The sequence below is a fragment of the Pseudopipra pipra genome, chromosome 3 (assembly GCF_036250125.1).
Source record: "Pseudopipra pipra isolate bDixPip1 chromosome 3, bDixPip1.hap1, whole genome shotgun sequence".
Lineage (NCBI taxonomy): Eukaryota > Metazoa > Chordata > Aves > Passeriformes > Pipridae > Pseudopipra > Pseudopipra pipra.
Window position 1 is genome coordinate 1,864,393 of NC_087551.1, and position 101,882 is coordinate 1,966,274.

General features: G+C 47.5%; 1 protein-coding gene and 3 long non-coding RNA genes across 8 annotated transcripts; 1 reads left to right on the top strand and 3 right to left on the bottom strand.

Moving 5' to 3' along the window:
• Positions 1-22,279: 22,279 nt before the first annotated feature.
• Positions 22,280-26,861, bottom strand: LOC135412334 (uncharacterized). The gene is made up of 3 exons (XR_010429589.1): positions 26,730-26,861; positions 25,707-25,805; positions 22,280-25,289 (listed from the first exon to the last, which is right to left on the bottom strand). It is a non-coding gene; the product is annotated as an uncharacterized LOC135412334 (long non-coding RNA).
• A 53-nt stretch (positions 26,862-26,914) lies between these two features.
• Positions 26,915-82,211, top strand: CCDC85A (coiled-coil domain containing 85A). 5 transcript variants are annotated; one of them, XM_064651019.1, is made up of 5 exons: positions 26,919-27,243; positions 29,813-30,728; positions 66,796-66,872; positions 74,921-75,037; positions 80,255-82,211. In XM_064651019.1, the coding sequence occupies exons 1-5, from the start codon at positions 27,025-27,027 to the stop codon at positions 80,342-80,344; spliced, it is 1,419 nt and encodes a 472-aa protein (XP_064507089.1). In that variant the 5' UTR covers positions 26,919-27,024; the 3' UTR covers positions 80,345-82,211. The 5 variants fall into 5 exon arrangements, with proteins under 5 accessions (XP_064507085.1, XP_064507086.1, XP_064507088.1 ...); XM_064651015.1 differs by lacking the exon at positions 74,921-75,037 and having other exon boundaries at positions 26,915-27,243; XM_064651016.1 differs by lacking the exons at positions 66,796-66,872; positions 74,921-75,037 and having other exon boundaries at positions 26,915-27,243.
• Positions 41,065-43,954, bottom strand: LOC135412341 (uncharacterized). Its single transcript, XR_010429599.1, has 3 exons — positions 43,863-43,954; positions 42,335-42,629; positions 41,065-41,263 (listed from the first exon to the last, which is right to left on the bottom strand). It is a non-coding gene; the product is annotated as an uncharacterized LOC135412341 (long non-coding RNA).
• On the bottom strand, positions 67,267-74,481 carry LOC135412347 (uncharacterized). Its single transcript, XR_010429606.1, has 2 exons — positions 68,199-74,481; positions 67,267-67,605 (listed from the first exon to the last, which is right to left on the bottom strand). It is a non-coding gene; the product is annotated as an uncharacterized LOC135412347 (long non-coding RNA).
• Positions 82,212-101,882: the final 19,671 nt, after the last annotated feature.

The window sequence follows — 101,882 nt, forward strand, 5'->3', positions numbered from 1 at the left end:
GGCTGTGGGGCTGGAGGAAACAGTTTTCAGCTGAGCATCTTAATTTTTGTGGTGATTTTTTAATGGAAAAACGGGATTTGGGAGGTTGGTGTGCCTGGAACATCTGAAGCAGTTGGCACAAGGTGGATGTGTCCTCATTAGACAGAATTTGTACTTCCCTGCTAAGCCAAAGTTGTTGCTATTCACTATCATTATCCTAAGCTGGGTCCTTGGGTGAGCTCCTAATTCCAGAAGTACAATAGCCAAATAAGCCTTGATTAAAGCAGTCCCTGTGGTCCAGCCAAGCATATGTTACCACTGGAGGCTGAACCGGCGTGGAGCTGCGCCGCTCCCGGAGAACTCGGCGTGGCTCGAGCCACTGCTGGAGAAAAATGCAGTTCCTTGGGGCAGGGTGGAACATTTTGCATTAGAAACAGGCCCTGGAGCTCAAGTGTTGTCCCCAGATCACCAGATTTACCTGGTTGTTGAGCTGATCACCAGAACAGACGTGATGGGTCTGAGCGGGACGCCAGGGGACACCTCTCAGGTGGCTGAGGGTGCTGAGGAACCACGTGGCAAACTCTGCACGGTAATTTTTGCTGGATCACTGGTCTGGCTGTAAGGAGCTTTTCCTGCAGTCCACCTGTGAGAGCAGGAACATCTTGGTCTTCACAGGGTGTTTGTTTTTGTTGGTTTCATCAGCTTTCCCCGTTACTCTTTTTCTGAAACCATCATTGCACTGGAGGGAACAGTATTCTGTTTGTGCTATTCAAGGTCAGCTGGATGAAATGCTCACAACTCCCAGGTCATCTGCTCTTGGGTGTGTGGCCACAGCAATTTCACACACAGGGGGAAATGATGCCTTTTAATATTCTGACATTTTCATGGTCTGTTTTGTGTGGCAAAACTCCCTTTATCTCAATAGAGCTCCAGAGCAACGTGTTGACCCTCCCCAGCACGTGCCTCCGGACCTTCCCTCACAGACCAGTTGTCTTCCTCATTCCATTTGCTCCTGGAAGGTGCTAAAACTCTTTTTACAGTGGGAAATATGCATTCCTTTTCTTCCTAGAAGCTGAGCTGCTTCATTCCAATTTGGTGTTTGTCCGAAGGTGCTTTGTTTGGGTTTCTTTTTAAATTTTACTCAGATAATGTGGAAGGGTGAACTGGAAACTCTTGTTAAAAGTCAGTTGTTACCGTTGCTGTTCCTTCTCCAAAAGTCCTGAAAAGATCCCTCAGACCTGGTTTGCCCCACTCCTTTGCAGGAACCAGTAGTGACTTGGATGTTTAAATGAAGAGGCCTCTCGTGGAGACCTGTAGGTGAATGTCCTGGCTCTGCTCGTTAATGATATACTGGGTTTATTTTCTTGGTTGCCTTGTGTCACTAATCAAGCAGTAATTGAATTAGCTGGAGAGAAGGATAAGATAAATTACAGAGAAGAATTAACTGTGTGCACCTGAGGTCAGCAGGCTCCTGGAAAACTCAAGGTGAGAATGGGCTGGACTATAAATGAGATTTGGCAGGAGAATTCCACGATGCAGAAATGCATATTAGAAATAGCTGTGAAAATCCAGAGGTACCTGGAAGTCCTGGGGCAATCCCTTTCCAGTTTAAGATGGGAAGCAAAGGATTGCTCTTACATTCTTTCCAACTGCTGTATTTGATGAAGGGAATTTCCCTGAATTTTAACTTTTCCTTCTACTGCGAAGAGACTTTGCCAGAAAGACATTTTTCCTTCTATTAATATTAATATTAAAGTAGTAAATTGTCTGTCCCTGTGTTCACTCACTGGCCTTCCTATTTTTTTTTTTGTTCCTTTGGTTGGTCTGTAGTTTGAGTTCATCTTTCATGAAAACCATATGTTGGATTAAAGACTGGGTATTATTTTCATGCACTGTAATATACTCTATTACCTTCTCCATCATAGCCAGTGTAAAAGTGATTATTATTCCATGTGTCACTGTGAATACATTGAAGATTCTTTAGGTCTTCTCTAGCAAGAGTTGATTCCTGATTCACTGGTCTCATGCTCTTTTTGTGTCAGAACCAGCCAAGTATAAACATCTTAATTTTATAAAAGGCTTTTAAAAATATGAAAAATGCATGTTAAACATAGTTAGAAATTGAACCGATTCAGGAAAATATTAAGCTAATGACAGTAAGTTATTTTATACATTGAACCCCCCTAAATTAATGTAATTAAATAGCAAGATAAAGAAATTCCAGTCTCAAACACTAAAGCAGACAAAGGCAGCACTTTGCACCCCTGTATTTGCTCTTTTGAACAAAGTGTGGCTTTTCTGAGTTTATGAACTCCTCTTCTTGCAGCAAGTCAGACCCGACTGCACTGACTCCACAGCAAGAGGCCTCAGTCGATAAGTTTACTTGATTGTTAATATTCTCCTCCTACCAAACCTCAGCTGTAGCTGCATTAAATAAAAATACAGGAGGTGGTGTGGTAACCTCACCATCTGCTGTACAGCTTCGCTTTTTGTTCTGGAGTTGGAGTCGAAATATCGGGGGTTAAGTCGCTGAAATTAGATGGGACCCCTGCAGTCTAATCCATAGGAACAGGCCAATTCTTTTGAGTTTTCCATGTTTGATTAGTTGTACTGTAATTAAAGAAATTACCGCTGGTCTCCTGTCTGGAAGTGATTAACCCCCAAGTGCTCATACCTATATTCTCTAAGCATCTCCCAATAATATAAGGCTTCATTTATGGTCCTTAATAAGGAGACAAATGAAAATCGTCTCCAGCCCTAATTCTGGGGCTTGTGTGGAACAAGCTGTTGTGCCTCGGCTCTTCCATCGGTTCTGATTATGCTGCACTTTAATTAAGGAACCCAAATGCTGTCTGTGTGAATGGAACATGCTTCAGAGGGGAAGGAATGGGATGGGGAGGAGCCCAGGGAACCCCCACTCGTGGAGGTGTGGGTATGGCTGCTTGGGCTGGGGACAGGTCCCTCCTGTGCTCTCAGGATTAGGGTTTGCAGTCACTGAGGTACAAAAAGGAACAAAACTTAAAAATCCTGCTTCCTACGCCCTGCTCGGCTCCCTGAGCCCTCTGCACTGCCCGACCTACCGGTGCCAGGGTTCAGCCTGGCCTTTATTCACCTTCCCACTGCCCTGGTTCTCTGAACTGCTCTCCAAGGGCAGAGGGAAGGAGCCCAGGGAGTTCTCCCGGTGGGATAATGCTGCAGCAGCTGCAGCTTTCCCAGCCCTGCTCCCCGCTGGGATAACTGGGATAAGGCAGCACAACCTCGGCACACACTCGGGGCACAATCATCCAGTTTGCTCCAGGCCAGGCCAGGGAAGGGCTCAGGGAAAGGGGCAGAGGAGGGGCCAACCAGGCACTTTTGTCTCATCTGTCAGATGTGTTCTGGGAATATTCCAGAGTGTGTCTTCATGGCAAATGGATTCTGGATTGAGCTGTGCCCTGCACAGAGTGAGGGAGACACAGACACCTCCTGCAGTCCCTCCTTTAGCTCTTCCTGCCCATAAAAAATGTGGATAGAAGCAAGGTAACTTTTTATAACATACAGATTAATCCAACTTATAACATAAGTAGCGGGTATCAGGTATTGATGCACGACTGACAGGTGGCATCCAAAACTTCATGAGTTTCTGTGAGACCACAAAGTAACATTCACTGTACAAAATTCCTGAATTCAAAATGCTCCGATTGGAATTTTTCCCTTTGATTCCCTCTGAGTTGTGTTGTTCTCACAGAAGCTTTCCGGTGGTTCCTTAGAAGTGATTATGCTCATGGAATCTTTATTTGGCTCAAAAAGCACTCAAATATTCAGCCACCTTTTTAAAAAGGAAAAAAAGCCCCCCAAACTAAGTGTATATAGCTGGGCTCCAAATCCTGGTTCACCTGTGCTGGGAAGCCAGGCACAAATCCCAAACCTATTTTAAGCCACTGATGCATCCCCATAATTTTTGTGGACTTCAGATGGAGCTCAGAGGTCCCGAGGAAGTGGCTTTTGGAAAAGCTTTGGCTTCAGGCAAAGGGCAGTAAAAGTGGAAAGTGTTGGGAAACAGAAGTGGGTTCTTTGGATCTTGCTGTTGGCGTGGCTTTTCCACAGATAACTGGGAGCAAAGCAGTGGGGGTAAGTGAAAGCTTACTGGGAATTCTGGGAAGCTTTTTGGAAACAGCTCAGTGGCTTAGGAGTAGGTTTGGGTTACAGCTGGGAAAATAGGGATTAGAACAGTTGCTGAGGTGTTTGTGGGCTCTGAAGGCACGGGGGTGGCAAAACTGGGAATGGGATGGGTTTGCACCCATGGAGTCTCTTCTGGGACCACCTCTTGGCACCCAGTGCTCCCAGTCCTGGAGAGCGGGAAAGGAAGGCAGGAGCCAGGGATGGAGGGAAGTTGCCTCTTGGGTCTGAGGTGGCCCTGGAAAAGGAATTTTCCAGAACATCTCGGTTCATGGTGAGGTGGTTGAGGCAGAAGACACTTGAGGTGGAACAAGGAGCAGAGTCTAAAGCCTGGAAGGGTTGTGGGCTTGTCCTGTACCCCACAAAACCTCAGCAAAGGTGGGGAAGATCCCCTGCCTGCAAAACAAACTCCTCACCCTTTGTTCCCTCCCCTTTGTCTCCTGTGCCTGTAAATTCTCAGGAGGCAGAAGCTCTCCCCAGAAGTCCCACCGTGCTTAGAACAGCCTGTCTTCCCCAAGGCTGGTATTTCTAGGAATTCTAGCCTTTCCAAGCGAATACGCATCACGGGGAAAGAATAACACTCATCCTCACTGGATGTCCTTTCCAGCAGCGCCGGGGCTAAGTGGAAATAGAGAATAAAGCTACTTTTCTGGGGCTAAAAATAATTCTTCTGGGTCATATGGAAAATCGTCGTGGAGGTTATTTGTGGGAGTTCAAATGTTCAGTTGTTCTGCTTTACTTTTTCTAGGAATTGCTGCATGGCTCAGAAAGCGCATGAAAAGAGCTGCTGTGTTTCCTTTGGAAAAACTGGATGGCAGCAGAAGGAGAGAGGAAAAAAAAGTGTTAGAATGTGTTATGGCTTTAGTGGGATTTGCAAACGGAGAGTTTAGGATGTACCTATTGGTGTCACAACTCAAACTGGACAAGGAATTCATTTGGGGATATTCTTTATTATTCTTAATGTGTTGTGACCCACCGGTAGGACAGAAACTGCTCAGCAGTGGAGACATGGCAGTGGAAAATCAGGAGGTTTTCCCTGAGAAACAGTGCAATTCCTCCAAGTGGTGTGCAATAAAGGAGGTGGGATGGCTGCTTGGAGCATCCTCAAGGTTCAGGAAGGACTATTTGATGTGCTCAGCCAGGAGGGAGTGTTTGTGTGGGCCCTGGTGACAGCAGGAACCTGTAAAGTGTGACCAAAAAAGAGGTGGATTTCCTGAAAGCCTCTGGCACAGGCTGGATGCTGAAACAGCAGGACTGCTGACCAGCAATTCCTGCACTCTTAACCGTTTGCCAAAATGGAATAGGTGTGTTTTTTTTTTTTAATAGTCAAAGGCTGAAAATAGGAAAAAAAAAATAAAAGAACCCCAGTGCTGGTCCAGTGCAGAGCAAGTGGTTTCCTGATCCTAAACCAGTTGTCAAACCACAGGTCATCAGCTCTGCAGTTGGCAACTCTTTCTCTGGAAGGAAAGGAAGTCAGAGCTGAATAAACAGCAGAGAGGTTCCTTCTGGGTACAGCAGGTTTTTAAAGGCTGCCTTGCTCTTTTTAGCTTGCATGCCAGTGTGCACATTTAACAAGCAAATGGGATGAACCAAGACAGGAGCTCTCATCCCTTGGCCCTCTGTAAGATGGGCCGTTCACTTAGGAGTTGGACTCAGTGATCCTCGTGGGTCCCCTCTAACTCAGAATATTCAGTGAAATTTCTGTGAGATATTTTTATTTTTCAGCAAAAGGTGTCTTGTAGAGTCAGGGGAAGTGGCTTTATCATAGATGGGAATTTCTATGTCCAGGTGACCAGAAAAGGAGATGTGGGGAGGGCAGATGTGGGAAACTGGGAAGCTATAAAGGCACTTTTTATTTCTCCAGCTCCAGCCTGTCTGTTGTGAGGGACACATGTTAAAAGAATTAAAAAACCAGTTTGGTTGTGTAGCCTGTACATGGCATTATTTGTACACTGTTTGTACAGAAGGGAAAGCTCAGGTTTTAACCCAGTTAACTCCCTTGGCTGTAAATTCTAGGCTGCCCTAATCCATGTTTGGCAGTGAGGTTCCCAGAGCTGGAGAAGGTTTGCACCATGAGGTTGAAGTGCCTAACATGTTATCTAACCCTGACCATAAATGTACCAGCCTGGGAGGCAGAGGAAGGATGGCTTAGTTCTGAGTGGAACTAAGTGCTGAGGGGGTTTTGGCAAAGTGAAACGGCCACAGGCAGGAGAAAATCAGGATTTTACCAAAGAAATAAGGGGGGGGGGAAGTTTTACTGCTGACTTTTAATCTTCTTGGCTTGTGAAATACATAGAGGGGCTGGAGAATGATTAGTGGGTGATTTGTAGTGAGAGTTGGCTGTGCTGTGTGAGATCCGTGTGCCGCGTTTCTTCCAGCTCTCCAGCCAAAGCTTCCCGTTGTGCTGAGGATGCTGAGTCCCAGGGACGGATGTTCCCCATTCCAGCACAGCCACTTGCAATTCCTGTGCTCTGATTTAGCCCCAGTCCTGCTCGAGGAACTCTGGAAGTTTGGGAGACCTCGTCTAGGAGCTCCTCAGGCCTTGGGCGGGCTGCTGGAAACTCTGCTTTCCATGAGCAGTTCGAATCCTGTGGAAAACTCCCCCTGACTTTGCAGGGATTATCCATTTGTGGAAAGTTATTTTGAGGGAGGTGCATTCCTTTGTAAAACAGCTGGCAGCAACTCTGGGCAACGCTTGGGCCTCAGTCCTGGCCTTGTATTTTTGTTGGGCCGAGCTTGCCCTGTGCCACGCACAATGGGAATGTTCTCCAGGGCTGGAGCTGGCACTTCCCCTTCTAGTCTGATCAAAAATAATAATAAAAGGTGAAAGGAGGGCTTGAGTGCAGAAGTGCTTGCAGATATTGCACCCCTTGGGCTATATCCTGGTTGTGTCTTTGAATAACCCTCTGTAGGGACTGGGGTGCAATCCTGCTTGGAAAGCACAGACCCAGCGTGACCCGGCTTTTGTCAGGGCCTTTGGGCTCCCAGGTGAGGAAAAGTGCATTAGAAATGGAAAATAAAATTAGGGACAGTGTTTTCATTCATTTTCTGAGTCTCGTTATTATATATATAAATTTTCTATTTTAGTACCTTACATTTCTATTGATAGTTGTTTTGTGATCCCTGTGTTCTCAGTAATATTCCAATATTTAATTCCAAGGTAAAGGAGAAAAGTCCCTGTGTTTTTGTTGTTTAAAGAACATCTTATCTTCTGTCTGCTCAACGTATTTCCTGTGATGCTTCAACACAGAGAACCCTGTGCTGCTTTTCAATTTCAGAGTTTGCTGTAAAAATACACCTCTTCCTGAGCGCCTTTCAAATCAGGCCCTGCATTTCTGCCATCCCTCTGTCGTCTCAGACACGGAATATTGCTGTGCCAGAGGATGTTATCAGTGAGTGCAGAGCAGGTCAGGGGGGTTCTAATTCAGATTAATGACCCCATTCCAGTCGCCTCCTTAGCAGGAAATTAGAAAGTGCTGGGAAGGAGAGGAGAGCGATTCATAACGCGGGGCTCTCTGTATTGGCAGCTGCACTCATTAAAGCCAAGATATTGTTTTGATATCAAATAATGGAGCCTGACTTATTTATGGGGTGTGGCTCCCAGAGCTTCCTTGGCAAGACTGGCCCCATGTCGAGGGAGAAGAGGTGACTGATGGCCTTCAGCAGTACCCAGGGGGTCAGGGTAAGGGACCCCCATCTTCTCCTGCTGCAGAGGTGACCACAGCTGCTCTTCCCAAAGAGCCTGAAGGGAAAAATACCTGCAGGAAGGCTTTGAGCAGCCGAGGAGAAAGCCCTGAGAACCCCCCAGGAAGCAGCTGGTGTTTGTTGTGTTGTTTGATGTCTGCAGTTGGGTTTCAGGGCAGGGGCGTAGCTGCAGGACTGGAGAGCATGTCAGCCCTCAGCAAGGCTCCTGCATGTGCTGGGCTGGAGTTGGGCTCGGAGGGTGGGCAGAAAGGAGGGTTTGTGTCCTATGCCCCTCTGTCCGAGCCCAGGATACACTGACACACTCAGCTTCACTCACCAGCACACTCTTCCCTTCCCAAGGGGCAGCCAGCCTTCCTCCAGGTTCCTGCTCGTGGGAGAAGAGTTTCTGTGCAAAAGAAAGTAAAATTCTGGCCTGCAGATGGTCCCCACTCAAGAGCATTTAATTCCAATCCACAGCATGGAAGTGCAGGATGCATCTTCAGAGGGTGATACTCACACGTGTCACACGGGTGTGGCGCAGGAAGGAGCCGTGGATTTGCAGCTCCTGCCTTCTCCCTCCTTCCCCAAGCTGTGTGGAGGGCAGAGGATGATGCTTTGTGGAACTGTAAGATCTCTGCTCCTGCAGGGAAGGCTTTCCTGCTGGGCTGGGAACACAGCAGAGCTTTTCTGTTGGGCACCGGAGGCTCGCACTGGGCACGGGAAGTGCTTCAGTGTTCTGAGGAGGAAGGGCTGAACCTTCTGTTCTCCAGGGAGCTGCTGTAGCTCCCTGATGTCAGGGGTTTGCTCCTGCATTTCAGCTCTTTTGCCTACCCAGGAGAGCACTGGTTTCTGGCAGATAGTGATTTGAAAGTTGGCAAGAAGGAGAAATGCGAGAGAGGGCTTTGGGGTTGAAGGGTGTGATGTGTCAGGGTATGATGTGTCACGTAGGGGAGGCTTGGCCGAGGTTCGGGTGTGTGGGACTTGGATTTTCACGTTTTCACACTGCCATTGACATTCCACAGCCTGCTGAAATCCTGTGTCAGGTGTGTGAGGTGCCTGTCTTTATTCTGGGTTTGGCCTGGAATCTCTGCAGTCACTGGATGCTCCGAGGTGTCACACACGTGGCAGTGTTGCCTTGATTGAAACCCTGAGGTCAGAGGGCAGCAGGAGCCGGGGGTCCCTGCAAACCAGCGCCGGGCTGGGCCCGCTGGGCTCTCCTGCCTCTGTGTCATGAAGACAAATGGCATTTTTTAAAATTCTCCCAATGAACCAGCATTCATTTTCCAGCCTCTCTTCCTTCTTTATTGCTTCCTAATGAGCTCCGTTCCCATCACCTCCAGCCTCCTGCTTCCCAACCTGCATTTACACCCATGCATGGAAGAGGAGCAAATTGAACAAATTCATTCAGTTGGCCTGTCTGATGAAATGGCTCTGGTGACTCCTGGGTTTCTGCCTCTTGCTTTTTACAGAAATCTCCTGTAAATCTTTACTGGCCACGAGTGCTGGGCTTTTTCTGTCTGTCCAGTTGGCAAGAACATCAGATTTTCTTTGTGTGGTGTCTCAGGTTTAACTGAGAACATTTCATTCTCAGTCTATATTTATATTTTTATATATATATTACATACATGTGTGTATTTTTACTCTTTATTTGTATATTTATGGTGGTCCTTTTGCCTCCTTGTTTATTTTTTTTAGCAATGGAATTTTCATAAAAGTGCTTTTCAGGAGCTGTTTGGAATAACAGCTGTTTCTTAGGGGAGGGGATCTGTGCTATTACAGTCCACAAAACTTCCTCTCAACCCTGGACTGCTCGGGGTGTGTTTTCTCTCCTGCTCTTCCCAAGCTGCTTTGTTTGCTCTTGGACAGGTCAGCGGGTTCAAAATCAAGTGGCCTCACCTCAAGGTGGGATTTTGGAGTTTCGTTTGTGCTTCTGGCTTCAGGTTCTTTGGCTCCATCTTTCTTATCTGAAAGACCCTCTTCCTGCCTGGAATTTCCTGCAGTCAAGGCAGGAACAACTCAGGTTATTTTAGGAGGCCAAAGTCTGTTGTTGCAGCCCTGTCACAGGCTCTAATTGTGCAGTTTACTTGCAGAACCAGAAGATAAAATACAATTAAAATGCCCCTGTTGGTTAGTGGGTGTTTTTTTCCCTTTCATGCCCTACCACCATGTTTTCAGGTGAACTCAAAAACTGAAGCTAGGACTTAATAGTGGAAGCTCCTGGCAGTGCTTCCTGAGATCCAGGGTACCTTGTAGCAGGAATGGGGGGAAATAACTTGTTTGAAGCTGCTGTGCAGGAGTCGTGGGCCTGAGAATTACCCTGGGCCAGTGTCTTAACTGCTGAATGACTCAGCCCCATGATGCCAGTTCTTCCCAGTGCCCCCCAGTCCAGAAACAAGAGTACCAGACCTCACAAAGGCATGAAGTCAGCAAAACCTTCTGGATTTTGTTGCCACATACCTGTCATGCCTCAGGAGGAGCAGTTGTGCCTCGGAATGCTTTGCAAAAGGGCTCTCTAGGTAATGCTCTCATTTTGTGGGGAACAATCCAATTCTTCTAGTCTGAAAAATCTCTTTAGATATTTAGGAAGAAGCCAAATAAGGAGGGAAACAAGCTGTGCAAGGGACCACAAATAGCACGGGTTTGTTGTCAGTTTTCCTGAGGAAAAGCAGCCCTGACAGCTCTGTGCTCGTGTCTGATGTTAACTCACTTTATGGGGGCTGGCACCACGGAGAATGTGTATTTATAGGGGTGTATGCACACGGGCCCTGCTCCACACAGACTGCTGATTTAGGAGGCTAATTTGGGAGCACAGGCGCTCTCTGTAGTCAGCACAGCCTCAATGAACTCTCTGACTTAGCCCTGAGAGGAGGCACCTTTTAGAGTTCCTAATTTCGGCAGGTCAGTCTCGTGCTGGTGCGTGAGCCTCGAGTGAACAGCACTCGGTGATGGGGCTGGCACTGCTCTGCCCTCAGCCAGGGAACTCTGCAGAGCTGAGTGTGCCTGAGGACAGGATGATCCTCCTTCCCTGGCTTGGTGCAGCCAGATCCGAGGGCAAAGACGCACTTGGATACGACTGTGCCCGAAATACCTGTAAGTCAGTGAGGGAAAAGGGAACTCCCTACCCCGGACCCAGCCGTGTGTGATTGATTTAAGCTGAGCTTTAGGTGGCGGGGCAGGTACCAGCAGGGACCCCTGCAAGCTGGTACGTGCAGAACTGGCTACCAGGGATGTTATCTGAGGATAAAACAGAAGAAAACCCCACCCTGAAGACACCCACATGTGTCTGCAGAAGTGGAGGTTAATGAAGTGAGGAGCAGAGGGGCCTGTGAGCCCCCAGCTTCTCCATCTGCCTCGGGCTCATCCCGTGACCCCACACAAATTATCTCCTGCTCACTCTCCACCTCTTTGCAGTGAAAATGATTTTATTCACAGGAGGTGATGTCACGAGATTGTTGTGAGGGGATGTGACTCAATGTTTGTATAATGCTTTGAAGATGGAGAGTGCTAAGTATTGTTGTTTGAGATGGCAACAAAATAAAACAAAATATGGTCGGTGCAGCTGTTCGAGCCAAATCCATTCTCAGTTAATCTTCCAAGCAGGAATTCAAAATCAAAGTAAAAAGCCTTGCCAACTGGAACTTTACAGCTCGATGGGAAAGTTAGAAAGAGAATTAATTGGGTTTTAAATAGTTGTAACTGTATTTTGATGGAGCGTGGTCTGGAGCGCTCATCTACTCCGGGTTGCCAATCGGTTTGGAACTGGGAATTAAGCCTTGCTCAGGGGACTCTTTTTTTTTCAGAAAGAGGAAATGATTGGGCCATCTTACATGGCACACTGTGTAAAGTGTCAGGAACCCTGAACACATGTGCTTTTCCCACTGTGTGCTGCCTTGGTGCAGTAATGCAAACCAGCAGAAGATGTGCAGAGCGGTGAAGTTGCCACACGTCACCACAGAGCTCCTCCAGGGAGTCGCTGTCACCTCCCGGGAAGTTCAGCCCCTGGTCCTGCCCCAGAGAGTTGCTTCAGAAGGGCAAATGTTCTCCTGGCCTGGGATAGCTCCAGGATTGTTTGCTGCTCCCCTCAGCATCCACTTCTGGCTCGCTCCTACGTGTCCACTGCAAGGGGATCTTCCCTTTGGATTGGGGAGTTTACTCACAGTGTAGTGGAGAAGAATTTGCTCCCTAGCCCTTGTGCTCTCTGTGATGGCCTTTGGCCTCTCTCCCCTCACTTTTGGGAACACAAAATTACTGTGCTGACTCAGACTGACAGCTCAGTGTTCCACTGAACATGACCTAAAACCCCGTTAAGGATGGATGTGCTTCAAAATTGTTTCTACCTCGTGGCTGGTGTTTTAAAATATGAGAGTAAAAATTTGATTTGCTTCCTGGAAAACACTTTCAAGTCCCGGTCTGAAATTAGAAAACTCAACTATTTTTACCTCCCAAAGACCTGCCTCTTCTAAGGAAATGTACATTTGATTTAGGGCTTTTAGCTGATGTTCAAAGGAACCTGGATGTGTCTCTCAGCCTCTTGTGTTTGGTGGGATTGGTGCATGTGAGGCACCTCTACAAGAGGGTCATTCATGGCTTCTGGCTTTCAGTGAGCACACTGTTTTCTGGCTAAACCATAGTGTTTAATTTTGCTGTCCTGTGCAGAGGAATGCCTTCAGATCCTAGTTTTTTGTTTTCTTAATACTTTTGAAGTTACTCGTTCCTAAAATATGACTCTCAGTAAACATCTCAGCACTTTAATTTGGCTTAAATTTACGCTTGAATATTAAAGTTCCAAAATAGTTTTATGGGCAAATAAAAAAAACGATGGCTCTGGGAGCCTTTCTTTTCCCTATCTTTTAGTGATGTTAAACTCTATACACAAGTAACTGCCTTATAAACAGCTTTATATTGCACTCGATTGCAAATCACTGGAACAACATGCTCTAATGGGCTGCAAATGGCACAACATTATAGCCTCGGTTTCTGCACCCACAATGAACAAGACCATTGGAAAAGCTGGTGATAAAAGTGGGCATAAAAAATAACCTTAAATCTAAACCCTCTATATCACAAGTAAAAGAACAAAAGAAAAAATAAAATTGTATTTTTCTTAGAAGCGACACGAGCCAGCCCAATTCTTCTTGCTGAAAGGCTTTTTCTTATCATATTCCAAGTAAAATTCGTATTTCCTTTAGAACTGTGCTTGATGTGACAGAAATGATTGCAGAAATCATTTTTCCTCACCTTTGGAAAGCTGATTTTCTCTGAGAATCGATTAGTTAGCTGTCAGGAGAAAGCATGGATGATACATTCTGGAACACTGAGTGGACAGAGCAGTGTTGAAACACCCGTGGCAAGCGTTCATTACTTGAGATCTGGCAATATTAACAGTGTAGCACGGGACTGACATATTTTCCCCCTTTCTGAAGAGAAATCTGTGTAATTAGATACTTATATTTTGTTCTGGGGTGTAAATGTAGCAGTTTAAAACTGTGTCCTGAGGGCAGAGCACGTGTGATGCTGCAGAGAATTTGAAGCCCCTGGGTTCTGTAACATGGGAATGGTTGTTCCCTATGTATCCTGGTATAGATGGAGAGGCCCTATAGGCAGGGGAGAATCTGAGTGGAAAACTCTGTTGTGGCATCATCTGGGATTTTCTGGTTTTCCTCAAACTCCAGAAGATCTTTTACGCTTGTATGAATGTAGAAATCAGCTACAAAGATGGGAAATAGCGGAAAAGATGGTCAGTGCTTGTGTGGTATTTCACAAAATCCTGATCACAAAAAATATCACCAAGTCACTGAAAGATACACATCTTCCACATTTCAAGATAATCAGAATTATTATCTTGTTAACCTTGACGTTTCAAGTGCTTTCTGAAACACATCCAGCAGCTCACGAGACCTGGTTCCGCATGGTTCGGCTTCTTATGCCCGGTGAACAGGGACACTGCACGCTCCCCCCCGCCAAAAATTCCCAACAAAATGTCTTCCCTGAGAAGTTTTGGCAGAAAATAAAGCATTATGAAGTGAGGGCCGTGTGTGCTCCCTTTGTGCAGGCAGCGTTTTGGGTGTCAGCTGTTTGGTGCTCATACATTTTAATTAAGGCAGGGCACACTGATGTGCGCATTTTATTTGAGCTTGTTCTTCCTTGTAAGCCTAATGGACTTACTGAGCCCCACAAGCGTGAACAAGCCTGGCAGGTCCCCCTGCCAGCGGACTTTGGCAGAGCTCCCTGTGCAGATAATGTGAGAGGGAATTGTCCAATCCGACAGAAACCCAGCTACTGTACTTAGGAAAATGAAATACTTTAAGGGGCATGTTTTCCTCCTGCCTTCCTGTGAGGAAGGTGATGCGTCAGAGGAGAAGGATGTTTCCTGAATGCTTTTCTAGGCACAAATTTTGGCTTTCTTGGTGCTCATTTTATCCGCTGTGCTCAGGCTTATGAGCTGTGGCGGGATGGACTGTGGCCCTTTAGGGAAATGTCCCTAAGTTTTATTTTCATCACAGCTTGAGAGTGGTAACCATGAGTTCTTGCCCAGTCACCTTCACAGGGAAGTAAAAGTGAACCGCTCAGTTTTTGGATTTGATTTGGTTTGATTTGAACAGACTTTCCTCACTTGTGTGCAAGAGAAGAGAGTGAGAGAGAAATATCAGGTGGCAGCTTTTACTGGGATGGCCCTAATGGTTGGAGCAGCAATCGTGGATCGGGACTTGTGTCCTTTCCGTGCCTCAGCCTTGGCTCACTGTCGCCGAGGCAGTTCACCTCTCCCGGCCACACTCACGGGGACTCCTGTCTGAAAAAGCAGTGTAATAAATACCATCGGCTCGCGGTGATGCTGAGGGAACCATGCGGTGCCAGCGCCGGGAGAGGAGGCTGGAGGCGGCTGAGGACCGCGGTCTGAGGTGAAGCCCCTTTGTTGTGTGCAGATCAAGCAGGAGAGGGGTGTCAGGCGGCCGGAGGGGTCTGAAGTACGTGTGTATGTGTCCATATGTCTGTATTTTGTACGTCTGTGTGCCCATCGGCACCGTGAGGGCCCCGCACCGCCTGTGTGCGGGCTCCACCTGCCGGCCGCGCCGCCCTTCCCGCCGCCTTTCCCACTGTTTTCCCCGCCGCCCTTCCCGCCGTTTTCCCCGCGGCTTTCCCGTCGGGGTTCCAGGGATTCAGGAGTGTTTGGGGCGAGGCGAGAGCCCGCGTGGGGCTGTCCCGGCCCCGCCGAGAGGAGCGGCCCGGGCTTTCCCCCTGAGGCGACTCGCGGCCGTGGCTCTGAGGGGCCCAGAGCGGGAACCGTGAGGGGATTGATTTGCCGAGGGGGGAACAGCGGGCGCTGTTCAGCCGCCGGCACTGCTGCAGGCATTGGGAAATGTGAGTGATGTCCCGTGTCGCATGTCACCAACAGTTGTCCCGCCTTGTGTTTTGGGCTGTTCCAAGGGAGAGCCAAGCTCTGGGCCCCAGAGGAAATGTTTTTTTGCGCTCTGCGGAGACTCCCTGTTGGGGAGGCGCCCGGTCACCTTCCACCGTCACGGACTGAGATAACGCCGGCAGGGAGTTTAAATAAAAGCCAGAGAGGAATGCAGCCTCTTGGTTCCTCAGTTTTTTATTTTTTTCCACATATTTTATTTGCTGCTTTATTTCTTATTTCTGCAATTCTGGTCCTAGCTCATATTGGTAATTTTTGAAAACTCCAATGAATAACTCCAGGGGTTTGTTAGTTCGGCTGTTTGTTTGCCGAATAGATGTTCACTATATAACAAATCCACAAAATTCACTAAGCTGACTGAAGTCACTCCACTGCTGACCTGTATTCCCATGCAGTACTTCTCCTGGACAGATGGGGCTGCTGTGGAATCGGTTATTTCATCTGAGGGCACTGATATTTTGGGGACTGTCCCCTCTTTGCTAAATACTTTCTGAGGACTCACTCAGATCAGTGACTGCTCAAATAGTTACTCCTACCTGTCTCCTTCTAGCCTAGCTCACTATAAAACAGATAAACAGAGGGCTGGTTACACTCAGCAACTGCTCAGTGGCTTTAAGTCATGCTGCAGGTGACCACCAGTTTCAGACTGACACCTCTACCAGTGCTTCCCTGTTCCGTGCTTGTTCTGTGCACACCAAACACTGGGTTCCACTCAGAGAGCACTGAACTGCCTCAGGAACTGCCTTTCCCCTCTGCCAGAACACTCCTGCCTGAGCTGCTCCAGCTGGTTTTTACCATAATATTAAGCTTGTAGGTATTAGAGTAAAGCACTGTCAGCTGAAATCCCTGGCACCACAACTAACTCTCAAATTTGTGGTCTGGCCTTAACCTTAGAACAAGCAAATGCTCATTTAGGTTGTTTTGCAAGTATATGATTTAGTGACATCACCAAATTTCTGGCTCATCAAGACTTTTCCAGAAGCAAACAATAAGTAGCAGCAAACCATGTCCTTGAAGCAGATTTTGGGTGCAAAAACCTGAGCGTTAGCACATCTGTCTTTTCAGTAATGAGATAAATAATGCAGAATCAGCTTTTAGGATTGAAAATACATCTCCTTGTTCTACACATGACACGTGGTATGTAACAAACAGCACACCTGACACTCCCACAATGAAAATCACTGTTCTCAGGCAAAGCTGTTTGGTACCCTTATAAATGCAAAAGGAAATCAGGTTGTTCAGTGCAATGTATTGTCCCGAGAAAGAGCATCTAGTTACAGCAGCCCAATTTGTTATTTTTCTCTAAGGGAACATACTGAATGAGCCGTATTATTTTGTAGATAATGGACAAAACCATTCTTTATTATGAAAACTTTATGCTCTTTCATAAGCGTTAATAACGCTGGGGGTGTGTGGGTGGGAGAGCAGGTGGGTAGGAGTGGAAAGGGAAAACAAAAGGCATCGCTTGGAGGCTATAATTTCTTCTGAAATATTTCTCCCTGTGAGACCTCTTTCCTTCAGAACATTTGTATAGAAGGGAAATACTTTGTGTTTCCTGCAGTCTTCAAGTTTTTACTGCTTTTTGTGAGCGTGGTGCTTCTGAAAGGCACCGGGGAGGGGCTGCTTTAGGAAAGCCTTTATTTATCCCGGTGACGTACAGGACTAACAGCAGTGGAAATTTCCTGGTGCTCTGGGCCAGTGCCTGGATCTCGTCTGAAACCATCTCTGAGGCTCAGAGCATTATCCCTGTGCAGCTCTCCCAAGCCTACCGAGATGGGACCAATTGCTGCTCTTCTGAGAATGTTTTCCTGTGCTTTAGGTGGTTTCCCCCGTTATCCTCCTCAGAGGTCACAGAGCAGCAGTGGCAGCAGCAGTTGCTGCACACGTGGGTGGATTCAGGTGGATTCCTGGGATGGGCTCCACGTCAGAGTACCGAGAATCCGCCCATCTTCTGTCTGCCTGGAAAATTGTGGCATTAAATCTGATTCCTACATTGTAGCAACCAAATGTTTCAGCCTCACAACTCTGTCTGTGTGGCAGGAACGGCCCTGGAGGTTTTTTTCCTGTTCCAACCTGCTTGCCTCACTATTGCTGTTGTAAAATCTTCCCCACAGACACTAGTAAGGGTTTAAGACCATCCTGCTCATGAGAATCCCAATGAGAATTTCCATTTGGGGTCCAGAAAAAACTTTATTAACACAGTTCTTTCATCCCCAGTGTGTCCAGAAGTGCTTTTCTGAAGTGATCAGAAACTTGCCTTCATAGTTGCACAGATTCTTTTCATGGCTGAGAGTAAAATGCAATGAGCTTGAAATATTGCTGCATAGAGCTCAGCAGCCAGCTTCTCTCTAAATTAAAGAGTCCATTTTAAAGAATAATAATAAAAAATAATTAACACAAGAATGCATGTTTGCAGCCCTATTAGTCAGAAGCAAGTGAGGTAATGAGGAAGATTAAAATCAGTGCTGGCCTTTCCTCTGAGAAGTTTATGGGCATTTAATGAATTTAAATGGGAAAAGGAAGCTGGTAATTGAATTGTTAGTTAGAACTTTATTCTGCAGGGAGTGAGTGATCTCTGTTGGCTTTCACTGCTGTGCTCCCCTTTGTCACCTCAGCCTGTGTGCTGGGAGCACTGGATCTGTATTTATGTAACTGGGAAAACATGAGAAGTGTGTTATTGATTCCATTGATTGGAAACATGTAATTAGCACTGAAAAAAAGATGAGCTGGATGGGAATCGTGTAATGCTCAACAATTATAAGGGAATGTGTGAGGGAAAAAAGGGATTCTTACTGGAATCTCTGACTGGGTGATTTACATCAGTCCATACAGACAGAGAACAGCAGAGCAAAGTGAGCCCCAGCCCACACAGCTGGCAGGGAAAATGCTGCAACCTGAATTAATTTTCATTAAAAAGGTGTGTGAACCAGCAGGAGGAACAACTGCAGCTCCCTGCAGATGGAAAGGGCAGTGGTAGGAAGGCACCAGCAGGGAAAATGCTGCAAATTGGTGCTGTGGAGAAAAGGCAAATGAATTTACCCTGTCAGCTGTGGGAGGTTGCTCTTTATTGTAGGCTGTGTGTAGCTAATGTGTATGGGCCCTTGTGGCTTTGGGGGTTGTTGGTTTGGTTTGGGTTTAGCACCTGAAAACCCTTGGAAACTACTGGAAAAATGTTACGACTGGGAGCTCTCTGGCCACTGACATCCCTGCAGAGAAACCCAAAGGAACTTCTCCCTCCTCACAAAGGTCAGCCCGCTCGCCACGAAAACAACAGCTGTTGAAAGGAAGCCATTGCAAGATGCAGGATTTCAACTGGCAGCAGGGGAAGAGGGGTTGCCAAAATGTGTCTTTGCTTTGTGTTTCTGAAAGCCTCGGTGCCTCCTCCTGGGAGACATCCCCGTTTGGCCCCTGCACAGACACACTCGGTTACATTTCATCTGCTGTGGCGCAATCAGAAGGCTCGGGCTTAAATAACCTGGCCTGGGGAGCAGATCCAGAGCAGTTGGCCCATGGAAAGCTCTGCACTGCTCTGCTTTTAGCACTGCTGGGGATTTTGGAGGGGTGTCAGCGAAGGAATCAGATGAGGCTCTTTGGCAGTGGGGATTTGCAAAAAACCCCCAAATGCAGGGGTTTTTTGTCTGTGTGTGAGCATCTCAGTAACTAAAGGTACTTCACAGAACCCCGTGTGCACAAGGAAAGTTTAAGGAAAAAGAGATGACGGTAAAAGGGATCTGTGGGAATAACTGAAAAGGCAGAATTTCAAGGACAATGGGAGAGCAGATGTGAGTTCTCACTGAGGGTACGGGATGGTTCCCAAACTCTGTAATTACTTTGTAATAAGTTGTACAGGATCCCGTTTAATTATGGCACATACGTGCAAAGAAAGGAGAAGCATTTTGTGAATGCAGTGGCCAGAGGAGGAGAGTAATTGAAATGTTAATTCTAATCATATGCTATGCTCATGCATTGATTTTTTAATTCATGTTATCCATTAATTAGTTAATGCCTGTAAAGCACACTGAAGATAGAAAATGACTGTGGACTATTGTTACTGTGGTTATGCACTAAGTTAATTAGTTCCTGCAGGTTTTAATGGGATTATTGAGATGTAAACTTAGCAAATATGATTCTGGAGCAAAGGCTGTGCTCGGGATGGTGGCGGAGGGAGCAGCTGCAGTGCCCCTGCACCCAGAGCAGAACTGGCTTCCCTGTGCACATCTTCTTAGAAATCTTCTTAGGCTGGGCCTGGGTGAGCTTCCCTCTGCCCTGCAGTGCTCTGTGGTTAAGCCCAGCCTAGCACACGTTCAGCCCAGCCTGGTGATGGGGTTGGTGCAGGAGGGGCTGTCACCGTGCTGAGCAGTGATTTATGGCCCTGGAAGATGAGGAACAGGAAGATTAGAGCACAAAGATGAGAAGATTCTCAGTTTCCCTGTGGGGCCAGCACATTTCTGTCACCCTTTGAAGAAGGGGAGTTGTCTTTAAACCAACAGTATCTTTACCAGGATCTGGTTGTAGTTTTTTCCTTTTTTCTTTCTCTGTCTGTAATCCTGATGAAACCTGACAACTTTGTCCTTCCTTCTTGTCCCAGCTTTGGAAGGTTGTATGGAAAATAACTGTTTCTATTCAGCCTTATTTATTTATTTATTTCAAAAGAGCTCCTTCTGGGGGAAGCATCAACACCTGATCCTCTTGGAAGAAAACCTCTGGGAGGTTTTCCTTTCACTTTGGTCCAAACTGCTTCCCCCTGCCCCTGTGCAAGACCAGGGATATTCTGGGTTTGTGTGGAGTTGAAGATCCCTAGTTCCAGAGCCTGCTTTATTTCCAAACCACTCCTTTCTCAGCTGCAGATCTTCCCATGGCTGCAACAAGGCTTTGGGATCTGCATTTTTGCTGAATATTTTGATTATAGTGCTTATAAGACCCCCTGTTAAAAAAAATCACCCAACAAAACATAAAGGCATTACAGTGGAAAAAGGAATACAAATACATTTGCTCTTTTATAAAAGACATTTATCAAAGTCCAATCAGCTGGGATTTTCTGGTACATGGCTGACTTGCAAAATTCCTTTTGGCATCTTTGCATTTTTTGCAATGTAAGGAAGCACCACTTGGATTACTGCAGCTGTAAGAGGATTCCAGTTGACAATAGAAAAGAATAGGCAATGTGATTTTTTTTTTCTTAATTCTTTTTTTGTTACCTATTTCCCTCTTCTACCTTTGTTTCTGTGGTTTTCTCTGTGCAAAATGTCAGCCTGCTTTTAGAAGGAGGTCAGGAATAAGGCTGATAAACAAGTATTTGAGCAGGGTACCAGTCCAGTATTCCTTGCAAATAATGGAAAGTCACATATTGGTGAGTTTTGGGACAAATTCTGAAATATCACTGCTGTCTGCTTCCATTGCACTGAGTTCCTGGTAATAGCAACAAATTCCTGCTCTGCTTGAAAACCCAAACGAGCCCAAACCCCCCTCGTTTCAGTGCCCATCTATTGGTGCAGCAGCAGCTCCCAGAGCTGGTGCATCTCCTCTTGAATTGATTACATAAAAATAGCTCAAAGGAGGATGCTTAGATTAGAAATCCTGATTTGGGTGCTCGTTTCTGGTTTGCTGCTACTGTTCCTCAGCAAACAGAAGTGTGTATCATTGCAACAGGGTGTTGTAAGATGCAGTGTGTAATGTTTGGTTAGCACTGGATAGAAGAGTTCACTTGCCTAATATATCGAACACAGCTTAATTAAATATTTCATGGATTTTCCCTGCTGCGAGGAATCAGCAGAATAAGTAAGGAGTGTGTTCCTGGAGATGAAAGTTGCAGAGGAAGGTGATCTGTGGGGATCACTGTCCATTCAATAACCTCACGAGCTGCCTTCCCAATTACTGTGCTGCTTCCCTCCCAGGGTGCTCTTGTGTACATTGATATGGATATACACATAACCAAGAAGGACTTCAAAGTATCACTGCCTGCCTTTGCTGAGCTGGCAATAAAGTTGTGCTTTGGTCCTCCATTAGTTGGGTGGGAGTGTGGGTTTACAGTGAGAAATGCCCATATATCAGATGGGACAGTCATATTTAACTGTATAACTATATATATAACTATAATTCTGCCCCTTCCCCTGCACTTTGCAGGAACCAGAGGTCTAAGGTGCAGCTTTTAAATTCTAGGGGCATTTTCTAGGAGCAACAGCTTTTCTTGTTTTTCTCATCAAAAATAATCTGTGAATAATAATTTTTAAAAAAAAATGACAAAAGGGGGCTTCTCCTCTGTGTTGCCTTCACTGGGCACTTCCCCTGAGAACCAAACAACATTTTGGATAAGCCCAAAGGGCTCTGAGTTCCAGCTTCTTCCTCTGTGTTATTAACACGTTGCACCAGGTCGCTGTGAGGAACTGCCAGTGAACTGGAGGCCCAGGGTTTGTTCAGATGTGTGATCTGTACTCTAAAAAATATTGCAGTGGTTTTTAAACTGCTGTGGCAGCACAGGGAATACATTCAGTAGGAAGTACCATGTTCTGTTTTCTACTGAAGGACCAGTGCTTGGCTGGAAAGAATGGTTTTCTTGGTGTTTTTAAGTGAGTCTAGGGAAATCTTCAAAAGAATCTGATTTTGCTTCTCTGTAAATAGGTAATCCCAGCAGAGATGGGAACACCTCAGAACGGGAAGTTTGGATAATTTGGAAATCCCTGGAGTTGTTTCCCACTGTGGAAGTTGTCGGTGTGAAGCTGCAAGGGGCAGGGAGAAACAGCTGCAGTGCCAGACCACTGGTGTCTCTGTGGTAAAGGGGTAAGTGGTGGATAAATAACCCATGATCCCACAGCAGCCCACCTTACTGCAGGCAAAACCTGAATTTTTGGGAGATTTGTTGAGACTGCAGAGTCTATTTACAAAATCCTGCCCTGCCAAGGAAGGAGGTGGATATAAAAGGCCATTATGGAGCCATGGGAAAGCCAGGATGAGCGAGTGAGTGACTGATTTAAATATTTTGGATAAACTGAGATGATTCTAAATGAAAAACGGAGTTACAAACCATTGGAGATCTGTCCCATATACTCTTGTTGTAGATTAGTTTTATTTAAGCACACATATCTTTATAAAAAATGCAATGAGCAATCTCTTTTTCGTAAAAAGGGTTTATTAACAAATATCAATAATGCCACTGAAGAGGCAGATTCAGCAGTCTTTTCACAGAAAAAAATCTCATAGGTTCAGGGAAATGATGGAAGAGTGTGGAGGCTTGGCTGAAGAAGAGTCCTAGGGAGGAGTTCCAGAAGCTCATGGGAAGTGTCGAGCATCCATCAGGGTGAGGCCTTTTCCTGTGTTGCTGCTTGCAGGCAGTGGTGCCTTTCTTCCTGGGATGGTATTGCTTAACTTCCAAACCTTTTAAATTCTTTGCTGAGGATTTATCCTGCCTTAATCTCATTCCAGTGCTTGTGCTTCCTAAGTATGTTGTAAATGCTCCAAGCTCTGTTGGTGTTTTAAGGGAGGACAGAAGTCTCCAGCTTCTGGGAGTAATCTGTGACTTGGGGATCCCAGGTTTGTCCTGGAGGAGGGACATACAACTGTCTGAAGTTTTAAAAAGCCCAATGACTAATCCAAGATGAGCTTTTTTTTCCCTCCTCTCCAGATTGTTCATTTGAAAACATTTTTCTAGTTTTCCTTTACATTTTCTCAGGGTAGGAAATACGTGGAATTTTTTTCTCTCTCCAAAGTGTTTGTGGGATGAGAAAACAGCCTGTTAGCTAGTTGGGTTTGTTCCAAGTTGTCTGTTTACTTACCTGTGCTCAAGTCAGGAGCAAAAGGTGAAGATTCTGTCTTTAAATGTTTTGGATACGAAGGTGTCTGCACTGAAGGATTTTGCTTCTGGCCAGCTTTGACTGGATGGAATTATCCATAATATCCCTTGTGCACTGGCAGTATCAGTCTGTTAATTTTTCTGTGTACTGACACTCTGTGAACACTGTGTGAGACTCCATTAGGAAAAGTCCAATATTGAATTGTAAAATATTCCTCTGTGAATGCACTGGTGTAATTTGTGCTGGGACAGTGACTGCAGCAGTGGCAGTCAGGGTTGGAAAATGAATCCTGTGATGGTGAAAGAGCTGGGGAGCATTGCAGGGGAAGCTCTACCCCTTTCCCTGGGAAATCAGCACAACTGGGATTAGACAGCAGCCAGTGTGGGTGATGCTGTGTTGGGTGTCAGCTACGGACACACAAATGATGGGTAGAACATCTAGAAGCAACTGTAACTAAAATTACTTGAACTTTTCATTTTTAAACTCCTTCCACTTCCTTCCAATTTGGGAATGACATTTTTCAAGTCTGAACTCTTCTCAAAAGTATTTTTGGAAGGTCTGAACAAAAACAGTTTAGCCATCTTTGTGTAAAATGACTGCTAGGAAAGTACTCAGCTCTGACACATTTTTGGCAGGGAGCTATTGAACAGCTTTAGGGCCTTGTTGGAAGTGTCCAAAAGTGTTTTTCAAATCATCATATAACTATTATTGGTTATAATAATGCTTAGAGACCCCGCCCAGCCCTCGGAGACTGGGAGCGAGGCAAGCAGCAGTGAAAAGCAAGTCCCCAAGGACGTGCAGGAGAACTGTCCAGCAACAACTGGTGCACATTTGGATGTGGGGGGTGAGCAGGACACAGCAGTGACAACGTGACCCAGCAGTGACAACGTGACCCAGCAGTGACAGCGTTACTGAGCTGGCAAACCAGCAAACGTGCAAATGGAAGTGTTTGTTTTGGGGCAGTTGTTGTCCTCACCGCTGATGGTGACAGCCCAGGAGCTGGGAAGTACTTGGCGTTTGAGCACTGAGGTGGACTGTCTAAAAGTAAAGTTTTAAGCTTGCCAGGAGCTGGGAATAATTACGTAGCACTTCCCACTCTCGTTTTGATCTCGTTACACAAGCGTGAGCGAATGTGAAATTAGATCCTCTCCTTATAGAAACATTCCACATCGGTTCCACTTGATCCGTTCTTGGTTCCCTTATTAGAGCTCCGTTTGTCCCCCACTTCTGAAGTTTGGCTTTGTTAAACTGTTCCCCGTGGCCATACCTGGTGAGCTGCCCTTTCCTGCGGGTGCCTGTGCAGTGAAGCTGTGCCTCCCGAGGACACAAAGGTGGAGGTGTTTCCCATTTGTGGAGCCGTTCATCTCACATCCGTGCTTTCCATGGCACGCCACGATCAAGGGCTATGAAATGCTGCTCTGGAGAAACGCTGGTGGTGCTGAGGCAAATGGACACTTTTTCCTGAAGCATTTTGATTTAAAAGTTTCTGGTCAGTTTTCAGTTAATTGTTTATTTCATGGAAAGAAATTAATTACAACTTGTAAAAACCTAACATCATATGACCTTTCAACTGGATTAGAAGAAGAAAAGCCTTAATTTATTGCTGCCTTTTCCCCTAGCTGTTCTTTTTTAGTTGCATTTAAATAGAATATATTTGGGCATGAAAGTTGACAGCTCCTTTTTCATGGCCTTTTACTGTATTTTTGCTGTGGCTGGTCAGATGCTTTTATCTAAAGCTTTGTTCTTTGCGGTGGAAAAAAATTCCAGCGGATTTAAGAGAGTGATAGAGTTTTCAGAGAAAATAAAATTTTCACACAGTACTTGGGGCTGGTCGGGAAATGGGATTTCATGCTGGCAAAGCTCCGCGCTTTGTTGGAGCTCTTGTTGGCAGTGGTGGGATTTGGGGTTCATCCCACAGCTCAGCCAACATTCCCACCCTTCTGTGCTTCCCACTGTGTCACAGGGACTCTTGGGAGTGGGTGTGGTGGGTCCTGAGTAGAGCCTGGACTTGTGGGAGCAGCTCAGGTGTGATTCCCACACCAGGACTTTGGCAGGGGAGGAGCTGGGCTGCCCTGGCTGGGTCATCCTGGGACCCAGCTGGATGGAACCATGGGAGGCTGGAGATACCTGGGAGATGGGTCAGCTGAAAGAACGTCTCTGAATGCTGTTTGGGTGGGGAAACCACTCGGTGTGGGGAAAAGGCAAAGCATGGCCCACGATGGAAAGGAGCAGGAGAACTTCTGTTGTGATCGAGGGACAGCTGGCAGCTGAAGGGAAGGATTAGCAATTAGAACAAAGGAGCAGTGTTTGATTTAACCATTCTTTGGCAACTCTTAAATTGGACTAAGAGCAGAAGGTAATCCTTGGCTAGTCTGGTCCTGTAGCATTGGCAGGGAAGTGCTGGCTGGGACAGTGACGTGGGACAGGTAGGGCACAGGTTGTGCAGCTGCCTCTGCAGAGCCAGCCCTGCTCGTGGGGCTACAGCCTAGTGATCTGCCAGCGCTGGCATTAAGTACTTTAATTTTTCCTCTCAAGAATGAGACATCTTCTTTAATCCCACGTATTTATAAAATTGCAAAGTCGGAGGTAGCAAGGGCCCATTAGGCGAGGCAGCTCCTGTGCCCTCAGGGGATTGTTCAGGGGAACTCGGTGATTGAGAAACGGGGATTCAACCAATTACTCACCTCGCAGTCTTGGTTCATCACTCCTGCCACTGAGATCCGTCGTGTCATCTTTCTTTGCGAGCAGCATGAACGGATTATCAAGTTTCATTCTCAAATCATCTGCAAGGCAGATTTATGCAGAGCCTTTGTATCTCTAAGCAAATTGGGGAATGTGAGTCTCTCGCTACCACGCGGCCGAGTATTCCTAAGGAAGGGCTATTAATAGTCCAGTCCTAGTTCCCGCGGGGGGCTCATCTCATGGCATGCGACCTCCATCTGGAGCGGGGAGCCGCGCCGAGGAGCGGTGCGGGGCTGGGAGTGCGGGAGCCGCGCCGAGGCGCGGGGTGCGGCTGTGAGTGCCGAGGCGGTGCCGGCGGGCGGTGATGTAATGCGAGCTGTGCAGACCGGCCCGGCGGGCGGACCGCGCTGCTCCGCGGGCGGTGCGCCGTCCCTGGGTCCCGCGGGGCGGGGCGGTCCCTGAGCAGCTCCCCGTGCAGGATGTGTGCGGGTCCCGCGGGTGTGTCCGCGGTGCGGAGCTGTCCCTGAGCAGCTCCCCGTGCAGGGTGCGTGCGGGTGCCGCGGTGTCCCGCAGGTGTGTCCCCACCGCGGGGCGGTCCCTGAGCAGCTCCCCGGGCGGGTGCCGCGGTGTCCCGCAGGTGTGTCCCCGCCGCGGGGCGGTCCCTGAGCAGCTCCCCGGGCGGGTGCCGCGGTGTTCCGCAGGTGTGTCCCCGCCGCGGGGCGGTCCCGCGGCGCTGGCGGGCGGCGGGCGGCAGGTGGAGCCCGCGATCCGCCCGTGCCCGCTCCCGCACCGCCCCCCCGCACGTGGCGCGGCCCCGCTGAAAAGCCGCGAGCGGCCCCGCGCCCGGCACTGCCGCCCACAGCGCCCGAGCCGCTCCGATCCCTCCCGCTCCTGCCGCTCCCGCTCCCCCGCCGCCACGGGGCGCGGCATCCGCGCCTCGCCGCCCGCCCCGCCGCCCGCGGCCGCTGAGAGCCGGCCCCGCGCATCCCCGCCGCGGGCACCGGCCGCTCGCGGCTGGCGCTGACCTGTTGAAAGAACCGCGCGTGTCGTGGGGATCCTTTGTCTCGAGGCTTCTTTCTATTTTTTTCCCGTCTCGACGGGGGAAGTTTGCTCCCCAGACCGTGGCCCGGCTTCCTCCACACCCTTTCCTCCTCGTCTTCCTCCTGTTTTCCAGGATCCGCTGCGCGGGGCCAGAGGCGGTCTCCCCGCGCTGGAGCCGGGGGCACCCGCGGGCTCCGGGCTCGCCCTTTGCCCCGGCGGCGGCGGAGGGGCGGCCCCGGCAGCGCGGGGAGGCTCCGCGGCTGCCCCCGCGCCGCCACCATGGCCAAAGTGGCGGCGGAAAGTTGCGGGTCAGCGCCGGCCGAGGACTTGTCCAAGGTGTCGGACGAGGAGCTGCTCAAGTGGAGCAAGGAGGAGCTGATCCGCAGCCTCCGCCGCGCCGAGGCCGAGAAGATGAGCGCGATGCTGGACCACAGCAACCTCATCCGCGAGGTGAACCGCCGCCTCCAGCTCCACCTCGGCGAGATCCGCGGCTTGAAGGTAGAGCGGGGTGGGCAGGGTGGGACCCCTGAAGTTTGTGCCGTGTCTCTGCGGCCCCCCGCCCGTCCCGCCGGCAGCGGTCTCGTCAGGTGGATGCTCCGGGAGGAGCCGCTCCCGAGAACCGCAGGAAAAGTAGACGAGGGCTGGAGTGAATAGCCTTTGATGCTGCTTAAAAATCGAGTGTCCGGCTAAGAGATGAGCAGCTGTTCGGCAGGATGTGCAGCACAGCTGGGGTGTGCTCTGCCCCAGTGTTCTTTGGTTTGGTACAAGCACTAAAGTCTGGTCACCTCTGTGTTAGACTCCGCTGGTTTGGAGTTCAATGATCCTGCCTGAAGTGCACGAGAAATAAGGGTGTGCAGAGCTGTAGATGTTCAAAAGGTTTTTTGTCCCCAGTTTCAGCTGCCTTAGCCTGTCAGGCAGGCAGGCTGCTGGAGGGAGCGGGTCATTTCCAGGATGCAGCGCAGGGGATGGCAGGGGATGGCAAACCCCTGGGCTCCGGTTTGGGGTGATCAGAACCAATCCCTAGTTTGTTGTCTGAAAAAGGCATCTGCTAATGCATCTCTGACTAACCATTTTCAATTGTATCCTTGTGCAGGCTGCACATCACAAGTCAGACCAGGTCTGTAATGGCTTATCCCTTCTAAATTTCACTCCTTGGTTGGGTGAGAAGCTTAGTCCTAATGTTTCCTTCCCACTTCTGAGGATTGGGAAGATAGTGTGACTGCTTACAGAGGATTACCTTGCTTGTGCATTATAGACCTGGAAAGTTACCTTAAAGCTGGCAGGACCACGAACATTCTTCTGTCTTGTTGCTTTTGAGAAAGGACGTTGTTTTTAGGGAATTCTTTCAGTGAGATTGGAGGGAAGGAGAGGAGAGACAGATGCAGTGTGGGCTTTTGAATTATTACACGGAAGTACATTAGAAGAGAGTTCTTCACTTGTAGAATGGCTTTAAATGATGGAATTACTGAGAAAGTGTCTTTGATCATAGTGTGGCATAAAATGAACAGCATGTGGGGGAAGACTCTTCCTGTCTCCCAAGTTTTTGTGTTCTGCAGAGTATGGGGGGGTGTGTCTCTTCTCTCTTTTTGACCATCCGTGGTGTCTGGGGGTAAAAAAGACCCATCCATGATAGTATTCAGTAAGAATAAAGCTTAGGTTTCAAATGTAAGTTCAGTTACAACAATAGTGTCTTTTCTCTGTGACATCATATGGATTTCTGCATCCTCCGGATAACTGACCAAACACACCAAGATGTGTAGGAAGCAGTGACACATTCCCTTCTCAATTCTGAACTCCTTAAGTCATGTTTAACTTCCTCCTTTTGTTCAGATGCCCCATCTGGAACTTTTCAACAGAATCTGGGAGAAGGAGGTTGTGAGCCCTGTGCTGGTGTCTGGACATCTCCCTCCTTTGTTGTGTGTGAAATACCAGGTCCCTGAGTCAGAATGCCCAGCTGGAAGGCTGCCTTCTGGCTGAGGAATTCTGCACTTCCACAACTTTTTTATTCCACTGTGGGATCACTTCAAATATCTCTCACCAGCAGAGATTTTTAAGGACACCTTGTAGCCTTTTTTTCCATTGTCAAATACAGGTTGGAATTTGTCAAGTTCAGAGTTATTCTGAGGCAAAGATCAGACAAACCCAGGCATTCCTGCATCCAAATCCGGTGGGATTACAAAAGCTTCCTTTTCTTTGGAAACAGTGCTAAAATGGTCTTTCCATATGGCCAAGCCTTTAACAATTGTGGCTAATCTCTATTTGTGATATCATACGTAAGAAGGAATGAATATGGAGCTGGGGGAAAGAGAAATATGGTCACAAGTCCAAACTAGGCGGATAAAATACTATAAATGTTTTCTTTGGCATTATTCTGCTACAGTAACACCCTGAACATTTTTCTTCAGAGCATTTGCCTCAGACTGTTCCTCGCTCAGAGAAGGGCATGGAATCATGTACTGCATTTTATTAGGAGGGAAAAATCTATTAAAGCAGATTATTTAATTTCAGAGTGGCCGAAGCAATCCCGATAAAGTGATGTCTGACAAGAGTTTTTAATGCAAATCTGGAACAACATCAAACAACCCCCCATTTTTTTTAAATCTCTAAAATGTTCATCTTTATATGTGACTATGCTTTGGGGAATAGGGAGTCTAGATGTGTAATAATTAATTATTTAAGTGAGAGTACAAGTTCTGATGTACCTTGCAGTTTTATTCAGGTGAATATTTCTCTGGGGAGCAAGATCATCAGGAGAGCACTTACAAGCTTTGCCCGGGTTGGGAGCTAAATTACTCTGATATTTAGCATGAAAATTAATTAAGCACCTGAAACTTTTATGCTGTGTCAGAAGTTAGTCTTTGAACACCTCAGACTAGCTCCAGGTCAGCTTTGGCTGGACAGCAGCTCTGTTTGAAGCACTGTGCTGTTACAACATGCCAGATCTACACAAGCAATTATTTATGCCTCGCTTGAGTGCTTAAATACGATTTTGTGGCTTGTGTAAGGGTGATTGTATAACACCAATTCCTTTAGACACTTCTCTGCCATGATAATCTTTCTCTTGAAGGATATCAACCAGAAGCTGCAAGAGGATAACCAGGAGCTGAGGGACCTGTGCTGCTTCCTGGACGACGACCGACAGAAGGGCAAGAAGGTGTCCCGGGAGTGGCAGCGGCTGGGCAGGTACAGCGCCAGCGTGATGCACAAGGAGGTGGCCCTGTACCTGCAGAAGCTGAAGGAACTGGAGGTGAGACAGGAAGAAGTGGTCAAGGAGAACCTGGAGCTGAAGGAGCTGTGTGTGCTGCTGGATGAGGAGAAGGGCGGCGGGGCCGGGAGCCGGAGCTCCATCGACAGCCAGCTCAGCCTGTGCCAGCTGACGGCACCCAGCGCCTACATCCGAGACGTGGGGGACGGCAGCAGCACCTCCAGCACGGGCAGCACGGACAGCCCCGACCACCACAAACACCACCCCAGCACCAGCCCCGAGCACCTGCAGAAGGCTCGGGGGGAAGGCAGCCCCGAGCACCAGAAGCACCGGAGCATCAGCCCCGAGCACCTGCAGAAGCCGCGCGGCTCCGGCAGCCCTGACCACCACCTGAAAGGGCCGAGCCCCGAGCACCACAAAGCCGTGGTCAAAGTCCCCGACCCACAAAAGCACAGCAGCAGCAGCCCAGAAACTATCCCAAAGCACATGCTGAGTAGTAGCCCTGAACACTTTCCAAAGCAGAGGCCTGGTGGCAGCCCTGAGCACCAAAAGCACAGCGGTGGCAGCCCAGACCACCTCCAGAAGCACACGCCGAGCGGGAGTACAGAACACCTGCACAAGGTGAGGGGCACCAGCCCAGAGCACCTCAAACAGCACTATGGAGGCAGCCCCGAGCACCTCAAACACCTCAGCGGAGGCAGCAGGGAAGGGACCCTCAGGAGACAAGTGACAGAGGACCTGTCCCCTCACCACAGGAGTATTTACAACGGAATGAATGGTGGGTCAATGCTTCCGCTGAAAGCTCTCTTTGAAAATTCCTAAGGTAGTTCCAGTGCTATTTCAGGAGGAGGAGCGATGAAATGTTTCATTTCTTTGATGTGAAACGAAAGGTAACAAGCCTGGTGTCAGCATTGTTCCTTTAGCAAGTGATTTAATTGGAGTAGCCCTGTTTGTCCATCCAGCACGTGTTGGCTAGATTGAAAAAGTAGGGGAAAAGTGCATTTGGAGTGCTAGTGCAAGACACCAAGGAGCAGCTCCTGGCCCCAGCCCTGCTCTGTGGTTGGTAGATGTAAACTGTTTGTCCCCAGATGGGTTTCTGTTTGCATCAGGGAGGAATTGCATTATGTTCTGTGTCCTGCCTGTATCTGAGTCAGCAGAGTGGAGCTGGATGTCTCCAGTTTCCTTTCCACCTTCCTCTAGCTTTAAAGATTTTAGAATTTCCTGTCTATTGATTGAAGGCTCCTTTTATCCTTTTCCATAAGCTTTGGAGAAGACCCCAGGTGAAGAGTAGGGTCAATAGAAATGAATCTGATAGCTCCTAAAGCTTTTCAAAGCCTGGAGTTTGCATATTTTTAACTATAACAAATTAAAAATTAAGGAAGATCTGAAGGGGTTTCTTTGCTGTTGTTATTGCTGCCTTTTAGAAAGTTTTCCAATAAACATGCCAAGCTCTTAAGAGCTGCGTATCCTCACTGATTGGGATTCATTTCTATTCTTAGGATAGTCACAATGTAAGTATTTTGTTATTCTGAAAGTCAAATGGTTACAAAGTTCACTGCTGTAGAAACAACTCTTTGTAGACTTAGCAGAATTTCTGTAGCCTGCTCCTTTTGTTTCCTCCATGTGCTTTGAGCTGTTTCCATGAAGGAAATTAGTGTCCTAGTGGAAAACTCTTCTCCCAGACCCGAAGTGGTAAGTGTAGAGACTTCTCTCTTTGATTTTAAAATGATTAATAAGGTGAGTGCGTGACAAGTATGTGAAGATGTGTAACACAGCAATTACTGAAGTCGGCCTTACACAACTTCCATTAAATACTGTATTCCTTCTCCATTTTCTGTTTAAAACTGACCTTACTGTAAGCACCAAGTGTGGAACCAGACCTCCTAAAAGCACCACGATGTTCCTCAGTCCATCACTGAGCCAGTAGAAAGGTGATCTAAGGTTTTAAGTGTGTATTTTTCAAACTCACACCCGGGTGAAGATATGGTTTTCCTCTTCCCAGCACGGTGGGTTTTTGGATTTTTCTGTTGTCCAAGTACCTTGTCAAGGCCCATGTTGCCAACAGTGCAGTGAGAGCAGTTGTTACTTTAATCCTGAGCTGACTGGCATCCTTTGTGCAGCATATTTCATCTGTCTAAAGTTTGGACTCAGGCCACAAGGTGCTGGAGAGGGCAGCTGCTGCTCTGGGAGGCTGTTTATTGACTTTAATCACAGCTCTGCCTGTCCTACACTTTATATAATCACTTTTACAGCAAGTCCTCCTTGGTTTGACAACTCCTCTCACCAGTACCTTGTCAAACTTCTCTTTTTCCATATTTATACAATCTGATGCAAACTTGAGGTTTAACTCTGGCATTCATCTGACCTTGGTCAGTGGTGAAGCTCTTGACAGCTCTGCTGTGAGGAAGAGGCTTTCAAATTCAGGGAAATACTTGGTCTTCAGAGCAAGGCTGAATCCTCCTGGGTGTTTGGGAGTTTGATTTTGTGGGGAGCAGGTAAAATGGAAATGGTCCAAGTGCTGGCCATTAGCACGGGCTATTGCTGTGCAAGTAATGTGTGAATCTTAGTTTGCCTGTGTCTGCCTGAACCTGCCAGCTGAGTGCAGGGGATGGAAATCCTGATCTTCTGCATCTGTGCTGAGGAGTGGGGAAACTGTGACAACCTGAGTCAGAAAGTGGCCTGGAAACGTGGCCCTCAGCTCTGATGAGAAATACAAAAGGACCATATTTTGGGTCCTTATCCCAAAATCATGTAGTAAGTATTCAATGTCCCCTTGGACCCTAGTTTGTTTTAAAATGTGGAGTGTATCTAGCTGGGAGATGTTTGACTGCCCATCTGTGTGATGAGTTTGCAGGGCACTTCCAACCTTACTGTGGTACCCGAGGAGTGCTGTGTGAGCAGCAGGAGTGAAGTGTTGGTGACCCTGAGTGACAAACAGCAAACACAGACGCCTTTTGAATAAAAACAATGTATTTTAACTCCGCAACCCGAATTTCCAGACTCGGGACAAGCCTGTCCCACCTCCCTTGGCCTGGGCTGGCCTCTCTTGGTGCCCGCAGGGTAGTGGGGGGTTCTGTGGTGCCGTGTCCCCTCTGCCAGGCTCTGCAGTGTCCCCAGAGGTGGGGGGGGTGCATTAGGGTGTTGGCAGGTTCCTGACAGCTCCTCAGCTCGGTCCCAGCAGTTGCAGCCCAGCGTTGCAGTGCGGCAGGAACAGGATGTGCAGCTTTGCAGGATGTGCTCATGCATTAATCATTTGGGCCTCATGCATGTTTTAAGCTGTCACGAGGTGTGCGGGAAGTTACCTCAGCCTTTGGTCCACAGGCACAGCTGAAGGAATGAGGGATGAGGTGATAACGTTTCCTTTCATAATTCTGCTCATTTTCCATGCTCAAAGGTTTGATCTTGGTTTTTTTTTCTTGTATGACATGTCAGCTTTCATTTATAAGATTTATAAGGCTTTTAAAAAGTCCTGCTTCATGGTTCTCCTACATATTTTTCTCAGATAGGTGTCCTCAGCCTTTGGAGTGACAGAAAATGGGATGGGAGAGCTAAATTTGATGGCTGTTAATTGAAAACACCTGTATTTAATTTTTAAGGCCTTAACCAAATAAAACACGATAATGATCTTTGCTGTAATCACACCTAAATGTTCTGGGTAATGAGAACAGAGATGTTTGGGATAGAAGGATTGCTGAAATTAGAAGGGAAAATGCCAGCAGTAAAAACATTTTGGAGAGAATTTTAATGCGACCTAGAAGACTACATGACAATTTAAGTCTGACAGATATTTGGGGTGTAAGTGCTCTATGTAAATTGATCTGCTTTCAGCATTTGCAATCCTAGTGCTGTTTTTTCAGTCTAAGCAATTTATTCTCAACTTTCTATTTTAAGAAGTCCTTTGTTTTACTCTGAGCTTTGACTTTTGTGTGAAAGGAAAGTATCCAAAGGGTTTCACATGTGCCTCTTGCTTCCTGCTGGGGCTGTTAATGAAGAGAAGTAAAACTGCTGACTAACACCTCTCATACTGCTGGAGGTGTGAGGGCTCTCACAGAACAAATGCAACATCACCTCTCCTTGAGCAAAGGTGCTTGTAGGCTGAATAGAGACTCAGCCTAAACTTTGGACACTTTCTGTTATAAATGTGCTTCTTAGAAGGAAAACAAAATCAGAAAATGCTGCACTGAGTGAAGAGAGGAAACTGCAGTATGACTTCAGAGAGGAAAACCTCATAACGATGTTACTGAGGCAACTGATATCCTCTGGTGGAAACAGCATTTGCTGCCCAAAGAGGGGGATGATGTCATGTTTCAATGCAGGTTTGCTCAGTTGTGTTTCTTAAAGTCGAAATGGAGATAATTTCCCTGTCCTCAATAGCAGTGTACAGCACTTTGTGTGTGATCTGCCTTTCCTGGTGGCACCCAGCACTGCACCTCTGGGAGCCTGAGCAGCGTTCCTGACTCTTGGGAGCATAAACAAAGGCTGCAGGATCCACCGAGTTCTCCCTGTGCCAGGATGAAGTAACCTACTGTTTATTTCAGATATTTATTTTTTTAAGCGTGGAGCTCTAAACATTTATGTCTATCAAGTCTGCCCGTTGAATTCCGTAGGTTTTATGCCAAAGTTGTAAATTGGTTTTAGCTCTTCCACACTGTGAGAGAACTGGGGCATGAGATGTGAATACGTGTGGGACTAGAACACTTTGCATTTGTTGCCGAGGAGGAATTTATCGAGTTGTGGCCGTTCCTCCACAAACACTGCGAGGCAGAGCTGGTTCCCGTCCTCTGGCTGTAGTGCCACCCCTGGGCTGGAGCCGGTGCACTGATTTTTATTGGGTCTTGTTTATCTCGTTGCAAGGCTTTTAAAAAATAATGCCTTTTCTGAGCAGCGAGTGGGCGTTTGTTTTGGTTTGTGCGGGAGACAATAGACGCTCATTTATTTTTCATGGTGGTTGGGTCAAGAGTTGAGCCATTTGCCTTTACCTCAGAGAGCTTATCAGGAGTTTGTGTAGCTACTGTTGTCTGCCTGAAATATGTGGGCAGATGTGGATGTTATTTTATTTTCCTTAGTGCCAGGATGGCGAGTCCTCACATTAAAGCCTTGTCTGAGCCCCTGCTGAGACAGCACCTCTGACCCCAGCTCAGGACCCGGTGTAAGAGTCCTTCTGGTGACTTTGGAGTTACACTGTTATTATTTGTAATAGTAAATTACGGGTTGGGAAGTATCAGTTAAATTGTCAACTTCTCTGAACTCTGGCACTTCTAATGCAGAGTCAGAATACTATAATAACTTCTGGTAAGTGCTGCTTGTTGAAGAAATTCAGCCTTGTGGTGTGTATTGTGTGTCAAAGTGTCCTGTCCCTTCAGTTCTGTCTGTGAATGGGATCTTTTTTCAGTTTGTGTATTTTGTTATGAAGTTCTCAGTGGAGAATTGTTGCAGGCTGTGCAGAGATTGGAGCTGAGCTGGTTGATGGTCAGGGAAGAGCAGTCAGTGTAGTGTGGGGTTCAAATTTGGTGCTGCTCCTCACACGCAGAGTTCATGGATGCTGACAGGAGCAAAGGACTGCAGGCATTCCAAATTATAGGGTATTTAGTGAGCTGTAATAAAGCTTTGTGTACACAAGAAAATTACTCTGGCAACGAAAATTCATTGGCTTCTGAGCTAGTAAGTCATGTCTTAATTAGTAAACCAAGGCACAGCTCGTCTTAGGTCATACTGTCGTGTGCACAGATATATAGTTACTGAGAGGGCAGTGAGAATTATCAGCAAGGCAGGATCTGGATATAAATCTTGTCTCTTTGTGCTTCTTGACTGGTTAAAGGGTGGTCTCTGGGAAGGGAATCAGTGGGACTGAAGCGCCGAGCCTGGAATTTTGCTTAGTGCAGAAAGCAGGACAATAATGTGTTTCAGAGGAAATGAATTGAGAAGTATAACATGGAGGGCAAAGGACATACAGGAAAGTTTTCTTAAAAGAGTAAACAGCAGTGATACCAGCCTGTGCACGCTGAGTGTTTTTGTAAATGTGTTTTTTTAAAGTGCTTTTAATTCTGCAGGCGCAGGGAAGAGTCGGGGCTGTGATGTGAGATGTGTCCCTGAGCATTTGGGACGCAGCAGGGAGGGGTGTGCAAATGTATTGATTGTGAATGGGAAAGCTGCTGGCTCGAGCTGGGCTGTCTCAAAAGATGAACAGTTGTGTGAAGGCTCTGAATAACAAACAGTTCTGCTTGTCAGTTGTGCTAGAAAATTGCTGGCATATTTGCATTGTTTCTGTAACATTCATGGGAGGGGGGGAAGAAACCAGCAGCTTTGGACCCATGTACTTCAGCAGGAACATGTTTCTTCTAGCCTTCAGTTTTTATTTGCATGGTTTGTGTGAACTTTACTGATTTGTGAAAGTCCATACAATAATTTAAGGGGTTATTTAGACTAATCAAACACAGCGTTCAAGCACTGTCAAGAGTAAAAAGATGTGTCATAGCTGAAAAAGCCAAGTGAGCCATGTGGCAAACAACACTACTGAATGTCCTCTGAAGGTCTCCATTTCTCCTCAGGGTTACACAAATTATCACAGAGTGTTTATGCCTGTAATATTAAACAGCTCTAATGTGATCAGTAGTGAGATAGCTCCTTCAAATGGTTGACCTCAAAACTCCCTGGCTGTCTCCCACTGCATCTCTAAGTTCCTGGGAGTTGTGAAAACGTCCCTTGATCAGCCCTTGTTGTGGAACATGGACCTGGGACTTGGATTAGGAAAAAAACCCTGTATTTTTTACTAAGGGTACAAGGCTGATTCATCAGACGAGCCTGGAGAAAAGCATTGATTGCTGCCCCACATCCCCTCCTGCTTCCTGAGCCTGCTGCTGTCTTACACTGAACAAACCTTAGGGAGGGCCACAATCCATCTGATGGCCTTTGTGGTCTGAAAACATTACTGAGCACATTAAGATGGTCTCTAAAAATAGTGCTGGGTTATGAGAAAGCAAAGGAACACTTCCCTGAAGGTAAATGAACCCACCAAACACAAACATAGCGATGCTGGGAGGTAGAACCTGAACATTCACTCAGATCCCACGAAGTATTGGAGCTCTTCACCCCTGGTGGCACTGAAACGGGGTGCCCAGACAGAAGCAAGATGCTTGAATATCTGTGCCCCTGCAGTGCTCTGAATGAAGTCACTGTCATTGTTTGAGAATTTTATGTAACCTGAAGTTCAATTTTGAATTTTAGGTTTTTTGCGGTGTCACTAAGTCCATAAAGGAAACATGACAACAAAGTATTCCAACAATGTTTTTTTTCCTAACCAGCTCTCCAAGCACCAAGACCAAAGGCTCTTCAGTCTTAACTGAACAGCAGAAGGTGCCAGAATCTATGTCTCCTCTGTAAATGACCTTTTGATTTATTCCTGTTGTTGGATCACCTGGTCTGCGCTCCACTCCATAATGCTGAATGCTACATTCTCACCACTTACAACCAGAGCACGTGCAAATATTTTGGACAACCAGGAGGACAAAAGCATCCTGAGCTTTTATTAAAATAAGTGCTACTTCCAGCATGAAGCCACTGGGATTTGTGTATTTTACCTTCCCCGTGAATGGAATAAACCTGGATGATTTTATCCCTTTTGAGCGTACTGGAATGTTGTATTCAGCCTGGTAAAAATGAATTGCTGGATTGCCTGGGAGCATGGAAGTGGCTGATCAGACTCTTGGAAGCATGGATCTCACGGTTTTATCCTGTCAAGTCACTTCATCATCCTGGCTTTGTCCAGAATGGGTTGGACAGCGTTGGCTCCTTGTATTGGTCACAGAACTGCAAGTACATCCAGCTGCAGACCCCTGGAATACTGACAAGATGGTTGGGGAAGTCCAGAAAGAGATGTAGCACAACAGGATTTGCTTGTCCCACATTCTTGGTAACTCTACAACAGCCCCAAATCAGCGAAGTGCATCCATTGTACTTAAAGGACAAGTCAAGGCTTATCAACTGGAAACGTGTCCTTCAGGCCCTGAAGCCACGAGTCATTTTCCTGGGCCACATGTCCTACTCCACCTCTCTTGCTCCGTGGTGGTTTTGCTTGATTTTACTTTTTAACTGACAAACCCAACAGTTGATTCTGATAGCAGTTTGGAAAATGGAGATTTGAAGGATTAGTGAAGAATGTTTGACTGAGAATTTCTGTTGGTGTTTAGAGCAAAATACCTGTTGAATTTATCTACACGGAAAGTTCTGTAGTTTAAATGTAGCAAACCTTGGCTGTGTCTGCCTTGTGCTTAGTAGGGATGCACTTGGCACATGGATTTTTCAGTCACCTGACATTAGATATTAGTCCTGCCTGTAGGATTTTTGGATATTCATTGTCCTCATTGCAAGGGAAACAGGATATTGCCTGTGAAGATGCAGTCAGGTGACAGCCTGGGGAGCAAGAGGCTCTGGAAGCTCTTGGGAAAGGATCTATAATGGAAGATGAAGTGACAAGTAGATCTCCACTCCCTGGGATGAGAAAAATCCAGATAGTGTTTATATTCTGTTTACTAGGAAGTGCTGTTTCCCAGGAAACCAGGAACATTTTAATTGCAAACACTGAGCCTCCCTGGACTGGGTTTTTGCCCCTCAGTGTGGTACTCAGGTGTGAGAGGCTGACAGTGTGGAGGGGGGAGATTTTGGGGGTAGATAAGGCATGGTTTGGTTTCATTGCAGGCAAGTTTGCTAATGCCTGTTCCCATAGGATGGGAGATGTGAGCATCCTCTGCCTCCTCATGGCTCAGGGGGCTCCCTCACCCTGTGCTGTGGCACCACTGCCGTGGAATCATCTGATCCTGTGTCCTGCATTGTATCAGATCTGGCAGCCAGCACAATAAATGGGCAGTGATACCTGTCTGGTGTGTCTGGGGCGTGTTTGAGTTCTGCTGATTTCGTGGACAGAGGGAAAGACTGAAAATCTGTAACATGCTGGTCTTCAGACTAAACCTATTCACGCACCTTCTGGAAACTGCCTTTGCAGCACGGCGTTTCTTTTTGGGCCCAGTCTGTTGGGTCAAAACCTTCGTGCTGCAGAAGCTTCTTTCTTTCTGAGTTTCAGTGAGCCCTGTGAGCTTCTGAAAGGTCCAAGGCAAGGCTGTGACCTCAGGGGTGGGGACCGAGGTACCTACAGGAGAGGAGGATGGTGCTGCTTTTCTTTGCTCCCTCGGTTGCCATGGGAAGCAACCAGAAAGTCTTGTCCTTGCTCCAGGTTGTAACGGGGCAGTAGCGGAGCCTCCGGGGCTTTGGGATCGGCCTGGAGTGACTGTGAGGAGACAAAGCAGCCCTGACCAGAGGGCCTGGGCTTTTCAGCTGCACGTGGAGTAACTCACAGTGCCTCTGGCCCTGGAGATCTCCCGCGTGTTCCGTGGGATGACATCAACGTGTGGGACGTGGATTGATGCGCGTGAACTCTGCCCTGGTGGCCAGGACAAATGTCTTTGTGAAGGCGAGACCTTGGGGGGTGTGAAGAGCTCTGGATGTGCTGTGGCCCTGAGTAAATGCCTGGGTACTACCTGGAGCTTTTTATCAATAGTTCTGAAAACAGCGTGCCAACAACGCAAATATTGCCATTGTCACCCCGAGTGGGAACAGCTAAACAAATGACAAGACAGGATTCAGCAGCCTCAAATCACTAAACCTTACATGCAGCTTTCCTGAGTGTTTGCTGCTGATTATTCTGTTGCATCATGCCAGTTTTTTAACAGCTTTATTCCTGGGTTAGTCTGTTTTGAGTGTGGTGTAAAAACTGGGGCTGACGTTACTCACACGCCTAGAAAACACCTTTGTGAACAACCAGCTTGATACAAACATTTTCAATGTGTTTCCTTTCAAAATCAACTTTTAAGGCAATGTTTCCTTCCTTCCTGAGTTTCCTGAATTGTGCTAAGCCGGCCAGTGGGAAACAAAGCTATTTTTAATTCTCTTTTGTGTGCGTGCTGCAGTCCTATTAGAAGCTGTTAATGTGCCTTTTGCATTTACAGGCGGGCTTGAAAGTGTCCTTGCACAGAAAGCCATGAATCCACAGCTGAAGTGCTCTGATGGCTTTACTAGAGGAAGCTTTATCTTAATGTCTTGTTTTTTACTGTTGCAGAACAGTTGTGTAGCTGGAGCTGTCTTGGGAAATCAGGATGCTGGTAGGAATGAGAGGCACAGGCAGCTATCAGCCGAGGATTCCAGGCTGCCAATTGGTGCCATTCAAAGGGGTGTTCACCTTTCATCAGAGTAAAATTTAAAACTGAACATTCCGGAGCTTAAAACCCCGAGAAGGGTGTTTTGGCAGGGTGGTCACTGGCCCTTGGTGTCCAGCAGTGGTTGTGAGCACAGTCACTGCAGTTCCAGCAGCTCCTGCCGTGCCAGGCAGCCGGGCTTTAACCAGGCTTTAACCAGGCTTTAACCAGGCTTTAACCAGGCTTTAACCAGGCTCTAACCAGGCTCTAACCAGGCTCTAACCAGGCTCTAACCAGGCTCTAACCAGGCTTTAACGGCCCTGCTCTGCTCAGATGGGCTCTGAGCGCGGCGGCCGATCTGAGCCCAGCTTTACAGACACATTAGCACCGGGACCGCTGTCATTATAAACTAGAGCACACACCAGGTTGTGTGACCTGAGCGTGATTTAGCAACCCCTTAGTCTTTTAATTATCTCCTTCCTAATTAGATTGCTCGGATTACTTGGTACTTGAAATAAGTGCATATCTTTAACTTCTCAGGGCAGTAAATTGGAAAAAATTCATTGCTTTTCATTTTACAGGCATTTTGTCTTTCGGGCTGAAGTGCAGCAACATATGGTGCTACTTCTGAGGTAGCACTTGTCAAAATATCTTTGCTTGTAAAGTTTTCTACAGAGCCATATAATTTTCTCCTCTAAAAGCATTGCTAATGTATTTCACTGATTTTTATAGCTACAGCACAGGACTTGTCACGCTTCTGTCATGGCAAATTTTTAGTGGATGGAGGTCAAGAAATTAAATTGAACCCCAAATAAGAACAATGGGCAGCAAGTAGTTAGAAATCTGAAGAAGTAAAGTAAGAGTGATAATTGTGTAAAAAAAAATAAAAATAGTTTATCAAAACACTTCCCAGGTATTTTGAAAGGGTCAAAGCAGTAGTTTTATTTCAAAGCTGAACTCTTGGGATATCACTGACAGTCAGTGGACATGGAATCCTCTAATGCAGTGTCCAGAACCCTCCCGTGGTGGTTGGTCACATCTCTGTTTGTGTGCAGTCTGGTGCTCACAATTCCCAAGTGATGCTGTTCCTCCTGCCTGAGCCATGGGAAGCTGGAGCCATGAGCAGGCACTGAAAATGTAAACCAGCAGCACGTTCATCTATATACAATGAGGGGAAACTGGAAACGTGTCTGAGTCTGAAGAGCTGGAAAGGGGAGAGGAGGAGAATAACTGGAATATTCTGTATATTTTTGTCTCCATTGCTGGACTGGTACCCAGTGTGAGAGATGATTAGTGAGAGGCTAATTGGCCTGTTAAATACACTTCTCCAGAAGTGTGGTCCCCTGAAGTGCAGGAGGTTGCCAGGGCAGGGCATGTGCTGGGCATCACCCCCAGGGCCTGTCACTGCTCTGAGAAATGCCCTTTCTCAGAAGGGGGATGTTCTTCAGGACTTGCATGTTCCCACCGAGTTCAGGGGCTTCAAGAAGCAGGGTGGGTTTAAGTGGTGTCTTAAAACAGGAGCTGGGACTTGGAGATGTATTCCAGGGGAGGAGCAAGGAGCTGCCCTGGCAGAGCTCCCTCCCTGGGAGGGACAGAGGGAGCAGCCAGTGCACAATTGCTGGAAGTGGAAAGGAAGGAGAAGGACGGGCTGAACAGGATCTCCTTTCTCCTCTCTCCTGCCGTGGGTTCAGAAGCTGATTGGCACCTCTGGGGAAACATCCCTGGGATGTGGAGATGGCTCTCGTGGCTGTGTTTGAGGCTGAGGGACTGGGGTCACACCCAGTGAGAACAGGCAGTAGAGCTGGGCAGAAAAGAGCTTCTGAGGGCCTTGGAGGGAAAGAAAGTAGCTGAGGTTTGACAGTCAGGGTTAATCGAGGAATGAACAGGTTGTAAAGTGAAGGGCTTGGAAAAAAAGTCTGAGGAAGGGAAAATGTCATAATCCAGTTACTCAAAGCTGGATTGTGATGAATTTGCCCTGCTTTTGAGGAGTATCCCTGCTTCCAGAAAATGGAGGAGTGGGAGAGCCAGGATCAGATTGCAGGACAACCGGAGCTCCAGCATCCAAATGTGCAATGGCAGGAAATGCTGTAGGTAGTGACTGCTTGCATATCACCTCTCTGAGGGTGCAGGGGCTGGAGGGGTCTGTGCCTGACTCTGTAGCTGTTCAGTCAGTGCAGGTATCAGTTGGTGTCCTGCCCACCTCTCTCTGCTCTCAGGTGAAACCAGGACATTTGTCACAGTGTCACCCTTGTGTGGTGCTGATCCTGCCCAGCTCCCAGTGGCTGCTCAGCGTTTTTACTTCTGTAGCACCTCTGAGCTCCCCAGGGCTTTTGGTGTCTTGAGCCCTGGAGGGACCTGCTGCCAGTCTTCCCTTGTGCTTGGGAATGGAGGTCTGGCAATCCTGAGAGTGGATGGTGTAGAAATCCGAATTTCTCTTTGTATGCCCTCCCCTCCCCTGCAGAGTTTTCTCTAAAGCAGGAGTCTTCCTCTCTGTACTGGAAGGCAGAAATATTTTGTTATGAAATATTTAATGTTTCAAACAACTGCTGCCACGCCATTGTTCAATAGTCTGTGTTAGTTGTACTCTGCTGCTAAGTCTGAGCTTTCCTATTTAAAGAGGGGAAAGCAAAACATGTTTTCTATCCACTTTATACTAAATTAATCTTAATGATTTCTGAAAGTCGTTACTGCGAGTCCTTTGATTATTGTTGCTGGTGAAAAAGAAATTACATTAAAAACCAGCTAAAACTCTAATGTGAGATTAAAATCCACAGTGCTGGTACTGTTGACCAGAATCCTCAAAAAGGAATCTGGGAGTTCCTCCTGGTTCCTGCTGTTAGTCCCTGTTGGAATGCCAGAGAGCCGCCAGGTGAGTGTGGCACAGGAAGTTCCTGGCACAAGGAAGTTCCTACAGGTGCCTGAGCTTCTCAAGCTTAAGAGCTTGAAAAAAAGATCTCAGCTAGACTGGATGGGGAAAGAGTCTGCTGGCTCACTGTATGTGTGACCATACCTGGCAGCAGTTAATTCAGGGGCCACCTGTCTCGTTTAATTCAAATAGACACTGTTCACTCAGCTGCACAAATAGGACTGTCCATCTGCACACCCATTAGCAGACCAGATTCATTAAAGGCACTGCATTCACTGCACTTACAGAGGCTGCCATGCATTGCTTGATAATCATTTAATTATATGTTACATAGACAGAAAGCACTGTATAACTTGCATGTTAACCTGCAATTTTTGCATCAAACATGAGTTTTTGTTTTGTTTTGTTTTTTGTTTCATCATTATCAAGTCACTTGGCTAAATAGCCTTACAAAGGTAGGAGGTTTGAAAGATGTATTGAGGAATTTGTAATGCTTAGTTTTACCCTTAGGACTGTTCCTAACTATAACCTTAAGTGTCTTTGATCTCTCCATTTGTCTAAATGATGATTGTGATAAATTTACCATGAATCAAAGGTACTGTGGGATATTTCATGGTAAGGTGCACCCCCTTCCTTCCACGCTTTTCTACAGAACCCCAGGTTGGATGTGCAGCTGCTTTGGGGAGATTCCAGACCTGTTTCAGAGGGATAGGGCAGTGCAAGGAGGTGCTCAGTGTGGTGATGTAGAACTTATATTGCAGCTGTACCAACAAGCTCCATCCTCAGATCCACAGGCTGTCTGAGATTCAACAGTAAGAGGGAAAATTGAATTATGACAAGTGTTGCCAATCCATTACTGTACCCAGGGCAGGGAATTAGACCTGCTCTCTGCAATAAATGAGTATCCTGGAAGTCTGAGAGCCGTCCTTGCCATGCTCCAGGCTCTGCCTGCTGCTACAACAGGGTGTGAGCAGCACTTGAGCTGTTCTGTCACAATCCCTGATTCCATTTCTGGAGACTGGAATCATTCTTTGTTTCCTTCTGCCATGGCTTGGGTGACAGTGCAGGGCCAGCAGTGTTTGTCTGCTAAAGAGACACACTGCTCACTGTTCTCCTTGAAAATGCAGATTTTAGCCACTGACACGTTAAAAATCACAATTACTGTGTGATCTTGGCTGTGGTTTGGAGATTTTTTTTCTCTAAAGGAATTGCATTTCACTGATTTGTAGCAAGACAGAACTAGATGGAGAAGTGGGATGGTTGAAGTTGTGGGGAGAGAGAAGTCCAGGATTGTGCAGCCCTTGGCTGAGGTTCTGCTGTTTTGCATTTATTCCTCTGTTCATCCCAGGAACAGACCTGTTGGAATGGTGAGCCCAGAATCCCGAGGGTAAATCAGCAACGCTCCCTAAATTCATTAAGGGACCTGAGCACTGTTCTGGGCCGTAAAGGTCTGACTGAAAAGAGCAGAGACAACTCTTCCCCTAAACCTTTGCTTCCCACCCCAGCTGAAGTGTGAAGGATCAGTGTGTGCAAAGTGAGGGAAGCAGGTGTGGTTGGGACAAAACCTTGGCACAGCTGGGCACAGGTGGAACATCCTTTAGAACATTAACAGGGGAGAAAAGCACTGGCTGGTAAAGAAGGGACAGAGGGACTTGGCAAATGCTTAAATGCCTTTAATTTCTTTTTTGGTGGGGAGGAGAAATGGGTTTGAATGAGGAATTGATCCCACACAGTTTGATCCTCTTGCAGGAGTATTGCCATTGATTTCTGGAGGAGCAGGATGTGGCCACCGTGCTGTGACTGTGCTTTGCTCTTGGTACAGAATAATTCGCTGCCACTCCAAGAGAGCCCCAACCCAAACAAAACCACTCTCTGCAAATGAACAAACCAAACCCACTTGGCTGCACGGTGACTGAATGAAGGTTTTTAATCTCTAATAAGATTGTTCTGGAGCCAGGGAGGCTGAGGGAAGGTTTTCCCTGAAATCCTGCTCCTCAGACTAACTGTGCACTTGCTGAGCCGCTCCGTAGTCACAACGGTTAATTCATTTTCTAAAGATCACAGACACATGAAACTGAGACTTTTTGATTTATTTTGAGCTCTGAGGAATATAATGTGAAAAGCTATTCAGGTTTTACTGGCTGGCCAGAGCCTGCAGTCAGTTTAATGAGACACAGCTAAATTTACCATGATGAAGTGCTGCTTCGTGCATGAAATAGATGCTGCGGTCCCGTGCTGCTGATTGATGATTTATTACCTTTACAACTCTGGCACCAACGTGCAGGATTAATTTCCAGTGGATTATTCATTGTTTGCACCCCCTGGAATCTTACATGATTGATAAACATAATTTAAAATAAACACGAAAACAAACTAGGAGAGATTTTGAAGTTGTGCATTTTACAACACTCCGCTTTACCCCAGGGGATGTTTTAGAAACCTAACGTAGCATCAGTTTGTGCTGGGAAAGATGTTTGTGGCTCCCTTTGTTCTGGTTCCTTGTGAAATTACTGGTTTTATTCTGTAGGGCTCTCAGGGGGTGGATTTGAGCTCATCCCTGGGTGCCCAGGGCAGTCCCTGGGCTGATCCCAGCTGACAGGCCTCTGTTGGCACCCCGGGCACTGGGAGCCCAGTCATGGAGAAATGCCCACGTCAGGACTTGCACAGCCAGCAGGATTTTCAGCTCTGAGACTCGTGTCTGCTTTTACCCTTTAAATTCTGGGGAGAAAAACCAGTTGGGGCACGGGATTAGCACTGGGAAACGGGGAGGAGGATCCAGCCAGCAGAACACGGAGAGGGGTGTTAGAGGCAGAGCAAACCAGCAGGGGTGGGGTGGGGTGTTCTCTGCAGCACAAACACCCCCTGGCACAGAGTTTTGGGGCTTCTGCTGCTGCAATCAAAACTTGGGTGCTGTGTTTCAGGCCCTCAGTTGGCTGTGGCCCCACAGAGATGAGGTGCCTTTGCTTTGTGAGAGGTTGGTTGATAACCCTCCTTTCCCAGGCTCCTGGGCAGGGCTCGGTGCTGTCCCAGCTGACACAGGCAGAGACCCAGTCTTTGCTTTAATCTGGATTTATTTAAAAGAAAAGAAGCTGTGCTTCTGCAAGCAAGGCTCTGCTCAGCCTTTGGCCACCAGGCAGGTCAGTCTGGGCCCTCACCTGGGTTTTTAACCTCTGCAAAGAACACGGGTGTGTGAGTGCTGGGAAAACCATCAGCTCTGGAGTCAGGCAGAAACACCGGGGGGAAAGGCTCAAACACTGAGCTGAGATTCTTTCTACTTGTTCTTTGTGGTCCCCAAGACCAAGAGCTTTAAAGTTCTCTGCAGACAATGGTGGTGGGATGTGTTGTCAGGAGCTCTTGTGTGGTGCTGCCGTGTGCTCCAAGCAAACACAGCCCTGTATCCCTGTCTCCTTCCAGTCCTGACCATGGTTCCTGTTCTCTCATCACAGCATTTATTACTATTATCATTATTAGTAATTACATTATTATTATTATTACTACTACTACTACATTTATTCTCTTTATCACAGCCATCTCTCGTCTCTCACCATCTCTGTGCCCCTTGTCCCTGCCACTCTTCAGTGTTATATTTTCGGAAGATAAAATAGATTTAATTATAAACAAAAATGCCTGCGGGGGATGGAAACGGTCCAGGACTATGTCAAGAAGAGATCATTCCCATTCTGGGGAAAAACTCCCTTCTCTGACCTCTTTTCTCTCTTGGAAAAGCTGTTTCCCTTATGTTCCTCTGCCCGTCCTCAGAAACTTCAGTGCTAGAGAATTTTAAAATATATAAGCCTTTTTTTTTGCCTTTCATGGATGGTGAAGTAAATAAGTATCTGCAATCCCACACACTGAGCAGCAGTGGTGCCTTGGAGCTGCTCAGAACTCATATCTGTGGTACAGAACCAAGCCCTGCAGTGCAACAACCCAGGGAATATTTGCTCGGCTTAAAATCAATCGTGGTGTTTCTTTCTACATCTCCTGTTTTGTTGTCTGTCATCTTGGATTTATCAGAGCGGTCCGTGTCTGGGCTCTCATCCTGATGTGTGGCTGGACTGTCAGATGAACAAGTGTGGATGTGAAGGAGACAGTTTCCTTAAAGGGCTGTTGGCATCTCAGTCTTCCCCCTTGGAAAAATTGTAAGCAGTGAATGCTGTTGATGTTGTGGGAGACAAGGGTTTGTTTTCAAGGACTGTGCTCAGGGTACTCATAGAACAGTGAGTTCAGATTATTGACTTCTGGAATGTGAAGTCATCAAACTCCTGCTATGGAAAAATCTTTTTGTATTACAGAAATGTATCTTAGGTCAAAAATAGTTTTATTTGCCTTCCCCAGCAGCCAGACCTCTGGGGGCTCTTTGTATCTCTCCAAAGGGTCCTCAGGTGGCTGTGCTGGTGCTTGTGGTCCTGTCTGGGCACCACAGATAAACCTGGGCAGGGCTGAGACCTGTTTGCTGTTCCTCTGGAACAGCCTTCCCACATCTCCTAGAGCTGTTCTGCCTCATCATTCCATGAACTCTGTGCTCTGCTCAGCCTTGGCTTTGCTCTCAGCAGCAGAATGTGTTTTACTGCTTTATTTTGCAAATGCTGCTCCAGTTTCTTCTGTCTCCATGGTGTACTCCTTGCTTTCCTACAACAGAAATAATAAACCCTTTCATTATTATTATTGCTAATTATTGTTATGAATAGCAGGGGGAAATTAGTGTAATCTGGAATCTCATTGCAAGTTTAAATATAACAGAGGAGACACTAAAGTTCCTCTCATCCCAAGGCAGTTTGGGTTCGACGCCTCCCTGGGGATGTGCTGCACTTTGTGTCATGTGCCCACCCTGCACCCTGTGCTTCAGTCCAGCTTCCCCTGGCTGAATGACAAAGGAATGGCCACGACACAGTAAGGCAGGAATGAGTGTCTGTTTTGTACTGGAAATCCCAAACAAACTTGGGCCAACTCCCTGCGTGTGAAGTCGTATTCCCTGTGCAGCCGCTGAGCCTGGCACACGGCGAGGTGGGACTCCTGCCTTGGATGCAGAAGGAACAGAAATAAAGCTCTTGTACATGAGGAACCCCCCAGTATTTGCTGAAGGAGTAAGGCAATTGGTTTGATTTTTTGTTGTTTGTTTTTTTTTCCTTGCATATTCTTTCCTTAGAGAAACCAACCCGGGATCCTGTCCCAGAGCTGAGGTTCCGTGGTGGGCAGTGTCAGCAGGAATGGGAAAAGTCTCTGCAGGGCAGAGGGACAGTGAAAAAGGGCAAGGTACATTTTCTAGGCAGTGTTCCTTACACTTAATGCAATGAGTGCTGGGAACAATGAGCAGGTTTGGTGTCAGGTTTTGAAGGTGTTGTACCAGAGCCAAGAAAGGGGCAGGAAGCCAGGAAGCACCGGGGTGTGCTGAGGGTGGGTTTTGCTGGTGGAAGATGAACAGGAGATGTTGGGAAGGTAAGAGAGGTTGCAGGACAGTGGAACTCTGAGTTCCTATCAGGGCTACTGTGAGCTGTGCTGAGTGTGCAGGAGCTGGGAACATGACGGGTGTCCCAGGGGAGATCAGTGCTCCAGAGTCAGTCCCCTGCAGAGCACCAGGCCCAGGGGTCACTCCAGGAGAGATGTTCCATCCCAGAACTCGGGGATGCTGCAGTGTCAGATGCTGAGTGCCACAGCCTGCTCCTGAGCCCTGGAGATGCTCTGGATCTCCTGTCACAAGGGATAGATCAGGAGGGAAGTGTCCAGGAATATGTTGCAGTGCAAGTAAGTCCTGGTGCTGACACTATTTTTGGAATCTTTTCCCTTGCCTCGGCAGTATCTTGATGAAATCAAGTGAGACTGAATAGGTTTAAGGTTTTGGAGAGGATGATGATTTTCTTGAGGCCAGTTCTTCTCCCACAGCCCTTTCTTCACTGCTTTCTCCCATAAGAGGAGGGTCTGACTCAGGAGCTGGCTTAATCTGATTTAGGAACAGCTGGAGAACAGATTTTGGGTTTAGTTATTTATACATCTTAATACATCTTGCTGCTTTCACTTTGTCTTTTTTCTTCCTAAAAGAGTTTTACCAAATGTGAAGACACTGTAATGAGGAGGGAAGAAGGTGATCCCTGACTCCTTTCTTTTTCCTTTTCTTCTCCTAGAGAAGAACCTTGTGAATGTGAGTCCATGTACCCAGCTCCCTGCAGCCCTGGGGAATGGGAAACAGTTTGTGTGGGTGATCCAAGTCACCAGATAGAAGTGTAAGATTTGAAGGGACAAGATTCCAACCCCAGAGCTAATTAAGGGTGGCACAATGCAAAGGACTTCTGCCTGATGGGGAATTTGGCTTCCATTTTCAGATCTTCAAGGCATTTCAAACATGACATGAAATAATGTCATCTCTCCTGAAAGCTGCAAAGATTTGGACAGTGGCCACCCCAGTGATGCATAAGTTTTCCTTTTACATCTTCCTTCCATCCCCTGACTTTACTGCTTAATAAAATAGTCCATTTTACCTGGCGAGCTGAGCCAATATATTTTATATAATTCATGATACAGACTTGGCTAAAGCTGTGCTGTGCACAGTGGATCTGCTCTCCAGGTGCAGCAGAGCTTTACAAATAAGATGGGTTAAGCTGTGGATGGAGGTTTCTGGGTCCCACCATGCAGCTTCGGGGTCCCAAGCTGAGGGAATCCAGCTCCAGACCACACTTCAGAGGTTCTCTTGTTTAGGAACAAGCAGCTCAGCCGGGATCTTTTTATCCCAACTTGGAATTCTAGATGGTTTTCTGGTAAACAGTGTGTCCTGGCCTTTGCTGGAGCTTCAGGAGGAGGTGCAGCCTGCATGCAGAGCTGCAAGGGCAATAAGCTGTGTCTCGCTTTGAGGGGGATCTTCATCAGCTGGTATTTTTTATTGTGCTTTACATTAACACCACTCATTTCCACTTTTGTTACGTGAGGGCTTTGAACTGAAGCTTAGTAGAAGGTGGCAGATTTCCCAGTATTTCCTGGGAGTGAGGAAGGCAAAGGTGATGAGGAGGCCCCAGCAGTGGCTTAAGTGCTGCTCCTCACCTGGAGCCATCCAGGGGGGGCCAAGCAGGTATTTCCTTGGTGCTGCTGGTGTATTTGGGACACTGCAGCTCTATATTTAACTCTGTTCCCTCTGGTGGAAAGCCTCCCATTCTGCCTGCTGGTTTTCCTCAGCCTGCTCCGAGCTGGTGCCACACGTCCTGCTCTGTGCCTCGGGACAGCTCCTGCCGTCTGTCCGCAGGTTCCCGGGCAAGAAGAACAAAAGGACTTTGAGGCGAGTGATGAGATCAGGCTGACACAGTGCAGGGATGGAGCTGTGACACTGCTGCTGTGCCTCCCAGTGCCCTTTTCCCAGCCAAGAACAACTGCCTTTAAACACAGGGCTGGGACACGAAGGGACAGGGACATTCAGGAGGGAACAGAGGGAGCACGTTCACAGCCGAGCTGGGAGAGAGAGCAGGAGGAAAGCCCCAGGTAAAGGAGGGAGCCAACAAAGGTTTTCCCCAGGGCAGCTCTCAAATATTTGTCCTTCTGTCACTTTTTTAGCAAAGGATTCAAATGTCTTTGGGAGCAAAAACACACCGTGGATGGTGTTTGCTTAGTAAGTGAGTCATGCCAACAAACTCACTCAAGGTGCATTCCATGGTAAAACAAACTTATTGGAGATCAGATTACTTGGGTATCACAAATTAGACCAATTCCACTAGAATTTGATACCAAGTGATTGTATTGAATCAACCTAAATATGTATGAGTGTGTTTTGTATAAGCTTCATTATTAATAGCATGTGAAGCTCTGGTCATCTCCTTATTGGGGACAAGAAAAAGAATTAATTGGTGAGGGACAACTGGAAAAGACTTTTTAATCTCTGAGGAGAAGAGGCAGGGAAAAAAGTGCAAATATATAACTGGTAACTGCAGAAGTGGAGTTGTGCACTTAAGGCTGTCTTTACCCTTTTATACTGAAACTTCATTTCATAACCAAGTCCTACTCCATTAATTGTTTGTATTGCTTAGTTTTTAATGGATGGCTTCAAGGCACAGAGATGTGATTTTTTGGAGGGGATCCCTCTGTGAAGAGCCTGCCTGCATTTGCATTGCAGCTGCAGCTCCTGTGCATGGCTTGCCTTAAACTCTGGCAGCGAGCCCACCCTGAGGGTGCTGGGATTTGGAGTCTGTGAGCACTGAACACTTATTTTAGTGCCAGTGGATGGTTGGAATGAAGGGAATTTGGAAGTAGGAACTTTGTTTAGGCTGCACATGCAGAGATAACACCACCACAGTTCTCTGTATGTTCTGCATGCACAGCTAAAAAAAATTATTCCCCCTTCCTTTCCTCATGAACTCACCCACTCCTCTTTCCCTCCCCTGGCTGCTTAGCAGCTCTGGTTTATTTTATTTACCTTAAAGTGAATAGATTGAAACGAAAAATCAGATTGGAAGGGACTAAGTGAATGCTTTTGCCTTGCAGTTTGCTGCAGGACACAGGTTGGGTCACGTGGAGGAATTTGAATTCTGGAGTAGCAGCGGGTGAAGGGTCGGTGGGGGCTGCCATTTGTCATGGAGCTGCAGGTGTAATAAAGCCCAGACAATGGGTGAGGACGTTATCACTCTCAGGGTGATAAAGTCTGCCTGGAAAGAGCTGCTCCAGCCTTTGAAATCACAGAACTGCCCAATTGCAAACAAACCCCACGGAACACAGGGAGTTCTTATGATTTTTATCTCTTTTGTTTTGTGGTGCTCAATATCCTGCCCTTTATTGAACCACCCGAGGGATGGACAGTGAGGATCCAGGACTCCTCTCTGGGGGGGTTTCTCTGGGTGTAGCACAAGCAACTGTCCCCTGTTTGGTGCCCATTAGCTCAGGGGTGTGGGATAAATCTGATTTATCGGAGCACCAGGAGACCCTGTGGAGAGATGAGCGGTGCTTTGGAGTGGATTCTAGGTCACAGGGGGGGTTTTTTGATTTCATTTTATTTTATTTTACTTCTTAAGATACAAATTTAGAAACTCATTAAAGCTTTGTCCTCGTGGATTAGACATACTTAAAACAACTGCAGGATTTTCTCTGAAGGATATGATAGAATTTGTTGACAAGATTAAGGACAGGCGAGCGGTGTCATCAAAGGCAGTGAGGAGCTTCACTGGTAAAGGGCTTTGGGTCTGGCCTTGAGAACTTTGCAAAAAAAGGAAAAACCAGGTTATTTTACTTCTTTCCTAAGCAATAATTCATTGCTGCTTCCTAATAGCAACCATGGGCATTGATGTCCCATGGATTTCTGTGTGGTGGTTTAGAAGACTAATTTTACAAAGGGCTGTACAACTACCATCAGGCAAACAGTTGTTATGAGCAGGTACTTTTTGCAGCTTAATTTTGTTTAAGCTTTTTTTTTTTTTAAATCCAAGTATCTGTAAGATTGCAAAATGGAAAAAAAAAATCCATATCTAGCTCAGATTGCTGAGAAATCTTTGGGAAAATTGGTTTAGAAAGCATTTTAAAAAGATGGACATAGCTCTGCAGTGTTGACTGTGTAATTCTAAATATAATTCCAAATCCTATTAGTTCTAAATACAGTTTCATGAAAAGAGAAGGAAGCTCAGGGAGAAATATAACTGCATGGGATAAATGGGTCTCTTAACTACATTCTGCATGGAGCTTCCTTGCCCTGAATTTTTAATCTTCCCTCAAGTGCTAGATCTCTCTTCAGCAGTTTCTTTTTAGAGTAACACCTCAGCCAGGGGAACGTGGGAGTGATGATCTCCAAGTTCCATTTCTGGAGGTTCCCAACTCAAACACTGCTGGGGGAGGTCTCTGCTGTCCTGCTGGGAAGTTTGGCTCTTCCATCACCTGCACTCGGGGCTGTGGGATTTGCACCCAAATTACTGCCTCAGCAGCTGCTGCCCTGCGTTTGCAGTGCCCTCGTTTCCCCCATCCCTCTGTAGAAGTTATTTTAGTGGCAGTTATTTATTAGGGCATTGTAACTGTTACCTTCCTTGGGGACAAGGAGGTCCCGTGGGTTCTGGGTGAGTTGAAGCTGCTCATTTCAGACACGGCTGTAAACTCACTACAGACTCTTCTGTGAGAGGAAAAATTGCTGTTTACTGCACTGCTAGTTAAGGGCTTCAAAACATGTGTTTGAGGCTATTTTCAGGGAACTCACTGTTTATTTAAGGTACCTGTTAATATCTCCTGAATTATTCAGCTCGTTTAAATTTGCCACAGGACACAGATCCCTTTTCCATGAGAAACCTGGTACTGCAGGGCAAGGGCAAGGCTCAGTCACTTCCTGGCAGGTCTGGATTTAAGGAGCAGAGTCAGGGATTTGAGACACAGGAGAGTCATGGATCTGAGTTAACTCTCTCTTCTTCTTGCTCCTTTTGGCTTTTACAACTTGTGGCTTTGATGTGAAATACCTGCAAACTGCCACATTTAGTTTTTCCCCGTGGCTTGAGCAGGAGCAGGTTGGCTCTGGGGGCAGAAAAAGGGAGCAGTGGAGAGGTCCTGTGATTTTCTGACACAGAAGCCAGAGAGAAAGTAAGGAACACAAAGCTTTTCCTGCAATTTTAGGGAAAATTGCTTCTCTCCACACCAGCTTGCACTGATGAATTCCAGTACAGAAATCAGGACCAAATTTTCCCTCCAAATCAGGACCAAATGAATGCCCCCATGCATTAATTATGTTCTCCATGCAGCTTCCCATCGAGGCTCTGTAGGATGGGGCTGGGTCATTACAGAAAATAAATGTCATGGTCATTCCTCCCACAGTGGTCACTGCCTTTGTGACACTGCCAGAAAGAGAAGCCTTTAAAAGGAAATGCCACCAGGGAGGGAAAATGCCAATCAGGGAGTGACTAATCTTTGAAATGAACTCAGTAACCAGGCGTTTTCTCTCTGGAGGTGGGAAGAGGCTCCAGGAGGGATTATGGGCAGTTCCGTTTCGGAAGGAGCTCTTGGAAGGGTTAGGAGTTGCTCCTTTAACACAACAGGCCTGGTAGGGGCAGGCTGTGGGGGACAATCACTGAAAACACCCCTGGAAAGCCTCTGGACATCAGAGTTTGAAGTTATGGCCAAGCCCAGCCTCATCTTGTGCTGGATTAACCTGGAAAAACAGCACCAAAATGAAGCCTTCCGAGTGAAAAGGCATGAAAAGGAGGTCTTGAAAATGGACTTTTGTTATGCTTCTGAAACTTGTCCTCTGACTTTTCCTTGCAACAGGATCTGACTTCACAGGAATGTTATTTTTGTGGGGTTTTTTTATTATTTAAAAAAAATTGTTTTACTTAAAGAAATCATAACCTTCACTCTTCCTTCACACGGCCCCGACCTGGCTGCCTTTTTCAAAGCATATTTCCCTTCTGTGGGTCCTCCAGCTGCAAAAATAGACCATGTGAATGTCTGCCCCAGGGGCAAAGTGATGCTTCTGGGTGTGAGGTTGAACAATGTGCATATTTATGCAGCTGATAAACATGTCAGAGAAAGGAGATGTGTTTGACAAGGAGAGAGGAGCAACGTTTTGAGGCCGTGGAGGCAAATGTCCACTCTCACTGCTTTCCGTGGGCTTCCACGGATTTCTGTTGGCACATCTCTAAGTGCTCACGCTAGTAGTTGTGCTGATGGATGAGATGAAGATCTAAGGGAGTTGCAGTGTGAGGAAAGTGCTTATTTATTAATTCTCAGCCTCAGAAATCATCAGGCAATGAGAGCAGTGAGGCTGGGATAAAATCTGTTGTGAGCCTTAGTGAGAATTTCTTCAAGTGAACCCAGAGTAAAAGCTGAGAGAGGACTGAGGAGCTGTTAATTGCTTGTCTTCATGAAGAGAGAAATCACGTTTAAAATTGTCCATGCATCATTTGTTCTGATGCAGTAAGCAAAAACGATATAAAAGTAATTTTATTGGGGAGAAAAAGTAATTAACCTGTCCTGTTCCCATGAAACAGAGGGAGTTGTGCTGGGGCCAGCAATCCCCCCTCTGCTGATGTGCTGTGGCATTATGGAAACTGCACTCCAGTCACACATTTTCAGTTGAATGTGGCCCGAGCTCGCTGAGGGTGTGAGGATTGTTAAGGGTGACATTTCAAATAAACATGACTTTTGTGCAGTCCTGCCACAGAGGAGCTTTAACAAATGAGTGACAGATGGGAAACAACCTCACAGTTAGGAAAGATGTCTTGTATAATCTGGGTGTTCGAGTGACAACATCCCTAATTTCTCTTAGGCTTGATTAACTTTTCCATTGTGGTTCATGGGGCCAGGAGGACTTAACTGCAGTGTGAAGTGTGCTCTGTTGGGCTGGGCTTTGGTGGGAAGTGTGCAAGGTCTCTGCAAGTCTGGAGCAGCAAGAGCAGCAGGTGAAAGCCAATTAGTGGTGGAAAGTGTGAGCTGCACAATTAGCAGGTGAAGGCTGGTGCCTGGGAAGTGACTTGGAGCACGATGGGCTGATAACAGTGATATCGACCCCAGGCTGCAGGAGAAGGGAAGGAGCCCTGCCCTGTGTTTACAGCTGGCTGGGGCACGAGGGGGAGCCCAGATTATCCTTAGTTCTGGTCCCATCTTCAGGGGTTTCAATGGGCTGATATGTCAGTTCTGGAAAGGAGGAATCCAGCGCCCCTGGGGTTCCTGTGACCCACCAAGGTCCAGCAGCATCCCCACAGAGAGCAGGGAGTGTGCAGCCTGGCCTCTGCCCAGCGTGGGGATCACCAGCCCCCAGGAACTTCTGTGTCCATCCCCCCAAACCAGACACCCCAGCAGTGCAGACACACGGTGTCTGTCCCTCTCTCTGTGCCCAGCAGGGAAAGGAACCTAATTTGGGAAGAGTTGCAATGTGCAGTATAGGACATGATTTTTTACAGCATGTGACGTGAAGTTTCCTCAGATACGATCCCCAAGCAGTAAATAATAACTCACAAAGACATTTCCCCAGAATATCACCACTTACTACAGAAACTGAGAAAACTTTGAGTTTCCATCTTATTTTCCAAACCTGAATCCAAAGGACAAACATCTTTTTCCTGTAAAGACATTAATGTGACTCAGCAGGTTTGATTGAATGTTCTTACCACACAAAGATAAAAGACTATGGAAAGAGGTAATAGATGGCAAGGAAAAACCCACCTTCTTTTGCAGGGAATTCTTTGCCACCACATAACAAACACCGTGTTTGTGTCAAGAACAGGGCAGTAAAGATAAGGTGCTTTTCTGGAAATAAGGTTGCTGATGGTTACTCACTTCCTGTGATTGGACTTTCCCAAACAGGTCTGCATTCCTTGGACTTCCACAGTAAGGGATTTGTCTCACTTGTTAGTTCAAAGTGGGGTCAAGCTTCCTTTCCCTGACTCTGCCTCCCTCTCCTTCTCTTTTCCCTTCTGAAGGCTTCAGATCCAGGTGTGAGTCTCTCCCATGATCTGTTTGTAACCAGAAGATCTAATCCTTCTGAGACCTGGCCCTTGAATCTCAGAGTCTGGGACAGAGCAGTAGTTTGTGCTTAACACCAGTGGCAGGATTTTTACCAGACCATCAAATGTCCTTGGTGAGGGCAGCAATCAACCAGCAAACCTGGAAGTTAACACAGCTTCCCAGCTTCCTTGGATCATTGGCTAAAGGAAGGGCTTGATTAAAAGCAGGAAAAGCCCGTGGCTTTCTCTGGAGTCGCCACAGCAGCACTTTCCTTGCTGCCCTGCCAGTGTAAATTGTCCCTGCTGCTGACTGTGGAGCCAGGCCCTGGGTCAGCACACAACAAATGCTCTCAGCAGAACTCAGCCAGCCGTGGCAGCTGCCTCTGCAAGCATTCCCTTAACACAGGAAACCTGGGAATGTCGGGAGTCTTTGAACAAGCAGGTGGAGACCGAGATGGAAAAACTCACTGCTGCTTCCCAGCCTTGGAAGTGGGTTAGAGATGTGTTAAAAGCCTTTGTCTCTTCTGCCTGTTTGTAACAGTGGGACAAAAAAAAAGGTACAAACAAACCAAACCAGCACTGGGTGGTGAGTGCTGAAGGAAAGGTTGTTCCAGCTGCCCAAGAAAGAGCAGGATGGCCGTGCCCTGCCAGCGGCTGGCACGGAGGTGTGGAGCACTCAGGGGCTGCCCTGCCCCACAGTCCTGCTGGAAATGTGTTTATGCTGCAGGAAAGGAAAGCTTATAATTTTCCTGAGCTCCTGGCACGTTCCCAGGAAGACGTTGTTTTGTGTGTCAGCTCCTCCTGGAGCCGGTGTGTCGTAATCCCTGTGCTGGAAGAATGGCAGGAAAGGACATTCCTGTCAGTCTCCACTCCCCTGCTCTGGGATTTTTCTGTGAGTCTGCCTTGGGACTGGGAGTTTGTGTGGAGTTTGTGAGCAGCAGGAGCTGAGGGCAGGTCTCTGGCACACTCGGGTGGAGACCAGGAATGGTTGTTTCCATCTGGGAAATACCAAACAGAAAATCCTGAACTGGAAAGGACTCGCTTTGTGTCAGATTCAGGGACTGCTCACACCTGTGTCATGACAAATCCTGGTGCCACAGTGGCAGTTCCATCCCTGTGCAGAGCAGGTGGATGCAGGAAGTGTCAGGGGATGTTCTCCAGGGGAGGTTTTCCAGCTGGGGCGGATGGGTTTCCTTCTGCTGCCGTGTCAGTAACACAGGTCTGCTCCTGCTGCTTCCTCAGGGAAAGCAGGGCTGTCCTGAGGAATGGCAGGAAGGAAGGCAGAGGGACTGGAGCTGGTTGTCAGGCTTCACAAAGCACACAAAATATGTAACCCTCCTGCAATAAGTTATTCCTACAGATCATGTTCGAAGTCATATGAAAAATCTCGTTCATAAACTTAGTTTTGGCCCAGTTGTGTTTTTTGCCAAATTTTTCTGCAGAGGAAAAAGCCCACAGACTTCTTTTGACCGTATCCACTTCCAGCGGCGAGGAGGAAACCAGGCATTCCTGGAATTATTATCAGAATTCCTTTGTCTCAGCAGGGCAGGAAGCCAGGCTGCATTGTTTCAATAGCATTTTTCTAGCCTTAAACCTGCCAGGCTGTCTATATGTCTCAATTTTCTCCCGAAATTTGGGGAAGCTGTGTGCATTTTGTTACAGCAGCTGCCCTGGCAGCTCATTTATACACTGATTTTACCTTCCTTGCCCTCAGCACTGGAGTGTGTGAACTCATCCCTGTGTAATGAAATAGCAGGTAGGCTGCTTTGGGTTGTCTGTTTAACGTGACTTGCTGTGGTCATACATATATAATATAATCTAATTTGTAATCCTCCCTGACTGTGTAACTTGCAGTTTTCCCTCAGTTTGGAGTTACAGTCACGTCTGTCTTTTATTGCCTAGAACTCTGGGAATAATTAGGGCTTTTTATCCTCATTCTAGAAAGTCTCAGGAGATCCAGCCCTACTTTGCAGCTGCTGGGAGAGTGAAGTGTCAGTGTTTGCTCTTTTTCTAGAATTTATTCTGTTTCAGATTCATTGCTGGTGTTAATCAGCCCTGAGAGCTGTGCCTGTGCTGCTCAGGGAGTGCCTGGATCTGCCTCTCTGCCTGCTGAGGGGGCAGGGTGTTTGTCCCTGTAATCCCATACAGGAGCTTCCCAGTGGCCAGGCCGAAATCCTGGGAACGGGAGGGCAGGGAGTGCATGGAAAGCTCTCCCCTCACATGCACATGTCCCCACAAACATGAGTTTTGGGTCTGACTCATTTCTCTGCATGTGCTGGGTGGCCCAAGAGGGACCTGATGCTGGAGGGGCAATCAGTGCCCCTCGGGAGGTGTCAGCCCCTCTCCCTGTGCCAGGGCAGGGTCAGTCCTGGACTGCTCTGTGCAAACCTCAGTGAAGGGCAGCACAGCTGCCAACAGCCTGTGTGCCCCAAGCCCTCGCTGTTTGTGTGTTTAGGGAGAGGAAATGTGGGCATTGCTTTGCCATCAGCGAGGGAGCAGGAGGTGAACAGACACCGTGGTGGAAGGGTCTGTTTGGTTCTCCTGTGCACATCAGCAGCTGGGACAGCTCTGGCTTGGGCTGCTCCCTGTGTCTGCTGAGCTCTGTCTGCGTGTCAAAGGCCCTGGAACACAGCAGTGTATCCCTGAAAATGGGCACATGGGACTGGAAAACTTGAGGAATTGTTGCAACTGCCTATTTACCATTTGCAAGTTCTGGAGGACTCCCTGCTTTTGGCTGATTCCGTCCCCGGGGGGTTAAATGGTGCCTCAAACATAACAAGGAGATGCAAATGATGCAGGGGCATCATTCCCTGTGTTTGAGACAAAGGGAGACCTGTGGATTCAGGAATGGCTGTGCTGTGTTGGCCACAGGGATGTGGAGACCATTCCACATTGAAGTCCTTGAGTTAGGGCTGCTTAGAGAGAGAGCTGTGTCTTTCTCCTAAATGTTTGGGAAGGTTAGTACAGCAAAGACACTCCATTAACCTCTTCAATTAGGAATGTGTTCCCATCACATTAAATCCTAAGGGAGCTGCCACATCTGTTGTCCCAGCATCTGCTCAACCTCTGTGGGCTCACTGGAGGAATCTTTGGTGCTGACCAGGAAATGGGCAGTTGGGTGTTGAATGTGCTGACCTGGGAAATCTCAGCTGGTTTTGGTTCCAAAGGCATTGCAGATCCGTGATCAGCAGACAGGGAAAGGGAACACAAGAGGCTCAGCCACCATTGGCCATGTCTGGGAGGTAAATGATTATAAATCATTAATTCTGTACATTTATGGCAGGTAAATACATCTAGTGCAGCCCATATACATGTGCTGGGGTTTGTTATCTGTGTCCGAGGTCACTTTTAAATTATTAGTGTCTTAATCAGCACCATGTTAATGTATCACTGCAATAACTGTGCAAAGGGACTCAGACACTGTCTGTGTGGTGCATTTGGCTTCCTCTGAAGCCCCGACAAAACACAGGTTCCCGTGTTTTGTGCCTCTCCCAAGTGTTGTTCTGAGTCGGTCAATGATGAGGGTTTGTGTCTGTGTGTTTTCCCAAAATCAGCCCCAGCCTCGGGTTGGTTGTAAGGCCCAGCAGTGTAGGATGCAGCCGTAGGAATCTCAGGGAAGGCAGTGAGGGAGGGAAAAATGAGGGTTTAGGGTGGAGTGAGTGTCTCACCGTGTGAACAGGGAAACATGTCCCCTTTGGAGCTGTGAGGGAGCAGCCCAGCTCTCCTGCTGGCACACAGGCTGTGTCAGTACCTGCACAGTGACAGCCTTACACTGGTGCACTTTTGGCTCAAACACCGTGTCGTTTGAACACTTCTTTTCATTCTTCCTTCCCCAGTCAGCCCAAAAAGCCCTTGCAGAGGGGTTGGGGGCTGTTCCTGCAGCCTTTCCCTGTGCTGTTGAGCAGCTGCCAGCTGAAATGGAGAGCTCATTTCTCCTCCAGGTTCTGTGCTGAGGCTGCTGGTGCAGGAGTTTTACCAAATGCTCGTGTCTCCTGCCCTAAATGCGAGCAGGCTCAGCAGGGACAGGTGGGGGCTGTCACACAGGGGCTCTTTAATGGGCTGTGGGAAGCAAGAGGGTGGTTTCAGTCTCCAGGACGTGTTTAATCTTGTAACATCTCTTACTGCGTTTAATAACCTGGCCTAATCTTAATCCCTCTGTGTAGAGAAATTAAAACAGACCCCTCTTTTGTCCTGATAATGTTAAATCTGCACTGCCTTTGCCCAGGTTGGCCTGTCTTCCTCTGGCACTTGCCCAGCCTCTGCTCCTGCCTGGTCCTGGGAATGCTCCCGTGGCTCCTCACAGAGAGGGATAATGGGATAAATCTCTCCCTCGGAGACCTACTGCTTTTAGTAGTTTTCCCTGCTGTGTTTCCCTGTAATATCCATCCTCTAATAAGACACTCAGATTTTGGGGAGGATATTCTCCCACCTCTTTCCAGGGTTTAAGAGTGAGTGTGACAGACTCCTGACCCCCTCAGCAGCTTTTCCTGCACCCTGAGGCAGCAGTGTCACAGATAATGGCTGAATTAACCCCTGCTGTCTCCTTGGGCTGTTATTATGGGATGCTGTTCCCCTGGAGGCTGGGTGTGCTGGCATTGCTCTGCACATGGGAGGTGCTGTGGCCACTGGGCCACAGCTCCGGGTCCTTCCCAGCCCTTGCCTTGCCATCCAAAGTTCCCCCCCATCAAACCAGCACAGGAACTGTTGGTTTCACTCCCAGGAGGAGGAGGGAGAGGTCGGGTTGGCTGTTCCTCACCATACTCCTGTGGTTATTGATCTCTGGGGGAGTTTTGGCATTTGTTTTGCAGGTGGAGCAAAGAGAAGTTGTTCAGTGGTTCGATGGTTGGGTGCTGTGAGAGCTGCTATTTCTGTGCTCTCGGGAGCACCCTCTGGGTGTGGGACTGAGTCACACAAACAGCAGCCCCTGAAAGGGGAGTTGCAGGTTGGGCAGCTGCCTCCTGGCGAGGCAGGAGATGAGCATTGCAGTGATCCATGAGTTCGGAGCAGTTCTGAGTTGCTGGAGGTGAACTACAGTTCCATGTGAAAGAAGGGTCACTGTGAGCATCTGTGGGGAGTCGTGAGGTTCAGGAGGGACCTTTAGTGCACATATTTGGCACCTCAGTCAGTTTGAGCCTCTGCTTTTTGCACAAATATTGCTGTTGCTGGGAAGCTTTATATTTTCATTTATAGGTGGGTTTTTGTCCAATTTCTACTGCAAGTGGTTGTTTAAAAGGGGTACAGCACTACTGGGAGAAGCTGGAGGGAGCTCTGTAGTGTCACAGTGCAGGAGGGCACAGAACACCCCTCTCCCCTTGTGCTGTGTTTCCAGTCCAGGGGGCTGTTCCTGCCCTGGGGACACTCCTAATGAGCAAAGGACAGTGTGGTGGCACGGGGACAAACCCCAGCAGTTGAGTAAATGGAGCCCACAGAGATTTTCCCAATCATAAACCACGTGAATCAATACCAGACCAAGCTGGCAGCCAGTGGAAAAGGCTTCAGCAAGAGCATAATGGGTTTGATTTTCTCTGTTTCCATCAATACCGTGGCAAATGCATTTAGCAGGGGCTGAAGGGGAGCTAATGGGACATCAAACAGCCCAGCAAGGAGAGCTTTGTCACCTCCAGCACCACAACAGCCCAACAACCCAGGGTGAGGGTTAGAGCAGAGCATCAGTGTGGCAGTGCCAGCCAGCTGTTTGCAGGACTGTGACCTCAGCTGACACCAGCAGCCTTTGGAGGTGCCCCTCTATCAAACCCTTTCTGCTCTGTGAGACTTCTTTAAACCTTTTTTCTAAAAGTTTTTTATTTTTTCCAAATGAATTCAACTGGAAATTTTGTTGCACCCTAAAGCTAAATGTGCAACAAACCCTCCAGCCTGAATCAGTGCTGTTCTGAAGTGGACTCCACACTGTGTCTGTAGTAGGCTGTGTCACAGGCAGCACTGGGGTGCCCTCAGGTGTGCCCTGGGTAGCTCAGGAGCAGTGAGAGCCCTTTGCCTTCCCTTTGCCTGCATTCAGTTCTGACACACTCACTGAACAAGCTCAGCTTAGTTCATTATATTTTTAATTAAAGTCAGGAAGTGCTGGATCTGTAATCCCAAGGAATCTCAGCTTGGGATGGGAGGATTTCAGACAAGAGCACTGTTGAGGATTGCAACCACTGTGGTGTTTGCTGCCCCAAAACTTCCTGAGAATATGTGCCTTGGTCGTAAGCAGCTCCTAAACATTCTGGTGAGCTTAATAAAACCTCGCCTTGGGCAAACCTCTCTCTTTCTACATGATAGCACTAATCCTAATGTGGCTGCACTTTAATAAGGAGTTCTCCAGCACTTCTTCAGTAGGGCTGTTATGTAAGATGTGCAACCCTAACGGGAAATTACAGAAGACAGGGCTAAAAATGACCTTTGGAGGTCGCCTGATCCTGCCAAGGGGAGCTGGGACGCTGCCAGAGCCAAGGCTGGTTGGGGCAGGGGGTGGCAATGGGTGTCCACACAAACCCAGCAGGGCCAGGTCGGGTTGTTCATGTTCAAACAAGGCAGCTGGAAGGGCATGGATGGCTGGGATAACATGTTCCAGCCATGAATGCTAATACTGAAGTAATTAAATCAGCTGCCCGGGAATGACAGGGCAGGGAGATGGTCTGTGTGGCACTGGATCTGCTAGTTAGCATGGAGAGCCTTTCCTGAACATATGGAGCTGTCAGGGAATTCTGGGAGGCTTTAAAACAGCCCTTGCACAGCCTTGGTTTTTATCTGCCATTCATGGAAGGTTTATTTGGTTTTCATTGTGGGGTGCTGGGTGTGGATTTGAATGACCAAAATCTGATGTAATCTATATTAAATTTAATAATAATAATACAATTATTAAATTCCTGCCAACACAGTGCAGAAAGGGCAGCATGACCAATGGCTCTCTCTGCTGGAGCTGATATACCTGAACCAAACCTTCATTGCCACACATCAAAGTATCCCTACACACAACACCCTCAGTTCTTTGCCGAGGTGAATCGTTGGCAGTTCCCTGCTTTACAGCCTCAGTGTTTAAAATGTGCAGCTTGGGCTGTGCCAGCTCTCCAGATCCTGGAGACCTCCCTCAGGAACACGAACACCCAACGAGCTGAGCTGGTGGCAGCAGAAAGTGCTGCTGTTCATGAAATCCAGGTGAATTTTGCATTATCCTGGCATCCTGTTTTCCCATTTTCTGGCCTTGAGGATGCAGGGACTGGCTGGTGCTGCTTCTGGCCAGGTGTTGGATCTCCTGCTCTTTCTTTCCCCCAAATACTCCTCTGGGCATTAGGTAAAATCCCTTCCTCCTTTCACACTGGGCTCGATATCGAGCTCATCTGAACAAGCAGAAGGGGAGGTTGAACCCTGGAGTTTTTTCTTTCTGTGGAGTTCTCTTCCAGGTGCTTTGCAGGGATCTCACAGGTGGGCAGAGAACCTCAGAGTTTAGGCTCTTCAATGCAGTCCCACAGGGAGTTGCAACCCTCCAAAGAAAGTATTAAACCATCAGAATGTAACATGACATCCTCGAGCATTCTGAAACAGCAGAGGATAATCTGGCTTAAAGGACATGATGAATTCCTTGGTAGACTGGGATCAGGCTCAGTCACACAAAACCGGGTAAAGCCAATGCACAAATGTGCCTTTGGCAGCAGCACAAGTGTCTGATAACGTCTGACATAACCCCAAAATATCTGCAAGCTTCAAGAGCGGGGATGTCAAAGGGAACAGAGATCAGCTACGTAAATATTGATGTTCCCTTACGACATGTTGGAGTGATGGATGTGGAGACGGGGGATTGTCACTGCATTTCCCTAAAAGCAAGAGATTTGATATTTCTGTGTCTCCAATACTTTCTCTCCCTGTCTCCAGGCTGATTAAGAATAGATGGATCATATAGGTCTTCTCATAAATACTTTTAGATGCAACTTTTTGGTTTGGTTGGGTTTTTTAAGGTTTGGTGCCAGTGTTTCACTTTGTGTGTTTTCAATTCCTCCATCTCTTATGTCCTTGGCTGACTTCTCTGCTCATTTTCCCCTCTAAGCTCGTGGCATCACAGCATAAATATATTAACAGATCCTGAAATATATATATGTGTCTAGTCTATGTGTCAGGAAGACTCACATAAGTTAGGATTTGCTTGCTCAAGCCTTTGGTAGATGGCCTTATTTCCCCTTTTAATCAGATTACAGGAGGAGCTTTAAAGAACTGTTTCACACTTCAGGAGGGCTCAGCTGGTGGGAGCTGGCACTGGGAGGTTGGGGACTGAGGCAGAGCAGGGTGGTTTGGAGCAACAGAGAGCCCAGCTCTGGGCTCCCAGTGCAGAAATAAAAGTAAGAGACAGATTTTGCCAAGAGGTGCCTCATCTGAGGAGCTGAGAAATGGGAAACCAGAAAACTGGAAAAGATAAAGAGTTGAAGAGAATCCAGGAGGGAGTTTTCATGGAGTGGGCTCAGTGGGAACTGGGCTGGAGCATGAAGTCTGAGCCCGAGCTCACCTGGTGCGCACTGTGACCACGGAATTTAGAGCTGGCAGTGCCAGCCCAAGTGCTGGGTCAGCCCCTCGGAAAAGATGGGTCCTCAGGAACCATCCCGTGTGGAAACAGCAGGGAGGAGAGGGGGATGTGCTGGGAGCTGCTGCCCCTGCTAACGAGGCAGCTGAGAGGGAGCTCCTGCCCGGAGTGCCTGTGCTGGGCAGGCGCTGATGTGCTGGGAGGGGCCCTGTCGTGTGCAGTTAATTGAATGAGCTGTTCCTCTCCCAAGTGCTCATCCGAGCCGGGCTCAGGGCTCTCCAGAGATGCCCCATCACCAGCTAGGAAAGGCCTGATGCAGCAGAGCGAGCAGAACCTCACTTCACCTCCTTCCCTCTAATTGCACAGGCTATTTTTGATCCAGGGCCGGGCTGGGCTTTAATCAGCTCTGACAAATGACTGTGTGTTATCTCCATGTTGTGTAAATTCCCATGCATATTTTACCTGCTGCAGTCTCTAAGAGCAGTAAGTGACACCTTAATCCCCATCTCCTTTGTTTTCCGGGCAGGCTGGAGTAGTGATGAGATAGCCCAGGAAACTCGTGCCCAAATTCATCTGCCAGTCTAAACCAGTGAGCAGCTCTGGTGTCAGTGCAGCTTTGCAGGGCTGTATCAGCTGCACTGCTGCCCCGATACCCATGGATTCCAGACCAGTAATCATAACTGTGCTAATTATGTGGCAGGATGAGCTCAGATGTGTGACAGGAACTGACATCTCTGAGAAAGTCGAGTGGATCACTGAGTCAGGAGTGAGAGCATGGTGGAATTCCACACACGAGCGAGAGGCACAGCACTTTTCCTGCACTGAGAAAGTACCTTTTTTCCTTAGAAGATATGTTTTTTCTTACCCCTGAGTACTGTGTTCCCAGACACTCATCTCTCTCAGACACAGGATTTTAACAGCAGAATTTCTGAGTGACCCCACAAATGTGTGATGGTGAAGCTCTCGGGTGCTTTCAGGGGTGGATCAGGGATCTCTTCTTACAGCAAGTTCTTGGGAGCAGCCTGGGAGTGACTCCTGTTGTTCACGGCCAAGCAAAGGCTGGCCCTGTGTGGGTCCAGGAGCTGCTGGTGAACAGAACCGGGCTTTGCTCCGTGTCCAAGCTCCCAGATCACAGCAGGGCAGAGGGAGCATGTCCCTGCCTGTGTGGGGACAGCAGGACAGCAGGTGTGCCCTGAGGAGGACGTGCTGTGCCCCAGGGTGTCGACTGTCAGCCATGCTCCTGGCCCCTGGGGCCTGGGGACACACAGCTGGCTGCCAGCCCCCAGGGACATACACAGCTGGCTGCCAGCCCCCAGGGACACACAGCTGGCTGCCAGCCCCCAGGGACACACAGCTGGCTGCCAGCCCCCGGGCCCTGGGGACACACACAGCTGGCTGCCAGCTCTGGGGACACACAGCTGGCTGCCAGCCCCGCTCTGGCTGTGCCAGCCTGTCGTGGCAGAGCTGGGGTGCAGCCTGTGTGCTGCCCAGCTGCCCTGCAGGGCTGTGTGTGCCCCCAGGTGCTGTGTGAGGGGCCCTCTGGCTGTGACCCCTCTGGAAGGACAGCTTTCAGGGTGACTTGGGATAATGCATTATCCTTGGGGAGCATTGCCAACATGCAGTCCAAGCTCACAGAGCTCAGGGGGTGGGTTGGAAGGACTCAGGGCTGTGTTGTCTTTGTCCAAGTGCAGCAGTTCAGAATGACAAGAGTGAGGAGCTGATTAATTCCAGCATCAGCATTGTTTGTACTGCCCTGAGAGGAGCAGAGCAGGGTGTTCCCTGGACACTGGAGAGGGGCAGTCTGCTGTGAGTGCAGTCAGGATGGGGCCCAGGCTGTGGCACCAGTGAACACAAGCAGATCTCTGTGGATAATACGAGTCTTTTTTTCTGTTTTGATTTTTTAGAATCAACCTTGTCCTATGTTAGGCAGCTGGAGGCCAGAGTAAGACAGCTGGAGGAGGAAAATCGCATGCTGCCCCAGGTGGGTGACTTCTGCTGTGGGATCAGGAGCTGGCAGGGAGAGAGCCCTGCTCCAGTCCCTGTGCCGGGGAGAGGATCAGGATTCCTTGGCATCCCCACCTCTAAACTCTCAGATAACAAGGCCCCTCGTTCATCTTGGTCCTGTGTGAGTGGGGGATTGATTTAAGGCCATGACAATGCTTTCTGTATTTTTTTTTCCTTTGCAGGAGTTATTACCTTGCTAGAAAAACTCACTGGAGGCCCCTGCTTATAATTAATTAACTGGCAGGTTGAAAATCACACTGAACTGACCCTTTGCACTCTGGTTTTACCCCAAGAGCTTCTTGTTAAAATATCAGCTACTTTGTATAGTTAACCAAAATATTTGGCTCTAAAAATGCAAATGCTATAAGTAATAATAGCTGTGTTATATTATTTTTAATCCTTTGAGGGATATATTAGAAACGTAAATGCAAGACTGAAATTAAATTAAATAAATAAACAAATATGAAGTTAAGGGGTTTTTCAAATATGGTTTTAAGAAAAAAGTTAGTAGTTCGTTAAAAATGAGTGGAAGACACTTGTAACTTTTCAGATCTGCACATACTTACTAGAACATATTTCTCTTATATTTCATTAAAAAAGCCTTACAAAAATCCATAACTCCATAAAATCCATGACAGTTGGAAGGGCCTCTGCAGCTCTTTGCTGGGTGACCTTGAGCAGTTCACTTCTCTCTACCCTAATTTTTGGATCTGGAAAAGAGGGACAGCAAGAAATGTCTGTCCATTAACATGTGACCAGTCTTCAGTAGGAAAGACAAAGGTTGATCCTCGGTGACAAAGAATATTCTTTTCTCTTCAAGAATGTTTTTCAAGGCAAATGTTTTGTCTTGGGCCTGGAATGACACCAGGGGATAAATTGTGCAGAACATTCCTGCTGTGCAAACCCCTTGGAAGTGGCTGTGTGTTCTATGTTTGTTTGTCTGGGTCGGAGGTGCTCAGGTGGAGCCCCACAAAATGCATTCCCAGATCCTACTGAAGGCTGGAACACCCACACTGTGGGCACGGAGTCCAGTGAAAATGCCTTGGCTGGGGAGCCAAAACCAGAAAGTAGTGCTTGGGAGAAGTCATTGGAACAAAAATGTGCTGCTGGTGAGGTCTGAAAGGCAGAGTCAGGTGGGCAAAGTGCTCCTGGGTTTGAAGGACCCAGCTCGGAGCTGGGCTCGTGAGGGGTTTGGCTGCACAGGAATCTGGGGCAGAGCCCTGAAAAATCTCCTGGTGTCTCTGGATACTTCATTCTACGAAATAAGGAGTGATGAGGGTTCACATTTCCTGGCATAGCTTACCTTTCCTCCCGAAGAAAGGGATGGCTCTGGGGAGAGGAAGGAAATGCAGCTTATTCCGACTTCGCATCCGATCCCCTGGACGTTCCCTTTGTCCAAGTTAGTTCTGGGGGTTGTTCCTGTGAGTACCACCCTGAACGTGCTCTCAGTGGTGATCAGGCCCTGTCCCAAAGACAAGGATGCACGGTGGGAATGCATCAGCTCCTGGCACTGGTTCCATTCCATACAGTGGGAGAAATGGGAATTTGTTGGGCATGAAGCCAAACCAAGTGCTCCTGACAAATAAACTGCAAAGCTACAATGAGCTCCACAAGTGGGGAAGGTTTCTGGCACAGCCCTTGCTCAGTTCCAGTGCTGTGCCTTCCAATGTCAGCAGGGCCTCAGTGATTGAGGCCTTTGGCCTTTTGCCTTTTGCACAGCCCCTCTTTGGCAGGGGCTGGAGCACTGGGAGGGGTTGGGAATTGCAGGATTGCCCTTGGTAGGAGAGAGGTGACGACTCACTCCTGTGACACCTCTGCTCAGTCTGCACTGAAGAGCCCTGGCCTTGGCCCAGGCTTTTTCCTCTCCTCCTGCCACACTTTCCTTCTTTTCCCTCTCTGCTTTCAATATCCTTTCTTTTCCTCCTCTTCTGCTTTCTGTCTCTCATGAAAATGCACTGACACATTTGCTGACACCTCTTCAGGCAGATCTCTCCCTTCCCTGTCACTTAGGGGTGGTCCTTTCCCAATTTCTTTTGCTGTGCTTGTCTCTCTCCATATGTATTAATTCGGTTTTTTTCTTTCCAAAACCCCACAGACCTCTAATGTAAAGGTTTTATTAATATTTAGTGGCAAGAACATTTCCAGAGAAAATGGTTTCACATGCTGCCCTCCCTGTTCCAGTGGAACCTGAGTTGTAGCTCACTGCTGTACCCAAGGGCTGCTTCGTCAGGGGAATTGCAGAACCACCACTGAGTCAATATTTTAGTTTGATCAGGTAATAGGAAAGGCATAAAAACGGGAATATCCACTGGAGCCTGTTAATGTCTCCCTGTGCTGCAGAGCTGTGGCTCAGGGCAGAGGGGTGGCTCTAAGGAGGAGCCATAGATGGGGTGTGGGTTTGCCATGTTCCTGAGAGCTGCTCTTCTGTTGTTGTGGATTGAGTTTTGCAGCTAACATTCAACAGATGTGTGGTGTGAGCAGTGCTCCAGCCAGGGATGGGGCGTGGGCCCTGGCTGACCCTCAAAGCCTCCCTGCTACTGCACCTTGTCCCAGCAGCCCTGCACAGCAGAGCCCAGAGCCCGTGTGTGCCGTGATGAGCACACTCAGCAGTAACTCAGCAAACAGGCAGGGACCCAACCATGGATTTGGATCCCACTGACACTCCCTGGGCTGTGACAGACCTGCTGTGTCAGGGAGTGACCTCAGCTGGTGAGCACAGGGCTGTCCTCCCAGCCCTGCCGGGGGTGTGACTGCTGGCCCTGGTGGGGCCGGGGAAGCCAGCTCAGGGACTGGCAGCCACACCTCAGTTAGCTGGAGATAACCTGGAATTTTTGTAGGAGCAGTGTTTCAGGGCTATGGAAATGTGGACATCTGTCATACAGCGACAGTGAATGCATTTGCAAAGAGAAACTTGGCAAGTCACCCAATTCAAATTGCTTCACTTGGTATTTGTTTCGGGGGAGGAGGGAGCAGGAGGCAGGGATGGAGAACTGACAGACATTCCCCCTTCCAACTCTTTGTCCTTGTAATTCAGCTTCCCCCCTCAGTGATGGGAAGGGAAGGGAAGCACTGCCAGGGTGCTGCAGACAAGCTGCCAGTGGAGGCTGGAGTCAGGGAGCTGAGCTCCTGCTCCCACAGCCCAGGCCCAAAGCCACGAGGCTGAACCAGAGCCCTTTGCTCCCTCTCTGCTGCCTTTGCTCCCTGTTCTTTCCACGTCTTTTGGTCCTTTTCCATCTGCTTTTGTTGTCCCTCTTTCATTTGCACTGTTGCTTCAGGCACTCTTTTGGGGGTTTGCATCCTTGCTCTCAGCTTCCAGGCCTGGAATGTTTACCTGGGAAATGGCAGGTGTAACACTTAGGCACAGACTGCTTTATTTTTAAGCTGTTCCAACACTTTCCATTTCCTTCTTTCTTCCCCCTTCATTAGATTATCATGGTTTTTTTCAACCCATTCCCAAATATTTCAAAAACCTTTTGCTGAGATCTGTGTTTTTTATTTTCCCTCTGTATGACGTGGTTTTAATTATAAATCTAATTAGAAGATGGGAACTGTTTGGTTAGTGGGGTTTTTTTTTGTAAAATCTGTGTCACTCACAGCCCAACACTGCTTGTCTCCTCCCTTCCACAGAATAGGGAATCCTCCAACCAAAATGTAATTAAAACACATTGAACAAACTCATGTTTCCTAATCATGTCATCAAATATTTGCTGAAAGAGAGTAAAGCAAGAGCATCCACCCACCCAGTTCTTTCATGTGCTCTCATCCTCAGTTTGAATTAAAAGGTCATTAACAGAGGACTTCAGTTCCCAGCAGCAGAGGCTCTCACCAGTCTTTGTTCCAGGGTGTCCATCGTAGTTGGCAAAAGCTCATGGGTTTGGTGTTACCAAGATACAAATTCAAGCAAAACCTGGTGTACAAAGAGTTGCAGTGCAGGGAGTACAGATATTTTTTGTTCCAAAAGTCTGGAGTTGCTTTGCACTCCTGATTTTCTAGCAGACTCCACCAGATCTTACAGATTTAAAATGCTGGTGGTCTTTGTGTGGCCTCCACAATTCGGAGCTGTCACAGCCCAGGACCTTTTTCTCTTCCATGTTTGTTATCAAAGGAGGTTTCTGGAGGGAATTCCCTGCTGGCACTGGCTGTCTCTGAGGGTGTGCAGCCACCAATGGCTTTGGCCACTCAGCAATCTGAGTGTGCCTCAAACCCTCTCTGAGGGCGTGTGCATTTTGGCAGCAGTGTCCTAGAGGGGTTTCTCCTGAGCTCTTTGAGAACAGGTGAAAAGCTGCAGCATTTGAAAATTGTGTATTTTAATTGACAGGAGCATTCCCTAAGAGAATTGTTGCTGTTCTTTAAGTGCATTATTAATCCAGCAGAGCAGTTACCACTTTCTGCTTTTCCTCTCTCCTGCCTGTTGGAAACAAGCTGACAAACACAGCCTGTGTTTGCTTGGAGCTTTACAGGGAAATTGAGGGCTGAGGAAATCAGAAAAACGCTTTGAAAATCAGGTAGTGATTGAGCTGGCGTGGCAGTTACCCAGCAGGAAGGATGTACTTCCCAGGAAACCACTTGCCTGTGGGATAAGAGGCTGCTGGAGAACGAGGTCCTGTGTGTTTGCTGAGGGTGAGTGAACAGAGGAAAACCCTGTTCTCTTGGAAGCTTTGGTGGGGTGACTGAGTGTCCTCAGGGCAGGCATGGGCTGTGTTTTCCCCTCCTTGGCTCTCCCCCATTTCCTCCAGAGGGGCTGGAAGACACAATCCCCCTGGCTTGGGTTGGCACTACAGTGGTTTTCATTCAGGACTGTCCTTACCAACAATGCAGATGGAAAAAATGAAGTTTTCTACTGGCTTAAGTAGCAAAGCTCCTGGTTAATTCTTTCCCTGTTCCACACAGGAGTCTTTATTCTGCCCGTGCCCAGGACAGAATAAAGTGCAGGGTTTGCCTCTGGCACTGGGGCAAAACGGCCTGAGCAGCCTCAACATTTTGCACTCAGTGTGAGGGAGATGGTGAATTCCTATTCCTCTGGGCTTTTTGGGAGGTGAGATTACAGGGTCGAGTCAGGTGTCCTGTGCTTTCCGTTCCCTGGAGTCTGTATGGGCGTTAGATTTGGTGTAGATTTACTCCTGACAGAAAATGATGTGCACAGCCAGTGATCTCACTCTTATCCCGCTGGGAAGCCATGCCCAGGGTGTGCTGTGGGTTTTACCTGCTCCCTGCAGAGGTGTGATCTGCACAGAGGACACATCAGACAACACCAAACTGTGCTGGACCTCGGGCACCAGGGCTGGGCAGGGCAGCAGGGAAGGGTGGCTGCAGAGGAGGAGCAAAAAGGTCAGTTATTTCTCAGGTGCAGGTGTCGTGCAGTGCTGTTTGTGCCCAGTTCCTCAGGATGGTTACAGCTCACACAGATTCCAGCAGTGTGGAGCCCTGTCTGGTTTGGTTCCACTTCCACAGCTTTGTTCCTGGATATTAAAGGAAAAGCTCTGTCACAGGGGACACCTCCCTCCAGTGGCTGAGTGCAGGGGCTGTGTGTGGAGCCAGGGAAGAGGAGGGAGGGAGCAGCATCTCTCATCTCCCAAGGCCCCTTGGGCAAAGTGTCTTTTCCTCCTGTTTGGCTTCCCTGCCTCAGGAGCTCATCAGAAGTGCTGGGCTGTCTCCAGCCCCACAGGACCCACCTCCAGGCCGGTTCCATCCCCATCATCTGCTGCAATAATCTTCCCCCAAAGAAGCAGAAGCTGTGCTGCCTCAGTGGAGCAGCCTCACCTGAGATGAGAAGCCCCTGAGCCTGAGATGGGCCTTCAGGGCTGCAAAATCTGCCTTATTTTTAAAGAAAAGCTCATGTCTCTTATCAAGGACAGAAGGAGAAGGATGTCCACGGGGGAAATACTAATTTTCAGTCTCCTCCCAACATGTGCTGAGAACACTGGCTGCTTGAAGCAGTGTGTTCACAAGTGTTTCATTCTCATGAAGGGAGGCAGAACTGTGCTGCATATGGCACAGAGGAGCTGTGGAGGACACACAGTGCCTGGAGCAGGGCTTGAACTCCGGGAGCAGCGCCATTCGCAGGAGGTTTGGAGTTCCTTGTGTTCAGGAGGCTTTACATGTACACTGTGCTCATTTTCTCAGCCTCTTAATGGCAATATTTCTGTTTTACTGTTCCAAACTGACCAAAACCTTTGCTGGTGCTGCAGTTAGTAAAGAAACAGGATACTCTGACTTATAAACCCCCAAAGCTGACTGAGTGAATTTATCCTAACCCAGCACTGCTCCAATCTGCTTTATTGCCCCTTCTCCTTCCTCCTTCATTTCCTTTCCCAAAGTACAGCATTAAGTCTGGCCAGTCTCTAACAGATCTATAAATCCTTCCCCAAGCAAAATAAGTCCTAAAGCCCCTTCCATACATCACAACAAATTGATCATAGGCACTGCTGGGGAGAGTTGCAGGATAATGCAGTGAGATCCATTAGTGCCCACCAGTGTGGATTCCATGGATCCATTGCTTGGCAGGAGGCCGGCGCTGGATGACCGGTCTGTGTGTGAAATGAGCTTTCAGATTCAGGCATAAAGTCCCTTTTCTGTGGGTTTGGCATATGCAGCATTCTGTTTATTTGTTATTGATTGACTGGTTGGGTTGGGGGGGTTGTTTGAATGTACGAGGCTCAGTCCTGCGGGGCATTGTGGGGGTCGAGTGGGTGTGCTGGGTGATGGGAGGGTTCTCTCTGCCCTCTGGCACTGCTGGGAGCCTTGCAAAGGCCTGGGCACATCCCCACAGCACTGGAAGCTTGCTCTGGGCTGTGTTATTGCCCGTTCCTTTGCAGGCAGCCTGGGTCTGGGAAGCTCAGCCTCGTGTTGTCGCCCTGTGCCCTTTCTCTCCCACACCCACCTTCATCTCTCCTATTGTTTAGATTAGAGACACCCCCAAAACCACTGCAATGTTCTGTGTGCTTGCTCAGTGGGACAAAGGAGTGCACATCAGGGCACTGACTCTGAGCAGAGGCTGTTCCACTGTCGTTATTTCTCCTTCAGAAATGCATTTCCCACTCATCCCAGCAGGGATTACCGCTGTGTTGCTTCTTAATGTCTCCTACGGTGTTTCTTACTCTCTAAGAAAGGAACTTCCCATCTCTCAGTCTTTGAAGTGTTTTACTTCTTTATATTTTTCATTTGTTTTTAAGCAAAATTCTGCCTGAAGGCTGAGGGTGAGGAGCAGGGCAGGCTGGCAGCACCTGGGGAGCATCCACAGGGATCCCATGGCTGCCCACGAGTGCAGCAGGGGTATTTTTAGCACTCTCTGAAGCTTTCTCAGGTTACCTCAGCACTGCAGTTGCTCTGGGAGATGCTTCACACCCTGCAAAGCTTGAGGAGACTGAGCTGGAACAGTTCAGGTAGCTCACATTTGTCTGGCAGTGTCCTGAAAAACCCTTCCAGGTTGTCACTGAGGTTGTCACTGCTGGGGACAAATGGGCATCTGGTGCTGTGGGGAAATGGTCTGAGCAGCCTTAACGTTCTGCAGTCAGTGTGAGGTGCTAAACTTCCTCTCCCCTGGGCAAAGGCAAAGGGGGCCGTGCCCTGGCACCCTGGGAAGGAGTGAGTTGTCAGCCCGGAGCTGTTTCCTTCCCTGGCCAGCTGTGGCTGAGCTGGGCTTGCAAACCTTGCAGCAATGTTCAAAAATGAGAGTTTTGCTGAAGGAACAACCGCCAGAATTATTGGGATAAAATTAGACATCCTCCAAACCTTCCTCTGGGGTTGAAATCATCTCTCTAAACTTTGCAGCGCTTTTTGTGAGAGATTTTGATTTTGAGATGAGAAATTTTGTTGCCACGTGCTGACCTTCCAGGGGGACACCCCGGAGGGTCAGAGTGACGCTCACATGGACCTTGGTTGCCGTGGCACAGACAGAGGGGGACTCGGGAGCACCGCACGCCGTCAGCGCTGCTCAGCCCTTGAAAAGAGAGCAGCGAATAAGTGGCGTGTTTGACTCAGCGACGAGCGTGCTGTGTATTAAAGAGTGTTTGCTCTCTCGCCAAGGAGCCCGGTAGGATGCCCGGCGGGGCGGAGGGGCGGCCCTGCCCTGCCCAGCCAGCCAGCGTGGGGGGACACGGCCCGGCCTCTGCGCAGCCTGACTCAGTGGTAAATGCTCTGAAGGTAACGCTGCTCCGCTGCCGGCCCTGCCGCGCGTCCTGTCTGTCCCTCAGCTCCTGTCCTGTCGTCCTGCCGACATCCCCGTGGGACCACCGGGATGTTCCTGTCATCAGTGGCCTTGTTTCTGTCTGTCACCCATCGTATCTGTGGCCTGTGTGTGTCCTGGGCAGGGGTCTGGCCCTGGCGGGGGTGATGCTGCTCACCGCGTTACTCACGCCCGTAGTGTTCATTTGGAGCTGAACGTGGTGTGCTGCTGAATAAGGAGGTGTTTCTGCTTCCTGGAGGATCCAGGTTTGTGCTCAGGTGGGGTACAGTGGATTCCTGCAGAGGGAAATACTCTAATGCAAAGATAAAGCTGAGGCACACGGTATGTTCATGTTAAAAATAGCAGGGCCTTGGGCTGAAGACCACGGTCCCAAGGTCAGTGCTGACGCTGCTTTGGGAGCAGATGTGCTGTACCCTGGAGCCAGGGCTGGACTGCAGAGGCCTGTGTGACACTGATACACAGCCACTGACACAAGCAATCGGAGGGGTAGGGTTGCAAATTCTCCCTTCTGTCAGCAGCGAAACTGTTGCAATTAAAGAAACTTAGAAGGTGTTACAAGATTGAAAGGTTGTGGGGCCATGGGAGTCAGCAGCTGGCTGAGCTCGCTGCACGGGCATCAGGGGTGTCCGTGTTCCTCTGGAGGGGATAAAAACTGAGGGAGAGCTGAGCAGGGACTGCATATTCCTCTCTCCTGTTGTGGCTCAGATGTGGTGGATTTGGTGCTTTGTGCCCCTCTTCTCTCCTGTGCTTCACTCGTCAGCTGAACTGCCTCAGTATCCAGCAGGATAACCAGGTGTTCCTCCCCGCATGTACAGGTGTTGCAGGGACACTTGGAGGGGGCAGGTTCACCCTCCTCCAGGGGAGGATTGGAAGAGACTTGTGTAGGTGTTTGCTGTGGTTTTGAGCTTTGTGGAGATGCACAGTAAGAGCTCAGTAGTGCTGTGAATTTGCCTGGACCCCCAAGCTTCTGTGACATTGCCTTCTCCTCCGTGAAGCTTCAAGAAACGGGTTTGTTCAAGTGAATTGTGCACAAATCCCAGCCACCACATCCTTCCTGTGACACAAACCCGGGCACAGCACTTCAGCACAGCCTGTGTTCCTGGCATCCAAAGGGGAGAGGCATCCAGGAGAGCTCCAGCCCCTCTGGGGTCCAGGTCCCCTCTGGGGTGGCCTCCCCAGCCATGTCCCCTGTCAGGAGCACTGGCCATGAGAGCTCTGGTCTTGCCCTCCTGCAATATTCCCAGCTCCAGGAGTGCCTGGCTCAGCAGTGCTCCGAGCCCTCTGTGCATCTTCCATACATCCCACCTGCTGCTGCCCAGAAAATAAAGCTATGCCAGGTAATTTTGTCAAGAGATCGTGGGTAATTATGGAAAAAAGCCTCTTGTAATTCTCTTCAAATACCCCCTGGCAAAGGGACAACCTCCTTGTTGGTGCAACCCACTCCTCCCAGCAGGAAATCTCGAGAGCAGGAGTGTGTTTGAAAGGGGCAGATCCATTAGGGAACAGAGGGAGGGAATTGCTAAAAATGCTGCTGTTGTTTTCCTAAGTGATGAGGAGACTTTAAAAAAACATTATGAAATTTAAAAAGATTGACTGGGAATCTCCCACTGTTGGAGAAAGTGGGAACAGGAGCAGAGCTTTGCCATGCAGTGGGGCTGATAAGGCTCTCCCAGGACCTGCTCCCTCAGGCAGGATGGCTGGAAGGAGAACTTGCCAGGTCCTTGGCAATCCTCCCTGCCCTGCCAGTGGCTGTGGGATTATTCCTGGAGTGCAGGTGGCATCCCTGGGGACCTGTAAGTGGTTATTTCACACGGCAGGATGTGTTTGGTTCCTTTTGGAAGTTGTATCTGGCCAAACTTCCTGCTTGTGACGTTCCAGACCAGGGTTTATATGGGTGGAACAGTGATTGTTACCTGGTCTGTAGGTCTGTAAGTCTGACTACTTGTATACTGTACTCACACTACTGGTCTTATCTGTGGCTGCCAAAAAATGTGTAAATGAAATTCCCTTCTTTTTAAACGTCCCCATGGCTTGGAAGCTCAGGAAAACATCAATCACTGGGCTGTTAAAGGCTCTCTTACCACCACCTTAGTGAGACAGAGAAAGCTGAGGCTGGAGAAATGTGCAGTAAGAGTTTAAGGTGTTTATATTCCATATTGAGCCTGGAAACACCTGAAGATGCAAAGTATTTTTTGTTCAAATGCCGACAATGTGCCCTTGAAGATTTTCTATGGAAATTAAGGCAATTACTGTTTCTGTAATGCAATTACTGTTTTATTAGGAGCACTATAATGTTAACATGTTGGTTAGTATTGATCAGAAAAATCTATGTGGGATAATATATCGGGGGTAAAGTACTGTATGACCTGAATTTATCCTTCCTAAGAATAAAATCTGGCAAGAGTGATGAAGCCTGGCAGCCTCAGTTTCCCCAGCTGAGCAATGGCCCTGATCACTTCTCCTGCCTCGGATATTCCTTTGCCATTTATGGCTAAAAAAGCAGTTTCTAGCTCATACATATTTCATGGTAATCCGTAGAAGTCCTTGTGGTGTAAGTAATGCCACTTCTAAATGCTAAATTTGACATTTTCACTTCATTTTTGTAACTCTCAAATACGTACTCGTGTCCTGCCTCGTCCCTTTGTTCCTAGCCATTCAAAGCTCTGCTGCTGCCACTGAAACACTCCCTGTCCCTCTGACTTTTCCAATCTCTGTCTGATTTCACTGTTGAGACATCATTATACTTTCAAAGCAGTTGGGTATTTCCTTTCTGGTTTTGCTTTCCCTTTTACCCGTCTAGTCCAGGTTAAAAGCGCAGTGGATTTGGGATAAACCGATTACAATGTTTATTATAATCTTTTCTTTTGCATTCTCACTGCAGTTCCTGCCAGGCTGTAACTCACTGTTTGTCTGCAGCCTCGTGCACTGTGGGTGTTTCACAGGAAACATTTGCCATGGCATCATTTTCCCTGTGAAAACAGGGGAATGATGACAGTTTTGGGCTCCCTAATTTCGGTGCACAGTTTGGATTGGTGCCAAGATGCAATTTGGTACCCAAATAATGACATAATGCAAACTGCCAAGGTGGATGTGTAACTCACCTTGTAGGAACTTTGTGGTGTTCTGTGACCATGTTGGTGTTTTATTGAGATAACAGAGGCAGGAATTCTCTCCTCAGGACGTGCATGTGCAGTTGGTGTTGTGCTTGGGAAAGGTGTTATTTGGGAACGTTCTTGCTTTGTATTTATATACTTGCATTGTCTTAGGAGGATGTAGCAACACGTGGCAGCAAGTTTAGAGGTAGTTTGTCGTGTATTAGTGAGCATGGAGGTAATTCCACAGCACAGGAATGTCTCCATTAAGTCTGGAGGGGTGTTCTTCATAATTGGGAATGTCTGGATTAAGTCTGGAGGGGTGTTCTTCATGATTTTCCTCAGGCTACTGGTAAGTTTAGTTTGCAGCACCCTCACTTGGGCTGGGAGCTGCAGGGAAGGTGGGATATTCCAGTTAGGATTGGGGGTGTAGCTGGGCAGGAGGGCTGAAATTCCTGCTGAAATTCTAAATGAAATTTTGTACCCCCCCTTGTCACTCGTCACCTCTCTGGGGCCCTTGCACGTGTCTGTCCCTTGCTGCCACTCAGGGGTCACTTGTTCAGCTGGAAAGAAAGGAAGTGTCACCTTCCAGTTTATTCCTGGGTCAGCAATAGCTGCTTGGTAAATATTGTCTCAATATTTATTGCCCAGGGAAGTTGTTGAAGGGCACGTGTAGGCACAGTGTGCCTTCCCACAGGAGCTCTTGTGTTTTGGTACCAGCTGTTGGACAGAATTGCCAGATCCAGCCCTGGCTGTGCCCAGACACCCAGTGTGGGAGGTGTCACTGAGCCCCCACTTCCCAGGCTTTGCCCTCTGCAGTGTCTCACACACAGCAAACACACCCAAAACACACATGTGGATTTCTGGGATGGGACTTGGGATTCCAGGCTGCAGGATCCTGCTCTGTGGAAAGCTTGCAGGCTTTGGGTTATGCCCATCCATTGGAATTAAAGACAGTTCCCTTTAAAGGACCATTATTTGTGGCCTTGTACAGTAGGACTGTAGCCCTGTTCCTTCCAATCTGGGAGTATTTCTGGTTTTCATGCCTATGCTCAGGTTTTCTGCAGCAAAGGCTCACAGGAACTGGGTTGTGTTCCCACCAATTGCACAGAATCACAGCAGGACCTTGAGGTTGTTCTGCCTTTGCTCATCAGCTGGAGGAACCACCTTTTCAGGATGTCAGCTTCCCAGGATCCAGCTGCTTTGGCTTTATTCATCTCCAGCTAATGCAGTGTCTGTTCACTGCTGGACTTTAGGCACTGGTAAAACAATAAATAACGACAATGGAAACCAGTGTTACCTTTCCTGACAGTCACATTGCTGTTGGCCCAGAGGGTGATGGGTGGTTTAGTAGCAGTTACACTTTAGCTGGTTGGGAGTTGATTATTATTAACCAGAAATACTCTGAAATTGCAGTACACAGTTTGGATGGTGGAATCACCATTCTTGTCTCTAGAGAGGCCTGGTGACACACCACCAGCTACTGCTCTCCCACTTACAGTGCATCAGTCTTCCTATAAATCATTAGAAAACACTTCCTTACATTTTTGGGGGTGTCACTTCTCTGCCTCTTTAATTCTAGTGTTGTAACAGATGATGTTAAGCACAGTATAGCACAGTGACTACGTGCACAATTCCTTGGACCTCACGAAGAACTAGGGAAATAAACACTTCTGGTGCCTTGCTTGGTTGTAAGAGAACAAGTAAATCCCTTGACAAAGAGGAGAACTGCTCTGTGCTTGTTAAACTGGAAATGTTTAGACACCTCTGGACTGATCTTTGTGCAGGAGATGTGGTTGGGGAAATAGCTGAGTTTCAGCTGAGGCCTTCAAACACCCTCAGTCTTGTGTCTGAAGCACGTGCTGGCCCATCTGTGTCCGTTTTTAATCATTTCTATCCAGCAGCATGTGCTTTCTGTGTTCAGAAGGAATGCTGTTCCCCCTGAGGAACATCCTGTGCTCCTGTCGTGTGTCCCTGCCCTGTGCTGCATGTCCCAGAGCTGTGGCATTCCAGCTGCATGTCCGTGTGAACACCGGCGCACCCTGACTGGGGATAACGATCTCTTTCCGTCCCTCCCTTTAGGTTGTGTGGAGGAAACTTGGAGATGCTGCAGGGTCGTGCCCTGGAATTAGGCAACACTTGTCAGGAAATCAGTACAAAGGACCCATGTAATGGCCTCTCTGAAGAGCGAGAGTTCGACGTGCCCACGAGAGGGAAGGAACTGGCTGTCCCCCCATCCCCACTGCCGACGGGGGGTCTGGATGCGCTGCACGAGCCTCGGCTGGACACCAGAGCTGCTGCCCGGGGGCCTGGCCGTGCCGGCAGCGTCCCCTCCTGCTGTTCCAATCGCCTGCCTAGTGACACGCTGCACCCTCACTGCAACACACCACCCCTAGGAGCACTGAGGTATCGCCATCCCAACTCCACAGATACTTGGGATTCTGCAGGAGCTGCGCGAAATAAGGTTTCTTTTGGTTAGTTACAGCGAGTCTCTAATAGGCCTGAACGAGTTTCCTGCTGGATTTGAGAGGGGTTTTTCCACCAGACTGGAGAGACGTGGATAAACTGTGCCTTTGGTCTCCGCAGTTCTGAGAAAGTCGCTTCTTAGTAACTCCCCCTTCAGTCTGTAAAGGACCCGTTAATGGTGCTTAGGCAATTCCCAGGTGATTTCTTTGCTTTGGTAGAATAACCTGCCTTTGGAGGTGCTAAAAGACCATAAAGTCCTAACCAGCCAGTAGTGTAGCATAACTACAGTCCTTGTAGTGATCCACAATTTCTTTCTAAAGGAAAGTCAAGGTAGCTTTCTCTTGATGCACATCTTCTGAAGAGGTGTAGGGTGTTGGCAGCCCTTTAGTGAACAGAATACTTAGGCATCACTATCGCAGGTCTCAGATCAGAATCTCCATCAGAATTTCTTTTGGAAAGTATTTCCAATTGTCAGGATGCTAATTTCTAACTGTTTAATTTAGAGACATGCTGGTTTATTTAACAAGAGCCTATAAGGATCTAAAAGATTGCACTGCATTATTAAAAAAAGCTTTCCTTGCCACCGTAGAGTTCTTTCAAAGAAAAAGGGTTTTATTATCCTCAGAGCATGTCTTTCATTATTAGGAGGCAGAAAGCTCTTGTTCAGATTGCCTGAGATGTGACCAGACGGCGCCCTAGATGTGCTTAGTTTATTTTTATCTCTGTGTATGACACTAGTCGTGTGTATTGAATTACAACATAGGTATTTTGTGTATATCTAAGAGCAATGATAGTTTCATGTATGAATGTGCAACAGGCTTGTGACTGAATGGCTGTTGCTTAACTTTTTACCATAGCTGAGCGTCAAAAAGAGACTAATAAAAAATAATAATAATAATAAAAAAAAGGAAAAAAATAGGAATGCAACAATTCCTGGGTTTCTGGTTTGTTCTCGGTTGCGAAGATTGGAGCCGAAGCGAGAAGCTCTGTTCTCTCTGGGCTTGGACATCCTGTACCCGTGGGCTGTTTGCTGTGGAATGGAGCTCGGTTGCTGTACAATCTTTTGTCATATAGCTGATGTAAATCTGCTACCTGTCTTCAGCCAAACTGTGTTAATTTGCAGCAGTAATTCTGTTGGGTTTTGTTGTTATTTCCACTTGGTACCACTGGATGTAAGGCCTCTGATCCAGCGTTGCTTTCTCGGGCAAAGCTCCCGTTCACTCCTTCTCCTTGAGTTGGGAATGCAGAATCCAGCCTTCTGTTTGAAACATGGCACCCCTGCGTGATTTCTGACATAGAACCCAGCCCAGGCAGCTCTGTGTTATCTTCCCACGTTGTTTTCTCCCACTGCACAGTTCGGTTGCAATTGTTGTATTCCTATCTCTGTGTGTATGAACAGCTGTGACACCTGTACTTGTGCCTGCAGGGGCTACTCGAGGGACACTGGTCTTTTGACACTTCACTTGTGTAAATTTTGATACTGTATTAAAACTATTTTTTTACAGTTCTGCATACGATGGGGTATCAAGTATCTGTGTTCATCTTAGCAATGGTAATAAATTATAGAATCCCACCCTTGTTTGCTCTCCTTTCCTGACCAAAGCTGCCAGGGGCAGTTTGCCTTGAAGGAGCTGTTGGAAATGTTTCCTGCCTGGATGAGAAATTAGCTGCATGTCGTGCATTTTTCTTCCTTTTCTTGCCAAGTGTCTTAAAAAAAAAAAAAATAATATCCCAGAGCTATGAACTTGGTTCTTTGTTTTATGCTAACGAGGAGCTGCTGTGGGCTGTGCCATGGGGCAGTGACCAGGTGCAGGCTGTTGAGCCCAGGTGGAAGTTGGTAAGTTGTGATGGAGTTGCAGACTCAGGACACCTGTGCTGGCTCCTCCTTCCTCCCAGAGCAGCTTCGAGGCGAGGACAGAGCAACATGGAGCTCCTGGAGTCCTTCTGCTCAGGTAAGAGGTGCTGGTGTGTTGGTGGGACAGGGGGAGGCTGGTTGTGTCCCACTGTCCCCACTACATCTCTGCTCCCTCCTCCCTCCATGGGCTGTGTGGGTCAGAAGTTTTCTGCAGAGCAGAAATTTCCTAACAAAAGAAAAGAAAAAGATCTTTAGTATAATCAGTATCTTGAAGCTGATCAATCCTGTGGTGGCCCCTAAAAATGCAGCCTACTAAGAGCAGAGGGCAGGCAGTGTGTGGAGAAGGGGGTCAGTGCTCTGAGGGGCCCTGGAACCTGCTGGAATATCTCTGAGCTAATGAATAAAAATCTCTGTAGCAGTTAGAGACCTTCATCCCATCTGCCTTGCTCCCTGCACACATGGTTAAGCCTTTTTCAGTGAAATGTGATTGCACCAGACCTCGTGGGCTCCTTGTGCAGTTGTTTTAGCATAATTCTGCTTCAGCTGAAAATGTGCACGTGTTCCAGGGCCATTCCCGAGCTCTGAGCTGAGCCTGAATGAGCTGTAAAATTCACTATGGAGTGAATTTTAAATAGCACTGGTGTAGTGGATGTGGGGAGTGGATTTTATGTTCTGCACTGCAGAGAAGCTGCTTTGCTGAAGGGTTAGAAGGTAAAGAATGGCACTTTGTTTTCAGCAAGTGACTGGTCTCAGTGGAGCCTGTTCCCCAAAGGCTGCAGTTGATGGACATGTTTATGAATGTGGCACAAAGCCAGTGTGCCCTTTCTAATGTTCTGAGCACCCAACCCTGCTCTCCTTTGTGCTGCCCCAACCTCTCCAACACCAAATGCCCCTCAGGGTCTCTGTGCTGCCTCCCCAACAAATACCACCCTTGCCAGGGCACTGGTTTGTTGAAGTCTTTAAATGTCTTTGAAATAAGTCCCAGGGTGGTGTGAATTCTTTCTACTGATCTCACCAGTTTGATGCAGAAGTGGCTCAGCCATTTTTTCCCTCTCTTTTGGGTGGAAAAAAGTCTTGATGTGATGACTTTTTTTTTTTTTTTGTGAGTTCCTACAGAGTGTCCCAGGAAATGCAGCTACTGGGGGTATAAATGCCAAACCCTCCTTATATCTCCACACTTGTGTTTTCCAGGCTCAGGTGAACCACATGCACAGGGACCTCAACCCAAGGCAGCACCCACGGCAGCTCTGCTCTTCCAAAATCCTGCAGGTAAGAACAGCTGACTCAGTGGCAGCTCTGCCTGGATTGAGTAAAGAGAGGTTCTGCATTCATTAATCAACCAGCAAACAGGCAGTGCAAAAATGGTGATGTGAATGAAAATCAGCTTTTAAAATAGTCTTGCTTGAATAAAAATATGACTATGTCTTAGAAGCTTAAGAGATAACCAGAGATTTATGGACAAGAGACATAAATCTGACTTGAACTGAGAGAGCTCAGACACTTCCATGCTTATAATTAGAAAATTGAGAAATATTGATGAGAATGATGAAAAAAAGTAAAAGCATAGCATGTTGTGCTGTTGATGTGAGGGCTTTACTGGCTCTGGGGAGCTCCAGCCTTGGCCAAGCATTAGTGTTCTCCTCATGCTGTGTGTGGCTGGTGGGGAAGGACCCCAGGGACTGCATCATGTGCTTCTCTCTGAAACAGTTTCCTAAACACCTGGTTCACGAAGAAGTGCCAAAATAATAATAGTGAATTATTTAATATGTTTGTTAGAACATGATAATTACTCTCCCCTGGAATAAGAACTTGTTATAATGATCTCTTCAAAGCAGTGGCTGTGGCCCTCGAGTTTGAGGTTTCTTTGGGTTTGTTTTTTTTTTTCCTCACTACTGTGAATAGGTTGAAGTAAATTTTGAAAATAATTAGTAAGTCTGCAGATGAAGAAAAGCAAAGGAAAAAATAATATTGTGAGCCCATGCCCAGCCTCTGGAAAGAAAGAGGACACAGGGGAGGGGATGAGGTTGCAGGTTATCTCGTTCAGCATGGAGGTGGAAGAGCCCCTTTGCCCTGAGCTCACCTGTGTGTGGCAGTGGTTGAGGAGTGAGAGAGAAGGTGGCTGAACCTTTTCACTGGTGACTTTATTTGTTGTTTTATCTCTGCTCTTGCTAAGTGCCAGGGCACAGGGGTGGCCCATGAGCAGTGGTGCTCCCCAGGCCTGAACACCTCACCTGTAGAGCAGGATGGCATGTGTTTTTTGAGAGGTTTTGAAAGTCCCTGGTGACAGCAGGGCACCTTGGCTCAAGTGAGCCTGTTGAGCCCTGTTCAACCATGGCACCACTCCAGGCTTAATTGTAGAGGTCGGAGAGAAAGGAAAACGTTCTCTTGGGTTTGGAGGTGGCCTTTCAAAACAGGACCTGGTTTGTTGTCAGAGTGGTGGGGACTGGCCAGGTCATCAGTCCGGGGCATGGGGCTGTTGAGCTGCTCTGTTTTTACAGGCATTAGACTTTGAAAGAGAGGAAATAATCTATAAATATGATATTTCCCTCCCCTGCTGAAGGGGAAGTGTCCACACACTGCTGTGTGTGCCCATTAGAGAGGCCCAGAGCCCACCCTGCTCAACCCTGGGAATCCCAGGAAAAGCACACGATGAAACATGGAAATGTTTCCATGGGAACTGTTCTTCTACTCCTGCTATTAAGACAGCCCTATAACACAAATGATACCAGGCCCCCATTTCTGCACCAAACTGCAAACAGTGAACGCTACAAAGGGAGCTGGTAAAGAGCAGGAGTGTAAATCAACCAAACTGCTAAATTAGGGACGTGCCTGCCTCTCCATGAAAAAGCCCAAGCAGATAAACAAAGCCCTTGGGGGAGTTAAAAAAAGGAAAAGATCATTTTAATTATAGCACATCCAGCCAACATAAACCCCATGGATTGTGTGAAATCAGGTTTGTTCTTCTGATCAGCAGCAGGAAACCCTGTAGCAGATCAAATGTGTTCTGGGAGGCCAACTTGCTAATTGCTGCTCCTCGCTGAGCCAAAGCAAGCTATTTAGACAAAGGAGAGAATTCACTTCTTATTTAGTATTAATTATGAAATAGCATGTCTGGATGGGCTTCACAATAACACTACATTTCCTGGGGGGAAAAAATGTAGTTCTAATCCTGTGAAGTAAGTGGAGAATTAACCTGTTGCTTCAGGCAGGAGTCCCAACATGTGCTTGCAGTTAGGTGCAAGATGAGTGAGGTCTTGATTGTTCAACCACAGCAAATTATGAAACTCATTTTAAAGCCTTCTTTATGAGCAGTTTTGTATGTTCTGACCTTACACTGATGTTAAAACAGCGTGACTTTTTTTTTTGTCAAGACTTTCACACTTCCCCTTGGTTTTTATTTTTAAAGCCTGTTATGGCCACTTTGCAGCATCTCATTGTCTTCTCTCTAAAGATTCTGGAGTATTTGGGGGCTTGGATTTGTTGCTGGGACAGTCTCACTTTGTGTTGAGTGGAGGTTTTGGTTTTGTGGAGTTTTGTAGGGGTTGGATGAAGAGAAGGAGTAGGAATCGGCTGGGGGTCAAGGCTGCTTCCTACCATGATGTAGCAGGTCCTAGGATTGCTCTGGTTTATCTTCCTTTCACATGCAGCTTAGAACATGCACAGCTGCCAGAACTGCTCTGGGAGGCCCTTGCTCTGAGCGCTGCCATCGCCAAACACAAATCTTCCACAGCAGGGGAAGGAATGTGCTCTCCAGAGGAACAAAATGCCACAAATGGCGTGAGGGCCTCTAAATCACAGGCTTTGTGGTTCGGTTTCTGCCTTGCTGAACCGCAGTGCCCTCTGCCCCTGCTTGGCTGCCTCCCAGCAGTGCCATCCGTCAGCTCCCTGCCATGGTGTCACCCCTCTGTGCCCGGGCACTGGCACTGCCCTCAGCCTGGAACTGAGAGCACCAGGTCTCTAGGGCTGCAAGGAGACCATATGTTAGATGCCTTTTCATGCTGAAATCACTTTTTAATGAAAGCACATCATAGCCACTGAACCTTTCATAAACATGCACGAATTGAGAGCTGGATCTATGCACATCTTCATTGTGGAAAACTTTTCCTTATATCTGCCCAGGATTTCCCATTTGTGTGTCATCTTTACACTGGGCACCTCTGGGGGGAGAGAGGCACATGCCTTGTGCTCCAGTCTCTGGCCATGCTGGTGGTCTCCATGGACTCATTCCTGTATGCCCATGTCCATCTGGGGAGCCCAAAACAGGACCCAGTGCTCCAGATGCATCAGCAGAGGGGAAGGATCACCTCCCTCAGCCCTGGTTTATAAGCCCTGTAATGCTGTAGTTACAAAGGTAGTGCTGGGCCCCTGGCAGAATGGAAACTACAGGAATGCTCATATAGAGTATCCATAATCCATATGTGCTTTTGTTAAGTAATGACTTTACTGCACCCAGCAAAAATGTTTCTGTGAGCGCCGATGGAAAGCTGAGCAGGATGGGAAGGCAGGTGTGTGCCAGCAGCAGGCAATAAATGTGCTGCTCTGAGGGCATTTTGGAGACATTTCCAGATTAAAGAATGAGTGGTTGGTTAAAAAAAAATACAAATAAGTGAAAAATAGACTACTTGAGGCTCTTGGAGCTGCTTCCCTCAGCCCTTTGAAGCTCTGCCTTTCCTCGGAGGATAGTTCCTGTGACCGTGGACTTGGCTTTTTCCCTGCTAATATCCGTACTTTAGCAGGAAAAAAGAACAGTGGAGAGAAGAGGCACTTGATAACAGTCAGACAGCGATCAGTGCCCAGACTAGTGCTGATAAGGTTTTATCTTTGATCTTGACGAGTTAATTGATGCTCAGTGGTGCTCAGGTCTCAGCTGGAAATGTCCTCGCCCGGTTAAGGAAGGGAGCAAGGGCTTGGTCCTGCTCTGTCCCAGACCCGCTTCCCGAGGGCCAGTGAAGGGCTGCGGGTGCAGATGAGGTTTCTGGGGGGTTGAGGGGGTGCTTCTCTCCCCTCTGCTCTCCGGGGGCCGTGTCTCGATGTTTGTTCACACGATGCGGCCGGGATGGCAGGAATGGGTGGCAGCAGCTCCTTCACTCCCCTCACAGCCCCCCTGCCCCTCACGGATGCCACATCTCCCCGCAGAGCCCCCTCACAGCCCTATCTCCCACTTAGAGACCCCTCACAGCCCCCATCTCCCTTCACAGCTCCCTCACAGCCCCCCATTTTAACTCGCAGCCCCCTCACAGCTCCCTCAGCCCCTTCTCCCCCTCAGAGCCGCCTCATAGTCCCCATTTTCCCCTCACAGCCTCCATCTCCTCTCACAGCATCTCACAGCCCCCCATCTCCCCTCATACCCTCTGTCTTCCCTCACAGCCCCCCATTTTCTTTCACAGCCCCCTCAACAGTCCCCCAACTCCTCCTCGGAGCCCCCTCACAGCCCCTATCTACCCCCCATTTTCCCTTGCAGCCCCCTCATAGCCTCCATCTCCCCTCACACCCTCTATCTTCCCTCGCAGTCCCCCATTTTCCCTCACAGCCCGCTCACAGTCCCCCATTTCCCCTCACAGCATCTCACACCCTCTATCTTCCCTCACACCCCTCATTTTCCCTCGCAGCCCCCCATCTCCCCTCACAGCCCTTATCTACCCTCACAGCCCCTTCACACCCCCATTTTCCCTCGCAGCCCTTTCACAGCCTCCATCTCCCCTCACAGCATCTCATAGCCCTCCATCCCCCCTCACACCCTCTATCTTCCCTCGCAGTACCCCATTTTCCCTCACAGCCCACTCATAGTCTCCCATTTCCCCTCACAGCCTCCATCTCCCCTCACGGCCCCTCACACCCCCCATTTTCCCTTGCAGCCCCCCATCTCCACCCACAGCCCCCCATTTTCCCTCGCAGCCCCCTCACAGTCCCCCATTTCCCCTCACAGCCTCCATCTGCCCTCACGGCCCCTCACACCCCCCATTTTCCCTTGCAGCCCCCCCTCTCCACCTGCAGCCCCCCATTTTCCCTTGCAGCCCCCTCGCAGTCCCCCATTTCCCCTCACAGCCTCCATCTCTCCTCATGGCCCCTCACAGCCTCCATCTCCCACTCAGAGCCCCCTGACAGCCCCCCATTTCCCCTCACAACCCTCATCTCCATTCACAGCCCCCTCACAGCGCCGCTGGGACCTGGACCCCCACCCGCAGTGCAGGTACTTGTTATAGATATGGAAAATGCTGGGCTGGGAGGGGGGGAAAAAATGGGCTGAATTTAGACATTTCCAGTCAGTTGTGTCACAGAGGGAGTAAACTTTTCTTAGGCTGAATGGCATCTACATAAATAATGTGTGCCTCCACTTGTGGTTAACTGTGTGTCAGCAGCTGTTGGTGTCAGAGACTGGGGAAAACTTTCTGAATGCACAGTATAAAAACCGTCTTCTAAATCATATTTGCTGCATTTTAGTTTTATGTCATCATAGAAACTATATGAACAGCCAAGTCCATAAATCAGAGCGATTGCAAGAGGGGAAGATATTTAGTCTAATTACCTCATACTATTTGTTTGGATGGCGAGGAAATATTAGGCAGACTTTTTGTTTTTTTCTTCCCTAGGAGTAATTAAATATGTTCCCTAAAATGTTTCTGGCTAAACTGCCTATTAACCACATTTGTAATTCCTATTTCACACATTATTAGTCTCAGAATTCCAGTGGCCTCAACAAGAGGAGCTGAAATTATTAAATTAAGGGATGATATTAGAAGAGAGCTGTGTAACTGGTCCAAAGTAATTCTCTGCTCAGATATGTCCTCTAGGTTTTCATTTTTTACAGAGAAATAAAGATGGCCAAAGGGCAGGAAAAATATGACTGCAGTGCTGGAGTCTCAGCCGGACTGTAACTGCACACAAAGCCAGTTTTTTATTCTGCTTTCAATTACTTGAGCAATCTGTACAATATTACAACCCACCAGAAAATTAATGCTGGTTTACCAGATATTTACTTAAAAGAAAGGACCCAAATCCCTTCATGTTTCTATTGCCGCTTTACAGTTGCTGATCTGCTACCTGGGATTTCATGGGTATAAATGACTGGAAAATTACCTCAAAATGATGCATTTTCTATTCTTGTTTTGGTGTGTCTGTTGTGATTTCCTGAGGAGTAGGTAAATTACATGGAGATTGTCAAATGTAATAATTAAATTGGTTTAAAAATCAATTTCACCTTGCAAGTTGGTAGAGATAGGTGACTCTGTATGGGGTTTACTCCAGGTTTGTGGAGCCCGGGGTTAAAACCACACTTAGTTTATTTGGTCTGAGCTTAGTGTTCATGTTAGTACAGGGTGTTATTTTTTTTGGTACTCCTGAAAGGCATCTGGGAGTACCTGATGGTCTTTCCTTGGGAACACTGCTCAGAAAAACTTGGCTGTTTGATCTCTGCTCCTGAGAGAGGGTCCCTCCAATCTGCTTCTGACATCAGCCCTAGTCCTTCAAATAATTTTAGAAAAGAAAGACAGATCCCAACCACCTTTTATTATTAACACATTTTCCCTCTATTTCAAAAATTCCAACAGGAGCCTGTTTGTTTTTTTTCTTTTGTTTAAGTCAATGCAAAATACTTATTTACACAAAGAAATGCCTTTATCTGTTTGGGAGACGGGTTTGGTTTACACGTGTTACTGCTGTGCACAGGAACATTTGCTGCTGATCAGAGGGGTTTGCAAAGCAGATTTCTTCCCTTTGCCTTCTGGTTTCTCTTCCTGACTTGGGTTTTCCAGGTGCAGAATGGTCTTCACTGAGAGAAAAGCCTATCTGTGTTTTGTCGGTGCTCAGAGGGATAAAACTTTGCGGATGAGGACTGATTTCAGTCCCTCTCCTTTCCTGCCTTCATGCTGGAGTTGGTTTTGTGGCTGTGCCCAGCGAGTTGGCAGAGGCTGCTGGGCCTTGCAAAATCCTGCTGGGCTGTGACTGGAGCGGCTCCCCACTCCTTTCATCCCGTAGGAGTATGTTTGTTTTGTGTGGGAATGCCAGTCTGTCAGAGAAACAGCGTTTATCCTGCAGACAGTGACAGTAAACGTTGCCTTGCTCTAAGTCCAGGATTCCACTTCCCAGCCTCTGCTGTTGCCATGCCTTAAAGCAAAGCTGAGGGATGGAGGGAAATAATGCACAAAGGAGAAGTCTCTGAACATCTTTGCTAATGCCACCGTAGTGGGTGCTGTGAACCTCCCTGGGATGTATTGCAGGGGTGGTTTTGCTCACTCTGTGCAGTGCAGGTCTCTAAATCTGAATATGATCCTTGTGGGTCCCTTCCAACTCAGGATGTTCTGTGATATATATATATATGTGTGTGTGTGTGTGTGTCTCCTTCCTGGCCATGGAGCTTGTAGCAACCAAAAGAGGTTTCCCTCAAAATTTAGCAACGCCCGTTCGCTGGCAGGGGAGTGAGTGACTGAAGTGTGACACCTCAGTAATGGCATCTGGGAGGTTCGGTATTGGGCCAGCTCACGGCTCTGAAATGTGAAGTGCCGGAGCAAAAATGACACTTTCTGTGGTTTTTCAGTGTCTAATTATTTGCTTTGTGAATGGGAGAGCTGCTGTTTCTGGGCTGTAAACCTGACCTCATTCTCTGACCCCCCATTCTTGAACAGCAACCCCTCTTCTGAAGGCTGGGAGGAGCAGCCAGGCATTGTGCAGAAGCAAGGAGGCCCCTGCCTGGGGCTTATTGCTCCAGCAGGACTGCACATGGCACGTGGCAAAGTTCCTCCATGACTGATATGCTTTAAAAACACCTCTGTTGTAATTTTAAAGAGTGTTGATTCTTATCTGGTGGTTTGTGCAGTATATCAATTGTTTACCTAAATAGATTTTTTACCTGCTCCAGGACTTACTATGAATTTTATCCTGGCTGGCCTTAATAAATTATGTGAGACCAGAATAAAGAGGAAAGTCCAAACTGGAACCAAAGCACAAAGAAATCCTTTGTGGAGTGTGGAACTTCTTTTGGGTTTCCTCTGTAATGAATGCACAATATTTTTCTCCATTGCTAGTTTTTGGTTGTGGAAGCGAAAATATAGAGGCTGGTGATCCAAGACCGTAGAAATGAGAGGATACTAGTACATAAATCCATTTGTACTAAAATATTACACTTGTCCAGAAGATAAGTGTGTTAGTAGTGGTAGGAGAGTGATGGTTTGCTCTCAGCCCTCATAGCTGATCCCATGCAGAGCATTCCCGTGGACTGAGGGCTCAATAGATCCTCTCAGCCATCCTGGTGTAGCAGGAATCGAGGTTTTGTGTTTCACTCTTAACTCAGTGGATCAAAAGAGAGGGCAAAAAGCAGAATTGATGATTAATTTGCTGTGTGTGGAATTATTACTCTGCAAATCTGCATGGCTTAGCCCACTTCAGGGTTATACGGTCTTGCAGAGACTAATGGTAGTTGCCTGCTTGCTCCAGAGGAGCTGGTATGTTTTAAAAAAATCTGTATTAGAAATTGGAAGAATTTTCAAGAGCCTTGGGGCCCACGGAGAAAGAAGGTTTAAGTTTTCATGTCTGTGCTCTCTGTTTAAGTGGTTGTCAGCATGCTTGACCGTAAAGTGAATGTTGCTGAACAGGTCACAGACTTTTAAAAGTGAGTTTGATATTGTTGCGAGGCAAGAAATAACCAACGAGCGGGTTTTCCTGCAGTCAGTCTTGCGTGGCCATTTAGAGCTGATGATGCAGCCACAGGTTGTTAAACAATTTTAAGCAGGCCCATTTCAAACCGTGTAAAACTAACGTTTAATGAAGCGAAACGCAGATCAATGGGAAATTTTGTGCACTGGCTCAGCTGTATTGATTGCAAGGTTCAAAGAGTTTCGGTGTGGACCTATTAAACATCTATAACGTTCGGGTTGGAACGGTGCTTGGCAAATGCTAACAAGGCTGAAAATAACTCCTGCTTTCCAATGATGTGCTGCTTTTCGGTCAGTAGGGAGCGGTTGGTCACACAGGAGATGCTCCTGGGATCAGGTGTCAGAACTCTCCCTGGGCCCTTGCGTTGTTCCCCAGGGTGATTTTGCCCGTTCCACACGGACATGCATTTGTACAAGGGCTAAACCTGGTGTGTGACAGTTCTCAGCCCGTGAGCAGTTGTCCCTCCTGCAGCATGTGCCTTGCGGCTCATTGCACAGACATTGCACAAGGCAAGGACCCGCTGGAGGCTGCGTCTGCCACAGCGGCTCTTTGGTCGAGCAGAGTGTTGATTTAGCGGTACTTGGCCCTGGCACACTAAGAGCTGGATCCTGGCTCCAGCCTGGCCCCCTGCTGAGAGGCCTGTAATTTGTAACCACTCAAGGATGCCGGCGGCTCTTCCTGCGCTCCGCAGATCTGTCCCGTACTCGGCAGCCTCAGCCCAGTCGTGCCCCCTCCTGCCCGGCAGCGGGCTGGGAATGGGAAGATGTACGATCGGGCAGCGCTGCAAAAATAAAATCAATACAGATCAACCGAAGGGTTTTAATCTTGCCTTGTAATAACTCCTTATCTCTCCATCCCCCATATTCATTACAAATGTGGTGTCGTTGAGCACTGCTGGCTTGCAAATCAAAATGTTCCCGATTCAGTGTCGTGGGTATAAACATGGACACAAACACCAGAAATGCACCCCTTGCTGTGAGAATGGCGGGGTGTGTGTATGGCAACAAACCCAGGCAGCTTTTCTGGTGAGTGCAGCAGGGATTTCCTTAGGGAAATAAGAGCCTGGGTGCTGTGTTTGACCCCGGCAGTTCCTGCTCCCGGTAACTGGTCTGGTGACAGTGGCACACTTAACACCTGGGCAGGAAGGGTTCCTCTTCTGTAAAACAGCAGCTCCCTCTCCTGCATAGATCCTGACAACAGCAATTAGAAACATAGCAGCACACCAGGGAACTGCTAAATATAGCATGGCCTGAAGGGATAAGCTTATGTCTCCTGGATTTTTTGTGCTGTGATTCCCCATCCCTATCCACCTTATGGATGATGCAGGAGAATTTAAAGGTCAGGCAAGCAAACTAACTCAGGAGGAGGAAGAGGGATTCCTACCTCTGCCAGAGCAGCATAAAGAATAGAGTAAGGAAAGTCCATAGGGAAATAAAGGACTATTAATTCAAAATGAGTTTTTACTAGTCTGTGGTAGATAAAGCTGCTGTCAGTTCTGGCATAAGGAGGAGGAAGCAGTGCTGAACTTTGTGGTGGCTTGAGCACAGCAGGATGTTGGCCCTGCACTGGGAGCTCAGACCTGAGAAGCTTTAGTGAAGTCCAGCCCTTGCCTGGCTGGGCCCACAGTGCTGCCAGATATTTTAGCTCCTGTGCAAGAAATCCTGCCTTTAGGAAATTCTTTCCCTTCAGGAAACACGCAGAGAGGGAGAGCTTTAATTCTCGAATGTCTTAATTCAGGATGAGATGTTGTCACTGCTGCAATAACTCAAATTCTGCTTGTGCCTAATACATTATTTATTTTAGGGATGCTGAATGAAAGAGCTCCCTCGCTCTCTGTGGTGCACAGGAGTCTAGGGATGGTTTGGTGCTTGGTTTAGCAGCTCACACTTCTAAAGACTTGACATCTTGTTTGTGTTACCTAAATAGACATATGCTGTTTCCGGGAGCTGTTGCTGGTCTTGGGCTTTTATGACAGTCTTTATAGACAGCTTTGTTTTCTAGCATGGGAGAGGTCACAGCGTTTTGCCAACTCAGAATACCTGACACTGACAGGAGGAAGCAAATTTCATTAAATAAAAAAAGGGATCAGCACTGTACAGGCTGATTATTTATAAATAGTGCCGCCAGTCAATACCTGATGGTTTATTGGACTTAATGAAACTCCTGGTAGCCAAATGTGTATTTTAAGAAGGCGTTTGACCTTGGGCATCTCTCCTGCTGGGGGAGGCTGTCTGCTGCATCAGTGGTTCAAAATCGATAACCTCCAGCACTGTCCTGTTGAGAGCTCTTGTTTTTAAGGGTGATATTGTAAAATGTGACAATATTCTGCTGACGAATGACTCGAGACTGATATCCCTGAGGGGAAGGGTGGGCAGGGTTATGTAGTGACTAAAAATGCACCTGTAATGAATGAGGAAAAAAACTGCTGGGGATGCCATTTTATCCATTTGGCTCTTGGATCTGCTGCCCTTGTGTCAACCTTTACCAACACTGTCTGGGGGTGCCTGAGTGAAACCTGTTTGTTGTGTTCCTCACAAGTTTCAGGAGGTTTAGGGCTGTGAAATTCATTCTCTGTTACTCTCCTGCTTTTAATCACGGTAGCAGGGCGACACCCCGGTGTGCAGAAATTATTCTTGTCTTGTGCACAAAATCAAGGTTGTAGCCCAAAAATCAGTGCTCGAGTCTCGCTTTGAGGGCTGGCTGGACGTTTTAGGCTGTTGCCTGTAGATAGATCAAGGGTGAACAGTGTAAACTGAATATAAAATAGTTTGAGACATATACTTATGCCAAACATAACTTGCAATGTAAAATTTATAGCCTTTCACAAGGATAATACTGTTATTTCCTTGTAAACATTCCTATCATGGCTCCAAACCTCTGTCTGTGGAAATGCTCCTCTGTCTTTCCCTTGACACAGACTGACAGTAAGAGAAGCAATAAATGCAAGTGTACAAATAGATGTGTAATTGCAAATTTCCACAATAAGTTTTTTAATATCATCTTTTAAATGCTTTATGTACTAGAGGGCTCAGCAGGGTCTCTTCATAATATACAGTGTGATTAATTCAAATGAGAAAAAACAGTCATGCAGACAGGCTTTGCAGCTAATGAGCAGGATGCATAAAATATGCCCTGCCTCACTGAGGTATTATTGTCATCTGACATTTTTGGAAACTCCCATGGAATTTATTTTGCATTAGCTTCTGGTAGTGCTGATGGAGTCAGTGAGTTATTGCCTCGTTGTCTTGAGACTTGAGCTAATCCTCCGTGCTGGTTTTCGGAAGTTTCTTTTTGAGTTGAGCACATTATTGAGAGAAGTGCACATAGGAAAGGTTATCCCAGCAGTGCAGGCAGTAGGGACACATGACCGTGCGTTAAGACAGCAGACCTGGAAATCCCATTTTTTGCACTCAGAAGTTTGTTGCCTGTTTTAAATCCCGGGCCTTGACAAAGGGGGCTGGTTGCCTGACTTGAGAGAGCCTCATTGAAACCCTTGTAGATGGTGAGCGAGAGGGACTTCCTGGTTATCAGGAGCTACTTTTTGGTAGGAGCAGTGTGTGTCTCCAAGAAGAGACATCCCAGGGCATTGCTTGTTTGTAGAATGCTGGGTGCTTTGGTCTGTCAAAGCAAAATCTGCATGGATGAAGAGGAATCAAGTCTCCTTAGCATGTGCTTTAGGTAATCTCTTACTTAAAAAAAAAAGGCACATTTTTTGGAAATAATGTTCTAACCCTGCCTGAGTACTTCCCAGGGCTTGGGTATGTAATAAGAACCGGTGTCCCTTCATCTGTATCAGCCATTTGATATAAATCAGTGTGTTCTGTGTTGAAATAACAGACTTCAAGCTGTGCATAGCATATGTAAAAACCCAACTCCCTCCCCAGCCTGAACAATAAATGTTGCTGGGAAAATATCTCGAAGGGAAAAGCCCTGAGTAAAGCCTAGTTTGTGGTTTTGTTCAGTGAGCTTTGCTGTGTGTCTGTCCTGGACCATGTGCAGAGCTCTCCCAGTATTCTCCACCTGAAACTTCAGTAAACTCATTTAGCAGGGAGCCCTTCATTTCCCTTGTGCTCAGTCAACAAGCCTTTTTTGCTCTTTAGCTTGATGAAAGGATGAAATCATCCTTTTACAGAAAAGATTTGCTTCCCCAAAAGAAAACAGGCAGAAGAAAGCAGAAGAGGAGTTGCTGAAGAGATAAATGACAGACTCAGCCTTAAACCCTGCACTTGCAGTTTATTTGAAAAAAATGTTCAGGGAGTGCAAAGACAGGACATCTGTTTCATGTTATTCCCAAAGCAACCTGCTTATTCAGCTGCAGACATCCCCACCTGCTCCTCTAATGAGCTCGGATCTCGCAATATTCCCTCTTCCCTGCTTTGAACCTGAGCAGAGCTGTCTGAAGCAGGGGAGCACTTCCTAAAATTTAGCGTAGAGTGAACCCTCTGCATTTGTGCTGTTGGAGCCTCTTTGACTCCCACACTTCTGGAGCTGTGACGGCTAAATTAGGCTTTACAGTACATGGTCTTAATGTAAGACCTTATATGTGCAACTAGAGCAGTTTTGGGGCTGGTGAGGAGTTGGGCTCTGGCCTGGAAGAGGGAATTTTTCAGAATGATTCTCTCCTAAAACGTTGCTGATGTTTGACATTTACAATCGGCTGCTTACTCAAACTAAGGGATGGCAGAAAGAAACTGTTGGGTTTTTTTTTTTTCTTCCCTGTGCTTTAATTTTACAAAGTAAATATCACAAAGAACTGCTTTGCAGGTGCTTTTTAGCACAGTGAGCATAACGCTTGGGGAATGCAGCTGAAATCCTTGGCCAAGGCTGCAGAGTCACTGTTTCAAAATTCATATGACTTTGGTGGAAACTCTGGACTGAGTATTCAGGGCCTGCAGAGGTGCCCTCAGCAGTGGGGGAAAGTGCTCCAAAATGGTGCAGTCATCTGCTCAGGAAACCTTGTTTGTGCTGTGCAGAGGGAGGGAGGGAACACTCCGGGAACTTTGCAGCAGTGACAGATCCTGGTCTGAGCCCCTGGGGCTGAAGGTGTCCGTGGCAGCGTGTTCCTTTGGAGCCTGGGCATTGAAGTTGTGTTCCATTGTACCTGAACACTCTGAGCTGATTTCTCTTGACCTGTATAGAGCAGAGTAAATGGGGCAGCAGGCAAGACAAAGAATGTTTCTTTGCAGACTCCCAGGGAAAAATTCCTTCTTGGGCAGAAACATCCCTTTCTGTGTGTCCTTCCTTACACCGGGCTATTTTTTTGCCATTTTTTTCTCTCTGTGCAGCCATTGTCAGATGCAGATCTCATTAAAGGAGATCTTTGGTGTTTTTCCTATGCTAAACACTGTCATTAATTCACCATTTACTTTGTGTGATGCCTTTTGGCTTTTACCAGCCACTGTTTCGTGAGCTAGTTCTGGCAGGAGAGGATGTGTGTCTGATGGATTCCCGGGAAGGCTCAGTGCAGGGTCCTTAGGATGTGGGCAACAGCTAAGGAAAAGGAGTGAAAAACTGCCTGGTGTTGGCACCTCCCAGTAAATATTCTCAAATAACTTAAAGAGCATGGTAAACTTAGTGTAGCAAGCCTTCCAACTACCTTTCCAGCAACAAATGGTGTGTTCTGCCCCAAAGCCATAGGATGCAGGTGTGTGTGGACACCAGGAGGGTCTGCAGCTCAGGGCTGGATTCGGGCACAGGGGGAGGCCTCACACTGGAGCTGATGCAGCCACTTTGCTGTTGTGTGTACAGCTTGGGTAGTGTGATGGTGAGTTAGGTAGGAACTGGGAGACAGGGCAGATACAATATCATTTTCTGTGAAGGACATAGGTTGACTCTCCTGATGAAATAATCTTCCTGGCTTTGTCATCCTGAGCAGACACTCTTATTCTTTGTTTGGTATTTCATTTCCTTTGCCACTAACTTTTCAGAGAATCGGGGTAAATATCAACAATAAATATCCACAGTGCTTTTTGGTGCCAGCAGAATCCTGGATGTTAGACTGGGATGTGCTGTGGTGGTGGAGGCAAACAATCCTGGGTGATGTCAGGAGGCACTGGAGCTGTTCAGTAGCTTTGCTTGTGCCTCTGCTCCCCTGCCAGGAGCTCTGTGTCCCACTGGTCCCCCCTGCCACGTGCCCAAGGATCCCCTCTGATGCGAAATGCGACCGCTCTGGCGGAGCAGGGATGGTTGTCAGAAAGCTTCACATCGGTGCTGGGTGGGAGGAGCCTGTGGGACTGTCTGTAACAGGACATTTTGTGTCTGTGTGTCCGACCTGACCAGAGGAAACTTGCCGACAGTGCTGTTGTGAAGGGTGTGTGAAAATGGGATCGTGAAAGCAACCAGGTACTGCAGATAATGAAAGGGCATCTGCAAGTATGTGTTTCAGTACAGCCCATGTGAGGATCCTCTTTATTGTAATGGTGAGAGGCAGATCCTCTCTGCTGCTGTCTCCCAGGAGCAGCAGATCGGAGAGGAGCAGGGACTTTCCCTTTTGGAGTGAGCAGGAACAAATTGCTGCTTTCTCCACTGGCCAAAAAAAAAAAAAAAAGAAAACTGGCAGTGGTTTGTTTGCAGCATTTCCTCTTGTAAAAAACCATCTCCTGGCAATTAGTTTTATTGGTTTGGCCAAATGCCAAGTAAAAAGCTGGATGCTGAGGTGGATAACACGTAGTATTGGCATGGTCCAGTCATGCTCCATTTCCAGCAGCTTTTGGTGTCTGTAGTGGCTTGTACTGCACAGCTATTGCACGCAGCGAGTGACTGGGGACAGCACAGTGCACAGTGAGTGTCTTTTGCAATGCCCAGTATTAAAAGTTATGGTATTTAAGGTGCTGTGTCTGTAGAATTAAGTATAATGGATTTTTCCTGTTATTGGCACTTAGGCTTCTTGGGGCAGAAAACTAAATGAGAACATGGAATCACAGCAGGTTGTAAACTCGGTTTAGCACCAACTATATATAATTATACTTAAGGAACGACAGTAAAACCATGGCATGATAGGAAAAATTTGAATCCTCGCTGGAAGAATGCCTTTGCTATTTGTAGCCAATTTGCCATGCTTAGTAACTTAGTTATACATTGATTTCTGTAAACTGCAGCTCACAACGTGGCATTTAGCTGATTAGATGGAGTAAAGAGGGAGAGTGGCCAAAGTGTTGTTGGACCACAGAGGGCAGTCAGGGCTCTGTTCTCACTCAGGCATTGCTGACAGGGATCTCAGAATTCTTTCCTGAGACCAGGGGAAATGGGGGGATATTATAATCTGCACACTGCCAAACTTGCCTTTTTCTTAGTAGAAAAGGCCAAAGCACAAATCCTTTCTGGAACCTAGGGATGGTCCTACAGCCTGGGACTGAGTCATGCTCCAAGGGGAGATCCTTAGGGAACTCTTATCACTGCTGTGTGGATTGCATCTCTCCTACTGCAGTTTTTCCTCCAGTGACAAAAAACAATTATTATATATACACAGCAGATGCTGAGACCCTTGGAGCACTGATCTTAGGGGTTGGGAGCACTGAAGACAGGTTAATAACAAACTATTAATGACAGAGTTGAATATTAATGAGGCTTTTTCCTTCCTACTGAACGACTGAACAGTTTATTCACTCCTAATTTAAAAATAAGAACAAAAAGTGGGCATCTTGGAGAAGATTCAGTTCCCATTCAGGTGGTAATTGAACAGTGGCTTGGGAATGAGTTCCCTGTGCTGCTCTCTAACCCTGCCACAGATGTGCCCTCAGTGGTGATATGTGGTGCAGGATCTATGAGATAATCACTGCAGGGTCACAGCATCTGAACAGGTCAGTGCCCTGCCCCTCACAGCCAATATCCATCACACACAGACCAAGGGGGGGAGATGCCAAAGAGCAGCTCAGGCCTGTTTAACTGCAGGACATGCTGTAAAGTAGCTTTATATCCCCACTTCAGTTCTGTCCCATTTAAAGCAATTGATTGACTGTTGATGTCATTACCTTATCTCTACCAGGCAATGTATTTGTCTCCATCTAAGTCTTTCTTCGGGGACAAACTCAGTTCTTGATACCTCAGCAGCCTGTTTGCAGGTATCACTTTTGTTTAAGCACTGTGATAACTGACTGCAAGGGGCTGATTTCATTCCTGTAATATCCATGTTAATAACAATAACTTTTGAGAAAGCCATTAAAAGTCTGTGATGGTAATTTAAAAGAAAGGTCAGATGCACCATTCCCTATTCCATTATGCTCCAGTTAGGAACTTTGGATGGACACATTAAATGATGCTGCCATCCCTGGGCAGATCAGAATCAAAATGAGGCTCTATTTCATTCACAGTGTAGGTAACACCTGCACTGAAATGGTCTTTGAGCTGAAACAGGTGTTTCCAACAGAGGGAAGGTTTGCTGTTTAAACTGCACTCAGCCAATACTGTGGGTGTCTGCCAATAGACAGCAACCCATAATCTATATATAAATTAAACAAAACCCCCTTCCTGACAAGAATATTATTAAAGCTGCAAAGTCAGACACTTGGAGGTGAAGAAATGCCAGCATCAAAGTTTGCCGGGTGACCTCCGTTTGTCCTCTCCTTCCGCCGTGCACACGCATAATGATGCAGCCTGTAATTATACAGCCAGGAGTTACCACTTTCTTAATTTCACTACCCCAAATGCCCTTGCTCTGGGGGCTGTGCAGGGCTGGGGCCTTGGCTCTGGACTGTTCTTACCCAAACCCAAAAGGTGGTTTGTGGAACAAACCCGTATTTCTGCCCTGAGCACACGTGTGTCTGGTGAGCCCTGGTGGGATTTGAAGCTCGTTTGAAAATAACACTTGATATATATATGTAAGGTAATATATATCTTGGGGAATTTGGAACATCCTCCTGGCAAGAACAACCAGCACAGATTTCCTCTGGTCATCTGCTGCTGCAGTTTAAACTTCTTTCTACGTCCTTCTGCCTCTGGGTAGTATAAAGGTTTTTTTGCTGCCTATTAAGTTTTGAATTTATTCATTGTACGGACAACAAAAGGAGAAAAACCCCCAGTTTTATTCAACACTTTTTTTTTTTGTTAGAGATGTTAGAGCTGATAGATTAGGTTTAAATTTCTGGAACAAATGTGTACATTTATAGATGAAAAGTTCAATTGTTTTCTTTTTAAATAGAAGGTTTTGTTTAATACTTGAGTTTACTCTTGCTTCAGAAGGTGAAGGAAATCCTGGTATAGAGCCCAAGACAGGGAGTCATAACAGAGGCTAAACTGAAATTAGACATGAAAGATTTTTTTTTTTGTAAATCTTTTGTCTCTGGAGCCTGGGAGAGTGCTCCCTCTCCAGTGAAGGCATCATGAAAAGGGAAGTTCAGCCTCATTGCAAAATGTTTTATTCCTCTGAGACAGAAAGGAAAGTTTGAGTGGAAATATTTTTAAGGGTGTCATCTGTCTTTCTCTGGTCAGACTGTGCAAACCCACCACTGCTAGTTTGATTTGGGGGTTACTTTGCACCTCTAAGCATCTGGCAACAGTTGGCCCAAATATCAGCACAGACCCCATCAAACCCCTTGAAGACCCAGGGAAGAACAGAACCTGTATATAGCTTTGTTCATTGAATAGTCCATGTGAACATGCAAAGAATTCAGCAAGGTTGGATCCTGACTTGAGAAACTTGCAGAAATGGAGCCAAAATGTTGGGTTGTGTGGGATCTCAGCAGAGGGTTTGCAGATCCAAGTGAGTGGCACTTGCCTCCTGGGGCAGACTCGGGCTGCTTTCTC

What these genes read in the sequence shown, in the direction of transcription:
- CCDC85A (XM_064651019.1), top strand. Translation starts at nt 27,025, where the DNA reads ATGGCCAAAGTGGCGGCGGAAAGTTGCGGGTCAGCGCCGGCCGAGGAC. An exon ending in GCGAGATCCGCGGCTTGAAG is followed by an intron (nt 27,244 to 29,812) that starts GTAGAGCGGGGT and finishes TTTCTCTTGAAG; the next exon opens with GATATCAACCAGAAGCTGCA. An exon ending in TATTTACAACGGAATGAATG is followed by an intron (nt 30,729 to 66,795) that starts GTGGGTCAATGC and finishes TTGATTTTTTAG; the next exon opens with AATCAACCTTGTCCTATGTT.